The 130,934-nt window shown below is 32.8% G+C and overlaps 4 protein-coding genes and 1 long non-coding RNA gene across 10 annotated transcripts; 3 read left to right on the top strand and 2 right to left on the bottom strand.

Moving 5' to 3' along the window:
* The first annotated feature begins 3,655 nt into the window (after nt 1-3,655).
* LOC132718307 (uncharacterized) lies at nt 3,656-9,681 on the top strand. Of its 3 annotated transcripts, XR_009624070.1 has the most exons (5): nt 3,656-3,804; nt 4,814-5,606; nt 5,981-6,917; nt 7,289-7,571; nt 7,945-9,681. It is a non-coding gene; the product is annotated as an uncharacterized LOC132718307 (long non-coding RNA). The 3 variants fall into 3 exon arrangements; XR_009624068.1 differs by having other exon boundaries at nt 7,289-9,681; XR_009624069.1 differs by lacking the exons at nt 7,289-7,571; nt 7,945-9,681 and having other exon boundaries at nt 4,814-4,944; nt 5,324-5,606.
* A 10,618-nt stretch (nt 9,682-20,299) lies between these two features.
* On the bottom strand, nt 20,300-55,491 carry LOC132718305 (D-serine dehydratase-like). 4 transcript variants are annotated; one of them, XM_060701999.1, is made up of 9 exons: nt 55,417-55,491; nt 48,224-48,391; nt 46,658-46,795; nt 44,221-44,366; nt 27,422-27,599; nt 26,367-26,488; nt 24,912-25,113; nt 23,472-23,577; nt 20,300-20,519 (listed from the first exon to the last, which is right to left on the bottom strand). In XM_060701999.1, the coding sequence occupies exons 2-9, from the start codon at nt 48,376-48,378 to the stop codon at nt 20,430-20,432; spliced, it is 1,137 nt and encodes a 378-aa protein (XP_060557982.1). In that variant the 5' UTR covers nt 48,379-48,391; nt 55,417-55,491; the 3' UTR covers nt 20,300-20,429. The 4 variants fall into 4 exon arrangements, with proteins under 4 accessions (XP_060557982.1, XP_060557983.1, XP_060557981.1 ...); XM_060702000.1 differs by having other exon boundaries at nt 55,382-55,460; XM_060701998.1 differs by lacking the exon at nt 55,417-55,491 and adding an exon at nt 54,977-55,075.
* On the top strand, nt 28,997-42,001 carry LOC132718306 (E3 ubiquitin-protein ligase TRIM33-like). The gene is made up of 3 exons (XM_060702002.1): nt 28,997-29,464; nt 39,677-40,069; nt 40,466-42,001. Exons 2-3 carry the CDS (start codon nt 39,678-39,680, stop codon nt 41,004-41,006), a joined length of 933 nt encoding a protein of 310 aa, XP_060557985.1. The 5' UTR covers nt 28,997-29,464; nt 39,677; the 3' UTR covers nt 41,007-42,001.
* A 27-nt stretch (nt 55,492-55,518) lies between the features above and the next one.
* On the top strand, nt 55,519-66,340 carry LOC132718304 (tubulin delta chain-like). The gene is made up of 11 exons (XM_060701995.1): nt 55,519-55,656; nt 56,275-56,370; nt 56,894-56,946; nt 57,495-57,573; nt 59,178-59,378; nt 60,058-60,216; nt 61,063-61,158; nt 61,782-61,854; nt 64,527-64,668; nt 65,244-65,404; nt 65,975-66,340. Exons 1-11 carry the CDS (start codon nt 55,562-55,564, stop codon nt 66,041-66,043), a joined length of 1,224 nt encoding a protein of 407 aa, XP_060557978.1. The 5' UTR covers nt 55,519-55,561; the 3' UTR covers nt 66,044-66,340.
* An 8,518-nt stretch (nt 66,341-74,858) lies between these two features.
* On the bottom strand, nt 74,859-128,108 carry LOC132718303 (electrogenic sodium bicarbonate cotransporter 1-like). Its single transcript, XM_060701994.1, is given in 24 exon segments — nt 74,859-75,761; nt 78,112-78,153; nt 79,854-80,092; nt 84,155-84,295; nt 84,634-84,702; nt 85,239-85,416; nt 87,252-87,347; nt 88,102-88,280; nt 88,758-88,925; nt 89,385-89,498; nt 91,331-91,877; nt 92,262-92,395; nt 93,390-93,564; nt 94,190-94,449; nt 94,975-95,220; nt 96,117-96,280; nt 102,378-102,449; nt 104,703-104,768; nt 109,275-109,307; nt 112,377-112,592; nt 114,107-114,267; nt 115,390-115,528; nt 125,908-125,961; nt 128,012-128,108. Coding segments are annotated over 24 exon segments (3,795 nt in total). The 5' UTR covers nt 128,094-128,108; the 3' UTR covers nt 74,859-75,541.
* Nucleotides 128,109-130,934: the final 2,826 nt, after the last annotated feature.

The following is a 130,934-nucleotide window of genomic DNA, read 5'->3' as shown; positions in this document are numbered from 1 at the left end:
TATGGAATAGCTTTAAGTACATCTATGTGCTGGCAGATTTGTACAACAAGAAGTTGTTCCAGTGTGAGGAGAGATGCTTGTCATAAGGTAAACCTTGCAGTTTGATGCTGTAGTAAATCATAATGAGGATAATGAATCATAATAAAAGCAAAATACAAGTTTGGTTGAAATCCTGTGCAATTTGAGCCAAATGAATACAGAGGTGAGTATCCTGTCGGACATTTTGGAGACTTGGGTTCCATTCCTTGTCTATGTTTACTTACAAAATACAATTTTGTTATATTACTTATGAATAAAGTATACATTTGATAGGCATTGTCAGTTGTAGTTGTCTAACAGGCTTACATTTGGTATGTAGGTGGTTCTGTAACTTTTTGTGTTGCCTCTACAGAGTAGTGGTGACATATAGGGATCACTTCTCGGTCGTTTGTCTGTCCGTGCAAAACACATGGGTGACTAGGAAAATAATAGGTATTGGTACATTTTCTTTGATTCTTTTTATTCTGTTTTACTTGTGTGTCTTCTTTTAAGCCTTGTGAATTAGAATGTTATTTTGTTAACCCTGGTGATTTTTCAGACCATGGAGGAGTGATGAAGTGGAAGCGGACAAGACTATCAGTTCTTCGAGAGTTCCAGTGCCTATATACTCGCAAGAAGGATATGGTATGGAATAGCTTAAAGTACATCTATGTGCTGGCAGATTTGTACAACAAGAAGTTGTTCCAGTGTGAGGAGAGATGCTTGTCATAAGGTAAACCTTGCAGTTTGATGCTATAGTAAATCATAATAAAGATAATGAATCATAATAAAATCAAAATACAAGTTTGGTTGAAATCCTGTGCAATTTGAGCCAAATGAATACAGAGGTGAGTATCCTGCCGGACATTTGGAGACTATTCCATTCCATATACTATTTTCAATTGGGAATATGACCCAATGACGGCTGTAAAAGCAACACAAATCCCTGTAAATCATTACTATAGCATCCTTATTTCAAGAGTAATAAACAAAATAATCGGTAAAAAACATTAACCATCTTAAAATAATGCTGACGATCATCCTTGATCAATGCTATGTTTTGACAGCTGTGCAATACCGGATAAACAATGTACCACCAAGTCTACTAATAATCAAATGGCCCCTCGCTAATTTGAATAAATTCCATTGCACAGCATGATATACCGTTCTCCTAGATTTTATTGGTTAATTTACATTTACACAAAAATAATAACAATAATCCATCCAAAAACTTTCTTTAACCCATTCAGTTTCACACTGTATATATAGGCGATCAATATAAACACCTTTTCTGACCGTTGTAGGTAGCTTCATAAAAATTGTTTCAAGTCTTACATGATTTCCCTGAACATGCCTTTCAACGCCGTCAAATTAAAACACAAATTTCCATTTAATTATTCATATAAATGACACAGGAAGACTGATATTGTAAAAATAAAATATTGGCCAGGTATTTTTCGTTTTCATAAAATGGGGTTTCTATAAAAAGATTTTTGGAAAAAACTGTATAGTACGCCGCCGACCTCTAAAACTAACTTTCACATGGAATTCAATATGTTTTCAGAATATGGATGGTTGTGTTACAGTGGTGAAGTGTTTGTTGATCGAGACTATCAATTATTCATCTGTGCTGGTAGATTTGTACATTCAGTGTGGAGAGAGATGGACACGGTATATTGTACGGTAAACCTTGCTCTTTGATTTCATTGGTAAATCTATTTTAGCTAGTCTACAACTAGGTAAAGCTAGTCTATAACTAGGTAAAGCTGGAACGTCGCCATATGACCTATACTGTGTCGGATTCTGGCCAGACTACGTGATGCGCCCGCAGTTTTTTGATATACTCGCGATTTATAAAAAAAATATGTAAGTTATCCCTGTACCCCCTGTAGTTAGTAATGTGTTGAGTTGAAGTGATTGTTGATGGTTGTTGTTATAAAATGTGATTCTGGGCAGACTACGTGATGTGCCCACGGTTTTTTGATATACTCGCGATTTATAAAAAATCTTTATATAAGTTATCCCTGTACCCCCTGTAGTTAGTTATGTGTTGAGTTGAAGTTATTGTTGATGGTTGTTATAAAATGTGATTTTGGCCAGATTACGTGATGCGCCCGCGTTTTTTTGATATACTTACGATTTATAAAAAATCTTTTTATACGTTATCCCTGAACCCCTGTAGTTATGTGTTGAGTTTAAGTGATTGTTGATGGTTGTTGTTATAAAATGTGATTCTGGCCAGACTACGTGATGCGCCCGCGATTTTTTTTATATACTCGCGTTTATTTAAAAAAATATGTAAGTTATCCCTGTACCCCCTGTAGTTAGTAATGTTTTGAGTTGAAGTGATTGTTGATGGTTGTTGTTATAAAATGTGATTTTGGCCAGACTACGTGATGCGCGCGCGTTTTTTTGATATACTTACGATTTACAAAAAATTTTTTAATATACGTTATCCCTGAACCCCTGTAGAGTTATGTTTTGAGTTGAAGTTATTGTTGATGGTTGTTGTAATAAAATGTGATTCTGGCCAGGCTACGTGATCCGCCCGCGGTTTTTTGATATATACTCGCGATTTATAAAAAATCTTTATGTAAGTTATCCCTGTATTTAGTAATGTGTTGAGTTGAAGTTATTGTTGAACTTCATATGGATTACGGTCAGATAAGAATTGCGGTCAGTATGCCTTACACTTGAACCAGAGTTTAATTGACAATTGTCATAGTCTTCGTGTTTGGTTTATAAACTTCAGCTGAATGGTCCCATCTTCTTTAAATATGTATAAAAAGGTTACGTGATGCGCCCGCAGTTTTTTATATACTTTTACTCGCGTATTAAATTGTAACTGACTTGTGTTTTTAGAATTTGTGTACTATGATTATGTTTGATATGTTTAATTATGTATTTGTTTGCTCTAATACCTATATTTTTGTATTGCAGATCTATTTGCCAGGTTCTTTAAATGTTTTTTTTTGCCTATATTTTAATGTTTTGTGTTTTTTGTCTTTTTGAAAACCACCTGGAAAGAAGATGTTGGTGTTCTAGTTCTACATTGTGGCGAAGACGTGAGGATGTGGATGGATGTGTATCATTGGTTGGAAACTGGCATGATGGAGAAATTATATAGGTATTTTCAAAATTATACTTTAAGGATTTTTTGTAACCGTTTATTTGTGCCTGCAAAGTATCAATTATTTACAAGATAAAAAAAGTTCAGCTAGTTCAACAAACAGTTGATAGGAATTGTCTATTGGAGATAGTCTTTTAGCTAGCTAGACTGGAAGGTAAGTGGTTCTACTAGGCATGAACTTGCCCCACCCTGAAACTCTTTTGACGGCCTTTATCTGCCATATAATAAAGTATGGGTCATCATATTATATAAAACCAATGAAATATTGATAATTACCTGCTTATTTGAAACGTAATTTGTAAAGACATGATAAATATTAACATTATAAGATTAGAATGTTATTTTGTAAACACATGGGTGACTAGGAAAATAATAGGTATTGGTACATTTTCTTTGATTCTTTTTATTCTGTTTGACTTGTGTGTCTTCTTTTAAGCCTTGTGAATTAGAATGTTATTTTGTAAACCCTGGTGATTTTTCAGACCATGGAGGAGTGAAGTAGTGGAAGTGGACAAGACTATCAGTTCTTCGAGAGTTCCAGTGCCTATATACTCGCAAGAAGGATATGGTATGGAATAGCTTAAAGTACATCTATGTGCTGGCAGATTTGTACAACAAGAAGTTGTTCCAGTGTGAGGAGAGATGCTTGTCATAAGGTAAACCTTGCAGTTTGATGCTGTAGTAAATCATAATGAGGATAATGAATCATAATAAAAGCAAAATACAAGTTTGGTTGAAATCCTGTGCAATTTGAGCCAAATGAATACAGAGGTGAGTATCCTGTCGGACATTTTGGAGACTTGGGTTCCATTCCTTGTCTATGTTTACTTACAAAATACAATTTTGTTATATTACTTATGAATAAAGTATACATTTGATAGGCATTGTCAGTTGTAGTTGTCTAACAGGCTAACTTTTGGTATGTTGGTGGTTCTGTAACTTTTTGTGTTGCCTCTACAGAGTAGTGGTGACATATAGGGATCACTTCTCCGTCGTCTGTCTGTCCGTGACCCAATAACGGCTGTAAAATAAGCAAAACAAATCCCTGTAAATCATTACTATAGCATCCTTAATTTCAAGAGTAATAAACAAAATAATCGGTAAAAAACATTAACCATCTTAAAATAATGCTGACGATCATCCTTGATCAATGCTATGTTTTGACAGCTGTGCAATACCGGATAAACAATGTACCACCAAGTCTACTAATAATCAAATGGCCCCTCGCTAATTTGAATAAATTCCATTGCACAGCGTGATATACCGTTCTCCTAGATTTTATTGGTTAATTTACATTTACACAAAAATAATGACAATAATCCATCCAAAAACTTTCTTTAACCCATTCAGTTTCACACTGTATATATAGGCGATCAATATAAACACCTTTTCTGACCGTTGTAGGTAGCTTCATAAAAATTGTTTCAAGCCTTACATGATTTCCCTGAACATGCCTTTCAACGCCGTCAAATTAAAACACAAATTTCCATTTAATTATTCATATAAATGACACAGGAAGACTGATATTGTAAAAATAAAATATTGGCGAGGTATTTTCCATTTTCAGAAAATGGGGTTACTATAAAAAGATTTTTGGAAAAAAACTGTATAGTACGCCGCCGACCTCTAAAACTAACTTTCACATGGAATTAAATATGTTTTCAGAATATGGATGGTTGTGTAACAGTGGTGAAGTGTTTGTTGATCGAGACTATCAATTATTCATCTGTGCTGGTAGATTTGTACATTTGGAAGTTGTTTCAGTGTGGAGAGAGATGGACACGGTGTATTGTACGGTAAACCTTGCTCTTTGATTTCATTGGTAAATCTATTTTAGCTAGTCTACAACTAGGTAAAGCTAGTCTATAACTAGGTAAAGCTGGAACGTCGCCATATGACCTATACTGTGTCGGAACGTCGTCATATGACCTATACTGTGTTACAACGTCGCCATATGACCTATACTGTGTCGGTGTGACGTAAAGCCCATTCAAACAAACAAACAAAACCTGCCCTTGTCTGTCCGTTTTGGGAAATATTTTTTCTGCCAATAAAGGTGGGGAGATGCCATATGACTTAAGAACCAACAAAACAAATGTGATTTGTTTAGTTAAAAAGACTTTGTTCAACAAATATGATTGGAATGTTGTTTTGTTAACCCCAGTGAAATTTCAGTTAATCTTAAGACCAAGGAGGCAGATTTGCAAGAATGGCATGAAACATGGTGATGATGGATGGACGTGTGGATCGTTAAAGCCCAACAGTGACAGAGTATTGGAGTACTTGACGTGCATTGTGAAAGTTGATCGATACTATCAATTCTTCGAGAGTCCCAGTGCCTATATACTCGCAAGAAGGATATGGTATGAAATACAGCTTGGTACACATCTGTGCTGGTAGATTTGTACATTTGGAAGTTGTTTCAGTGTGGAGAGAGATGGACACGGTGTATTGTACGGTAAACCTTGCTCTTTGATTTCATTGGTAAATCTATTTTAGCTAGTCTACAAATAGGTAAAGCTAGTCTATAATTAGGTAAAGCTGGAACGTCGCCATATGACCTATACTGTGTCGGAACGTCGCCATATGACCTATACTGTGTATATGACCTATACTGTGTCGATGTGACGTAAAGTCCATTCAAACAAACAAACAAACAAACAAACCCTTGTCTGTCCGTTTAGGGAAATATTTTTTCTGCCAATAAAGGTGGGGAGATGTCATATGACTTAAGAACCAACAAAACAAATGTGATTTGTTTAGTTAAAAAGACTTTGTTCAACATATAATATATGATTTGAATGTTTTTTGTTAACCCCAGTGAAATTTCAGTTAATCTTAAGACCAAGGAGGCAGATTTGCAAGAATGGCATGAAACATGGTGATGATGGATGGACGTGTGGATCGTTAAAGCCCAACAGTGACAGAGTATTGGAGTACTTGACGTGCATTGTGAAAGTTGATCGATACTATCAATTCTTCGAGAGTCCCAGTGCCTATATACTCGCAAGAAGGATATGGTATGAAATACAGCTTGGTACACATCTGTGCTGGTAGATTTGTACATTTGGAAGTTGTTTCAGTGTGGAGAGAGATGGACACGGTGTATTGTACGGTAAACCTTGCTCTTTGATTTCATTGGTAAATCTATTTTAGCTAGTCTACAACTAGGTAAAGCTAGTCTATAACTAGGTAAAGCTGGAACGTCGCCATATGACCTATACTGTGTCGGAACGTCGCCATATGACCTATACTGTGTATATGACCTATACTGTGTCGGTGTGACGTAAAGTCCATTCAAACAAACAAACAAAACCTGCCCTTGTCTGTCCGTTTTGGGAAATATTTTTTCTGCCAATAAAGGTGGGGAGATGTCATATGACTTAAGAACCAACAAAACAAATGTGATTTGTTTAGTTAAAAAGACTTTGTTCAACATATAATATATGATTTGAATGTTTTTTGTTAACCCCAGTGAAATTTCAGTTAATCTTAAGACCAAGGAGGCAGATTTGCAAGAATGGCATGAAACATGGTGATGATGGATGGACGTGTGGATCGTTAAAGCCCAACAGTGACAGAGTATTGGAGTACTTGACGTGCATTGTGAAAGTTGATCGATACTATCAATTCTTCGAGAGTCCCAGTGCCTATATACTCGCAAGAAGGATATGGTATGAAATACAGCTTGGTACACATCTGTGCTGGTAGATTTGTACATTTGGAAGTTGTTTCAGTGTGGAGAGAGATGGACACGGTGTATTGTACGGTAAACCTTGCTCTTTGATTTCATTGGTAAATCTATTTTAGCTAGTCTACAACTAGGTAAAGCTAGTCTATAACTAGGTAAAGCTGGAACGTCGCCATATGACCTATACTGTGTCGGAACGTCGCCATATGACCTATACTGTGTATATGACCTATACTGTGTCGGTGTGACGTAAAGTCCATTCAAACAAACAAACAAAACCTGCCCTTGTCTGTCCGTTTTGGGAAATATTTTTTCTGCCAATAAAGGTGGGGAGATGTCATATGACTTAAGAACCAACAAAACAAATGTGATTTGTTAAGATAAAAAGACTTTGTTCAACATATAATATATGATTTGAATGTTTTTTGTTAACCCCAGTGAAATTTCAGTTAATCTTAAGACCAAGGAGGCAGATTTGCAAGAATGGCATGAAACATGGTGATGATGGATGGACGTGTGGATCGTTAAAGCCCAACAGTGACAGAGTATTGGAGTACTTGACGTGCATTGTGAAAGTTGATCGATACTATCAATTCTTCGAGAGTCCCAGTGCCTATATACTTGCAAGAAGGATATGGTATGAAATACAGCTTGGTACACATCTGTGCTGGTAGATTTGTACATTTGGAAGTTGTTTCAGTGTGGAGAGAGATGGACACGGTGTATTGTACGGTAAACCTTGCTCTTTGATTTCATTGGTAAATCTATTTTAGCTAGTCTACAACTAGGTAAAGCTAGTCTATAACTAGGTAAAGCTGGAACGTCGCCATATGACCTATACTGTGTCGGAACGTCGCCATATGACCTATACTGTGTATATGACCTATACTGTGTCGGTGTGACGTAAAGTCCATTCAAACAAACAAACAAAACCTGCCCTTGTCTGTCCGTTTTGGGAAATATTTTTTCTGCCAATAAAGGTGGGGGAGATGTCATATGACTTAAGAACCAACAAAACAAATGTGATTTGTTTAGTTAAAAAGACTTTGTTCAACATATAATATATGATTGGAATGTTGTTTTGTTAACCCCAGTGAACTTTCAGTTAATCTTAAGACCAAGGAGGCAGATTTGCAAGAATGGCATGAAACATGGTGATGATGGATGGACGTGTGGATCGTTAAAGCCCAACAGTGACAGAGTATTGGAGTACTTGACGTGCATTGTGAAAGTTGATCGAGACTATCAATTCTTCGAGAGTCCCAGTGCCTATATACTCGCAAGAAGGATATGGTATGGAATACAGCTTGGTACACATCTGTGCTGGTAGATTTGTACATTTGGAAGTTGTTTCAGTGTGGAGAGAGATGGACACGGTGTATTGTACGGTAAACCTTGCTCTTTGATTTCATTGGTAAATCTATAAATATCTATTTTAGCTAGTCTACAACTAGGTAAAGCTAGTCTATAACTAGGTAAAGCTGGAACGTCGCCATATGACCTATACTGTGTCGGAACGTCGCCATATGACCTATACTGTGTCGGTGTGACGTAAAGCCCAATCAAACAAACAAACAATACCTGCCCTTGTCTGTCCATTTTGGGGAATATTTTTTCTGCCAATAAAGGTGGAGAGATGTCATATGACTTAAGAAGCACTTTAACAAATGTGATTTGTTGACAAATGAGATTGGAATGTTGTTTTGTTAACCCCAGTGATCTTTCAGTTAATCTTAAGACCAATGAATGGCATGAAACATGGTGTTGATGGATGGATGTGTGATGAGATTGGAATGTTGTTTCGTTAAGGCAAGGCAAGTACAGAACAGAAAGGTAAAATTATTAAAAAGATGTTATATTGTATTTATAATAGGGGAATGATATTATGAACAACATAATATGTTAGATGAAATTGAAATTGTGTATATGAAAGTTGAGAGTAAACATTATTGAAAGTAACATTGTAAATTGTGAAATGATCCCTGGTGGATGACATGAAGTCATTAATGAAAACTGGACATGGAAGTTTACTGCAGTGAAAATTAGTGAAAAATGAAATGGAAAGTATCTGTTGAAATATGAAAGAAATGAATTGAATCAGCAATGGGAAAATACGAAAAGTGAAAGTGAAAATGAATGAAAATAAATTGAAAAAGGAAGGAATGCATGAAAATTTGAATTTTAAAAAAAATTGAGAACAATAATGTAAATAATATAGATATTATGAAGAGTTGAATGAAGAAATTTGAAAGTGAAAATATAAAGATAGTGAAAAATGGAAAGTATCTGTTGAAATATGAATGAAATATAAATGAAGAGCACTAACAAAAGGAAATGTGAAAGTGAAAAATGAATGAAAATAAATTGAAAAAGGAGGAATGCATGGAAATTTGAATTTTCAAAATATTGAATCGGCTTCAAAGAAATGAAAAAGGAGAACAATAATATAGGAATTTATGAATGAAATTTGAAAGTGAAATGAGTTCATAACGAAATAAAAAATGAATGAATAATGTAATGGAAGATAATTTGGTGGTGCAAAGATCAGACATGTGAAAATATAAATGAAATAGATTTGAAACAATTGGCTTTTCTTGACTGTAGAAAGTCAATGATTGTTGATTGTCTGCTCCTCCCATTCATAGTTCTACCATGATGTGGAAGTGCAGACAATGCAGTTATTCTAATTGATTTTTTTTCTATTTCAGCTCAATTTTATATTGACCTTTGACTTGACCTTAATCAATCTGCAAGTCCTTACCAACCTGACCACCTCATTTGATGATCATAAGCCATGGCTTTTCCTAGTTGACCAATCAACTTTTTTAACTACTTGGCATAATTAACGTAAAGGCCCAATCTTTGACCAAAACTTTCTCTGGTTATTGGTCAGACATGGATATTGGATATTGAAGCTCTGATTATGGAATGGTGGGGGATGTGTAGCAAAACCAAAACGCGTGACTATCTAAACCATATCCTGTACAGTGACAGACTAACCATTCTTCAGAGCTTCAATCAAAGGTTAATAATTTGAAAAACTAACTAAACGCTATTTTCCGGTACTTTCTGTACATAGCTCTCGGGAATTCAATGAAATGTTGTATAATAATGTAACGATCTGTATGTTTTTTGCCTTTTCAGGATTATTTCATTCTTAGATCTTTTTATTACATGCTTTTCGGTGGTTTATAGAAATATATCAGTGATATAAAAACTGGTAATTTCACTGTTTGAAACAGTGAAATTACCACTTTGATAATTTCACCGTTTTGAATTTAAGCCCCTTATGTTGTTTCAGTGAAATACCAGCGTGCACAGTACTGGGTACCAACTTAAATGACGTAAATGACGTCACGTTGTATTATTATTTGGCGCGCTTTTCATTCAGTATTAGGTTTTATGTCTTTTTAAAACGTTTCTTTGCATGTAATAAAAAGAAAATTTGTTTATTTTAGTGTAAGATCGAAATATATTTCACCTCCGTGGTCGAGGGGTTAGAGTCGATGACTTCTAATCCAGTTACCTCTCTGGCGTGGGTTCGATCCCCGGGAGATGCTTTGGTAGTTTAGCGCGGAGGAAGGTAGTCTAGTACTGGTGTAACTCTCCAGGAACGATGGTTAGGAAACTACCCGCCTATATGACTGAAATACTGTTGGGAAAAGGCGTATAATGAAACAAACAAACAAACCTTGTGAACACCAAAAATTCATATTTCACTCGTGGCTGCGCCACTCGTGAAATATACCTTTTGGTGCTCACTCGGTGAAATATATTCCGATCTTACACCGAACTAAACATATATCCTCTATTTATTAATAATTCCATGAAAGAAAATGTGATTTTCTCAAATAGTGATTTTATAGCTAAACAAAATCACTGTTTGGAGTTCGGATGTGATGAATTATGTCACAAGGTCATAGCCCGAGTGACATAATGATGCACATCTTAATCAAGTGATAAAATCACTGATTTGGATAATTATTTTATCAAGCGATAAAATCACTGATTTGGATATCTGATTTCCATTTTAACACATCAACAAATAAATGTGTAAAATTTGCGATAGATAAACGGTGAAATCTTTTGGTATGAAAACTATCATATTTCACTCGTAGCTACCACCACTCGTGAAATTTTTCATTTTCATACCACTCCATGAAAATAAATCATGTATTTATAGAAAAAAACTTGAATATCGTCTATATACTTCATTAGGTGTAATTCCCAAGATCTTCATATGTAAAGTACTGGAAAATGATGTGCAGCTAGGTTTTCGAAAAGGTCAATCGCTACACTTCTCCCAATGCTGCCTAGTTGTAAAACAGCACACTTCCAGATTCATATTTAAATAAAATTAATTATATGTTGCATAATTAAGTTAAATATTCAGATTTGAAGTTCAGAAAACTTTTTAAAATTTACAAAGCCATAAGTAAGACTTTTATTTATTTCCTATTATGTGTACCTGCGTAATATAACAATATTTTTTAAATATTTGTTATAAGTTAATTTGAATTGAATGGAAGAAGTATGCATATCTTTTTTTTTACTTTTCCTAAATTTGGATTGATTTTTGAAGAAATTTAAATATCTGGATGTGTGCAGTTTTAACTTCTAGCATGTCCCAAGCCATGGTAAAAGCAGAGGGGGAGAAATGAATCTTTATTTGTATTATCAATGTTATTTTACATATCACTAAAAAATTTTACATTTTTGATTGCATTGTTCGCCATTTTCTTGATGTCTGAAGTGATAGAGAATAATTAATAGGTTGGTGCCTTGGATCTAGCGAGGCAAAGGAATTTTTTTGGTGAGCCTTTGGCCAGATAGTTTAAGTTCTCCATCCATAGCACCAATCATTCTATTTATCCTGTTATCGATTTTTTTATAAAAGAGTTAAATTGTAATATGTTTTTGAAAGTTTTGGCCTGTGCGCAGTAAAAAAGTAGTTCTTATTATTCTGAAATATTTAACAAGCAAAAATGTCAAACCAGTCTTTTTTAGTGATTTTTATAGTACACGAATGTGCAGTGCACGTAGATACTGGATATTTAAACTGTGGAGCATTTCTATTGATTTATCTTGAATGTTCAAACGAAGATATACTCTACTGAATACCTGTAATTACGCACAAAGGTTTTTACATGTATTGTCACGATATATATATTTTTCTAACTGTTCAAGTCATTTTTACTTGTTTTGCCGCGTAACGTCATGCGTTCTTTTTCATGACGTCATCATATGATGTCACAGTACCAATGTTGAAATTTAGTTCCGTAAAATTTCTCGAATTTGTTACATTTTAACACAATGTATGCAGTTATTTACTTGCTTCTCCTATAGAAGCAAAATTTACGTACATGACATAATTCCTATTATTCCTGTTGGTAATTCAATTTAGTGTTGTTTTTTTTTTCATTCATCATAACAGCACATGCCTTAGATTGCTAAAATAAGAACCATAAGGAATAGAAAATTGTCAATATTTTACAAAATCTTTCAGAAATATGTAATCCGGATGATAAAAAAAACATTTTAAGTGTGCTTTTTAAAAAAATTCTTATGTGCTAAATAGTTGAAATGATTCTGAGAAATCCTTTATAAAAGTAAAGAATTTTTAGGATAAATTGTGAATTTTTGCCTTTTTTTTTTAAATAGACCTATATTTGACCCTTACCTATATTTGGCTATTTAAAAACTATATATAGATGCAAAAAAAAGTAGGAAGAATGTTAATCTTTTAAATAACAAGCCATGGTTAGTAAGTTTTAAGCTCTTGTAGTTTAATTTTAAAAATGCCTCTTTTATTGTATCACATACATAAGAGGAGTTCTGAGTTCAAATCTCAGTGGGAGCACTTATTTGCTGATTCATGGTTTGTAAAATTAAAACAGGGCTGTGAATTTTATGTCTATATTAAAGTTATTGTTTTTATAAGTCATTGTTTTTATAAATCATTGTTTTTATTTGACATTTATTAAATCAAGGTTTTTGAAACTTGATAAGAAATTTGACAGTATGATTTTAAAAACTATATAATTTTAAAATTGTGCAACTATATTTTTAGCTGTACCTCAAATCATAATTCTCTGACCAAAGAGTATACAGTTGTTGATCCAGATGGTGTTCAATAGTGCCTTAGCATTACCGGCACCCAGAATGCCCTTTTCATAGAGAATGTTAATTTCCAGGTCAAGATATTGGGCAGTAGACTTCATTGGCTTATCTCCTTTTCCTAGCCTTTTAAGTGATTTTTGTTGCAACTCAGCTTATAAATGATTATTCTAGAAAATGTTTAGTGAAAACATGGTCTGTGATGTTGCACATAACTTATTGGTTCTGAATCTGAACAACATCAAATGGTTCTAATTCAAAAATTAGTACCAGTCTTGATATGTCAATCTTCAGCACAGTGTTTGTTTCAATGACGTCAACCCACCGACCCTTTGAAAAAGAATTTTAAATGCTCTTAAATAGATTTTACACTTGATTTATGTTTTAAATACTGTCATATATAATTGCATAAAAAACTGCACATGCAGCTATACTTAAACGGAAGATCTTATAAAACCATGCTATTGTAATATGTATTTATATGTGGGTGACTTAAAAGTAAAAATAGCTGACTGTAATGATGGCTCAAGAACTTTCATTATCTCATAACTGTTAAATGACATCTCTTTTACACTTTGTTCTCAACAACAACTAATTCATTTCTGCAAAGAGCTTACTGGCCGTATTTCATTCTATATATAACAATGTTAACATAGTATCCAAAAATATAAATTATTTTACAAAAATAAAATTGTTTTCTTAACCTTTAATTGTATTTGAATAAAATGAAACATACGTGACATGGTATAAGGGGATAAATATAGAACTGCTTAGCAATAAATTTTCTATTTATATGCAGCCAATATGTTACATTAATAGATCTGAAATCTACGTTACCGAAGAAATACAGTGTCATTACTAAAATAAATGCCATCCTGTTATAATATAGTTTCTTGTTGAAAATATTTCTGGCAAACTTGCATATGGAACAGAATTAATGCATTTATGCTATCTTGCTTGATGACATTGGAACTTGCATTATGCTTGATTCCATCTTGCCTGATGACATTGGAACTTGCATTATACTTGATTTCATATTTGAACTTTGCATTAGGCTGCATTCTTTTTTTTCATTATTTCATTCAAACTTTCGTAGTGACTTATTCTGTCATTGAGTGATAACAATTAAACTTGCACAAGCCATTTATCGTACTGTTTTGGAACATTAAAATGTTAACGTCATATTCCTTTATGTATACGCTACATTTCTTCATGCTCTATACAAACTAGTTACGGTTTAGTTCTTTTTTGTATTACTTTTATGTAGAAGTCATTTAAAATCGACTATTTTTATTCCTAACTTCCTTTTGTACATGTGTGACTTATATGATTTATCTCTCACATGGCGTGATTACTATTAGCTTTCGCTTATAATATCCATTATTCAGTGTTTATGCTGTCTGATGCTTTGTGGATTATGTTTGATCATCTTACAATATATATAAACAATTTATACAATGTCTAGCGACTGTGAACTGTTAAGGGGCGAGAACTCTCTTATCAAGATCAAAGGAATTTTTCCACATTTCGCCTATCATCGGAATTTTTCGTTCATAACCTCCGGTGACCATAGAACGGTATTCTTTTGCATATATACATGTACATGTATAAATATGTACCAAGCACTAAATATATAAATTGGCCAGGAAAGAATATAAATATAAGTAAAAAAAGGTTATGCAATATAATTTTATATAATGTAAACAGTCAAATAGAAAAAAATATATTCGTAATCAGTTATTTTATAGGGCAGTTATACAGTGGCGCTGGCTTGAGGGCTGCAAACCCGCAGCTCAGCCCAAAGATAAGTTCATAAGCTGGGATGGAATATTTCCGTGTCAGTTTTATGCAATAGTGGTGTATTCCCTTATCAAAACATATAATGCTGCCATCCGGTTGTTAAGCACCTGCATTGGTGCTGTAAAGATGTTTATTTAATGACTTGAACATTAACAAGAGCTGTCGGTAGGACAGCATGCTCGACTATTCTTAGTGCTTGATAGTAAAAAAAATGCCTGATACAGTTACCTCCTCCTGTTTACAGGTTGGGGTCATGATGGTGAACAAGTGTGCAAAGTTTCAAAGCCATATGTCAATGGACTTTGAAAATATTTGAACTATTACAAAAACTTTAACGTAAATTCTAAGTCGAAAAAGGGGCATAATTCTGTCAAAATGCTTGATAGAGTTACCTCCTCCTGTTTACAGGTTGGGGTCATGATGTTGAACAAGTGTGCAAAGTTTCAAAGCCATATGTCAATGGACTTTGAAAATATTTGAACTATTTACAAAAACTTTAACGTAAATTCTAAGTCGAAAAAGGGGCATAATTCTGTCAAAATGCCTTAATAGAGTTACCTCCTGCTGTCTACAGGTTGGGGTCATGATGTTGAACAAGTGTGCAAAGTTTCAAAGCCATATGTCTATGGACTTTGAAAATATTTGAACTATTACAAAAACTTTAACGGAAATTCTAAGTCGAAAAAGGGGCATAATTCTGTCAAAATGCTTGATAGAGTTACCTCCTCCTGTCTACCAGGTTGGGGTCATGATGGTGAACAAGTGTGCAAAGTTTCAAAGCCATATGTCAATGGACTTTGAAAATATTTGAACTATTACAAAAACTTTAACATAAGTGGTTACGCCGACGCCGACGCCGACGCTCGGGTGACTGCAATAGCTCTACTTATTCTTATCGAATAGTCGAGCTAAAAAGGGGCAAATTTTATTGGCTATGAACTTTACAAATGTCTCAGGGTCACTAATAGTGGGGAATAGGTGTGTTACGCAGTACAATATATAAAGAAGAAAGAAGTTGTTTATTATTGTGACATGTCCATAGCCAATAACAAATAATGAGCATATGTGTGTATGATTATAATACACGACCCAATAGGCCTATAAGTCACCAATTTACTGTGTCGCAGACACCCATCACACACCACTTCATTCATATACATTTGTGCTTAAAGATATACTATGCGCATCTTTCAGTAATATATTTTTATTACAGAAATTTATTGAAATCTAATTAATTCTTACTGAATATGTCTTATATAAAATAAAACACATGCATGCAATGTATGGGAATCTGCGTTCCTTATTACGGGTCAAGTAAATTTGTGCCTTTCTTAAAAAAAACTGCCATATTCTTTTAATATCACTATATAGTCATAGTGCCAACTTATAGTGTAAAGGATTTAAAGCAAAATATTTGTGTGAAGCCAAATGATAATTATTTTATATTACAAAAAGACTGTGAAGCAAAAATCAATATTTTCAAATATCAAGTTTGAGCATAATATATCTTTAAATTCAATTTCACTATTGCACATACGACTACGGCAAACGCTCAAAAAGTTGTATAAACAATGTATAAGAGGTGTTTTGCCACTTGTAGGATGAGTAATAAGAGACATCTATTACATTTTTGTCACATGTTGGCCGAATCTCCAAAAATATTCTATTGTTTTTCTCAAAATCATCCACATACATGTCAGCCCCAACTAACACTGTTCGGTATACGCCCCTATATAAAGGGGACGTAACTTTGTTTACTCCACGAGCCAAATAGCGGGACCATTCGGAAAATAATGGGATGTACCGAAAAAGCGACACCTGCTGTCATAATATGAAAACAAAATATTGCAACTCGCATTATGCTTACTGCCAACTGCTTAGTGCGTACTGTAACATGCGATTATAATAATGCTAGCGTTGTCATCTTCGTTGTCAATGCGCACTGATCATGTCTTGCATTATATTTGTAATAAGTGAATATATTGCAGCATATGGATGCAAAGACACATCAAATTCGCCCAAGTATTGATCAAAAGCAATTGTTTATTGTGAAATAGTGTCGACAATGTAAGTGGCATATTTATAGCAAATTAAAGGAACATTTGTACTTTCAGGAACTTACCATTTTACATCTAGTTATATCAAGAACAAGCAAAGAATGTTACCTTAAACACCGAACATTATACGGGTGCACCCATTATACGCTGTCCTTAAAAAATATGCAATTAAACATATAGCGTATTAAAATATGTGAGTTTAATGGTTCAGAAAGGAACACATGAAGTTGCGATTACATGAAATTATAATGCATGACTGTATTTAGCAATACGTAGGTTTCCATTGTCATAAAGAAGTATGGAAGCAAGCGTTATGTAAGTCCAAATATCATCAAGCAAGATGGAACAAATGCACTAATTCTGTTCCATATTAGTATAATACATGTAGCTCACCCTAAATATATGCACATGTATATATGTAAGCTTGAATTAAAAACAAGTCAATATTGAATTTTGTTTATTTTCTGAATATTTTTAATGAGACTAGATTATATTTTAATTTGTTCATTAAGTAAATATATCACAGGTTTATTATACATAAAATATATATGAAAGAATATTATTTAATGTACACAGTACATTCATCCTTTCATAAACTTAACGTGAATTGGTCTATAATGAAATGTCTGTAATACAAGAAATAATTAATTACGTTGACAGTTTTTTATATTACACATAAAAACAAACCAGGAAAGAATTATACATGCATGGGTGTTATACATGATCCGATGCTATATGTATGTATGTAGCATATAATAAATTGTTCTATAGAACAAAATATTAATTATTATTCCACATAAAAATGTTCATACTACATCACCTTATTACTGTATCAACATTTTTTCTTCTGAGCAATATTTTATAGCAATATCGAAGTAATACGTTTCTACAGTTTTCATCAATATTTCATCAATATTTGAAATACTTTTGGAAAATGTGCTCAATGTAGACCAATTCACTTTAAAGCTGCTTGCCTCTAGATGAGCCAATAAAAATTCAAGAAAATCAACTTTGTGAAAAAATGTACTAACATTTTAAGAAAAGTAAAAATATTCACAATTCAAGTAATGATTTACATGTTATATGCAATGAATGACTTATTTTGCAGTATTCATTACCATATGATATTTCTGTGTGACTACAGCACAGTAAGGGCTATTTTTGTACATTTTGACCTTTATTTGGTAAATTACTTGGATTAAACATGTCACTTGCAAGGTATAAATTACTTTCTTAGTTCACTTGACAATAGTTTATATTTTGATTAATTTTCAAAAGTTTCATGAAAATGCGAATCTTAAGGCATGCCACTTTAAACAAACATCTATTTAAGTTTAGGCTATTTCTCAATAAAATTAGATTTAATAAATGAGCCGCGTCATAACAAAACCAACATAATGGGTTTGCGACCAGCATGGATCCAGACCAGCCTGCGCATCCGTGCAGTCTGATCAGGATCCATGCTGTTCGCTTACAAACCCTATTACAAGTAGAGAAACTGATAGCGAACAGCATGGATCCTGATCAGACTGCGCGGATGCGCAGGCTGGTCTGGATCCATGCTGGTCGCAAACCCATTATGTTGGTTTTGTCATGGCACGGCTCAAATGATAATATGGTCTAAAATTATTTGTGACATCACAACTCAATAAAGTTTTTAATTCTGTTAGATTTTCTTCAAGCAAAATACATCATATATATACATATGTTATCTGTGGCTGTTAACAACTTTGTATGAATGATTTTCCAAACTGACTCAGTTGATTTATTATAAGTGCAATAAGTTCAAAACATTTCATAAACAGAATCAGTCCTGGAAAAGACTGCAGAAAATGGAAAAGATACACAAAAGGATAGCCAATGAAAGTGCTTCTTATAAAAAGGCTTAATCCTTTAATTTAATGAAAATCAACTCAGCATCATAAAAGATATTCATGAAAAACCAATCTGAATCACAGACTTTTTCCGCCATGAACTTTTTCCCAAAATTAACAATAATAATAAGTTTTTTGACTAGACAATAAATTTATTCTAACTGTAATAAAGTAGCCATAAAGTTATCCTTTAAAACTGACAGTTAACTGTGGACATGCAACAATGCAGTTATAAAGTCAAAACTATTATCCTGACTATGTTATAAAGCAGTTTACCTATAAACTTGTTATTACAATAAAGAGGTAAGCAGAAATAAACTTGAACTATAAACTTGGCAATGTTGTAAAACATTTATGAATTTAACTATTAACTGACAATGTAGAAAAGCAGTTATCCTTTCAAAGCAGTAATGAAGTTATACATGTAGTTATGAAGTTAAACTAAAAACCTAACAATGCTATAAAGTGAAACTATAATCCCAATAATGTAGTAAAGCAGTAATAAAGTTAAACTATAAACATTCCAATATAATACAGCAGTTATAAAGTAAAACTATACACCTGACAATGTTATGAACACGTTATTGAATTAAACTATTAACTGACACTGTAGTAAAGCAGTTATAAGTTTAACTATAAACCTAACAATGTAATACAGCAGTTATAAAGTGAAACTAAAAACCTGACAACATTATAAACAAGTTATTAAATTAAACTATTAACTGGCACTGTAGTTAACAAGTTATAATGTTAAACTATAAACCTGACAATGTTATGAACAAATATTTAAATAAACTATTAACTGGCACTGTAGTTAACAAATTATAATGTTAAACTATAAACCTGACAATGTTATGAACAAATATTTAAATAAACTATTAACTAGCACTGTATTTAACAAATTATAATGTTAAACTATAAACCTGAGAATGTTATGAACAAATATTTAAATAAACTATTAACTAGCACTGTATTTAACAAATTATAATGTTAAACTATAAACCTGAGAATGTTATGAACAAATATTTAAATAAACTATTAACTGGCACTGTAGTTAACAAGTTAAACTATAAACCTGACAATGTTATGAACAAGTATTTAAATAAACTATTAACTTGCACTATAGTTAACAAGTTATAATGTTAAACTATAAACCTGAGAATGTTATGAACACATTATTAAATTAAACTATTAACTGGCACTGTAGTTAACAAGTTATAATGTTTAACTATAAACCTGACAATGTTATGAAAAAGTATTTAAATAAATTATTAACTAATACTGTAGTAAAGCAATTATAAAGTTAAACTATAAACCTGAGAACATAATAAAGCAGTTATGAAATTAAACTTTTGTTCTATAAACCTTTCAACATCACAGAATCAAAAAATAAATCACAAATTAAAATAAAAAAATAAATCACAAATTGGAATAAAAAAAATAATCACATATTTTAAAATAAAATTCAAAAAAGAAAAATATTATATATATATATGCATGGTTTTGTAATACTGTGTTTAGGGAGTCGCACAAAGCGACACAGATATGTGATAAAATTTCTTTTCTATACCACCAGTGTAGGTCTAGGCATTCTGGCTCTATACTGGTGGCTGCTCAAATTTTGAATATATTTATACTGAACTCCCTCAAAAAATACAATGGACAGTTCCGAAATCAAAAAAGGACAAGTCCATTTAACAAATTCAGTGGGGGCAAGAACAAGGATAAACTAGATTATGTGATCACCAGCCGTTTGTTGGTTTCCATGTTCCGACAATTTTGTCACCAGAATGTACGTAATAAACTTTGTGTAGTGAAGCTGTGCAACATGACTGAAATGAAGAAACCACTTTTAAAAGTATATTTAATTTGATTAAAGACAACATTAAAGGGACTCCACTGAGGCTTTTTAAACATGACGGGACTTGAAATAATTTTTCAAGATTAATGCTCCATTTGATTTAGATCCAGACCAATATTACTTGTTTGCAAGATTTCAGATCATTCCCTAACTCCTACTTTCCAAGATTATTATTCTGATTTTTAAAAATGACAAAAAAATTAAAAAGTGTTGCAATGCTTTTCACTCAAATTGCACTGAGAAAAGCACAAAAATGTGATTTTCAAATTATTTCCAAGTAAATTCCTTAATTATCTTTTGCATATCATTTATTCTATGTTTCCCAGTTGTTCTATGTAAAAAAAAATCAAATTTTATGATTTTAGGCTTTCGAACCTCAGTGGTAAAACTAGAAATGTGTCGTCACGCCATAGATGCCCCAGCATGCAGCCAAAATTTCAGATGTTATAATATTTAGTTCCAAATTTGTTTGCACAATTTATTTTTTTCATTTGAAGTTCAAAGCCCTTAAAACTATTCAATGTTAACACAAACCATTTTTAAACAAAGTTCAAGGCACTGAAACTATTCAGTGTTAACCTTTTGTAAATTGCATATTGCATATTTCTAGCCAAATTAATGGCTACATACATTTCCACAAAAGTATCAGTGCTGAAACTGAAAATTCAAAATTTTTCCAACATTCAAGAAAGATAACTTTGTCCAAATCATTGAACCATGACCAAATTCAAACTTGAACTGCTTATTCCTAAGATGTATCTATATGTCAAATTTGAGTTGAATGTGCACAACCATTGGGAAGCTAATGAACTGAGACTTAAAATTTCTGATTTTTTTTCAAAGTTCAAGAGGGATAACTCTGTCAGCTATCATCAAACCATGACCAAATTCGAAATTGACCAATGCATTCTTATGACATATCCATATCTTTAATTTGAGTTGAATATGTACAACTGTGGGGAGATAATGAATGGGAACTGAAAATTTCCTTTTTTTTTCAAAGTTAAAGTGGAATAACTCTGCCAAAAATCATCGACCCAGGACAAAATTTGAAATTGACCTGCGTATTGCTTTGATGTACCCATATGTCAAATCAGAGTTGAATGTGTAATACCCTAGAGGAGATAATGAACAGAAACTGAAAATTTCATATTATTTTCAATGCGAAAGGGACATAACTCTGCCATATATCATAGAACCATGACCAAATTCGAACTTGACCTGCGCATTCCTTTCAGATATCCATATGTCAAATTTGAGTTGAATATGTAACACTGTTGGGGAGATAATGAACAAAAACTGAAAATTTCATATTATTTTCAAAGTGAAAGGGGCATTACTCTGCAAAAAATCATTGAACCATCACCAAATTCGAACTTGGCCTGCGCATTTCTATAACATATCTATATGTCAAATTTGAGTTGAATGTCTTATACTGTTGGGGAGATAATGAACGGAAACTGAAAATTTCATATTATTTTCAAAGTAACAGGGGCATAACTCTGCCAAAAATCATTGAACCATGACCAAATTTGATCTTGACCTGCGCATTCCTTTGAGGTATCTATATGTCAAATTTGAGTTGAAAGTGTAATACCGTTGGGGAGATAATGAACGGAAACTGAAAATTTCATACTATTTTCAAAGTAATAGGGGCATAACTCTGCCAAAAATCATCAAACCATGACCAAATTCAAACTTGACCTGTATTTTCTCATGACATAACCATTTGTCAAGTTTGAATTGAATGTGTAATACTGTTGGAGTGATAATGAATGGAAACTGAAAATTTCATATTATTTTCAAAGTAAAAGGGGCATAACTCTGCCAAAAATCATCAAACCATGACCAAATTCAAATTTGACCTGTATTTTCTCATGATATATCCATATATCAAGTTTGAATTGAATGTTTAATACAATTTGGGATATAATGAACGGAAACTGAAAATTTCATATTATTTTCAAAGTAAAAGGGGCATAACTCTGCCAAAAATCATCGAACCATGACCAAATTTCGAACTTGACCTGTATTTTCTCATGACACATCCATATGCCAAATTTGAGTTGAATGTGTGAAACAGTTACTAAGATAATGAACGGAAACTGATGATGACGGAATGACGGAACAGCCAGGGCATAAAAATGTTCACTGTTACGCCAAGAATACATAAAGAGGGCCATAATAGCTCACCTGAATACCACTAGACCATGTAATAGTTTAAATGATGCAGAAATAAATCACTGGGTTATGTTCAAGGTCACAAAAGGTCATATTTTGATTTCTTGCTGTGGCATTTGAGCAATTTTTATAATGTACCACTTGGACTTGTTTCTGTACAGTTTCATCACTATTGGCCAAGGGGATTTAAGGAGATGTTGCTTAATTAAAAATGTTAACAGTGGACAGACACAGAGGTATCACAATAGCTCACCTTCAGCATTTTGTGCTCTGGTGAGCTAAATATTCAAAAATAGGTCACTAGGTCACTGGGATAATCTTTTTTTATTAGTTCAATACCACAAACAAAACTATACTATGTATGGCCAATTGGAGGGTCCAAGCTAAAAATCTCAAAAGCTGTTCTCTTGATGAAGTTTGAAGCAATATTGTGTGAAAAGTTGCTGCATATACACAACATGTGGCCTAAATCTTAAGGTTAGAGTTTTAACAAGAGCATAAGTACCAATGTACTTACATACAATGGATACAAGAACAACCTTGAACCCAAGTCCGTTTTTAATTTCATTTCTTCAAAATAATTCTTAAATTCCAGGAAAACAAGGACACTTGTGAACATTATGGATATTTGCTACAGCCTGTTTTCTATACATAACTTCATTATGGGATAAATGATCAGCATAGAATTAAATATATATTTCCTTAGATCTTTTAAATACAATTTACTTTTTAAAATACTTACATGCCATGGATAAAAGTACAACCTTGAACCTAATGGATATTGACTACAGTCTATTTTCCCACTTGCAGTTGTTAATTTCCCAAGTTCTTGAGTCATTCTACCCAAACTGAAATTTCAATGTACAGTGATATATATAGCGGATGTTTTTTCCTTTTTATACAGAATTTATTTTCATGGAGCGGTATGAAGCCATTTAAGAAGTAATACAGTAATTCTGTTCTTGCGTGAATTATGTCATTCAACTTCCAACCCACCACCATCCCCAGTGCTATCAGTTAGTAGTGTTGGGTATCGGGCTCAAAAATCACTATCGATAATCAGACCACCTCAATCGATTGTCTGCCAATAGTATAATCGCGTTTTGCATTTTAACGGCCCTTTTTTCTGCTAAGGTACCAATCCTATTATGTATTTTTTATACAGTAGTGACCACATTTTGAGAATAAATAAACTCTTGTCATCAAGATTTAAGTAAGATTTACTCTTTGAATTAAAAACAAACAGCACAAACTTTGTAACAGGCAATTTTTGTATTACACAACTTTATGGCAGTCAATATTATTACAAATGTACTAGTCAACAGGTCAAAATATTGTAGATCACTAATTTAACTACAGTAGATATGTAAGTTTATGATATTATGTTATTACACACTATAATTTTCTAAAGTAGTATTAACAATATAGTATAGGCAATTCAGCATTGGTAGAACATTCAAATAATTGATTTTTAAAAAGGACTATCGATTGTTGCCGATTTTGGGGTGGTCCGATAAGTTATCGATTTTCAGAGACAATCGGGACAACACTATCTGTTAGGGTCAATAATGTTCCTTCATAAACAGTATGTTGAATTAATCAACTCCTATTAACTCAATTAGTACAGCGTTGCAGTGTGAATCTGGAACCCAGATTTGTTCCCTGATTGATCGCATAATCCTTTCTACAGTCATTTGCAATGTAACCTCTGCTCTGGCATGTACCTTGAGAAATAAAGGCAACTAGTACTGGTGAACTGCTTTGCAGCCTACCAAGGAATGAAGTGGCAAAACTGTGATCTTGTGAATTCAAAATGGCTTACTGCCATGTTCCGGAGAATGAACTACCAACACCACCACCACCACCACTCAATATCACTGTTGTATGCTGGCTGATTTACACTATGTCATATTTTCACTTCTTTGTCTCAAAATTTAATGTCCAACTTTGTTTTCCCTTCGTGTTTTTTTTCCGCATTTTCGCACTTTTAGGCAAAGAAGCAAAATACAACATGGCATAATCAGCCACCATACAAAAGTGATATTGAGTTGCATTAATGAGATATAAAACAGAAATTTCTCATCGTTGGTTTATTAACTCACTGCTGAACCATTAACATTTATCATTTATGTTACATGTTAATCAAACCGTCGGTATCCGACGATGAAATTTCTACACTTACATTAATTCTGGATGACCTTCAACCGGAGCTTTACCGAGAACAGCCTGCGGGAATTTTTCATTTGGAGCATCGAGGCCAAAAGCTGTCCATCCACAATCAACAACTATAGTGTTAGTCTCCGGTTTGTGACTCACGACGGTTGTTGCAACTTTGCACGCCACATCATCAAATGTACAAGAATTTAATAGAACTTGCATGTAATCTAAAATAATAGTTTAAGAACAAAAGTAAAGTCAATCTGTTTAAAAGTCTTTAACCCGTAAACCCTAAATTTGTTAAATGGACTTTCTCTGCTTTGAATATTAGGACAGCCCATTTTTATTGTAAGGGTTTGTGATAAAAAGATCCTAATATTTATCAGCAAACAGACTATAAAGTATGGTCAGACTGCAAGAATGTGCAATATTTCCATGACGACTCATAACATTGGCAAGTCTTCATCCACACAAGCAGGGATAAGAGGGCAAATTTCTAACAGGGTTCACATTCTTTCCACAATTCTGGAGTCACATATATACATGTTTGATTATATTATGATTTTCCTGGAAACACTGACCTCAGATGCCGATTCCTGCATTATTTTACGGCACAAGCCCTTACCCTAGTAGAGCCAATGACCTTTTGCAAGCTACCTGTATGGCTTCCTCACATGAAATAATCCAAGTACCTGACAGCTTCAAAGCCAAGATGCAGAAGTGATTTGTAAGTTTACCACTTGGCAACAAAGGCTCCTGCACTATCTTACAAGTAGGAATAACAACATTTAATATAACCAATAAACCAGTTAACATAGCTTGATTACCCCTTAAAAGACTTTGGAATTGAAATGTCATATTATATGCACTGTGTATATTTGAAACTGTACTTTCCTTGTCTCTGAAGGAGTGACCAACATGCCAAAAGGCGTTTAAAATAAAAAAAAAGTATATTTTTATGTGCTGCTTATGTTTGAAAGGTTTCTTTATTGGAAATGGCTGCCATGCCGTAAAGGCCTTTGGAATCAGTAAAAAATCAATTTATATATGCAATGCTTTTGTTTAAAACAATGTAAAATAGATGATTCTAACACAACCTGCATTTTTCCTTATTAAACATAGAAGGACAGAAAGTGTATGTAAATGCAATCAAATCACTGTTGACAATCTATTTTTAGACATGATGAAAACATTAAAAATCTGATGCACTGAAAATAAGCACCTATACAAATCAGTCACGATTTAACTTGATATCAGGTAAAACAGTATTTATTTGCTGATGTTAAGTTAGAATCAAAATAATACATCACAAACAGTGATTTTATCACTGAACTTATATCACTGTTTTGTCTTTCACATGTGCAGCATCATGAAATTACATCTCCCATCCAAACATTACTAACAATGATTTCATTAAGCGATAAAATCCCTGTTTGGGATATATTATTTATTAATTATGCAAGAAGAAAATATTGTTTACCATAAAATATATAGTTGCCAGGATGCATCTCTGTCAGTGTTTTCATGCCTTCGATAGGTTTACTGCTTGATGGTGTAGATCCACAGCCAACTACCCTACACTCCACTCCATTCTCTGCTAATCTGTAAAATAACCATTCAAATCATTTTATTAAAACAAATTGAGCCACGTCACGACAAAACCAACATAATGGGTTTGCGACCAACATGGATCCAGATCAGCCTGCGCCTCCGCGCAGTCTGATCAGAATCCATGCTGTTCGATATCAGTTTTGCTACTTGCTATAGGGTTTGTAAGCGAACAGCATGGATCCTGATCAGACTGCGCGGATGCGCAGGCTGGTCTAGATCCATGCTGGTCGCAAACCCACTATGTTGGTTTTATCGTGACACGGCTCAAATTATCACATACCCATGAGTCTTTTGAGATTCTGTACAAACGATATTGCAAAGCCAGGCATATATTTTGACAAGACAAGACATTATACAAAACATTATACAAACATTGTGTAAATACGTGCTAAATTAAAATACATAAATAAGTTACATTATCTTTAAAAAGTCTTTTCTTCGGGTACATGATAAATAAAATATCATATTTGTGTAGGTTCAATACTCAGGCTCACATAATGATTATATGATTTTATTCAACTCATATTGAACTTACACTCACACAATATCCTCTATGTGTTAGAAAAAGAGGGAATAAAGTAACTACAGAATTGAATATTTTAAAATATTTGCATTCGATTAAACCCTTTACCTGCTGTATTTATGTAACACACTTGCCCAGTTATGAATTTGGAACAGTCCATTTAAAGTTTCAGGGATTTCTACATTAAAATACAAAAACTGAGCTACCAACAGTTTAGAGAGCCTGGTCTGAATTAACACAAATTCAGGCTGACCGGGATTTATAATGGTGGCAAAGTCAAATCTTTTTTTTTGGCTCCAGTAGGGTTTGAGTTAATTATATATATATTCCTCCTTTTGGGGGCAAAGCGGAAACAGCCTTTATTGTATGGTCAATTGCATAAGAAATCATAGTTCAATCACCTCTTTTTCAATGCAACAAGCCTCTCAGTTGTGTCTTGTTGTACTTTCACTTTTGCTTCAGTGTCGGGTGTGTAAGTATTACCACAATGTGTGTAAAGTCCTTGAAACTTCACATTAGGTGCTGCATCTGCAGTCTTCCCTATTTGAATAGCCTCCTCACTGTCCCATAAACACCCAGCTGTAAAAATATAAATCATACAGTTTTTATTATTGTTCCAAAAACATTAAGCTGTAAAATTATAAACTATAGAGTTAAATCACTGTTCCAAAAAATATCAAGTTGTAAAATTATAAGCACTATAATTTTAATTATCACTGTTCCAAAAATATCAAGCTGTAAAAATATAAACCATGAAGTAACATCACAGTTCCAAAAACATTAAGCTGTAAAATTATAAACTATAGAGTTAAATCACTGTTCCAAAAATATCAAGTTGTAAAATTATAAGCACTATAATTTTAATTATCACTGTTCCAAAAATATCAAGCTGTAAAAATATAAACCATGAAGTAATATCACTGTTCCAAAAACATTAAGCTGTAAAATATGAACTATAGAGTTATATCACAGTCCAGGAAACATGAAGCTGTAAAAATATAAACCCTACATTACATTGTAAAAATATCTACACATGTAGCTGTAAAAATATAAACAGTACAGTTAGTTCACTCTTCCAAACATATCCAGCTGTAAAAACATAAACCATGCAGTTATATCATTGTTCCAAAAACATCAAGCTGTAAAAATATAAACTCTACATTTATATCACAGTTCCAAACAAGAGACCTTTGACCTAGATACCTGGCTGACACAGCTTCTCATAGAAGAACATTTCTATTGTTTCATTAAAATTTTTCATGCGTGTAGGAGATATGCTCTGGACAAAATCTCTATTTTTTATCTTTAGTGACCTTGGCAATCATCTTTAGTGACCTTGACAGTGCATATATTAACCTAAATCACATGTTTTACACCAGCAGTCATGATAATGACCATTTGTGTTTCAATCCATCTATAAATGATAAGTAAATGGTCCGAATATGCATTTTCAAATTTTTACCTGAACTTTGACCCCTATGTTTGACTTGACCTTGGCCGTAGGGACCTAAATTTTGCACACTATACTCTGCCTAACAATGGTGAACATTTGTGCCAAGTTATATTGAAATCCCTCTTTGTATGTAGAAGTTTTGCTTTGGACAAGCATCTTTAAATGACCTCTAAGTGTGACCTTGACCTTTGACCCAGAGACCTGGTGCAGTGCACGATACAGCTTCTAATAGTGGTGAACATTTCAATGAAGTTTCATTAAAATTCCTCAATGCCTGTCTGAGATATGCTTCGGACAAAATATTAGACGCTGCCCAACCGCAAATCCGCCAGGGGGGAAACAATAATTATGCCATATAAATCTAAATCCATCACCTATGTGGTATGTGTGATTATATAAAAGAGGGTCTTTCATTAAAAGTTTAAGATAAAACATTCCATATTAAAGAAGAAATTGATTTTATAATAAAAATGTACTGTATGTATTAATATGTAATGGGTGTTTGTCAAACTAAGAAACAGCATGACTCGTTCATAAACAGCAGATAAAAGATCCATCGATAAGACAAATTCCTTAAAAACTAAGTACCACATGAAGATATTTGTTGTAGCAATTTTTCATATTTCCTTTTTATAAATTCTAATTCTATACTCATGTATCAGTTAAGATTATCAAAAGAGCTTTATCTTTTTGATGTGTTTAAACCAAAACTAAACAAAAATTGATGATGTCAACATTTTTTACGTTGTTACACATGTGTACACATAGAACGTTACCATGATAGTATGTTTATTTGCGCTGATGATATAGGATAAGTAAAGCACTGCTGCAGTGTAGACTTACATCTGGTGGCCTTGGATGAATCAAAATAAAATGATTTAATCTAGAACTGATGAATACAGTGAAACTGCATAGAATATATTTTATCTTGATATAGATATATTTTGTGTAGTGTCTTATTCATAAGGATATATGTACAAAGTAGTACAAGGTATGTGCTAAATTTTCCCTATTTTCATAAAAAGAAATTCACTTGTTAAAGCTTAACTTGGGAAGGTTGGAAATTTATTATCCTGTGTCACTTTAAAATTCTAACTGTTGGTCAATCACCATTATCACAGTCAATCTTTTGAAATGTATAGTTAATTCAGCTCAACTCAAAAATGAAAGAGCAATTATGCTGGGCGGGCACTATTTTATTTTTTCTAAAAGTAAACAAATAAAAAATTTAAATAAAGAAAAAAGTAAAAAAGCCAAAGTATGTCACTAGGTCAAAATCTAGATCAGCTGATAACAAAGTTCAATGTTACATAAAAAACTGGGCATGGTCCAAATTTCATGGCTGTACATCTAAGGACAAGAAATTATGTCTATAGGTCAAAATTTAGATCAGCTGATATAAATGTTCAATGTTACATCAAAAACTCTGCAGGTCAAATTTCATAGCTGTACAACTAAGGACAAGAAATCATGTCACTTTATCAAAATCTAGATCAGCTGATATCAAACTAAAACTGTGCATGTGGTCAAATTTTATACCTATACATCAAAGGACAAGAAAAAAGGTCACTATGTCGAAATCTAGGTCAGCTAATATCATGGTTCTATTTTACATTTAAAACTATGCACATGGTCCAAACTTCACAGCTGTAGTCAAAGGTCAAGAAAGTAGGTAACTAGGTCAATTACTTTCTTCAGATCTTTTAAAAACTTAGCAAATTGTATTATTGATGACATCAGTTAAAAACCTAAATTATTTCTTATTTTATCCCAATCTGGCATAGTTAGCACAAGAGCACTGCATAGGTGTGGCAATATACGTCCGAATGCAAATTTGTTTTAAGAAAATAAAATTTAAAGTAATCAAAAACAAGAATTTGTAACAGAGTTACCAACGTCCCCCGCCTCGGGGAAGTTTTATATCAAGCATAAAATTGTGCTATTTCAAAAGATCTCAGTCCAAAACAAGCAAATTCGTTGACTTTATATCCCCCACCGAGTACTGGTTATTACTAACACAACAACTGAAGACACAAGCAATTATCATAGTATTGCAAGCAATCCATAAGTCCCCTACCGGTTAGAACCCCAGCAACATTCTGATGGGCCATTGGCCATTCAATTTTACCAGTGAATGAATGACATGAATGAACTTAAATCTTTTGAGTTCTTAAGGGGGCAGGGGACCTAAAAATGAAAAATTTTGTATTTCAGTGTGACCAGAAACACAATTCCAAATATTTCAAAATATGTTTCACAGGCAGATAACCAGTTGCAGAGCATTATTCAATGATATATGACATATATTGAAAAAAATAATAGTTTGCATGCATTGCTCCTTCAAAAAATGACTGACAGCAATTTATATTTACCCCCACCCAGCCAAAATCACACCTAAAATATACCAATATGGGCAATCTTCATGAAGGTGCAGCATACTCCAGAATCCGCCCGATTCCTTTAAAAATATCAGTAACACGCAGTGCAAGCTATGGCATTTTCAGAAATGACAAATAAAGTGTCTGTCATACGTTTAGATTTTTCACAAAATTTATCTGAAATTTCTTACTTGTTTGGCGCCAACTGTCAAAGCTTGATTTTTAACTTTTTCACCTCTATTCGGAGAGTCACAAATACATACAAAGCTACCAAAATGCTTAGTTTCGGGTAAAAACCCAAAAATATATCTCATTTCCTACACACAAACAAGAAAGAATTACAATGACAGAGAAATATCAGAAGTTATCAGTACCTTCAAAACTCCATGTCTGAGTTATTAAAAAATTTCACCGGGGCCATCATTCGAATATGTCCCCTGCCCCCTAAGTTTGTCTATATTACAGTAATGTGTTAAGTTTCCCTGCCTAGTAAGGAAATTATGTTTATACAACCTTGTCATATTATTACGATGTGGGATTTTAAAGTAAATCCTATAAGGAATGAAGAAGTTGGGGTAAAAAATACCAATTTCTCGAAAAAAATCTAAGTTCAAGGGGGACATAATTCTGGAAATAGTCTTGCTAGAGTATTTAACCTTCTCAAAACCTTCTTAAAAATGATTTGAGTGATAATAAGAAACATATATATGAAGTTTGAAGTAGATAGTTTTTGTGCTAGAGTTGTAAACCTTGTCACATATGATGTGGTTGATGACCAGAAACTTATATTTAAAGTTTGAAGTAAACACCTTAAGAAATAAAGAACTTATACGGCCATGATTCTCAGTTAAAATTTACACCCCTATCAAAATTTGATAAAAAATACAGATTCGAAAAAATGCAAAACTGTTAGTCTTTTTACAAACTTAATCCATCTGTGAAGTTCTACTGAAATTATTTTCAACATCATAAAAATAGTTTTTTTAAATCAGCGGTTTGAAAAGTATATCCATTTTACCTTTTTAAAATTCCAGAAATGTCCGTGACAAAGTACCTTTTGCTTTAAAAAGGGCTGCTTATAATTACATTGATGATATCTTATTGGAATTTACTTTTAAATATCACATGCTACATAGATTTCTAATTGTACAATTGATATCACGAATTACTTGCTTAAATAAGCTTATATACCTTTTTTAAAAACTCATATACAAAAAGTGCAAATCAAGATAAAATTATACTGTTTAACTGTGACTACGATTTGTATCATTATTATAAGAGCTACAACCCAGTGTAATTAATACTAGTTCTTGTCATAAATAAAAACCGTAGTATCACTGCTAGCAATTTTATGCGATGTATATGCTTTATTATTAGGTAAATGATCACCTTGCTAAAATTCAAGTACTATGTAAAAAACTTTCAATCATAAACGCAAACCAAAAAAGAAGCCCACTTAATACCCCAAAAAACATACATATAGACATCCGCCAATGATATTTAATATAAAACCTATATCTTTCTTGACTTTATAGTATACTGTTTCAAACTTTGGAGTAAAATAAAGCATCGAATAGTATTTAATGTTAAATAATGGTAAGTTAAGACATAGCGATACAACATATCAGTCTAAACCAAATGAAACATTAAGACCTGAATTCAAAGGTAAACATGTATCAAGCAGTAGAACAGTTTACCAGATCAAATACATTGCTGGTGCTAAGATTTCAATCATATATTCACTTTCTTTTTCAATTCAGATATGGTATATAAAATAACGAACCTTTCATTGTCAAATCAAAATTTTGATGCTAATATAGATACATTTATATTCAGATATAAAGTTTGGATATAGACATTCGAATACAGTTATATTCATTACCTAATGATAGCTATAGTAATCTTTTCATTTCTCAAAAATGATATTGAAATTGGAATGGCATCTGTAGTAAGACAATTTATAAATGTTTTCTGAACTCTATAACAACTAATTCAATCCAATGAAAACGTACATGTATCAATATGGTAATAATACTAGATTCTACTTTTATAACAAATAAACATAAGCTTTTAACGAAGAGAAACATTCAGCTAGTATATTATATAAGCTATATTACGCAAGCATATCAAGTTATAGGACCGGTGTCAATTTCGCTAATGATACGTTTGTTATTCACTGAAACTGCTTTTTTGTAGCAAACAAAGAAAATCCTTTTCCTTATATGTGTATAACAAAAACTTAAAAAAATAAAAAAATTCAAATTTTTGCTATACACATATAAGGAAAATCAATGACCCCCTGGGGCCAATTTTGACCCCAGGGCTCTTATTTTGTACAAACTTGGTAGACATCCATTAGAACATGTTTCATGCTAAATATCTTAGCTCTAGCCCTTTGGGTTCTTTTAAAAGAAGATTTTTTAAGATTTTACTATATGCATATAAAGAAAATCAATGACCCCCTGGGGCAGGGCCAATTTTGACCCCAGGGCTTTTATTTGAACAAACTTGGTAGATACCCATTAGAAGATGTTTCATGCTAAATATCTTAGCTCTAGCTCTTTGGGTTCTTTAAAAGAAGATTTTTTTTTACTATATGCATATAGGGGAAAATCAATGACCCCCGGGGCGGAGCCCAATTTTGACCCCAGGGCTTTTATTTTGAACATACTTGGTAGAAACTCACTCATGCCAGAATCATTCTAAGCTCTAGCTCTTTGGGTTTTTAGAAGAAGATGTTTAAAGTTTTTCCTATTGGTTGCCATGGCAACCAGAGTTCTGCATGGAATGGAAATTCTTGAACAACTTTGTTAAGGCTTCACACAAGGAACATCCCTGTGAAGTTTCAATTATGATCTGCCTTATGGTTTCAGAGGAGATGTCGTTTTAAAAGTGTGAACGGACAACGGACGATGTACGGATGGACGAACAGATCGACGGGACGAAGAGTGATCCTAATAGACTCACCCTGAGCATATGCTCAGGTGAGCTAAAAATGTGCACACTACGAACATGGTGATAATATGAAAAGTATTATATTGTGATATTAATACGAAAAAAGAACATGTAATGTTTTTCAATGATAAAAACATTTTCACTTTTAGTATATGGTTAAAAATGATAACGAACATTTTTCATACTATCCGGGACAAACCATTTTTTTATGAATTTTATTGTTAAACTTAGAAGATCTAATTTAAAAAAAATACGGCATCAAACAAAATTAAAACAATACAATTAAAGAATCTAAATACACGTTCATTTTTTATAAATTGGACGGCGACAAACACGGACCTGTCATTTTCGTAATTTTAGATATTATTAAACAATTATTCATGATAAAATGACGAATTATTGTGTGCTATTTAAGGTAACATCTATCCTCTTAAATCAGCATTAGACTTATAGGCAAATAAACCTGCAAGAATTGAGGATAGACGGATGGCGACAAGTAAAAAACTAAGCGGTGTAAATTCTATATGAGAACTGCCGTTATAGTGAAAAAGCTGGGAAAAATTTTTAAATCAGGAAATTCTTGAAATTCAGGCTATTTGTTGCCATAGCAACCAGAATTTTCAACATAGTAGGAAGCCCAAAAGAAAAAGATGTGCATAATTCTCCAGACTGCCATCTACCCATATTTCAAGTTTTTAAAAATATTTTCAGTTTACTTTTTTGAAGTCATCACTGGATCCAGTTTATGTGTTAAAATTTGCCATATTTCAAGACTATTTTTGCCCATTAGCAACCAGAATTTTCAACATAGGAAGAAAAGAAAAGATATGCTAATCCTCCAGACTGCCATCTACCCATATTTCAAGTTTCATTAAAAATATTTTCAGTAACTTTTTGAGTCATCATCTGGATCCAGTTTTATGTGTTAAATTTGCCATATTTTCAGACTATTTGTTGCCATAGCAACCAGAATTTTCAACATAGGAACAAAAGAAAAAGATGTGCATAATCTCCATTACAGCCATCTATCCATATATCAAGTTTCATAAAAATATTTTTAGTATTTTTTGCTTTATTGCGGGATCCAGTTTTGTGGACGGACATACCAACTTTTGATGTTTATGAGGCAAATCAGCTCATAAACACCACCTGGACCAACGTCATAAGCAAAATTTTAGCTCATAAAAACAAAAATAGCTCTTAATTTTGAATTTTTAGAGTTTTTGTTCTTTATTTAAACTACGGGGAAAGAAACTCAAATTAAAAAATCAAAAAGTTTTCTCGGAGGGCTGCGGACCCGACAGACAGAAAGAAGGGCAGGACAGGATGGACGTTCTAACAGGGGGGGTAATAAAGTGGCAAACCCATTGTTTCCCCTTCATTGTTCTTTTTTCCAACAAAAGAAAATAGCCCCAAAAATAAAACCTTATTACCCCCCGAAATAAATTGGACCCCCCTCCCCAAAGAAAAAAAAGAACAGGTACCTTTGTTTTCCCTCTACCACATAAAATTTTACTTTCCTGGGGAGTGCGGACAGACGGGGAAAACGGAAAGAGGGTTTAAAACCTAAAGTCCCCTCTGGTTTAAACCCCGGAGGGGGACTAATAAAGGCCCTTTTTATTTTTATATTTTTTAATCATTGGGGGCATAAACACATATTTTTTGAACTTAAATATTCAGGGCAATAAGAGAGCTTTAACTTTGTGTTAAATAGTAATATCTGGAAATGCCAATGAGATGTATGTATACTGCATAACTAATCAAGGGCCATAAATCTGAGTTATAAGTATCTGACAAGAACAAGGCGACTATATGCACTTCTCCTCTTAGTATCCCATAAAGTTTCATTGAATTCCAGCCAGTAGTTACAGAGAAGTAGCACGGAAACGATTATTGCTGTGGTTGTATACTGCATAAGATATCAAGGGCCATAACTCTTAGTTAAACCTTTCTGACCCGAACAATGCGACAATATGCGCTTCTCCTCTTGGTATTGAAGGTTCCAATAAAGTTTCATTGAATTCCAGCCAGTAGTTGCAGAGAAGTAGCGAGAAAACGAAAATTTTTCTATATGCATACTGCATAACTAATCAAGGGCCATAACTCTGAGTTAAAGTGTCTGACCCCAACAAGGCAATGATATGCGCATCTTCTCTTGGTATTGAAGGTTCCCAAAAAGTTTCATTGAATTCCAGCCAGAAGTTGCAGAGAAGTAGCCCGGTAACGATTTTTGCTCTATATGCATACTGCATAACTAATCAAGGGCCATAACTCTGAGTTAAAGTGTCTGACCAGAATAAGGCGACGATATGCGCATCTCCTCTTGGTATTGAAGGTTCCCATAAAGTTTCATTAAATTCCAGCCAGGAGTTGCAGAGAAGTAGCCCGGAAACGATTTTTTCTCTATATGCATACTGCATAACTAACCAAGGGCCATAACTCTGAGTTAAAGTGTCTGACCGGAACAAGGCAACAATATGCACATCTCCTCTTGGTATTGAAGATTCCCATAAAGTTTCATTGAATTTCAGCCAGTAGTTGCAGAGTAGTAGCACGGAAACGATTTTTACTCTATATGCATACTGCATAACTAATCAAGGGCCATAACTCTTGAGTTAAAGTGTCTGACCGGAACAAGGCGACGTTATGCCCATCTCCTCTTGGTATTGAAGGTTCCCATAAAGTTCCTTTGAATTCAAGCCAGTAGTTGCAGAGAAGTAGCGCATAAATGATTTCTACTCTATATGCATACTGCATAACTAATCAAGGGCCATAACTCTGAGTTAAAGTGTCTGACCGGAACAAGCTGACGATATGCCCATCCCCTCTTGATATTGAAGGTTCCCATAAAGTTTCGTTGAATTCCAGCCAGCAGTTGCAGAGAAGTAGTGCGGAAACGATTTTTACTCTATATGCATACTACATAACTAATCAAGGACCATAACACTGAGTTAAAGGGTCCGACCGGAACAAGCCGACAATATGCGCATCTCCTCTTAATATTGATGATTCCCATAAAGTTTCATTGAATTCCAGCCAGGAGTTGCAGAGAACTAGTCCGGAAACGAAATTCGGACGGACGGATGGACGGATTCCATCGGCAGGGGATAATTATGATCAATGCTAGATCTGCAAATGCAACATTAAATTTATTAAAGAAATAAAATGAAACACAGAATTTAAAAATCTATCATGTTAAGATTTGACATCTAAGTGTGACCTTGACCTTGGAGGTAGGTGTGCAGGTGTTGTGCATGACATATTGTCTTATTATTGTAACTATTTGTGCCAAGTATTTTTATAATCCCTTGAACTATGAAGAAGTTATAGATTGGACACAAAATATACCCTAAAACAGACTATGTTAATCTTTGACCTCCAAATATGACCTTGACCTTGGAGGTAGGTGACTGGTTGTTGCGCATGACACATCATCTCATTATTGTGAACAATTGTGGCAAGTATTTACAAAATCCCTTCATAGATAAGAATGTTATGGACCGGACATGACATATACCCTCAAATAGACATTGTGACCTTGAATGAGCAAGTGTGACCTTGACCCTGGAGGTAGGGGTCTGGTTGTTCAATGTTGGGCATGACACATCGTCTTCTTTTAACAAACATTTGTGCCAAGTCATTTCAGATTCCTTTGATAAATGACAAAGTTATGGACCGGACACGAAAGTGTGATGGATGGACGGACGAACTCACAAAATCGTACTAACGTGACTTTTCCTTTGATCTTTTTGGCCATTTTAGTCACACAAGGCTTAAACAATTCATTATTTGTAGAAAACTGATTATTATACTTTTACAAAGTGATGATGTATAATGAGAATCAATGATCTGCTATAGGTTGGAACAAAAGACTTTTAAAACATGTATACTATATAACTCTGTACACATGTAAACTGTACCATCCCCCAGCAGAGCAATTTTTAAATACTTTGTATCAGTAAAATATTTTTTTGGAACAATTGCAGGGTTCTTCTATGAAATGGTATATACCAAATAACTGTGATCTTGGATTTTTAACTTTACAAAAGAATACATACATGAAAATAAGTTTTTTATCTATGTGACCCCTGGGGCAGGGAAAATATTAACCCCTTGAGCAAATCAGAAGTAGCATTGTGAATTAACACTGTCGGTACCGTACTTCAGACATCATTCATGTCCAAAGTTTTGATAAATTGCATGGTGGTGGTGTTGGTAGTTTTCACTCCAGATCACAGCAGTAAGCCACATTGAATTTACCAAAGAGAGTTCAGCCAATGCATCATTCCTGGGCAGGCTGTGAAGCAGTTTACCAGTACTAGTTGCCTTCACTTTCACAAGGAACTGATTTCTCCTGTACATGCAAGTGCAGAGGTACAGTGTGAATGACTGTAAAAAGGATTTCATGATTAATCACAATGAAAGTGACCTACGCCATCCAGAATTGAACCCGGTTGGCCCGATTCACAGTCCAAGCTATACCTATTGAGCTAAATGGACGGCTTTTTTATTGGATAAATTGCCTTAAAAAATTGACATTTTATACGCATCATTTATTATTGTTTCAATTTCCTACCACCTGTTCACACATGACTGTTTTCTGCTTGCTACAGAATGAACTAGAACTGCCACTGTCATGGCGTGAATACCCCCGCATACCAGACAGAATTAACAGTGGCCATTTAGAGCTCAAGGACAAACTTCCTGCCAAATCTGAGGTTACTCTAAAGTCAGTGCATTGCGAAGTTATGTAATCTACATGCTTCAAATGTGAAAATGTCAAAATCAATACACTGCGGACAGGCATTCTTAAGCATTTGAGCAGACAAGCTTATAATAGTAAAATCCCTGTGACCTTGACCTTTGACAGTCACCTAAAAATCAAAAGGGGTCATCTACTAGTCATAAACAACCTCAATACCAAATATGTCTTCAAGACTGTTGACCAAAGCATTCTTAAGCAATTGAGCGGACAAGCATTTTTAGTCAAGGCCCCTGTGACCTTGACCTTTGACCCAGTGACTTCAAAATCAATAGGGGTCACCTAATGGTCATGCTCAACCTCCATGCCAGATATGAAGACTGTGGGTCAAAGGTTTCTTAAATGATTGGGCGGACAAACTTTTTGAAGTCAAAGTCCCTGTGACCTTGACCTTTGACCCAGTGACCTCAAAATCAATAGGGGTCATCTACTCATCATGACTAACCTCCATACCAAATATGAAAACTGTTGGTCAAAGGAATCTTAAGATATTGGGCGGACAAGCTTTTTTCAATCAAGGGCCCTGTGACCTTGACCTTTGACCCAGTGACCTCAAAATCTATAGGGATCATCTACTATTCATGATCAATCTAAATACCAAATATGGAAACTGTGGGTCAAAGGAATCCTAAGTTATTGGGCGGACAAGCTTTTTGAAGTAAAGGCCCCTGTGACCTTGACCTTTGACCTCAAAATCAATTGGGGTCATCTACTTATCATGACTAACCTCCATGCTAAATATGAAGACCGTGGGTCACAGAAATCTTAAGTTATTGGGTGGACAAGCTGTTTGAAGTCAAGGCCCCTGTGACCTTGACCTTTGACCCAGTGACCTCAAAATCAATAGGGGTCATCTACTTTTCATGACCAATCTAACTGCCAAATATGAAGACTGTGGGTCAAAGGAATCTTAAGTTATTGGGTGGACAAGGAAAAACCGACGGAGGGCCGGACGAGGCAACAGCGGGATGGACAAGCTGATTCCAGTATACCCCCCTTACAACTTTGTTGTGCGGGGGTATAATAATCTCTCATTTTTAAGGCTCAATTGCCTTTATCTCTAGAATGCTATGTGAAACTACAACAAACTTTATTTTCTCTTCTTAAGAATGGCTACAGGTGGAAATTTTACGACCAGTTCAACTGATGATGATCAGGAAAACCAATACATTGCCTCAGCAGAGGCCGCAGACATTGTCATCATCAATTATCCATGTAATACTTGTAAGTCTAAAGAGAGCGTAAGTATGACCGAGGCAGAACACTACTGTCCTACTTGTGGAGAATTCTTCTGCGAGGAGTGTGTTACCTTTCACAACAGAATGGCCTTATTAAAAGATCATACTGTGTATGGTAAAACTGACATGGACAAGTGGGGACAAAAGACAACTTCTTCCACACTAAAGGAAAAATGTGCCAAACACCCTACAGAAACAATCACCATGGTGTGTTTAACATGTAATGAACTGTGCTGCCAAGTCTGTATTTCTATAAAACACAGGTATGTATTAACATTATAAATCTACAAGAAATCATGCTTTGTAGCTTCCATATTCATGGTTTTAATTATGAATTCATAGCAACACCTTCATTGTTTTATGGTGACTTTTAAACTATACTGATATAAGAAGAATTCAGGTACACCCCTCACCCCCCCCCCCCTGTACATCCATGACCCTGCAGAAACAATCATATTCTAATAGCGGGTTTAGATAGAAAAATTAGATTAAAATTTTCATTGTTTTGATATCCAATTCAAATTTCATATTTGATTATTATTAGTATACAATTAAATAATTTGTAAACATCTAAAAAGTTTACACAGTTGCAACACTGAATGACCACAAATCCTTGGTAAATTAAATTTTTTTATAAATTCTCCGCATCTATTTTTCAGCAACTGTGATCATAAGAAGTATATTCCAACAGCAGCTAAAAAAATCCTTCAATCCAGCAGAAAACAGAATATTATAAGCAATATACAGAAAAGAAGCAAAGAAGCCTTAGATATCAAAGATAAACTGACTAACTCTTTAGAAGTCCTAAACACAAAGCAGGCCACCTTTCTAAGCCATATAACTGATATGAGAAAAAAAGCAGACGACATTTTTAATGAGATGGAGAGAAGAGTAACCTCCCTTGGAAATACTCTCCGTGGAAACATTAGTGAAAATATTGTGACATGTGATGACCTGATAATTGAAATGTGTTCAATGAAAGAAAAACTTCTTAATACTGACAATAAAGATGAGTGTCATGTGTTTATAGATGTAGTCAAGGCAGAAAATTACGATACTTTTGCCAAAGAAGAGATAGATAAAATATATATAGACAATAGTGAGAGTTTGCCAGCTGTAGAGGAGTTTAATTCAACACCTGACACAGTCTCAGTTAAACCAAATTCTTCAGGACAGAGTACAGGAGTTGGTCAATTTTAAGTAAGCTGCAGACTTCCCTTAAAAAAGAATTGTTCAAAATACTTATGCATACACAAAGGAAGTCATTTAGAAGGCCATGTAGAAAGAATATTTCAAATACGTGATGGTTCATTTATTTTAATTGATTCTGCAAATTTTTACCTGGTATGGCAGTCTAAACTCTTACAAGTTGAAAAAGACCGTAGATTTGCCTGAAGCACCCTCAGCAGTTTGCAATACAGAACCAAATCACACAGGCATCAGTTTGAACAGCAAGTTATGTGTATTCATGGTAGATACAGACATCATGCCCATTCCAACACAAGACTGGACATTCAACCATCGTACTTGTGGACTGGCTTATTATGACAGGAAGTACTATATCTCATACCACGCCTTTACAGTTTATGTGTATGACATTAATGAAATATGCCAGAAAGAAATCAAAACATATGTAAGAGGACCATTGTTTAAATCAGTCAGAAATATCGCCATTGGAAAAGAAACAAAGACAATTTACGTGACTGTTTGTTTGTTTTGGGTTTTACGTCACATCGACACAGTATAGGTCATATCGCGACGTTCCAGCTTTACTGGTGGAGGAACCCCTCAGGTGCCCTTCCGTGCATTATTTCAGGCACGAACGGGCACCTGAGTAGAACCACCGACGTTCCGTAAGCTAGCTGGATAGCTTCCTCACATGAATTTACGTGACTGATATAGACAAAGGGTTCATAACAATGGATCTATAAGGCAATGTCTTGTCAACCCTTGAAACAAATGACTCAATTGGAGATGGTGCATGTGTTACCAGCATTGGCACTGTTTTTGTTAAACTATTTACCCCGACAAAGAGATTTAAATTGAAGAACATGGTACAACTGTTTAAAACACCTTTGTTCACTCTAACAAAGGGTCAGAGTTCATGTGCACTTTGCTTTGACACACAAACCCCTGATGTTCTGGTTTTTGAAATCCTTTCTGCTAGTTCAGGAATAATAACAGTGTTCTGTTAAAAAAAGGCATGCTTCAAATGATAAAAGAGTGTACAATTTATGGTATGCTTAAACCTATTAAAGAGTGTACAGTTTATGGTAAACTTCAAAGTATTAAAGAATGTACAGTCTATGGTATACTTCAAACTATTAAAGAGTGTACAGTTTATGGTATATTTCAAACTATTAAAATTTAATAGTGTACAGTTTATGGTATATTTCAAACTATTAAAGAGTGTACAGTTTATGGTATACTTCAAACTATTAAAGAGTGTACAGTTTATGGTATATTTCAAACTATTAAAGAGTGTACAGTTTATGGTATATTTCAAACTATTAAATAGTGTACAGTTTATGGTATACTTCAAACTATTAAAGAGTGTATAGTTCATGGTATACTTCAAACTATTAAAAATGTACAGTTAATGGTATACTTCAAAATATTAAAGAGTGCACAGTTTATGGTAAACTTCAAAGTATTAAAGAATGTACAGTTTATGGTATACTTCAAACTATTAAAGAGTGTACAGTCAATGGTATGCTTCAAACTATTAAAGAAACAGTTAATGGCATATTCAAACTATTAAATAGTTTACAGTTAATGTTATATTTCAAACTATTAAAGAGTGTACAGTTTATGATATACTTCAAACTATTAAAGAATGTACAGTTTATGGTATGCTTCAAACTATTAAAGTGTGTACAGTTTATGGTATGCTTCAAACTATTAAAAGTATACAGTTAATGGTATATTTCAAACTATTAAAGTGTGTACAGTTTATGGTATGCTTCAAACAAATAAAGAGTGTACAGTTTATGGAATGCTTCAAACTATTAAAGAATGTACAGTTTATGGTATGCTTCAAACTGTTAATGAGTGAAATGTTAATGGTATACTTCATCCTATTTAAAAAATGTGCAGTTTATGGTATGCTTGAACATATTTAAAAAATGGGAGTTTATGATATGCTTCAACCTACTTAAACAGTGTTCAGTTTATGGTATGCTTCAATCGATTATAGTGTACAGTTTTTCTATGGTATGCTTCAAACTACTAAAGAATGTACAGTTTATCTATGGTATGCTTCAAACGTATTAAAGTATGTACATCTTATGGTATGCTTCAAACTATTAACCCTTTACCTCATATATATGCAATTTAACACACTTTCGACTCACCTCATCTAGTGAAAAAATATTTTATTTAGGCTCCTAAACACATGTTTTCGTTTGAGAAATGTTGTTAAATCAAAAGGGCCATGATGGTCCTCAAATCGCTCATCTGAATATAGAAACTCACCATGACAAGGAGCAAGTAATATTTAAACTCTGAACAAAAGCAGATATAGAATTTAATATTACAAAGTTCATGTGTATAAAAACATTACTGGTTGCAATTGCTAAGGGAAAACAACAGTTCCAAAAAATGTGTACATATAAGAAAAATCAATGACCACCTGGGGGGGGGGGGGGGCAATTTTGACCCCAGGTCTTTTATTTGAACAGACTTGGTAGACATTTATAAGAAGATGTTTCATGCTTATATCTCACCAACACAGTATAGGTCATATGGCGACTTTTCAGTTTTACTGGTAGAGGAAGACCTTGGGCGCCCCTCCATGCATAATTTCAGACAAGAACAGGCACCAGAATAGGACCACCGACATTCCATAAGCTAGCTGGAGAGCTTCCTTTCATGAAAAAGTCCTTGTCCAGATTCAAACCCACAGGACCTTGAACACTGGGCCACGAATGCCCCTCTAGCCAGTGTTACTAACTTTAATCAAGCACTGTATTTGTGATGCAATTTGTGTGACAGTACAAGTCGTATGGCACATTATGCCTCAGAAATCCTTATTTTTGTAATTCTTTTCAAATGCCAAACAAGTGTTAATTATGTCTTAAAAACGGATTAATATCATGTGAGCTATTCAATAACTGAATAAACTTGCTGAACATGTAATTATGTGTTATACAGGTAGCAAAATGTAAACAAAGTCCTTATACCCACAAAAATACCCTACGCGGGGATAGTATTTTCACTTCCATACAAAATACTAATTCACTTAAAATACCATTTGCATACAGAGCAATATAAGTAAAAGGTCTATGTACATGTATATGGCAAATGAGTATTTTTTTTAAACTTAGTTTTTGAAAAATAAAAATTGTAAATAAAAATTACAGCATTTCTGAGGCATAATGGGCCTTTGATCGAAAAAAAAAATTCTATAACTTACTTCTTCCATTGCCACAATCTACTTCTAAGAACACAGACCACTGTTTACCCTCATTTAGTGGTGTTGCTAGGAGACCATTGAGTCCTTGTAAAGAATCAACCATCACATGAAACTCTTCCAATTTATTTGCTAGATTTATCAACCTCCTGGAAAAAAACAATTCATTATACTTTAGCGCCGTGCCAGCAACAGAATTTACCCAATGTGACTAGTGCAAAACAAGTTCAGCCTGCACAATAATGCCAGGGTTTTTTCATCAGCACTTTGGGAGCATGACACTATTTGGAATATTTTGTACTGTTTTAGAGAAATTGGGAAAAAACTGACACTATATTGTATACATCAAAGAAGTCCAAAAAGTACAATTTGGAATGCGAGATTACAATTTTCTATGGCGCTGTGCAATTAGATGTGACAAAATCACATCAAGTTTACATATTTCATTTTTTTTATTCCTTAAATTACAAATTTTCTCCTTGAAAATGGGATTTGGATCATGACACTATACGGATCGTCAAAATTGGCCCGAAAAAAACAACCTGACTGCCGTCTGATCATGATCTGTACAGTTCGATATTTAGTCGGACCATATTGTGAAATTATTCTCTTAAAAATGATGAATGGTTTTGTCAAGATTAAAAGATCATGATCAGAAGGCAGATTGAAAGATGGACAAGTCTATTCAAGATAATCAGTGAGGTAAAAGATAATGAAAATACTGATCCAGAATTTTTTTGATGTTGGTTTTCTAAATCTTTTGCTGAGAGTTAATACTTTACAGCTGGTATCTCTAAATTAAAGTCAATTTTAGATTATACTGATTTTGATTTCAGAAAAATTATAGGTTATCATGTATAGTGATAACTTATGGGCTTGTTATCTTTAATGATACATGAAAATGTTATCGTTATCACGGTTAAACTGATACAACTTGCTCACCAATATTAAGATCTCATTACTATTATATCAATAATATTCAATAAATACAATAAATCTCAAATTCAGTAATTCATAACATATTACAATATGCAATAATTACTACCATGTCTCACAATAATTACTATTACATTATACATTCAATAATTACTATTATACATCAAATTAATAATTACTATTAGATTTTTCATTCAATAATTTAATACCTCATATTCAATAATTACTATTACATTATACATTCAATAATTACTATTATACATCAAATTCAATAATTACTATTAGATTTTACATTCAATAATTTAATACCTCAAATTCAATAATTACTATTACATTATACATTCAATAATTACTATTATACCTCAAATTCAATAATTACTATTACATTACACATTCAATAATTACTATCATACGTCAAATTCAATGATTACTATAGCATTATACATTCAATAATAACTATCATACGTCAAATTCAATAATTACTATAGCATTATACATTCAATAATTACTATTATACCTCAAATTCAATAATTACCATTGTATTATACATTCCATAATTACTATTATACCTCAAATTCAATAATTACTATAGCACTATACATTCAATAATTACTATTATACCTCAAATTCAATAATTACTATTGCATTATACATCAAATAATTACTATTATACCTCAAATTCAATAATTACCATTGTATTATACATTCCATAATTACTATTATACCTCAAAATCAATAATTACTATAGCACTATACATTCAATAATTACTATTATACCTCAAATTCAATAATTACTATTGCATTATACATTCAATACTTAAAATTATACCTCAAATTTCAGTAATAACTATTACAGTTTACATTCAATAATTACTATTATACCTCAAATTCAATAACTACTATAGCATTATACATTCAATAAATACTATTATACCTCAAATTCAGTAATAACTATTACAGTATACATTCAATAATTACTATCATACCTCACATTCAATAATTACTATTACATTATATATTCATAATTACTATTATACCTCAAAATCAATAATTACCATTGTATTATACATTCCATAAATACTTTCATACCTCAAATTCAATAATTACCATTGTATTATACATTCCATAATTACTATTATACCTCAAATTCAATAATTATAATTACTATTGCATTATACATTCAATAATTACTATTATACCTCAAATTCAATATTACTATAGCATTATACACTCAATATTATACACTCGATAATTACTATCGTACCTCAAATTTCAATAATAACTATTACATTATACATTCAATATTACTATTATTCCTCAAATTCAATAATTAATAACTATTATATCTAAAATTCAATAATCGTAATTCTATCAAAAATTCATTAATTATGAACATATTTAATTTTAATAATTACTATTACACGATAAATTTACATCTCATAATTGCTATCATTACACAAATTCAATAATTACACAAGCAATTAAATTAAAAAGAATTACAAACCCTGATATTCTCTCTTTCACTATTGGACTTCCCCAGAGAATATCTTCGAAGCCATTATCAGCGTAAAATACAGCCTCATCAATTGTTGACACTACTATTTTCCTTTTTGTTCCATTGGTCATTAATACCCCTCCTTCTCTAATGTGATATTAAATGATAACATATCATAATTAATTATGTAGGTTATATAACAGAAAAAGATGTCCACAAACAAATATCATGGTAAGTATTAAAGGAGCATGCCTTCAGAATCATGCGTATTTTCATGAAAACTTTGAAAATGTATTTAAAAGTAAAATATTGTGAAGGGAACATAGAAAATAATTTTCACATTCCAAACAGCACTTACAGCCCATGTATATTGCCAAAAAGAGGTCAAAATATGCAAAAAATAGCTCTTATAACGCAGTAGAAATGTGGTGAAAAATACTGCAAAATTGATCATGAATTGCACATAACATGGAATTTGGGACTTTAATCTTGAATCATTTTATTTTCTTTTTAAAAATCTTTGTACTTTTTTCTCAAGTTTGATTTTCTTGAAATTTTCTTTTCTCATCTGGAGGCATGCAACTTTAAAAAGTAATTTTTGTGGTTTTCATGGATAGGTCAATCCACAAATTTAAGATCCAACAAAATTTCATTTTATCTGCTGTAAGATTATTTTGCAACACATTTTTTACATTTTACCTTTTGGAAAAAATAAACAGTTCACAAATTCAAGTACCAACCAAAATGTTCTTTGTGACAACTAGAACTGCCACTGTCATGGCGTGAATACCCCCGCATACCACTTTGTCAGAATCAACAGTGGCCATTTAGAGCTCAAGGACAGCCACCCTGTCAAATCTGAGGTTACTAAGCAAGTGCATTGCTAAGATATTTATTCTTCATGCTTCAAATGTGAAAATTTTAGAATCAAGTTTTTTTAGTCAAGGCCCCTGTGACCTTGACCTTTGACCTCAAAATCAATAGGGGTCATTTACTAATCATGACTAACCTCCATGCCAAATATGAAGACTGTGGGTCAAAGGAATCTCAGGTTATTGGGCGGACAAGCATTTTTTTAGTCAAGGCCCCTGTGACCTTGACCTTTGACCCAAAGACCTCAAAATCAAAAGGAGTCATCTACTAATCAGGACTAACCTCCATGCCAAATATGAAGACTGTGGGTCAAACGAATCTCAAGTTATTGGGTGAACAAGCTTTTTAAAGTCAAAGCCCCTGTGACCTTGACCTTTGACCCAATGACCCCAAAATCAAAAAGGGTCATCTACTAATCATGACTAACCTCCATATTAAATATGAAGACTGTGGATTAAAGGAATCTCAAGTTATTGGGCGGACAAGGTTTTCTTTAGTCAAGGCCCCTGTGACCTTGACCCAGTGACAAGAAAAAACCAACAGATGGCCGGAAGGGGAGACGTCCTGACGGACAAGCTGATTCCAGTATACCCCCCCTTACAACTTTGTTGTGCGGGGGTATAAAAACACAAACGTTCATGTCACAAAATATAGACAATTCACAGTTATGTATAATATAAAATCAGTACACTAGATAGTTACATTGTTTTGTGTGTCTTCATATGTGGTCTTAGCTCCATTCCCATCTCCTTACATCTGTCGATCATTTGTTGACAATTTCTTTTAACTCTATCTATATCTACTAACATACATGGTGTCTCCAGTTCTTGAATCGTTTCTGGCAGCTTGTCTGACATTTTTGAACTTTCTCTGAAAAAATAACAAAAAATGAACAGCAATTTTATTGTTGCTGATTCACTAAATCATTTTAGTATGTGCATGTGGTGTTGTTGTGAAAGCCAATATGGCCTGTCACATAGCAACAAAATGCCAAAAGGACAGGCACCACTCAAAATCATACTAAAAATAGCACAAGCAAATAAAAACTGGCACAATTCCAAAATCAATGCTAAAAATACCGTACAGGCACCAAAACTGGCACCAATTTTTGACAGGCACCAAAACTGGCATCATTCCAAAAACAGAACAAATGCATGCTGGCATCATTCCAAAAACAGACCAAATGAATTCTGGCATCATTCAAAAAACAGAACAAATGCATGCTGGCACATGACTGAATGCATGCTGGCATCATTCCAAAAGCAGAAAGAATGCATGCTGGCATCATTCTAAAAGCAGAATGAATGAATGCTGGCATCATCCCAAAAGCAGAATAAATGCATGAGCACCAGCTAGCATAAATAGTTTCCGTATATGTAAAGTCAAACAGGCACAAACTGCTTTTTAAAATGTCCATGAAAAATGTACATGCATAAATCAAAGGTGAAAATACTTTGCAGGCACCAGAGCTGGCATTATTTTAAAACCAAATTAAATGAGCACTGACATAAAGAGTATCCATACATGTACAATACCCGGCATAAATTTGCTTCAATTCCTGTAAATAAAATATACCGCATGATTTATGTAATCATGCACTTGCAAAGCTATAATTCCCTGAAGAATTTTTGACAGATGAAATGGAGTCAAAATTCAATACAAGAAGTCAATGCCATTGTCAAAATCGCCTTATTCTCTACAACTGTGCATTAATTAATTTAAACTATATAGCCAAGTCTGAACTTATGTTGCAGCTCCCTTTTCCATTAGTTTTAATCAATCAATCAATCAATCAATCAATCAATCATAGTTCATGTACAGATTCTTTATCAGTTAGATTCCAAAATCATAACAAATAAGTCATGAAGATTTCTAAAAGGACTCCTTAATGAAATTTCGTAAACACAAGTTTCTTACATCCTATCTCTTTACTTTACTTCATAAAATGAATTCAGTACACATATATCTTAACACTCTGATAAACTTGAGTACTAATCTTTAAAGTTTATCTACTATATCCTACATGCTTATGCATTTATATTAGCTTTTAATCTGTGTTTAAACAATAAGAGATTTCTAGGCCAACTTAAATTAGACTTGTGAAGGTGATATCAAGATAATTTTCAACAAGTACAATCTTTTTTCCAAATGATTTGACAGTGAGGAAAACACTACCTGCAAAATCGGTCTAACCATTCGCACAGAATTAATAAGGCTAGTGTCTATTTTATATAGTTTTTTATCACATACATATGCCGTTTTTGTGACTCAGTAAAATGGTATTGCATATATTTTGATGTGATGTCATTTGTGTTATAAAAACATAACATTAGGATGCGCTAAATATTAGCGTTACAGCATAGACGGGCCAATGAAAAATGGTTCTTATTCACTTCAAATGGTCTATATTTTTGATATGTGATAAGTAGAATATTAAATTCTTTACAGAATTTATTGAACTTGTTTAATAAAATAATATTATGCTCGTAAGAGGCTCGTCTAATATAATTTTTGTTCAACTCGTTAAATTAATTCAGTATTAAACTTACACTCATTCAACATCCTCTATCTATTAGGACCAGAGCTATAAGAGCGCAAAAACACAAAGAAGTTTTACATATAAGAAGAAAAAATACTAGTCTACAAAGATGTAAACTCAAAAGTATAAAGACATAAAACTCAAAAGTATAAAGATGAAAAGTTAAAAGTGCAAAGATAAAAACTTAAAAGTACGAAGATGAAAACACTTAAGTACAAAGATGCAAATGCACAATCATGAGAGTATTTTATTTTATCAACTTGTCATTTGCATACTGCTTATACCATCACTGCACACAATATATTAAATCTTGATAAACATTCCCTCAGGTTTGTAAGATGTATCTAAATTAAATTTTACCTATAACACGAGTCATGCTGAGTCCTATAGCAGCACGTCTCCAGATTCATGTTAATTTTCATGAAAATTTTGGAAATGTTTTTAAAAGTTAAATATTATGAGGTGAACAAATAAAGTAATTTACATATTGCAATCTGCACTTACAATCCAAGAAAATTACCAAAAATTGGTCCATATATGCAAAAACAGCCCTTACTGCTTTAGTAATGCAGTAGAAATAAGGTGATAAAATACTGCAAAATCAGTAAAATCAGTCTAAAACTGCAAATAACATGTAAAATATAACTTGGACCATTCATTATTTTTAGCTTTCTTAAAATTTTAGTAAATTTTTCTCAATATTGATTTTCTTGGCTAATCTGGAGGTGTGCAGCTTTATAGCCCAACAGGGTAATCTAAGGTTGCATAATTTTTACTACAATGTACATGTTGTTAGATTGAAATTGCATAGATCAATGTATTTTTTTCTGATCTATATTTTTAATATCAATCAAGCCATGATTTTTTTATGCTCTTGTTTTGTTTTAAATTTTGCACTTTAATATTTTGGCACAGTTTTTCCTCTTTTTAAATAACATTGACAATGTTTCAGTAATTACACCTGGACACACAATGTCAATTTAATGTCAAGGTCAAATCAGAATATTTCAGTATTCTGGTTTTGTCATGTGTTCTTTTGTTCCAAGTATAAATCAAGTTTGTAAATAAATATCAAAATTATGACAATTTTAGCAAAATTCAATAATTTGACCTTGACCATCAAGGCCAATCAAAGGTCAAGGTCATTTTTGAATTATTCAACATAAAGGTTTTGTCATAAGGTTTTTTTTATCAAAGTATAAATCAATCCGTAAATAAATAACGAAGTTATTACAATCTAAATTCAATATTAGACCTATAGGGTCAAGGTCATATTTGAATCAATAACATGTCAGTTTTGTAATGAGTGAGCTTTTGTCCAATTATAAACCAAATCCAAAAATTAGTAACAAAGTTATGGCCAATTGTATAGAAATTCACTAACTTGACTTTTTGTGTCAAGGTTAAATTAAGGTCAAGTTCCATTTAATCTTCTTTAATGTCTTTCCAGGGATTGATGTGCCAAAGTACACAGACAATCCATTCATTATGTACAAAGTTTAGCCAGTTATAGCAAAAAAGCTGTGAAATTACAATAATTTGACCTTCAAGGTCAAGGTTATTTATGAGTCAAGGTCAAACAAGACTGTTGTGCTCAAGTTTTTTTTAGTTTTTTTCCTTATGGGTTTTAAGTCACACCAACATTTATAGGTCATATGCTGACTTTCCAGTGATACTGGTGGAGGAAGACCCCAGCAGACATTTTCACAAAAAATCTTACGACAATTTTTTGTCGTAAGAGAAATCTTACGATAAATCTCCTTTTCACAAAAAATCTTAAGAAAATCTTAAGTGCAAAATCTGTCGTAACTTTACGATAGGTCTTCCCCGTTCGTAAGTGTAATTTTTTCTCTCTTAAGGGTAAAATATCATGCATCTCTTACCTAAACTGAATAAAAACAAACAAAAAAATGGAGGGCAACTAAATATTAAGCAAACAGTATGCTATAAATAACACAAATTGAGGTATAATTATTTTTCAACATATACATTTGTGACGTCATGACTTGATGACGTCACGATGGAGAGGGTTATGAATAGTTTAAAATAATGTGAACTATACTGTAGACTAGTATTATTAAAAACTTATAATTTGTACAATTGGTGAGTTCGATTTCATTGCCAGCATGTACTAGTGGTACCTTTTTATTTATTAATAACATAGTAGACCTTCTTTCTGAATCTTTTAGATATATACGTATAATTATCTTCAATCAAGATATAAATTATATCAGTTTGAATCATTTTTTTTGTTCTTATTGAAATTTGATTGTGTTCAATAGATATTTCAAGCTCTTGATTACTTGATTTTAAAACCGGAATCAAATATAGAGCATGCACATCACTATCAAATGAACGTTGCTAGGGATGTTTTTGTCGTAAGATTTATCGTAAGTGAATTTTTTATCTTAAGATAAAATTTTAACTTACGAGTGGCTTTGTGAAAATGACTTAAGATTTAACTTACGATTATCGTAAGTGAAAAACTTAAGATAAATCGTAAGATTTTTTGTGAAAATGTCTGCTGGTGTCCCTTTGTGCATTATTGCAGGTATATTGTACAAAAAGGCACAAGAGTGCTCAAATACTAAGATGATCCATTGTATGAAATCAAAAATAATAGCCAATGTTAAAGTTTCTGAACAGCAACTAGAATATGTACGACAACCTGACTGCAAATAGCAATACTCCATAGCAAAAATCAAGCAAAATTCAGATATTTGACCTTCAAGGTCTAGGTCTTTGATGAGTGAAGGCCATAATCAAGTTGGTCTACTTGAATGGCTTGTCCTAAGATTCCTAAGGATTGTTGCATCAAAGAATGAATACAATCTATTTATAAATAACAAAGTAATAGCCAATTATAGCAAAAATCAAGCAAAATTAAACAAGAAACATGGCAATGCCACGAAACCAGGTTTTCAATTATCTCCATTGTAGATAAATATGTTGTATTTGTAATACAAATGCAAGCAATAAACAATGTAACTATGTGCAATGTAAAACATGAATAATGTAGGAGGAATTGCCACAGAAGAAGTGTTCACTGTATATTCAATAATTCTGTATAAGGAAAAAATGTATTCTGTATAAGGAAAAAAAACAAAGGGCCATAATTAGGTCAAAAATTATCCAATCACAAAACCTCTACAATATGCGCCAGGGCACATGATGACAAAGCTTCTGTGAAAGTTTGAACAAAATCTGTTGAGAAATGTAGGACTAGTTCAGCACAGAAGAATTTGTTCACTATATATTGATAATTCTGTACAAGGAAAAAAAAACAAAGGGGCATAATTAGGTCAAATATTATCCAATCACAAAACCCTGACAATATGCGCCAGGGCACTTGATAACAAAGCTTCTGTGAAAGTTTGAACAAAATCTGCTGAGAAATGTAGGACTAGTTCAGCACAGAAGAATTTGTTTACTATATATTCTGTATAAGGAAAAAAAACAAAGGGCCATAATTACATCAAATATTATCCAATCACAAAACCCCGACAATATGTGCCAGGGCACTTGATAAAAAAGCTTCTGTGAAAGTTTGGTCAAAATCCCTTGAGAAATGTAGGAGGAGTTGTGCACAGAAGAATTTGTTCACTATATATTCTATATAAGGAAAAAAAACAAAAGGGCCATAATTAGGTCAAATATTATCCAATGGCAAAACCCGGACAATAAGTGCCATGGCACTTGATGACAAAGCTTCTGTAAAAGTTTGGTCAAAATCCGTTGAGAAATGTAGGAGGAGTTGCGCACAGAAGAAATTGTTCACTATATATTCTATATAAGGAAAAAAAACAAAGGGCCATAATTAGGTCAAATATTATCCAATGGCAAAACCCGGACAATATGTGCCAGGGCACTTGATGACAAAGCTTCTGTAAATGTTTGGTCAAAATCCGTAGAAAAATATAGGAGGAGTTGCGCACAGAAGAAATTGTTCACTATATATTCTATATAAGAAAAAACAACAAAGGGCCATAATTAGGTCAAATATTATCCAATCGCAAAACCCCGACAATATGTGCCAGGGCATTTGATGACAAAGCTTCTGTGAAAGTTTGGTCAAAATCCGTTGAGAAATGTAGGAGGAGTTGCGCACAGAAGAAATTGTTCACTAAATATTCTATATAAGAAAAAACAACAAAGGGCCATAATTAGGTCAAATATTATCCAATGGCAAAACCCCGACAATATGCGCCAGGGCACTTGATGACAAAGCTTCTGTGAAAGTTTGGTCAAAATCCGTTGAGAAATGTAGGAGGAGTTGCGCACAGAAGAAATTGTTAACGCCCGCCCGCCCATCCGCCCGCCGACATACCTCAATCTAATAACCAGTTTTTTCCTTCGGAAAACCTGGTTAAATATTTGACCTTGAAGGTCAAGGTTTTTTATGAGCCAAGGTCAAGTTCAGTCTGGTCAACTTGAAGGGTTGTTGTGCCCAAGATGAAGACAATCCATTGAAAAATTAAAAAAATAATTGCCAAAGTTGAAATTTCTAAATAGCAGCTGGAACAGGAAAGACAATCTAACTAAAGCAATAGTGACAAAACAGTGTTTGTGTTTTTCAAGTTCAACTTAACACCCGTGTGTACATATCTAGAAAATATTGACCTCATTAAATTATATACTGCAAAAAATAAACAAAGTTACAAATAACAGTTAAGGGCTCAAACCACAGATCTCTCTCATTTTAAGCAATAAGTTAATCTAAATGACTGCTTTTATGTATTTTTCATAATTGACAATGTCAATAAAATCAAAAATCAAACCACAGACAATAATAATTATCAAATGTTGAAATATGAGTTATTTTTATAAAACAGCTTTTATCATACAAATGTACATGTATGTGCTGGGATTGGCAAATAGACATTTTATTTAGATTTGATGTGTTTGGAGCTCCATACCCAAAGTGACTGTGAATAAAACCACAGGGGGTTCTGTAAATCAAACCACAGGGGGTTCTGTCATTTCTTTCTTTTCTCGCTAGATTTTAAAAAATAAGGAATCAGATGGATAATCATACATTTTAAATTCACTTGTTTTTCGTTTGCGGTACACCATATAAAATAGGCACACTCTTTGTAAAATCACTAGCTGCATGAATTTTTGAAACCTTATGTTTTTATATACATGATGATCATGAAAACACGTCATTATAATTATGTATACATGTCACCCATGTAGTGAAAATGTCACTCATGTTTCACGTTAGATTTAGCAAAATTTAGAAAATGTCATCAGTTAACGAAAATTCATTTGGAATCACACGTGTTTTCTTTATGTTTCTAACAAAATTAAAAGAAAAGAACATTTTGTTATTAATATCTAATTCGATGTTTTTTACCAAGCTGTTTCCAGCACTTCTTCGAACTCTTCCTCAATGAAGTTTCATTATTATTTCAAAATGGCTGCGCCCATGAAAGAATTTTATTTACTCTATAAACATCTTTGATTTTGAGATAAATGGCCATTGGAAAAAATAATTCATCATGTCAACAGTTTTCGTTCAGATAGGGCAATGTGGAAATCAAGTTGGACACGCTTTTTGGAAGAGGATTATGAAGGATGAGGAGGTCAACAAAAGGTGTGTATTTCGGACAAGCTTAAATTCGGATAAGAATATTATAATCGCCGTTATCCGATATACACATGAGTTATGTATCAATGTTTTTTATTTATTAGAATTAATTTGACTATGATGAATTGTTCTTTTAAGATTTATAAATAATTCTTAATCAATCTATACATTTTTACCCTATACATAAATATTGCCAAAATATACTTAAATATAGCAATATTTATATTTGTTTGTATAAAATGTAGATTATATTGAGGAAATGAATTAATATCTAAAAAATAACATGACTAAGCCTGCTATAACTTTCATTCATTTTGTATAACAGAAAGATATGGTGTCTCGGTCAGAAGTAAGATATTTTGATGTTGTGCGGACAAACAAGTTGTGGTAAATTACTAAATGCCCTTTCACTGTGTACACTGCTAAATTATAATCTACTTATTATTAGACTTATATATTATCAGCACACAATCTTATTAGTTTTAAGCAGTTCCTCCACATTTTGAAAAAAAAATTGCACAACTCTGGGGCATTACTTGGAAACAATATGTAGATTTTGGATGTGATTATTTGTATTTCACTTCATAACCACATCATATTATTTTCTCTTTTTTCTTGTAACAGTTCCAGTTTTATTGCTAAAGATGGTAAATTTAGGGCAGTGGTTGTAGACAGTGAACCTAAAGTCATCAGAAAAATTACAAAAGGCTTGCCATTTAGGTGGGTAATGCATAGTAATTTGTGAAAGTAATTTGAAAACCTTTACATTTTTCAGAAGGTCATTGGTGAAATGATGTTTTATCATAAATGTTAGCAAAAAGATAAAGAAAAATCATAATGGCTATGTAAACGTAAAAAGGTGAGATTATGTTCTGAAAGTCACTAATATCTGTTCTCCGTGAATTTTAGTGGCTTCCATGAATTTAGGCATATATACACAATAGCAAGGCTCTAAAATTCATTGACATTTGTTACTTGTTACTTGTTATGTGTCCTTTATGACTTAAGCTAAACAATGATAAAAAGTCTTTGAAATTTAACTCAGTTAAAAGTGTGACCTATCAAGATTCAAATTATGTGTGTCTAATTACTGAGTCAATCATGATAAAATTAAATATTTGTTTAACAACTATTTTTGCAAAATAAAAAACATTTTAAGAAAATTGTTGCATGTATTTGGCCTGTTGTTTTTTCTTTCTTATAATAAAAGCCAGGACTTGAAAGTGTTGTTCTTGTATTTCAGAGAAGAATCTGTTATTACTGGCAAAAGAGGAAGAGGCACTAATTGGGCTTTAGGTTTGTTTTCTATGGTTGGTCATAATTTTAAAGGAAATTATTATATTTTTTCAAAGATTGTTATCTCAAATGTGTATGAATGTCAAGGAATTTTGTTTTTAAGTAGCATGATGACTCCATATCCATGCTAATTTTCATGAAAATTTTGAAAATGTATTTAATAGTAAAATATAGTAAAGTGAATAATGAAACTAATTTACACATTGCAAATGTCTCTTAAAGACCATGTAAATTACCAAAAATAGGTAAAATTAAAAAAAATATGCAAAAAATAACCATTAGTGCATTGGCCACACAGTAGAAATAAGGTAAGAAATACTGCAAAATCAGTCATTTATCAAACAAAACAGGTTAATTGCTACTTTAATCTTTTTATTTTTCTTAAAATCTCGTTATTCCCTAGTTTGATTTTCGAGAAATAGTTTGGCTCATCTCAATGCATGCAGCTTTAAAGCATTTTACATTTTAATTTTATACTTGTGATTAGAAAATTATCACAAAAATAATGCTATGTGAATAGCATACATGTGTATTTACATCTCTAAAAGGTTACCATGGTTTAAAGAGAACTGGCGATGATCACTTGCTAGAAGACACGCTGGAGGCTATACGCAAAGAAATTGAGAGGTAAAAATAAAATGCTATATTTTTTAGCTCGACTATTCGATAAGAATAAGTAGAGCTATTGCAGTCACCCGAGCGTCGGCGTCGGCGTCGGCGTAACCACTTATGTTAAAGTTTTTGTAATAGTTTAAATATTTTCAAAGTCCATTGACATATGGCTTTGAAACTTTACACACTTGTTCACCATCATGACCCCAATCTGGAAACAGGAGGAGGTAACTCTATCAAGCATTTTGACAGAATTATGCCCCTTTTTCGACTTAGAATTTACGTTAAAGTTTTTGTAATAGTTCAAATATTTTCAAAGTCCATTGACATATGGCTTTGAAACTTTGCACACTTGTTCACCATCATGACCCCAACTTGTAAACAGGAGGAGGTAACTCTATCAAGCATTTTGACAGAATTATGCCCCTTTTTCGACTTAGAATTTACGTTAAAGTTTTTGTAATAGTTCAAATATTTTCAAAGTCCATTGACAATATGGCTTTGAAACTTTGCACACTTGTTCACCATCATGACCCCAACCTGTAAACAGGAGGAGGTAACACTATCAAGCATTTTGACAGAATTATGCCCCTTTTTCGACTTAGAATTTACGTTAAAGTTTTTGTAATAGTTCAAATATTTTCAAAGTCCATTGACATATGGCTTTGAAACTTTGCACACTTGTTCACCATCATGACCCCAACCTGTAAACAGGAGGAGGTAACTCTATCAAGCATTTTCACAGAATTATGCCCCTTTTTCGACTTAGAATTTACGTTAAAGTTTTTGTAATAGTTCAAATATTTTCAAAGTCCATTGACATATGGCTTTGAAACTTTGCACACTTGTTCACCATCATGACCCCAACCTGGAAACAGGAGGAGGTAACACTATCAAGCATTTTGACAGAATTATGCCCCTTTTTTGACTTAGAATTTACGTTAAAGTTTTTGTAATAGTTCAAATATTTTCAAAGTCCATTGACATATGGCTTTGAAACTTTGCACACTTGTTCACCATCATGACCCAAACCTGTAAACAGGAGGAGGTAACTCTATCAAGCATTTTGACAGAATTATGCCCCTTTTTCGACTTAGAATTTACGTTAAAGTTTTTGTAATAGTTCAAATATTTTCAAAGTCCATTGACATATGGCTTTGAAACTTTGCACACTTATTCACCATCATGACCCCAACCTGTAAACAGGAGGAGGTAACTCTATCAAGCATTTTTTTTACTATCAAGCACTAAGAATAGTCGAGCGTTGCTGTCCTACCGACAGCTCTTGTTTGTGTATGTAATTTATGTAAAAATCAACATGTATTGGAATTTTTTAAGTTTTCAAGTAGTAAAAAGTCCTACATAAAGAAATTAGGCCAGAGTTTTAAAAATATCATACATAAAAAAATTGAGAGGTAACTTAAAATATCACACAAGTGGGAGGCAATTAAGATTTTATTTAAAGATCATAAATGAAGGTGTTGCAAGATATATTTATATGTTAAATCTTAATTAGATTTATAAGGGTGCATAATAGTGAAACAGCATAATTAAAAAAAAAGGTTTCATTTTTTGATTAGTTTGTTTTGTATAATATTATCACCATATTATACTTTCAGGTGTGATTGTTTTAGTGGTATTATTATGTTACACAGTCTGAGTGGTGGAACAGGCTCAGGGTTTGGTTCCAGGCTGGCTGAGATCCTAAGGGATCGGTACCCGATGCATCATCTTATGTCGTGTGTGTTTGCCCCCCATGCCAGCGGAGAGAGTCCCCTACAACACTACAATAGTCTGTTAACTCTAGCTACCTTACAAAGGTCTCATTTATATATGTACCTTATCTCTCTAGGTGTCATGCAAAATGCCAAGATGGCGTATTTATTTGAAATCCAAGGTTTGAAACACCTTCAATCAAATACATAGCTAAATTTATATAAGATTTGATAAATGAAAGTCACTAGTTCAAACAAGAATGTTATGTTATTGACATAATTCTTTGAACATATAGATGAAATTCAAACAGTGTTATATGACTTATATCTCACTGAAAACTCTCAAAACTTATTGTACATCGTTAGAGAAAGGTATGTACACTCACAAGTGTAAAATTGATCATATTAGATCTGTAACCTTAAAGAAATCTTGTGTATCTGTAACTTATTTTATCAAATTGGTCTGTTGAACAGACTAGTAATTTAAGGACTGCTGGCTGTATGAGTTCAGACCCCGTCGGAGGCAAACCGTTGTTTCTGTGAGTAAGAAACTTAACACCCATTGCTTAAAACTGGTTGGTTCAGGGAGCGGAGTCAAGATTGTTTCAAATAGTTTATAGGTTCCAACAAAATAGAACTAAAATAAATCAGTATAAACTAAACTAACTAAGCAAAACTAACTAAGCTTAGTACTGGTTGGTTCCAGGATTGGAGTCTATATTGTTTTAATAAGCTTATAGCTACAAACACAAACTTAAATATATTCATTTAAACTAATTAACAGGACAACAGACTGTGTGATACTTACTCATAATGATGATGTTCTACATCGTGTTCAGAAGAAGAAAGGGCAAGAAGCTGTCTCATATTCTCACCTCAATGAAGCTATTGCCAGTCATTTGTCAGGCATCTTCTTACCAACTGAGTCGCTCCGGGCTAAAAGGTAAATTTAAAGGCTCCAACATTTAGCTTCAACCCTCCATCACTATCTGGCCGAACTTACACTTATGTGAGTTATAGACCAATAAGATAAAACTGTTCTGTCTCTCATCTAAATAAAAGATGCTAGTGATAGCCTTTTATTTGCCCATTTTTTTTTAAAGAAAATTGAGCAATTTCATGACCCTCTCATTGGTGTCAGCATTGATTAACCTTTTTGTTAAGGTCTATTTTCTCAGAAACAATAGAAAAAGCTATTCACTTCAAACTTAAAAATGTTAATTGGCAGAAAGGATGCCATTTCTAAAGGGAGGTATAATCCTTATATACTTTTTGCAAAGTTATGCCCCTTTTTTCTATTTCTTTTATTTAACTTCCCAACATTGAGAAAAAAGTGGAGCGGTCTGTCTGTGGACAGGTCTTATTAGGAATTTTCTTGCCAACATAGTCACTCAAGACTTAAGAGTTAAATTTGATTAATATGCCCTTAAGTTACCAACAGCTCTGTCGATAAGCACAAGCACATTAAAAAGTACACAAGGGTTAATGGGTAGTCAGGCTGAAAGAGAGTACGGCATGCTGGCTTCTGATTCGAATCTTTCCTAGGTTCTGTAATGTGAAAGACTAGGTCATTAGGTGATGAGAGATTGTACTGTAAACTTGTAAAAAAACTACTTTAGAAAATCAGAAAATGAAAGACAATGGTACATAATGTATTTATATAGCCCAACAGTGTATGGACTCAAAAAAGCTGTTGTAAGTTTATAATCAATGTTTTGGCATAGAAAGTATTTATGTTTATTTAGGTTTTATCTTTTTGTACATTTTTTGTACATGTGTATCATTACAGTGCATTTAGTTTAGGAATGGAACCATGGGAAATGTTACGATCAATTTGTCCGATGCCGAACCTGAAGTTTGTACAGATAGCACAATACATGAACAGGTAACACTTCTTATCATTAACTTACTTGAACGAAATGGTATCATGTATAGTATGAATCTATCCTTGAATACCGTAATTGAAAAACATTTACCATTTACATATATTTGAGATGCATTTGTTTTATTCCTTTTGTTGTATTTAAAGTGCCACTGATATACTGATATTGTAAAGGTCAGTTGGTGAATTTCCAATTTTATTTGAAGAGATATAGTTCAGCTGCCATGTTTATGCATTATTTCATTATTTAGGGTCATAAGGTCGACGTTTCAATTTTATTGGTATAGGAAGAGCTGTGGTACAACCATTGACTTTGGACAGTAATAGTAGATGCTTCTCTGAAATACAAAAACAACATTTTATACCAAATTGATTCAGCTTGAAGTTTCACAAACAAACAAGGTCTTCCTCAACCAGAAAGGCTGGTAAATCGCTATATAACCTACCAGTATATTGTGTTGGTGTAATGTAAAACACAACCTTAAAAGAAAAATAATCACCTACCTAACAAATATTGTCAGACTTTATCCAGTATTTGCTTTAATTGCCTGGTCCCTAACATGTTATTCTTTTAAGGATTTTTTTTGTATAATATAATTTAATTCACATCTTTATTTTTGTTTCAGTAAAATGTCTTGGTCAGATTTGCTAAGTAAAGTGTCAGCCACAATTAGAAGATATGACAGCTCTGGAAATCCTGTATCCTTATAGGAACAGTTAATTAATGTATACTTCATGAGCACAATTTGATGATCTACATTGGGTTGGTTCCCTGTGTTTCTATTACTTAGTAAAGATTTAGTTCAAACTATAAGGGAATAGGAGAGAGTAAAAATATTTATATAATAGACAAAAATCATCTCTGAAAGATTGTTTTTTTTTATTCATACACTGTTTTTAGCTTGACTATACGAAGTATATGGAGAGCTGTCCTACTCGACCGCGTCCAGATTTCAGATTAAAGTTTTGGTGCAGTAAAATATTTTTCACTATAACTTTGTCATTTCTTAAGGTATCAACTTCAAATATATGTTCCTTATCATCAACCACATCTTATGTGACAAGGTTCATAACTCTAGCACCAATATTTTAAGATTTATCTCCCCTTGAACTTAAAATTTTCCTTAAAAAATACTATTTTTTACTGTTATTTTTTTATTTCTTAAGGGATCAACCTCATACTTCAAATATATGTACCTTATCATCATCCCCATCTTATGTGACAAGGTTCATAACTCTAGCACCAGTATTTTCAGATTTATCTCCCCTTGAACTTAGAATTTTCCTTAAAAAATACTATTTTTTACTGTTACTTCTTTATTTCTTAAGAGATCAACCTCATACTTCAAATATTTGTACCTTATCCAGGCCTCGACACTAACTTTTTTAGCAGGTGGTACGCCGGACCACTAGATTTGAAAGTTAGGTGGTCCTTCCAGAAGTCAGGTGGTCAGTAATCTTTATTATGTCATTTTACTGCAAATGTAGAAAAAAATGTTTAAACTTTATGACAAAGATGTATTATTAACCTTTAAAGAAAACAGATATTTTTAGATATAAATTTTTCATCTAATCAGAAAAGGGAAAGCAAGTCAGTATGCATTTTATCGTAGAGTTATTTGTTCCAGTCAAAAATACACAACAGAGTAAAAAAAAAAAATTATTATTTTTTACTGTAACTTATTTATTTCTAAAGGGATCAACTTCATACTTCAAATATATGTACCTTATCCTCATCCACATCTTATGTGACAAGGTTCATACCTCTAGCACCAATATTGCAAGAATTATCTCCCCATAAACTTAGATTTTTTTACTTGAAAAATGTTATTTTTTACTATAACTTTTTTAGTTTTAAAGGTATCTACCTCAAACTTCAAATACTTATTCCTTATCATCAATTACATTTTATGTGACAATGTTAATAACTCTTGAAGCAATTTTTACAGATTTATCTCTCTTTGAACTTAGGATTTTCTTTAAGAAATATTATAACTTCTTTACTTTTTAAGGTATCTACTTCAAACTTCAAAAATATATTTCTTATCATTACACACATGTTGTTTGACAAGGTTCATAACTCTAGCGTGACTATTTCTAGAATTATTTCCCTTGATCTTGGAATTTATGTTAACAAATGTTATTTTTTTACTATAACTTAATACATAATTATACATAATTGATTTTTCTTTCATAGCTTTGTCCTCCTTACTGCGTCCAGTATTTAATTAGTCGAGCTTGGCTGTCTCCTGTGACAGCTCTTGTTCTTTAATGTGTTTTTCTTCTCTGTATGTTGATATTAAGGCTCCCACGTTTACAATTTTTTGTAAACGTTTACACAATTGCTAAGAACCGAAACGATACCTTTTAAACGGTGGTACTTCTTTGTACTATACTACACCATGTATTCAAGTCTCCAAATGATGACTTACTTTTTATTTACAAATAATTCAATGTTCAGGGCTCATTACGATTGAGTCCACATTGTATCCTCATTTCGATCTTTTGAAAGATCAAAGGATAATCAACTTTACCAATGTATTATGTCACAATTAGTGCACAGCAATGCTGTGGAGGGTTGTTTATACCTATTTTACTTTGGAATATACGAATTACAATTGATAGAATTCATGATTACAGGCAATGATTAAGATATTTTGTAAGACAATAGGGTCATTTCGATTAAACGGTAAAAATTATCGTAAACGTTTTCTATTGAAAATCGAAACAAATCCGTTTAAACGCGTAACCGTGGGGGCCTTAGTTGATATTGATATTAAATTGACAGTATTTAAAAATTTTGCATTTTTGCGCTTAAAAAATGTGTTGTTAACTTTTTATGTCTTAACCTGCTGAATTTGTGTACTGGACTTTCAAATTTTGAAATAGATCAGATTGAAAAATAGGGGCTTACGTGGCTGAGTGGTTTAGGTTGTTCAATTCAAACCACTTTCCTCTCAACACTGTAGGTTCAAACTACACAAGTATCATCAGTTTCTTTCATATGGGAAAGCTATCCAGTTAGCTTACGGAATGTTGGTGGTTCTACTCGGGTGCTTGTTTGTGCCTGAAATAATGCAAAGAGGAGTACTTGAGGTCTTCCTCTACCAGTAAAGCTGGAAAGTCGCCATATTACTTATACATTGTACTGTGTTGGTGCAACGTAATACCCAACCGAAAAAAAAAAAAATTGAAAACGTAGGGTTTTTAATATCAAAATAAAGAAAAGAGCTATATAGCCTGGTCAGACTACCTACATGTGTAGGCCTGGGTCTATACTGGTGGGAAAGACTTGGAAAAAACTTTGGGTTCCACCAGGTTAAAGAATCTTCTTGGCATATCCACATTTATCCTTAATATAATAACAATAGTACAGCAGTTTAGGCAATATTTGTGTGGCCAGAGGTGATACAACCGGAGGGTTCCAATTACATATGGGAGCGCTTGAACCGAAACTGAAACGTGCATATAATTGTGTGGACTGGAATCCATTTCCTGTCGACTTCTGGACAGGTATAGTGTTTATTTGAAAAGAGAAGGGTTTAGTGATTTCTTTTTATTTTGTTATTCATATTTATTAATATAAATGTATGTAAGGGGCCCCCCTGAGTGGTTAAAGTGGCCGACTTCAAATCCCTTGCCTCTCACTTCTGTGGGTTTGAATCTCATCAGGGACTATGGATTCTTTCTATCAACTATCAAGCTAGCTTACAGAACATTGTGGGTATACTTACACTGGTGGTTCTACTAACATTGGTGGTTCCACTCAGGAGCCCGCTTGTGACTCAAATAAGTAACTGAAATAATGCATGATGGGATATCCGAGGTCTTTTCTTCCACAAGTAAAGCTAGAAAATTGCCATAAGACCATTACAGTGTTGTTTTGACATAAAACCAAACAAACATTCATATGACTTAAGAAGTGCACTTACCATCTCACATTTGACTAAAATTAACCACTTCGCTGCCTATAAATGTTGTTAAACTGGCTAGAGGCTCACATTATAATACTTTTCTTAACTCATTTCCTAGATGTTTGTATAAAATTTACCATAAATACCTAACTCCTGGCATTTTTTTTTCTTCAGCTAAACCAAACAATTGTGGATCTAAGAATTCAGCTAGTCTGACAGTGGCATCAAACAGTTCATCTATCAATGAGTATTTAGAGAATGTCCTTGAAAGGTCAAAGGTCATGTTTGAGGCTGGAGCATATCTACACTGGTATTGGAGACATGGTGCTGATAAGGTACATTTAGCCCTTTTTTTGGACCTTGTATGTTCTTTAAAGTTTAATTCAAGGTCTGTCTCAATCAATTCAGCTCAAAATCTTCCAGTAGCAAAAACACACAAAAAAACACCGAGGTTGTTTGTCATGATGGGAGTAGAAATATTTTTTGAAGAATCGTTTGATGTAGTCTGGGCAAGATTTCAGATTATTCACTCACTCTTTTTTCCAAGAATAATTTTATAAATAGTGGAAATTGACCCAAAAAAGAAGTGTTTATGAATGCTTTTATTTTCTTTTGCAAATCTTTTTAAATGTCGGTGTTGATTTATGTAAGAAATTCAAATTTGATGTTCTTAAGAATTTTGAATCTTTGTGGAGTTCTTTTAAAAGTTATTAAATTTAAAGGTAAACAATGAATAAGAGACTTGTTTAAAACTGTTATTTAAAAGGTTCTTTAAATAAGAAGCTGGTTTAAAATGAAATTCAAAGTGACATGTAATTGTCGGTACACAACTAGTTGTTTAACATGAAATACATGTATGTACCTGAATTACATTTCTTGTACAATCTTTTTTGTTAAATTTGCAGGAAACATTTGAAGATGCTTTTGAGACAATACAGTTAGTTGTTGACGATTACAAAACTGCTGTTAAATGACCTACTGCATGTGCACAGATGTTATATCATATTTATCTAACTTATGATACTTATCCAAGTACAACAGCTCAGTGCTGTTTGTCATGCAACTGTTACTGGTTGTTACGTTAGGTCATAATGCGATATGACCAGCAATGTGTCAATATGCCGTTAAACCTAAATGTTAGGGCATTACTGTGATATTCAGGGTCAAGAGGTCATACAACGAAACCCAACAAACAGGTCCCAAATTAATATTTTTATGAAAGATTGTTCCATTTATTTGTTATTGTTTTACTTTTTCATTTATTTTGTTATAACCAAGTTTTAAATAAACAATTTTTAAAATTTGAACTAATTTATAATGCAATTGCCCTTCTTTTTTTTTTTAATCCATCACAAGTTTGTTTTTCCTGCTTTATTGGTAGAGAAAACCTTAGTTGCCCTTCCTGTGCCTTATTTCAGGCATGAACAGAGGCCTTAGTAGAACCACTGACATTCCATACACTACCTGGATAGCTTCCTCACATGAAAGGATCTAAAGTCTCTGTCTGGATTTGAACCCACAGCATTGAGGGGAATTTCTTTATGTAGTAGCATATACTTATCTGCTTTTAATATAATACCTACAATTGAGGAATACAAGTGTACCAGGGATGGCAACAGACAATTTTGAAAAAAGAGGAAAATTAAACCCGAGGGGTCATGCAGGTCCAGGGCAGAGCCCTAGTTGGGGATCAGGGGGCGAAGCCCCTGGGTTTTCATCCTTTTCAGATGGTCTAAAATGCATTTCCTTTTAGTGCTTTATCAAATCTTTTCATTTACTGATATTGTATTACCAAATCAAAATCGTCACCAATGTGGACGGTTGTCTCGGTTGATCCGATATTCACATTTACTGTGTTCTCTAACCATTTCAAATTAAACTTATTTTTAACATTTTTGTCACAGTCTTTGATCTTCGAAGCGTTGTTGGAGTTAATTGCTGCCATTATTTATGTAAAAAATATCTTTCATGCTAATCGGCCGACATTTTGTTTTGCTTTCTTCAACTACAGAAAGACGCTATGATTGGTCGGTATATTTAACACTATCGTTCATTGGCTTACTATAATAGCGACAATCACTGAACATACCCGAAAAGCGGTACAGTCTAAATATTTACGGTACGGTGTAAACATTTACAATCGGCAGACAATAGACGGTAGCAAACTCGGCTAAAGAGACCCCCACCCCCCAAATTTTCTCCTCGAATTTACATCGTTCTCAAAAGTGGTTCGAGGAACTCGAAATCCAAGGATTTCCGCAGATCTGCGGAAAATTGGCATCCCTGGTGTACTTATATTTTCTCCAATCCAATTATAAATTTTGGAGTGCTGCCAGCAATCATGACTCGCACTTTGCTAATACTCAATCTCAATGATGGAGTGACCATCCTTTATATGGTTTTTCCTTGTGTATTTTCTTTTCATTTATGAACCCACTCATTACATACAGTACTGGTTAAAGGGACTCAACATTAATTTTTTCACATGAAGGGAATGGAAATAATTTTTGGGGATTTATGTTCTATTTGATCTTGACCAATAACTTTAAAATTGCTTAATTTTTACAGCATAATCATTCTTATCAAGAATCAACGACACAAAATTGTTAATCGTTGCAACGCTAGGAATGGCACAAAAATAGAATTTTAAATCTATTTCCAACAATATTTCTAATCCTCCTCATATAATTCTATTTTAAGTGCCACATTTGACCTATGTGAAAAATGTAATGTTTCTATGCTTCAGTCATGTTCCTTTAAAATACACACAAACAAGATATGTTTGTAAAACATGTATGCCCCCTATCAGCAGCCAATTAGTCATGTGAAAAGGTTATTAAGCATGACTTCTGACCCAGTGATCAAACAATTAATAAGGGTTATCAAGTATCTACTGGTCATGACCTTAACCTTTGACCCCTTGACCCAAAACTCAATAGGGGTCATCTGCTGGTCACGACCAATCATCATACAAAGTTTGAAGTTCCTAGGCCTAAGCGTTTTTAGTTAATTGATCGGAAACCGTTTTAACATACAAGGTCAATGTGACCTTGACCTTTGACCCCTTGACCCCAAAATCAATAGGTCATCCGCTGGTCATGACCAATCACCATACCATGTTTGAAGTTCCTAGGCCAAAGGGTTCTTAAGTTATTGATTTGAAAGCATTTTTACCTACAAGGTCAATGTGACCTTGCCCTTTGACCCCTTAACCCTTATATCAATAGGGGTCATCTACTGGTCATGACCAATCACCATACCAAGTTTGAAGTTCCTAGGCTTAAGGGTTCTTTAGTTATTGATCGGAAACCGTTTTTACCTAAGAGGTAAATGTGACCTTGACCTTTGACCCCTTGACCCCAAAATCAATAGGGGTCATCTACTGATCATGACCAATCACCATATCAAGTTTGAAGTCCCTAGGCCTAAGGGTTCTTTCGTTATTGATCGGAAACCGTTTTTACCTACAAAGTCAATGTGACCTTGACCTTTGACCCCTTAACCCCAAAATCAATAGGGGTCATCTGCTGGTCATGACCAATCACCATACCAAGTTTGAAGTTCCTAGGCCTAAGGGTTCTTTCGTTATTGATCGGAAATCGTTTTTACCTACAAGATCAATGTGACCTTGACCTTTGACCCCTTAACCCCAAAATCAATAGGGGTCATCTGCTGGTCATGACCAATCACCATACCAAGTTTAAAGTTCCTAGGCCTAAGGGTTCTTTTGTTAATGATCAGAAACCGTTTTTACCCAAGAGGTCAATGTGACCTTGACCTTTGACCCCTTGACCCAAAAATCAATAGGGGTCATCTACTGATCATGACCAATCACCATACCAAGTTTGAAGTTCCTAGGCCTTAATGTTCTTAAGTTATTGATCAGAAACTGTTATTGCTTACAAGGTAAATGTGACCTTGACCTTTGACCCCTTGACCCCAAAATCAATAGGGGTCATCTACTGATCATGACCAATCACCATACCAAGTTTGAAGTTCCTAGGCCTTAAAGTTCTTTAGTTATTGATTGGAAACCGTTTTTGCTTACAAGGTCAATGTGACCTTGACCTTTGACCTCTTGACCCCAATATCAATAGGGATCATCTACTGATCATGACCAATCACCATACCAAGTTTGAAGTTCCTAGGCCTTAAGGTTCTTTAGTTATTGATTGGAAACCGTTATTGCTTACAAGGTCAATGTGACCTTGACCTTTGACCCTTTGATCCCAAAATCAATAGGGGTCATCTACTGGTCATGACCAATCACCATACCAAGTTTGAAGTTCCTAGGCCTTAAGGTTCTTTAGTTATTGATCGGAAACCGTTTTTGCTTACAAGGTAAATGTGACCTTGACCTTTGACCCCTTGACCCCAAAATCAATAGGGGTCATCTACTGGTCATGACCAATCACCATACCAAGTTTGAAGTTCCTAGGCCTAAGGGTTCTTTAGTTATCACTCGGAAACCATTTGGTCTACGGACCGACGGACCGACTGACCAACGGACCGACAAGTGCAAAGCAATATACCCCCTTTTCTTCGAAATGGGGGCATAATAATCATCCAAAATGACAAACAATTGTCGGGTGTGTTTAAAATTTATTCAACAAAACACATTGTTTTAATATACTATATTATTTCTTAATAATCTACCGTACCTCTCGCAGTAAGTTTTTATACAAGTATACAATAAATTACACAATAATATTTATATCATTAACATATCTCAAACATACTACCCCTTCGTATGTAACAAACAAAAACAAATCAACAGCTTCTGGGGGGAGTAAAAAAGCACAGCTTCTCTAAAAGATCAGAACTAATGACAACCAGAGTATTTTATACTTTTAAGAAAAAATTCTGGTCATTTATTTAAAGTCTCAAACACGGCAGTAATATTCCTGGAGTGTATACCCGTACTGGTTTATTCTACAAGTACTGAAAAATTCTCTGAAAGTACTGACTTAAACTTACAAGAACTGACTCATTATCTGTACTGACTTGACTACACCAGTACTGACTCTTTACCTGTACTGACTACTAGTGCTGGATTTACCAGTACCGAACAATTTCCAGTACTGACTTTACTTTATCAATACTTACTTTCAATACCAGTACTGACTTTACTTACTAGTACTGACTTTATTAACCAGTACTAACTTTACATGCCAGTACTTTTTTATCAGTACTGACTTTTTACCAGTACTAGCTTTACATGCCAGTACTAACTGTTTTCTACCTGTAGAGTCATATTTGAACAAGCATTGACCTGTTTTTGAATAATAAAGTAGCTGCCAAGTTCCTACCTGCAGGATTGTAGTGAAATGGCAAAAAAATTGAGGTTTAAAAGTACTTTATTAAAGTATAAAATAAACCTAGTGACTGTGTTGTGAGGGAACAATAAATATTCAAACAAATGAATTAGACAATTATTATCTTTGACAAATTTTCAAAATCACATATAACTGAAACACTGTCTCAAGAAAGAAAGAAAGCAAAAAAAAAAAAAAAAAAAAAAAAAATAAAAAAAAAAAAAAAAAAAAAAATATTTTTATTAATTATAAATGAGGTAAGCAGTTACAACCTCTAAGAACCTGTGTGGAGAAAACATCTGTATCTATTGCAAAAATTTCTAAACTAACAGGAAAAATACATACAACAGTCTCGGCAGAAAAAAAATATTTGACATACACACACAAATAAACAAAACAAAAAAATCATGTTTGTTTTTTTTATATTTTTTTCTATAATACCTTGAGTATATTACAAATGAGATTTCAATATGATGTTTGCGGTACACACCTTCTGTATAAATAACATCTTAATAAACATTAGTTTAGTTTGACAAATATTTATCATTTATGTTTCATTAAAGCTTTACTGTGATAAAGGGCTTGAAACACTCTCCCGCCCCCAATTCCTGGGACTTAACCAGTACTTATAAGGAAACAAGGTCATGACCTTGGCAAGGCTCGAACCCATGCTACCTGGGTTGAGAGGCAGACACCTTAACCACTAAGCCACTGATACCCTTTGATGTTATTAAATGACATGAACACTTCACTATTTAATACTTTTTTTGGTACACTTGTACATTAGTACCAACTCAATCTGCATTATCAAAACATTTTTTTTATATATAAAATTAACATAAAAATGGAGACTCAAATTCTTAGTAGTCAATTTAAAGTCAATTCTCTAAAATCAATTGTTTATATATACCGTTACCTAAGTAAAGAAGATAAAGATTAAAGGATTTCTGAATCCTCAGTACATGAAGTGATTTAAAATAGTTTACAAATAAAATATAACACAAAAAATCAATAAAAATATCAATAAAAATAAACGAAAAAGAACTCATTTGGTTGTCTGTTTTAAAGCTACAGAAAATCTTGTGATGTTTGAGCATATTTTTTCATAAATAAAGAATGGATTTCTTAAATCTGAGTAATACAATCTTTTTTGTTCTTTAATTACAAAATTTTTTTTTTAACATCATATACATGCTGTCAATATTATGCTTATGTGTAAAACAATATTCTTGGATTTTTTTTTGGGGATAATTACCTATTTCATTATACATCAAAAATGATAATTGAACAATTGAAATATGTGCATGTAACTGTGAAGGAACACATTTCAATTTTTCGATGAAAATCAAATAATTCAGATGATACAATTTCTATTATGATTGGGAAATATTATGTCTACATAGTAAACAAACTCAACTAAATTTATTTTATAAATAAATAAATTGAACTAAATAAACACTTGTTTTAGTAAATAAATCAGTTAAAAGAAACATTAATACATGTATTGGTATAAGACTTTATGATTGTTAAATGAATGAAAGAAACGAACACATTTACCCTATTAGTAGATTTTGTTGACAGATATTAGACAACTGCCTTATATTCATCAATAGTGGAACTTCTTAAATGCCAAATTATCATCTTGGAACTATGTCTAAAAAAAGTAACAGTCCATGTAAAATGTACATGTAAAGCAGAACAGATGAAACGTGTATCAATACGTGTATCAATACATTATTCCTAACAACACTATATTTCTTAAATGGACTTGTCCATCTTTCAATCTGGACACAACCATTTATCATTTTTTAGGGAAAATTTCAAAACAATTTCAAACATTTAAAACATACTGACTGAAGAAAGAACAACAGTGCAGACAGCATTGAATGTGCAGATCTAAGTCTGCGCACTGGTCACATGGTTAGAATTTTCTGCCGTCAGCAGGTTGCGGGATATGATAAACTAAAGATTATGAAGAAATGAAAAATAATACAATGCAAAGCCTATCAAAATCATTTTGAACTTTTCAGTCACTAATTGTAATATCCCATACTATGGAAAAATTGGTAAAAGCAGGTACTAATATTTCAACATTTTCCTCAAAAATTATAACTAACATTTCAAAAAAATTTGCAAATTCTTAAAAAATGAACAAAGACCTACATGTATGTAGAAAAGGTTTAATTTTTTTTAAATTGTGTATTTTGTCCTATGACAGAAAGTTATATAAAAAATCTTAACTTGGAAACCATAATGGACACCACATCACCATAATAATTTTAGAAGGCATTATGAACAAACAAAATTTAAAAAGAAGAAAAATAATGTCAACACATAAACTAAAACCTAGAACTCATCATGAATATAAAATATATGATAAAACACAAGGCTATTTATAAACTTAAAATCTATTTATAGATTCTGAAGTCTATTTATAGATTCTGAAGTCTATTTATAGATTCTTAAGTCTATTTATAGAATTGATATTCTATTTATAGACCAAATGTGAACCCGCACATGTAAACTTATTCTTTTGGTATTAAAACTCATCTTGAATGACTTTTAAATCAAAATTTTACAAATGAAGCTTCGAAACAATAGAAATGTGTCTAAAATAAGTGTTGTAAAAATAAAATTTCATGTAAAACTGACACTGATTATTACATAAAAATGTGATAATGAATCGTACATAAGAATGATAACAATATCTAAGAGACAAAGTAAAAACCTGTCTTGTCTTGTTTATAGAAAATTCTTACATAGTCAAAAGATGAAAAATACTTGAAATATTATTACTTAAAATCTTGATATGTATAATCTAAAAGAACAATTATCGACATACAAAACGTCCATCTTTACTGTCGGCATCGGCTAATAACTTGAATGGTTTAGATGAAATATAAACATATCACCAATGTTATAATTATTTTCTTAATATCTTTATCCCTTACTCAGTATGATTTTCTGTTTTTCACAAACCCTGTTGTTACAGATAAAGATATATATAAATAAAATACTAGTAAATGATGGTATTTACAAATGTTAAATGGTGTCACTTCTCAAACATATTTCAATAGTCTGATAGTTTGGTAAAAGAACAAATTTTTGACTGCTTTAAAATTGATAAATAAATGCAAAGGAACAATAGTTTAACGATATACATTATTTACAAGAACAGCAATTTTACATCATAAAAGTTTAACCAATGTAAGTTGAAATTACTCAAAACAAATTTTATCACAGAATTATGTAGATAGCTTCAACACTAGCATAAACTCAGGTATTAGATAAATGTTGTAAACTTTGTTTACAACACATTTAACTTACCTACTGTGTCTACACTTTTTTTTTCTTTAATTAAAACATACTTTCTGGATTTATACATGTGTAAATATGTGCACTACCAACTTAGGCAGTTTCACAGTGGAACATAAACATGTATAAGCTACAGTCTGTGATAATACTAACCCATTATAATTCTGTTCTTCAGCCGGCTTAAATAACAAGTTGTCAACTACTCGTATAACATTAAAATACTTAACAATTCAATCATAATAACTCTTACAAAAAGATCAAACTTATTCACAAAAGGAACTTTCCTATTGATCAACATTATCAACATTACATTTTTCATACAGAAAACGTTTTTTATCCACAAATATACCCAGATATTTTTTAACATATAAACAAACGTATTTTGCCAACACCACTATAAATAAGAACCATTTTTGCAAGGATATTCCAACAATTTAACTGTCATTTACCACTTAAATTTGATTATTCCAGCCAATTAAACTATTCACATACTAATAACCTCTTTAAATTTGATATTCTAAACCAATTAAACTATTAACATGTCACTTAAATTTGAATATTCCAACCAATTAAACTATTCACATACCACTTTAATATGAATATTCCAGCCAATTTAACTATTCACATACCATTGATTTGAATATTCCAGCCAATTAAACTATTCACATACCATTAATTTGAATATTCCAGCCAATTAAACTACATGCATAATGTTTTAATCTTAAAACAGGAGGTCAGCTATCACTACAATTTACATGAATAATATTCAATAAAAGGTCTGGCTATCACATTCTTTTACATGAATCATATTCAAGTAATACTCTGATTATCACATTCCTTTACATGAATAATTATGGTGTAAGGAAGTCCAGTTAACAAATTCCTTCATATTAAAATTATTCATGTTAGTCTAGAAATCACATTCTTCTATATGCATTATATTCATATAACAGTCCTGATATCACATTGCCTTACATGGGTAATATTCATGTAAAAGTCCAGCTACCACACTTATTCACTAAAAAATGATATTTTTAATAACTCATCAAATGAGAATAATATTTATGTCTGGATATTACATACTTTTACATAAATAATATTCCAAGTACAATAGTTTTTTTACATAGGTATTAATAAAGTAGAAAATCTGTCTTTTACCACCATGTTTACCTACAAAATGATGATATTTATTTAAAAGGCCCTACATTATTCATGTAAAGGTCCTATTCCCACACTCTTGTAACATGCATAATAGGTTCAGTTATCAGGTTCATTTACATGAATAATGTTCATTCATGTAATTGTTGCTATCATTTTAATTTACATTGACAAAATTCATAAAAAAAATCCTATTTTCACTTTCATTTACATGAATATTAGTATACAGATGAAACACATATTATTCATGTAAAAGGCTGACTGTACTTGTACAAAATTCAAGTAAAGCTCTTGTTATCATCTTGAGATAATTAACAACTTCTTTTCCTGACTAACTACAGATGAACATGTCAAAAAAGTGACTCCTAAACTTTACGTTGAAAAGATCATGTCAAGATTGTTTACATAGAAATTTGACATCGTCAAGGTTAAACCAAGTCCAGATTGTTTACACAGAAACATATGACATCAAGTTACACTATGTCAATATTGTTTATGCAGTAACTTTACGTCGTCAAGCTACACAAAGTCCAGAATGTTTACATAGAAACTTTACATCGTCAAGTTTCACAAAGTCCAAAATGTTTACACAGAAAAAATTTATGTCGTCAAGTTTAAACATGTCCGTACTGTTTTTTTTACACAGAAACTTTACGTTGTCGAGTTTCATTAAATCCAGATTGTTTACACTGAAACTTTACGTCGTCGAGTTTCACTATCACTAGGAGGGTCAACAAAGATGGCGGGGGCCTTGATGAGTTCATGGGTATCTTCTTTATCACTATCTTCTTCATCAATATAAAATGCCACGCCCTTCTTCGCTTTATGAGGATCCTTTTCTGTCGGGGAATGAGGAATTGTGGGTAATCCGTGAGAGTCTTTCTTATGACGTTTCTTATGTTTTCTGAAAAAAATGAGATGTGTAACATATTTAACAACATAATTCACTACACATTAATATAATTACATATACTTTATTACACACAAAATTAATACACTTCACATAATATTTTTACCCGTTTTTAATCTATTTTGTATTCAAAAAGGATAAGTAATCACTTTCATTAGACATGTATTTACTTTAACATAGATTTACTTAATAATTTCATTTTTGTGGTACATGATAAGTTTTCAAATTTCAAAAAGAAAAAGTGGCATATAGTGCACATAAATATTGTGAAGAAATAAAATAACCAAATATGGTAAATTTTGTAAATAGACACCATTATGTTCTTAAATGATGAAACGTGAAAAATAGACTTTTCTAAATTATCCTTTATAACTTTTTAATTTATGAACAGCTTCTACAAAAACTAAATGAATAGCTAACAAAACGAGTAAGTTTACCTTTAAACATTTATAAACATTTATTAAGGAGCCATAACTCTTACCAAAAAAAAAAAGAATATAAACGGAAAGCTATGCTGATGGGAAAAAGAAAAAAATCTATGAAAGTCTATACTCCTTTTTTATTAACTTATTTTTCAAAAACTTTTCCAGCTTAACTGGTAGAGGAAGACTTAACTGGTGCTCGTTTGTACATTATTATTTCAGACAAGAATGTGCACCTAAGTAGAACCATGGAAGTTCTGTGAGCTAGCTAGATAGCTTCCTCGCATGACAGAATCCAAAGTTCCTGGGCAAGATTTGCACCCACAGAGGTGTTGGGTGAGTGGTCTATAGTCTAGTGTTTCCGATGCAAGCCTACAACTTTTACTCATAACACATTAACTTCAACAGAAATGTGACATTGCTAAAACTGAATGGTAATGTAATACAATAACAAGGTGTCATTACTCTTAAAAAGAAAAAAATCTAACTAAAATTTAACATCAAGACATTTAAACTTGTAAAACTTAACATCTGTGCACCATTTAAAACTGAAAGACACAAAATTATTCCTACATCTAGAATTTGTGCTGTCCTCACCAATTTCTTGTTTAAGTATTATTAGGATAATGGCAGGGGCAATAACTTTTATTAAGCGCAATTACTTTCATGAAGCGCAATAACTTTTATGAATTTCCCTTCACTCTTTGGTTATATTTGGTTATACCAAATATAAAGTGGGATGGACGATAACTTTTATGAATTTCCCTATATTCTTTGTTAATTCTGAGAATATAATATCAGGGCAATAACTTTGAGGAATTTCCCTATATTTTTGTTTATTCCAAATACATAATGAAAGGGACAATAACTTTTATGAATTTCCCTATTCAAAACATATAATGGCAGGAGCAATAACATTTGTGAATTTTCCTATATTCTTTATTTATTCCAAATATATAATGGCAGGGGCAATAACTTTTATGAATTTCCCTATATTCTTTGTTTATTCAAAATACATAATGGCAGGGGCAATAACTTTAATGAATATCCCTATATTCTTTGTTTATTCCAAATATATAATGGTAGGGGCAATAACTTTAATGAATATCCCTATATTCTTTGTTTATACCAAATATAAAATGGCAGGAGCAATAACTTTTATGAATTTCCCTATATTCTTTGTTTATTCTGAGAATATAATATCAGGGCAATAACTTCCCTATATTTTTGTTTATTTCAAATACATAATGAAAGGGACAATAACTTTTATGAATTTCTCTATATTCTTTGTTATTCTTTGTTTATTCAAAACATATAATGGCAGGAGCAATAACATTTGTGAATTTTCCTATATTCTTTGTTTATTCCAAATATATAATGGCAGGGGCAATAACTTTTATGAATTTCCCTATATTCTTTGTTTATTCAAAATATATAATAGCAGGGGCAATAACTTTCATGAATTTCCACATATCCTTTGTATATACCAAATATATAATGGCAGGGGCAATAACTTCTATGAATTTCACTATATTCTTTGTTTATACCAAATATAAAATCAAACCTATTTGCAAGAGCTATGAAGAGGACACATGCAATACAACCTAAATAGAGCAAGACCCAAAGGGAGATAAAGGTTCTTGTTGCTTCTGAGAGGTGTTGCCTTAGACAGGTTAAATTTATTGAGAATGTTTACTTAGGAAAGAAATAGCACTATTGTTATAAAGAGGTGATTGCTCAACAGAGGGCCCACTATGCAGGGGTGTACACTGTATTTTGTATCTTTCAACCTTAAATCGGCCCTGAAACTTTTACATTAATAAATGAATGTGCTAAAATCATATGAATCTAACAAAATAGTCATCCTTGTCTGACATCATTAAACATGCAACATTCTTTTTTGTTTTTGTTTTTGCGATTACCTTTTAACCTTTAAAACAACAGGAAGTCCATGTGGTAGATCTCTACAAAAATGTTCATAAAGATATAATACTGAATTAATGATTTTTCTTTGAATTCTATGACACTTATTTTCAGTGAAGTGAAAATATATGTTCATAAATAAATATTAGATTATAATTGCATTTCTTTTAATTCTATGGCATATTTTTGTCAATTAAGTGGGTGAATATTAAGGCAAACACAATTAAACAAAGTTTCCACTATAAATTAAGCGTTATTCATTTATTGAAATCCAAACAAACCAGAGTGAATGAATAATGTACCAGATATTTGTTACACTAGCTATCCTTATGAGCAAGTGTCAGCATGACCTTTTATAACAAGGCATGAACTTGACCTTTAAAACAAGGCATGAACTTGACCTTTAAAACAAGGCATGAACTTGACCTTTAAAACAAGGTGTCAACATAATCTTTTTTAAGTAAGTGTCAGCATGACCTATTAAACTTAGATATCAATATGACCTCTAGCAGTAACAATATATGCTAGGGTAAATGCCTATAAAAACCACTAAAGCATACTGTTATCTTATGGTATACATTAATAAAGGGCTTTCTGTGTGTATGTATAATAAAATTCTAGCAGCTAGGGGTTTGCCAAATAATCCATTCACTATAGAAAAAAAGTCAAAGAATCAAACTATCTATGAAATAATTCAGCAATATTCATAGAACAATTTAGTACCAAAATAAAAATTCAAATACAGAAATGCTTTGGGAATTATGATCAAATTTTGTTTATTATAGGTTAAAATCTTTTTGCAGTAAAAATCTATTTATAGCACATGACATGAATCAGTTATACAATAGGTTCCCTATGGTTATGTTTTGCAGCTTGATATTTTCATAACTTCAGTTATATCCATATTACTCACTTAATACATATAATTTATGTCATCAAGTTGTTTTATTCATATTGGCACAAAATTTAAAATGATCTTTTTTGGTTTGCATGTATAACAATAATAATACATTATTATCTGGCAGGGGAGGGAAATACATGTAAACTAAGCAAACTTGTGCAGTGGTTACTTCCCTTGATCAGTACAAGAACAAAGTATTAAGAAACCATTGCTAGGAGTTTGGTGACTAGGTAGCTAAGATTTACAGCATTTCGTTTTATAATCTAGAACAGGTGGGGCATAAAAATCATCATTTATAGTATTTAGCCTACTTTCCTGTGTTACATATATTTCCTTACCTTTTTATTTACAATTTATTCATCCTAAAACATCTTTAAAACATTATAAAAATTTAGTATCTTATTCAGCAGAAAACCTACATGTATAACTATATATTACTGGTTGATAATGACCATGTTTACGTTAACTTTCTACCTGTTAAATCAAGCTTTCTGAAAAAGCAGTGACATCATTGTTTTCTGAAAAGCAAAGCTGGGGTTGCCTTCATAACAATAAATTCAATTTATAAGCATGAATTTCATTATTATTATTATACAGCCCAAATTTACTTGGGAATAGCTTGAGTTTAATATAAAGAATTGAGATTGAAAACTCATTTTGGACACCACTTACCAAAATGTTTCAATTAAACAGAACAATATCAAGTCCAGTTTTCATTTTTCCATTTCTCGTCTGTGACCTTATACAAAGTCCATAAAATTTAATACAATAAAACGCATTATCATAGATCTATTATCAACATCCATAAGCATACAGAATTCTCCTACAAGAGTTACATACCTTTTACTGCTGCCACTACCGTTGCTATGACTACTAGGCGTCTCGCCCACACCCTGATGTTCGTTAGATTGAAGGTTTTTCCATATTTGGCATTTTGCCACCTCCTCTGTAATATTAACCTGATTAACGAAGCTGTCGTTTCCGCCGTTAATAGCAATGTTAATGATAGACGCTTGTGGTTTAAAATTGACCATCTCGTTACCACTCGCATTTTTAGGATCCAACAACGTTTCACACTCCTACAGAAATAATTTTATCTTATTTAAACAATATTTTATAATGATTGTGATGCAAGCTTGTAAGCTTTTTAAAACAGCTTTCAAGTCAGTAAACTTTAAATTGAGAAAAGTTAAAGAAGTTACAGTTGACTCTCAATAAGTCAAAATCGCTTTACTCAAAATTCCGCCTAAGTCGAATAATTTCTAAAGTCCCGTCAAATTTCCTTCTTTATCTTTGTATTTTAACTCCGCTTAGGTCAAATTTTGACTAACCGAGACTCCTGTTTAGTCGAAAAGAAAATTTTGTCCCGTCAATTAAAGTCCACATATTTTCATCTCAATAAGTCGAAGTGTGAAAACAGCCGACTGATCAAAGGTCGGCGACAACAAGGTGAGATGTTGTCACTCGTGATTTACACGTTTCATAGTAATTTTTAATTGCCGGTCATCATGTATTATCAACACGTCGTAAAAGTGTCTTTAATCCGTTTCACGACTTAATTGGTTTTAACAGTTAGATAACTAAATTAAATTTAATTACATTTCTTTAAAAAAGTTGACTCGTGCAAGTCTGACGGGTGTTAGTCAAATAACAGCCTAGTCAAATAACAGCCTAGGTATTGATGTGTATTATCAACGTAAATGATATTTGTATAATTAATGTTCCGTCAAATTGCATACATTAATTTGTACTTCCGGTTCACGATAGTTGCTAATTTCGTTTTCGTCCGATGATCAATTAAATCAATAATAATTGTGTGTTTATGTTTCACTATTAATATACATGTATTAAATTTTGAATGATATATTTTTGTTCATTTATAATTTGTAGTTGAAAGTGATTTACCGTCATTTCAATGGTTAAATATTGCAGCATTGCCGCTAACAACAATAAGAAACCTACTTTTTTGCACATTCAATCAGGTACATGTATATACATGTACGAAGTCAACGTAATGGCGGTAGTTCAACGTTACTCGAATTCCGTTTCTCTCGAAGTAAAATACCTAGTCCCTTGGATTTCGAGTTACCGAGAGTCAACTGTATTATGTTAACAAGAGGGCCATGATGGCCCTGAGGTTGCTCACCTGTATAATGGCCCCTGGAGCGGGGCCAGTTTAAACCCCAGGGCTTTTATTTGAACAAACTTGAAAGACACTCATTAGAAGATGTTTCACAATGTTAAGTTTGTTAAGTTTTTACTACACACATATAATGAAAAACAATGACCTGCCCCCCCCCCCCTCCGGCAGGGCCAATTTTCACCCGAGGGCTTTTATTTGAACAAACTTGGTAGACACCCATAAGAAGATGTTTCATGCTAAACATCTAAGCTCTAGCTCATTGGGTTTTTTAAAAGAAGTTATTTTAAGTTTTTACTATACACATATAGTTAAAAACAATGACACCCCTGGGGCGGGGCCAGTTTTGACCCCAGGGCTTTTATTTGAACAAACTTTGTAGACACTTACTAGAAGATGTTTCATGCTGAATATCTAAACTCTAGCTATTTGGGTTTTTTCAAAGAAGATTTTTAAGTTTTTGCTATACACATATAAGGAAAATCAATGACCCCCAGGTGTGGGGCCAATTTTGACCCCAGGGCTTTTATTTGAACAAACTTTGTAGACACTCACTAGAACATGTTTCATGCTTAATATCTCAACTCTAGCTATTTGGGTTTTTTCAAAGAAGATTTTTTAAGTTTTTGCTATACACATATAATGAAAATCAATGACCCCTGGGGCAGGGCCAATTTTGACCCCAGGGCTTTTATTTGAACAAACTTGGTAGACACCCATTAGAACATGTTTCATGCTAAATATCTTAGCTCTAGCTCTTTGAGTTCTTTAAGAGAAGATTTTTTAAGTTTTTACTATATGCATATAGGGAAAATCAATGACCCCCTCGGGCAGGGCCAATTTTGACCCCCAGGGCTTTTATTTGAACAAACTTGGTAGACACTCATTAGAAGATGTTTCATGCAAAATATCTTAGCTCTAGCTCTTTGGGTTCTTTAAAAGAAGATTTTTTAAGTTTTTACTATATGCATATAGGGAAAATCAATGACCCCCTAGGGCGGGGCCAATTTTGACCCTAGGGCTTTTATTTGAACAAACTTGGTAGACACTCACTAGAAGATGTTTCATGCCAAATATCTAAGCTCTAGCTCTTAGGGTTTTTTAAAAGAAGATATTTAAAGTTTTTTCTTTCGGTTGCCATGGCAACCAGAGTTCTGCATGGAATTAAATTCTTTGAACAATTTTTAAAGGTGACCACCAAAGGAACATTCCTGTGAAGTTTGGATGAAATTGGCTTAGTGGTTTATGAGGAGATGTCATTTAAAGTAAAAGTTTACGGATGGACGACGGCCGGACGACGGACAGACGCCGGCCGGACGCCGGATGAAAAGCGATCACAAAAGCTCACCCTGTCACTTTGTGACAGGTGAGCTAAAAATTAAATAAATAAAAGTGGAGTTGTATCAATTCCAGTGCAGTTAAGATTGCTACACTAACAGGGCGGACAAAATGGCAACCATAAGCATCCCCATTGAGGAGCTTAAAAAAAATCAGATGTACAGAGAAAAAATGTCAGATGTACAGAGGAAAAATGTCAGATATACGGAGGAAATTTTTTAGATGTACAGAGAAAAAATGTCAGATGTACAGAGGAAAAATGTCAGATGTACAGAAGGAAAAATGTCAGATATACGGAGGAAAAATGTCAGAAGTACGGAAAAATGTCAGATGTACAGAGGAAAAATGTCAGATGTACAAACGGAAAATGTCAAGATGTACGGAGGAAAATGTCAGATGTATGGAGGAAAAATGTCAGATGTATGGAGGAACAAGAGGGCCATGATGGCCCTGAGGTCGCCCACCTGTATAGAGGCCTCTGGAGCGGGGCCAGTTTAAACCCAAGGGCTTTTATTTGAACAGACTTGGAAGACACCCATTAGAAGATGTTTCATGATGTTTAGTTTTTACTACACACATATAATGAAAAACAATGACCTGCCCCCCCCCCCCCCTCTGGCAGGGCCAATTTTAACCTAAGGGCTTTTATTTGAACAAACTTGGTAGACACCCATAAGAAGATGTTTCATGCTAAATATCTAAGCTCTAGCTCATTGGGTTTTTTTAAAAGAAATTTTTTTATGTTCTTACTATACACATATAAGGAAAATCAATGACCCCCGGGGCGGGCCAGATTTTGACCCCAGGGCTTTTATTTGAACAAACTTTGTAGACACTCACTAGAAGATGTTTCATGCTTTATATCTAAACTCTAGCTATTTGGGTTTTTTCATAGAAGATTTTTGAAGTTTTTGCTATACACATATAAGGAAAATCAATGACCCCCGGGCGGGGCCAATTTTGACCCCAAGGCATTTATTTGAACAAACTTGGTAGACACACATTAGGACATGTTTCATGCTAAATATCTTAGCTCTAGCTCTTTGAGTTCTTTCAAAGAAGATTTTTTAAGTTTTTACTATATGCATATAGGGAAAATCAATGACCCCCTGGGGCGGGGCAAATTTTGACCCCAGGGCTTTTATTTGAACAAACTTGGTAGACACTCATTAGAAGATGTTTCATGCTAAATATCTTAGCTCTAGCTCTTTGGGTTCTTTAAAAGAAGATTTTTTAAGTTTTTACTATATGCATATAGGGAAAATCAATGACCCCCTGGGGCAGGGCCAATTTTGACCCCAGGGCTTTTATTTGAACAAACTTGGTAGACACTCACTAGAAGATGCTTCATGCCAAATATCTAAGCTCTAGCTCTTTGGGTTTTTTAAAAGAAGATATTTTAAGTTTTTTCTTTTGGTTGCCATGGCAACCAGAGTTCTGCATGGAATTAAATTCTTTGAACAATTTTTAAAGGTGACCACCAAAGGAACATTCCTGTGAAGTTTGGATGAAATTGGCTTAGTGGTTTATGAGGAGATGTCATTTAAAGTAAAAGTTTACGGACGGACGCCGGATGAAAAGCGATCACAAAAGCTCACCCTGTCACATTGTGACAGGTGAGCTAAAAATGTCAGATCTACGGAGGAAGAAGATGAACACTTACATCGTGATGCTCCTGAATCTCTATTTCTTTGTCGTCTTTTTCTCGTTTACTTATTTCCGGCATGATGTCATCCAGCCATTTAAGTTCGTACTGGGTAAACACGTAATCAAGTGCCTTACGAATAAAACACATTGCCAGCACCTGGAATATGAAAATATTATAACCTTGTATATATTTTTTCCACATAAATCAAAATAAACAATTGTGCTATAGATGTTTTTCACATTGCAATAATTACCTCCCCTGGCCGCCATTTTGGGGGTCATTCCCAATATATATTATATGCCTAAGATAAGATAATATATCTCATAATTCTATCTTTTTCATGAAAACTGAATGAAAATCTATTACATACTGGTCCAAAAAAATAAGACAAAACCATTATTTAAGACCCAATGAAAATGTCCTTCTTAACAATACCACAAAATTTCATGCCCACAAAATAAAATGACTTCACAGTAATAACAGAATATACATACCATAATAGGGAAAGCAATGGAGATTTCCTTGATTGTTTTTATCACCCATAACATCACCAAACAAAGTGCCTGAAATCAAATCAAGTTGTTTCATAATTTTCGCAAGCAAAAGTTTTGTAAGTTCTTATATTGCATGAAAATAAAATGTTGAATTGGTGCAGTGGATTTGCCCAGCTTAGAATTTGGAACAGTCCATTTGAATTTTAAGGGTACATGTAATACTCATTAGCAAAATGCAAAAATTTTGGCTACCAACACAATAGAGCCTGGTCAAACTGCATGGATGTGCAGGATGGCCTGGCTCTATACTAGTGACAAATGCTGTTCACTTTTGATTCCAGCTAGGTAAGGGTTTGGCAATGTAGATTAAATAAATAACTAAGAATCTGTTGAAATATCAAATAGAGAAAATAAGAATCCTTAAAGAACGTTTAAAATGGCAAAGTTGAAAATGTTGCAGGTTGGTTTTCATTAATCCTGTTCATGAACGGTACTGGTAAATGCAAGCTATCGTCAAAGCCCCCTAGCACCAGCTTAATACATATTAATTCACCAATTTACAAAATGCTATTACAATGTAAAGAAATGTTGTAAAAATCAAGCACCTGAATGAATGTGAAGAAATGAACTCTTCGTGTTCTGACATGACGAAGGTACGTATAGTCAGGTTGATATTTCATCGGCATGAAGAGTATCATGATACGATTCATAAGCTGCATGCCCTTCAACGACGATATACCCATATACAAGAATACCCCGTACAACACGGCCATTGGAATTGAACTGAAAGATAATCAAAATATGATGATCATGATAAGCTTCCGTAAAGTGTATAAACAAAAGAGCACCAACAAGAGGGCCATGATGGCCCTGGGGTCGCTCACCTGTATATAGGCCCCCGGAGCAAGGCTAGTTTAAACCCCAGGGCTTTTATTTGAACAAACCTGGAAGACACCCATTAGAAGATGTTTCATGATGTTAAGTTTTTACTACACACATTTAATAAAAAAAACAATGACCTCCCTTCCCTCCCCCCCCCCCGGGCAGGGCCAATTTTAACCCCAGGGCTTTTATTTGAACAAACTTGGTAGACACCTATTAGAAGATGTTTCATGCTTTAAATCTAAGTTCTACCTCATTCGGTTTTTTAAAAGAAGATTTTTTAAGTTTTTACTATACACATATAGTTAAAAACAATGACACCCCTGGGGTGGGGCCAGTTTTGACCCCAGGGCTTTTATTTGAACAAACTTTGTAGACACTTACTAGAAGATGTTTCATGCTTAATATCAAAACTGTAGCTATTTGGGTTTTTTCAAAGAAGATTTTTTAAGTTTTTACTATACACATATAGTTAAAAACAATGACACCCCTGGGGCGGGGCCAGTTTTGACCCCAGGGCTTTTATTTGAACAAACTTTGTAGACACTTACTAGAAGATGTTTCATGCTTAATATCTAAACTCTAGCTATTTGGGTTTTTTCAAAGAAGATTTTTTAAGTTTGTACTATACACATATAGTTAAAAACAATGACACCCCTGGGGCGGGGCCAGTTTTGACCCCAGGGCTTTTATTTGAACAAACTTTGTAGACACTTACTAGAAGATGTTTCATGCTTAATATCTAAACTGTAGCTATTTGGGTTTTTTCAAAGAAGATTTTTAAATTTTTGCTATACACATAGAAGGAAAATCAATGACCCCGGGGCGGGGCCAATTTTGACCCCAGGGCTTTTATTTGAACTAACTTTGTAGACACTCACTAGAAGATGTTTCATGCTAAATATCTAAACTCTAGCTATTTGGGTTTTTTAAAAGAAGATTTTTTCAGTCTCTGCTATACACATATTAGAAAAATCAATGACCCCCGGGGCGGGGCCAATATTGACCCCAGGGCTTTTATTTGAACAAACTTGGTAGACACCCATTAGAACATGTTTCATGCTAAATATCTTAGCTCTAGCTCTTTGAGTTCTTTGAAAGAAGATTTTTATGTTTTTACTATATGCATAAAGGGAATATCAATGACTCCCTGGGGCCCCAGGGCTTTTATTTGAACAAACTTGGTAGACACTCATGAGAAGATGTTTCATGCTAAATATCTTAGCTCTAGCTCTTTGGGTTCTTTTAAAGAAGGTTTTTTAAGTTTTTACTATATGCATATAGGGAAAATCAATGACCCCCTGGGGTGGGGCCAATTTTGACCCCAGGGCTTTTATTTGAACAAACTTGGCAGACACTCACTAGAAGATGTTTCATGCCAAATATCTAAGCTCTAGCTCTTTGGGTTTTTTAAAAGAAGATATTTTAAGTTTTTTCTTTCGGTTGCCATGGCAACCAGAGTTCTGCATGGAATTAAATTCTTTGAACAATTTTTAAAGGTGACCACCAAAGGAACATTCCTGTGAAGTTTGGATGAAATTGGCTTAGTGGTTGTTGAGGAGATGTCATTTAAAGAAAAAAGTTTACGGACGAAAAGCGATCACAAAAGCTCACTCTGTCATGATTTATGATAATTTTAAAGATATGTCACCTTAGTGAAATAAGTGATTAACATCTACTAAATTTAGAAGGACTTAACCTGTTACTGCACTTAGGTGATGATATACTACATGTACAAATATAGTGGTGTTTAACCTACCTTCAAGATAGATGTCAGAAGTACTGACAGACCTATCATCAAAAAAATGGCAACCCCTGTCACACGCTGCTCCCTGAAAAATGTGTAACATATTTACCAACTGAAATAGTTCCTTTTTCTCAATATCTACTATGAAATAGTATCTTTTTCTCTCAATATTTCTTATGAAATAATGGGGGGCGGGGGTTAATGTTTAGTTTTCTTTGTGAAGAAATTATTATGATAATATAATTAGAATATAATCGAAAAGCTAGCCTCTATAGCCAAGATGTTTAAGTGTCTGACTAAATCATCAATAATGTACAATCGAATCCCCTTAGGGACCCTCACTTTTTGATAAGAAAACAATTCAAGCAGTCTTTAATTTACTCTGACATTACTTAGATAATGGCTTCTATAAGCTTTTGCTTTCCGCCAAAATCTATAATTATTGTTATGTTGTTACTAACATATGTACAAATATTCTTAATAAAAAATGTTTAAACCCATTTACTCTGATGTCAGACTTTAGTCTGAATTTATGAGAGAACAGGTGCTAGAAGAAGCTAGAAAGTACAGAGTAACCTCTACAGAGGTAACACCATTTAAGACATTGTTGCTGTGAGGTAACAGGTATTGTATGAAATAAATTAAATCCATTTTTAAAATTTTTAATGTTCACATAGAGAATTGTTTCTGTTGTTTTTAAGGAGGTTGTTCATGTACAGAGGGCCATTCAGATGACGTTGCACTGTATCTCATATTATAATGATAGCACTGTCTGTAAGGATTTTATATTCAAAATCATTAAAAATGAAGCAAACAACGTTTTCTTAACGTTTTCTTACCGAACGCCCAGGAATTTCGGCCTTTCTCCCGGAGCCGTGCACTCAGATTCTTTCTTTAATGACATCACATGATTTATTGAAAGGACGGTTGCGGCAACAAAGTACGGCAAACCCAAGAATGAATTAACTATGATTAATACAGCCACTATCAGCAAGTCCAGGTGATAACCGCAACCTTTCTAAAAATAGAACATACAGCTAAATATTAATAGAAATAGTAATGTAACATACTAAACAAGAGCATAGCATACAGTGTTCACAGTCATGTGTAAAAATATTTACCACTTTTGAAAAAAAAAAAAATCTAAGTAAAAAGGGGGGATAACTGTAAGAATATAGCTTTAAGAATAATGCCCTTTGTCTAACAACTGCACCTTGTCGTGATAACCAAGTACATATATTCCAATTTTTACGTAGTCAATAACTTTCATAATATATATGAATAATGGGCTACATGAAAACAGCAAATTTAAATGCAAATTGCAGGTGCCCTTTGAATGAGTCTGTATGAAGAGTGCAACATGCCTAACATCCCTAGCACTGGCTTAATCAGTGTTCAATCTTAATCCATTTAAGATAGTTCCAGTCACAGATATAGGTTCTCTAATAATAACCTTATTCTATTTGTTAAATCATGAAACATCTTCACAACTTACTTTAAGTTTGTTTTCTTTCCTGTTAACAATTACCGCAGTAATTTGTTGATCCATAAATAGGAGAATGGTTGCCAGTAATGCTGGGACAATCGCTGCAACACTCACATACGTGGGATTCTTCTCGTGGAATGGCGGTATTATCCATCCACGAGTCTCGTGATTCGTGGGCTAAAAATAAATAATCATATCATATATCAACATACATATAATGTCTCGAAAACAGCTTGGTTAATATACTGTCTGCATATGCAGGCAAGTTTATACGAACGATTTTGTTAGATGAAGGTTTTTATACACATACACTAGAGATCTGTGAGCAAGTTCATCATTATTGAGTGGCAGTGTGGCTGAGTGGTTAACAAGACAGACCAGTTATCTCAGAATTGCTTTTGCGTGGGTTCAATCCCCATCAGGGGCAAGCTGTTGTTTCCATGAGCAAGAAACTTTACACTCATTGCTTATTACTGGTTGGTTCCAGAAACAGATTTGAGAGTGTTTCAATACGCTTATAGCTTCCAACACAATCAAACTAGTAGTACTTCATTTATGATAAGGGATCTCAATTCAAAGACAAGTCAAAAAGTATATTTAATGATTTAGAATATTAGCTAAGGAAATATCATTTACCTGAAACTTAATGGGAACTTCAAGTTTTGGTGTGTCCAATCCAATAATAGCGTCAGTGACGACCATAGCTGCTATAGCCAGGATGACGGCGAAATCGGATATTATAGTACGTACCTGAAATAAAAGAAACATTTAGATTTGAGGACAAGCCAAAAAACGTTCAGCAAAATACGTACATGGTTTACCTTTTTTACTCATCTCAACTCAAAGGTGACTCAAACAAATTTAATATAATCAATCGAGCTTAAATATGTTTATGTTTTAACAAATTGTAACATTGCCAGCTTTTTGAATGTAGAAATGACTTATTCATTAAATCTATTTTCAAGTTATATAATGGTTGAAACCCCCCCCCCCCCCCCCTGCCCAAACAAGCCTTTTCTCATACTGATTTTGTCATCATTACAGGAAATAGCAAAAATTATAAAAACTAGAAATGTGTCCATAGGAAACGGATGCCCCCACACGCCACTGTTCTGTCAATCTCATGACTCTAGGTCAAATATTTTTTGGACTACATGTGCCACAAGTTGAAAACTAAAAATCAACAAAGGGCCATAATTCTGTTAAATTTGGTCGCAGAAAAAAATCCTTCCTTTACTACCATCTACACATTAACGTTGTTAATCCCTGGAAGTTTAAGCAAAATCTGTCATCCGGTTTAAGAGGAGTTGCGTTCACAAAATTTCTACACAGTATATAATGAAAAAATCAACAAAGGGCCATAATTCTGTTAAATTTGGTTGCAGCAAAAATTCCTTCCTTTACTGCCATCTACACATTAAGGTTGTTCATCCCTGGAAGTTTAGTTTAAGCAAAATCTGCCATCCGGTTTAAGAGGAGTTGCATTCACAAAATTTCTACATAGTATATAGTGAAAAAATCAACAAAGGGCCATAATTCTGTAAAATTTGGTCGCAGCGAAAATTCCTTCCTTTACTACCATCTACACCTTAACGTTGTTCATCCCTGTAAGTTTAAGCAAAATCTGCCATCCGGTTTAAGAGGAGTTGCGTCCACAAAATTTCTACATAGTATATAGTGAAAAAATCAACAAAGGGCCATAATTCTGTTAAATTTGGTCACAGCAAAAATTCCTTACTTTACTACCATCTACACATTAAGGTTGTTCATCCCTGTAAGTTTAAACAAAATCTGCCATCAGGTTTAAGAGGAGTTGCGTTCACAAAATTTCTACATAGTATCTAGTGAAAAAATCAACAAAGGGCCATAATTCTGTTAAATTTTGTCGCAGCGAAAATTCCTTCCTATACTACCATCTACACATTAAGGTTGATCATCCATGTAAGTTTAAGCAAAATCTGCCATCCGGTTTAAGAGGAGTTGCGTTCACAAGATTTCGGGACGTACGGACGGACTGAAGGACGGACGGACAAGTGCAACGCTATATGCTCACACATTGTGGGGGCATAAAAATTCTTTTACACATGTAGCATCCTTGTTTTTCTACATTTTGTGAGAAAAATAAACAAATTGCTTGATTACAAATGTCTGCATTGATCATTGCAGTAGTATAAATATATAGTATGCACATGGGTTTAGTAGTTAAAAGTTTTACAATCAATATAGGAAAGGATTTAATGCCAAAAGAAACACAAGAAGGTGTATGAGGGTTAATTAATTATTGTATAAGTGGTTAAGTTAGCGACACAAAAATATTGGTAAATTTTGCGAATTTCCGAAGATATTTGCTAAAATTTCCTCTAGCTTAAATATCAACCAACCTCATTAAATTCCATTCTTCCATGATTTGCTAATATTTCCCAACGCAAAATGTCTGGAATTTTAATATCGCTAACTTTTCGACATGCAGAAATATCCTCTTATACGGTACATATATAATCTAATTTCTGATACTTTGTTTCTATTAGTTTTTATTATTTTTGTAAAATTGTACAAAACAAAAATGACTATGATTTACTCACCCATGTAGGAAACCATCGACTATTCCTTGACAATTTTAATCCATAAGCTAATGTGAACGTTCCTATAAACAGTAGACACGACAAGAAAAACACGTCTGCTACGTGGTTACATCCATCGCCCACCAGACTTCCTCCATGTTCTATACAGTGATCACGTGGCAGCTTATGCCATTCTATATTCTTGTACAATGTAGACACGTCCGGTAGCAAAGTCGTCACATTTGTTACCGTATATGGCACAGCCGTCGAATTAGCAAGAGTAGCGTTTGTTGTATTGACCGGTGCATTTGGTGCAATGCAAATACAGTCGTGAAACGGCGACACGCCAGGGTCCATATTTACCGGCACTTTTTCGTTTATGTCTATCAATTTACCAACGGCTTCCTTGATAAAAATAAGTGATATCAGGGCCGCAAAGCTTTCTTCTGTAAATCTGGTAATGTATCGCACAAGTGCTGACAAGTCAAAGGCCACCATTAATATCAGGATTAAACCTGTCCACAGGCCAACCCACCATCGGAATGAAAGATAGTACCAGCCCATGTCCCTGACAAAATAAACAACATGACATCAAAAATAATCAGTACAAATAAATTTTCAAAGGAGATATCCCTCAAGAGTGAATAGAGCAAAATTACCGACATTTCTATTCACAAAAGTACTAACAAAGAGAAATATAAAAGTCCAAGTCTGACACAGAAAACCTGTAGCAACAGTATAAATTTTTGTCTATAAACCACAAAATAATCATAAAAGGTTAGACTTTTACTAGTGAGGGTTCTAAACTGAGTCTGTTTTATAGGGACTGAGGGTTCTTTAGGCACTCTGTTTTTCTATTGCTGCATGCATCCTATGTAAAAACTATCAAAACACTTGATGTTTGGTTGTTAACAATTTAGGATATTTGGTTTCTAACAAACGATTAACTTACTTGCTAAAATTATACAGGATTGTTTCAAACACCAGTACTGGGCCTGTAGAGCCGAGGATTGTTAGCGGCTGCCCGGAACATAGAGCATACGTTATACCAACAATGGCACCAGCCAGTAAACTCTCTAGAGCTCCCTGTAAATATAGTGAAAATATATCACATACAGTGAAAATATATCAGATACAGTGAAAATATATCAAATACAGTGAAAGTATATCAAATACAGTGAAAATATATCAAATACTGTGAAAATATACCAAATACAGTGAAAATATATCAAATACTGTGAAAAAATATCAAATACAGTAAAACTATATCATATACAGTGAAAATATATCAATTACTATAAAAATATATCAAATACAGTGAAAATATATCAAATACAGTGAAAATATATCAAATACTGTGAAAATATATCAAATGTAATGAAAATATATCAAATACAGTGAAAATATATCAAATGTAATGAAAATATATCAAATACAGTGAAAATATATCAAAAACGGTGAAAATGTATCTAATACAGTGAAAATATATCAGATACAGTGAAAATATATCAAATACAGTGAAAATTTATAAAATACAGTGAAAATATATAAAATACAGTGAAAATATATTAAATATAGTAAAAATATATCAAACACAGTGAAAATATATCAAATATCATATACACACGAAAATATATAAAATACAATGAAAATATATCAAATACAGTGGAAATATATCAAATACAGAGAAAACATATCAAATACAGTGAAAATATATCAAATACAGTAAAACCATATCAAATACAGTGAAAATATATCAAATACAGTGAAAATACAATATCAAATACAGTGAAAATATATCAAATACTGTGAAAATATATCAAATACTGTGAAAATATATCAAATACAGTGAAAATATATAAAATACAGTAAAACCATATCAAACACAGTGAAAATATATCAAATAAAGTGATAATATATCAAATACAGTAAAACCATATCAAATACACAGTGAAAATATATCAAATATAGTGAAAATATCTCAAATACAGTGAAAATATATCAAAATTAAGGAACATCATACAAATTAAAATAACCATGTTGTTCATAAACCTGACAAAAATAACAAAAGTAATCTTACCAGATCATTATTGGTGGCATCTGCCAGCAACCCACCAAACGTGATAATTGGTGTCAGACAAGCAAAATACAAGAACATAAATGAGGCAAGAGTCTGTACATGTAGAGCATCTTTAAAATCACTAACATAAAATGGTTTCTTTCTCTTAATGTCTTGAATCAAACCCCCAAACAAACTGAAATATATAACATGCAGAGACAATCAGTTTTTTTGATACACAAAATATACATTTACATGGCTTAAATCTTAAAAGGAAATGCTCATTTGTATCATATTTATGTTTTAATATGCACTCAGCCACATATCCTCCCACCCCTGGCTTTCTTAGTTCAAAACAGGTCATAATTCTGTCAAAATCCATGTTAGAGTTATGGGGCTTTGAACTGACTTCCTATTAAGCTCTCAATGAAGTGTGTTAAGTTTCAACCCATTCCCTTCAGTAGTTATGGAGATATCAGCTTCCAGGCAAAAACTTAACTAAGAATTTCTAAGTCAGAAGAGGACCATATTAAATATGCAAAATAGCACTTTTTCATAAAGAACAAGTTAGTAAAGTTTCAATCGTTTCCCTTCAGGAGTTCTGGAAATACCACAAAAACGTAACAAAAAGCATGATGCCGACACCCTGGATGAGTATAACAGCTCTCCTTATTCTTGAAATAGTCAAGCTTATAAACTACAAATTTGTCCATAGTACACAGATGCCCCCACATTCCCCTGTTTTCTCAGATCTACTGTTTAAGCAGGACAATGGGACATACTGACAGGGGCATGTCTATATATCAAATGTATTGTCTTACTGGCCAGTTCTCTGGAGGGCGGGGTCATCACCATGTGACTCCTCCACTTCTTCCACAGCTACCTTCCCATTGGGCAACACTTTTGGAGGTTCTGCAATCTTTTTCCTGCCCTCTTGAGAAGGAACACTCTTAGGCGGTTCAATACGTATCGAGGGATCCCACTCGCCAGGGGGGAGAACTGTCACCTGATCTAGAAATTCATCTATTCCGGCCAACAGATCATCTCGGTTGTGGGCGTGATATGCAACATCATGAAACACCTATAAAAAGTGAAATTTATTTAAAGTTTCAATACAAAATGAGAAAGCAGTTGTTTTTTCTCAATCTTACATTATAAGGGGAGCGGTGGCCTAATGGTTTCCAAGGCACGACCATGTTTCCACATGACACTGGTATGGGTTAGTTGTTGCCAACGAAGCAAAAGTGATAAATGTAAAATAGTTAGTCTTTGCCCCAGGGTTTAGTTTTCTTTTCCATACGACATTCGTGACTTATAGTTCAAAAGAAATAATAAAATGTAATTTTTTTAGCACTTTTCTTGTAGCGACTTACAATATAAATGTGATATTCAAAATTATAATCCAGATTTATGACTCATCTTACACAATACAGGGTGGTAAGATGACAAATTTCCAGCATTGGTGCAATCACTAGAAATTCTAGCCCAATATACAAGATATGAAAAGATAAACAGATCTACGACAGGGGATCTAGTGCAAACACTAGAAAATCTAGCCCAATATGCAAGATATTAAAAGATAAACAGAGTAAAGACAGGCGCATACCTCATCTGTCATCAACGTAGCTATTGATCGTCCAATTTCGTGGTATCTGCTCTGGTTCCCAGTTGGGCCGAGTAACAGAAACAAGAATTTTGTAGGCACTGGTACTTCTGTGAGATCACCCATCACCGACGATGTTTTCAGACGTATAAATGCAGTCACCATGTGATTGAGAAAATCAACTTCCCCACAAAGCACATTTGCAGCCTCCGAACCTGGGGGAATCTTTTTCATGAAGTGTGTATTTAACTGAAATTACATGAACAGGACAAACTTTTACACTCCAGAAAAATACAAAACAAATGTTTTGTATTGACATGCTGTTATTTCATTACAAAAAGAATTTGATGTAAGACTTTAAGATTAATTTATGTCTAATGTGTTAAGTTGTTTTGTTTTTTTCATTTAACAGAAACATTTGAAACATCTATGCTGGGAACAACTGATTGAACATAAGATAGCTCCTTTATCAATGCATGTACAACCTCCAACTTTCATCATATATATATAAATCGGAGTAGGTCACGTCCATTATAAAATGTTTAACTATCTGAAGATATGTGAAAATATGTGAAAACATTTGAAAGCGCTAACAGAAATAAACATATAAAAAATTAACCAACTTTGTACTCTGCATTTCCCAAAACATACTTTTTTTATATATATTTATATAACCTTTAAGATTATAGACTCGCCATACTGTTATCGTTTAAAATATTGATGTTTCATTTGGAAAACACCTTATGAGACATAAAATGAAGTAAAGTAGGTAGTAGGCGACAGCAACATTGGATTAATTATGATATTTACCCGTCGTTATTCAACATTTACCAATTCATTACCGATCATTATCCTTAAAGCATATTGTAGAGATTTAAACCTATACACATGTAAAGAGCGGAACAGGCTATCATTTTAATATCTCTACAATTTCAATATTTTGATGCTGAATAAAAGTTTATTTTCTCTGTTTGACACAGTAAGATTATTCCATATTTTAAAGAATTTGAAAAGCACTGACTGTTCTGATTTACAAAAAAAAAAAAATGAAATAAATCGGAGTAGGTCACGTCCATTATAAAATGTTTAACTATCCATAATTAACTGTTTCAACTGTCCATTATTATCAATCTAACAATAATTACCTTAGCAGACGACGCATTTTCATGCAAGTCTGTACCGGAGGACTGGTTCCTCTTTAGGTTTGCGCCCAGGCTGGTGTCCATCTTCGGGTTACTGTCATTATGACTCATCTGATTAAAGTTGGGTAACGTCTTTACGCCTTTTAACTTAGTCTTTGCATCATCACCTTTATACACATATAAAATAATCATACAATTTAATTTTTGAAATTTTTATACATGTACGTTCAGTCTGATTTCCTTTTTTCAAAATAAATCAAAAATAAAAGATTTGATTTTCAGGAAATTGATAACAAAAATCATATCGAAAACAGAACAGAAATAAATAACAGGTAGACATTAAGGAGCTGCATAATGAGAACAATAAGCAAATAAAATTTTTAATAAATAAATCAAGTAATATATAAGGCCAAAATAAAAGAATTTTTGTTTCAAGTCTCCCTAGCAATCCACTTTTTTACATGCTTACTCTTGACTTTTTATTTGCTTTGCCATCTTGTCAAATTCAAAATAGATATATAATTCTTACTACACACCCACTATTCTTGGGGTTAAGAAACCGGAAACAGGTCTACATGTATCTTTTTTTTTGGCCTTATAGAAAATAAATCAACAAATATGTGACCACAAAATTGATTTTAAAGTGATGTAATTGAATTAATAATACAAGTATTTAAAATCAATTCAATAGAAAATTCTATCAGACTTTTAACAGATTGTCATTCTAACAAACTGCTGAATAAAAAGTTTAGTGTTACAGTGCCTAATTAATAAATAAATGAATAAATAAATACATTGTCAGCTACCATATAAAGTATATATTCCTGTAATACAAACATTTTAAAAAACTCTGAAAAGGTCAATAGCTGAACAGAACAAATAAAATATCCTTATATTAGAACAAAAAAAAAAAAAAAAAAAAAAAATTTTTTTTTAATTATTACAAATTCAGTTAACAGTTATATTTAAAAGATGCTATAAGGATTTTGGAAAAGAATATCAGCTGTCCTTCCATATATTATTTCCAGCATCAGCAACACCTTCCTGGAAGCATCTATCTCCAATAAGCTTGTTCACAGCCCCAAACTTCACAACCACTACACCCCTTTATGTACATTAAAATTTTCCGATCTAAATTTATTATAAAAACCTTAACAACCTTCAACATGTAATAACTAATTTAACATAAATATTTTATCATCAAGTAAGATTAATTCTCTCCTCTGTATACCAAATTGTTTAAGAAAAAAAATGTTAAAGTACAAGATATTTTTTAGTTCCGTATATAGTACAATAATAGAAGTTTCTGAAGACATATAAATAATGAACTCTATTTTACTGGAAGCAACTATCTATTCTATATTTCATTAAAGTCTAAGAATGGTGTGTATTAAAGTGTGGTCCTCTATGCAGTAAGTGATTTATAAAAAACTGGCCAAACACCTAAGGGTCTATATTGTATGTCTTATTCTCTATAACCTGAATTTTGAGAAAACTATTTTCAGTATTTATCAATTTTCTTTCCCAATATAGTGTAGGCAATACCAAAATCCGTAAAAATTGTTATTATTTATTACAAAAAAAAGTGCAGGAAATATCAATTTACAATTAAAACCCAAAAGCTAAATTATAGTGTGCCAATAAGTGCTGTGAAATATAAACTAATGTATCATTACAGTTAACCCTTCTCCTGTTGGGACAGTGATTTTTCTTTGCCACCAGACGGCAGAATAGTGTCCAGCCAACCTGAACTTCCATTTTTTTTACAATTGCGGTATCATATTAAAGAACAAGTTGTTCCTGTTAGAATAGAAAACGTCTCTTCTTGTCAAATCCTCTCATATCATAAAAACAACTGCAGGTGTTGCCCATATTGGACAAAAAGATATGTAATTAATTTGCAGTCTAGACACAGAAAAAAATATCGCAATTCATTAAATAACTACACCAATTAAGGGATTGGTTCTTTCCATGATACATTGTCATATATCATCTTACAGTAAATTAGAATGCTAATATATATGAATGTACAAATTACCTTGCACTTTTAGGTGTGTAATACCATATTCCTTAATTAACCTTACTCTTTTAGGCGTGTTATACCTTACCATGCTTAATTAACCTTACTCTTTTACAAGTGTTATACCTTACCCTGCTTAATTAATTTAACTCTTTTAGGAGTGTAATACCTTACCTTGCTCAATTAACCTTACTCTTTAAGGAGTGTTATACCTTACACTGCTTGAATGAAAAGTGATTAGCCTTTTCCACCAGCATAGAGCCAGGCTAGCCTGAACATATGTACATGCAGTTTGAATGGGCCTTATGCTGTAGGTAGTTTTTTTGTTTGTTTTTTAATTTTGATTATGAAATTTCTTGAACTTTAAATAAACTGTTCCAAGATTCAAAGAAGGGCATATCCATTACACAAATTCAGTAGATTAAGGAATAAGAAGATTTTTATTCCATTTATAGTTATTTTTGTTTGTTTGGGTTTAACGGTAGAACTAGTCATATCTAAATCAGTTCAGACTTTCCGGTACCATCTCAACTTCAGTTTAGCACCTCATATTCAGTGCTACCCTACCCTACCAGCTTTTTCATTAAAATAATGGCCTTAAAACATACACCTGTACTGACCAAACCAAATCCATACAAGTATAGAATATAAGTCAAACATAAATTAAATAAGTTCCAATAACTTTCACCCAAGATTCACCGGGCATAATGACAGTAAGACCCAACTTAGCTTCTTGAAAATCTAGCGTAAATAGCAAAAGAGGGTTATTGAAAAATATGAAATACAACAGAACTGCAGAGGCGGGCAATATATGCCCAAATAGAGAAGAAAACTGATATCTTTTGGTTATAGAATTATGGCTAAAGAGGAAATCAAAATATCGCTTCAAAATTATGAAACTTTTCTAATTCAAGGAACAAAGCTTCAATGCAAATTGCCATTTAAGGGCAATATATTCGTAAACCAAAATCAAAATGACCAGTATTTTTTATTCACAAATGATCCAAGTATCATGAATTTCCCTAATTTGTTTAATAGATGAAGCACAGACACAAAACTTGTTTTTCTTTGGTTTAAACCTTTGACCTTGATCTAGCTATTCTGTGACCTTGACCTGGATGTGATGTCTCTGAAATGTGTGTTCAGACCTTGACCCGAGACTTTAACCTAAATGTGGTACCTCCCAAATGTGTGTTTTAACATTGACCTAAATGTGTTGCCACTGCATGTCTTACCAAAGAGATAAACATCTTTGGCTATTTAGATACAAAAGGCAGACATGAAATTTGTCTGAATTTTATATGTTCTACATAGAGAGTTTTTTTTTACTACGAAAAATTATAACATCTTCGTGCCAGAAATATCTTGTCTCAAAGGCAAGCCTTAGTCTCAGAAATATCCTTCATTAGGTCTGTTATTGATATAGAGGTGTCAGAGACTTTTTGTAACCCTTATTCATAATATGAACTGAAAATGTAACATTGTCATAATTATTTTCATTTTCCTTTTGAAATGCAAAAAAAAATAAAATTGTAAAATATATAGAGGTGGTCAAAATGGCTAATTGGGTTGATTACAACATTTGGTATAGAGACTATGCAATAACTGACCACTAGATACAATGAGGTCTGGGAAATTTTGGACAACAAGGTAAGTTTACTTGGCAACATACAAAATAAATAGCAATTAAAAAATCCTTAAAAGAAAACAAATTATAACGTAAAAAAAATATGTAAAACTGTTAAGACATAATTATTAGAGCAAAGGGTTTTTAATAATCATCAAATAATCCCTTGTTCGTAAATTACCTGAATCATTTTTTTACACCAATCAATGCTAGTTTGAATTATTTGCCCCTGACACCACATGCTATTTTATATCACATTATATTAAGCAGACTACAGTAAACTCCACTTATAAGGTCATTCAGGCCACCACAAATATATGGTTATATCCAGTATATCCTGAATGATATCTTTATATCCAAGAGGCAACCAATTTGAAAACAAGAGTCGAGCCCCCCAGAGCCCCCCAGCAACAGCATCGTTATCGGCAGTAGATTGTTATAATTGGTATATTGTTACAAGCGATATCATTATAAATATAAGTTGGAGTATACTGATCCTTTGCCTTAGCAGATCCTTGCCAAACTTTTTTCTCTCAAATATAAATCTCTAAACTTTCAAGTCCTTACAAGTTTTGTTAAGAAAGTTAATAAAATCTTATTAATGCAAATATTACAGAAAATATTAATAAACCTACTCCGGATAAGCGAGGGCTTATCAGTAAAATAAGTACTTGTATATAGTTAAACCTAAAGATTTTATTTTAATTTCATTTTAGAATTTTAAACATGTAAGACTGAGTGAGATTGGTTTAGAAAGCAACACACAATACAAAGCACACTGAAGTATACTGGAAAAGTTTTTAGAGTGAAACAAGATTGCATTTGAGAAAAATGCTATGCCACCGCATGGTTCAAATTTCATAGCTGTACACCAAAGGACAAGAAAGTAGGTCACATCATCAAAATCTAGGTCACCTGATATCAAAGTTCAATTTTACAACTAAAACTGTGCACATGGTCAAAATGTCATTGCTGTACATTAAAGGACAAGAAAGTAGGTCACTGTCCCCTTGGGCAAGGCATAATTTTGACCCAAGGGTTTAATTTAAAACAATTTTGATACAGGTCCACCAAACAACATTTCAAGTCAAATATCTAAGCTATAGCTTTCTCCCATTCAGAAAACATTTGTTTTATTTTCTGTTTTTACTATGTGTACATAATGAGAATCACTGCCCCCAGACAGGGCCAATTTTGACACCAGGGGAAAATTTTGAACAACTTTGTAGAGGACCTATAAATAATATTATATATCATACATCAAAGCTCTATGCCTTGTACCTTCAGACAAAAATATTTTTTATTTTTTCACTATTATGTACATAATGAAAATCAATGACCCCGGGCGGAACAATATTGACCCCAGGGCTATAATTGGAACAATCTTGCCAGAGGTTCACTACACAATGTTCATGCAAAATATCTTAACTCTAGCCTTTGTAAATTTAGAGAAGATGATTTTTTAAGTTTGTACTATATACATATACGGAAAACCTATGGCCACCAGGGGGCGGGGCTAATTTTGACACAAGAGGCAAACTTTAATAACTTTTGTAGAGTACCTTCAGATGATATAATTTAACAAATATTAAAGCTCTTAGCCTTGTACCTTAAGACAATAAGATTTATTTATTTTTTTACTATAATGTATATATTGAAATCAAATGACCCTCGGGCGGGGCCAATTTTGACCCCAGGGCTATAATTTGAACAATCTTGCTAGAGTTTACTACACAATGTTCATGCAAAATATCTAACCTCTAGCATTTGTCAATTGCTAGAAGAATTGTTTTTGAAGTTTTTACTAAAGTTTTTACTATATACATAAAAGGAAAACCAATGACCCCCGGGGCGGGCTGATTTTGACCCCAGGCTATAATTTGAACAATCTGGGTAGAGGTATACCAGGCAATGCCTTACGCAAAATATATAAGCTCTAGGCCTTTTGGGTCTTTACAAGGTGTTTTAAGTTTAATATGTACATATAGTGAAAAATCAATGACCCCGGGGCGGGGCCGATTTTGACCCAAGGCTATAATTTGAACAATCTTGGTAAGGGTCTACCAGAAGATGCCTTATGCAAAATATCTAAGCTCTAGGCCTTTTGGTTTTTACAAGAAGGTATTTTAAGTTTTTACTATATGTACATATAGCGAAAATCAATGACCCCCGGGGCGGGGCCAATTTTGACCCAAGGGCTATAATTTGAACAATCTTGTTAGAGGTCTACCAGACAAAGCCTTATGCAAAATATCTAAGCTCTAGGCCTTTTGGGTCTTTACAAGAAGATTTTTTTAATTTATTCTTATAATTCCTTTTGGTTGCCATGGCAACCAGATTTCTGCATGGAATGAAATTCTTTAAACAACTTTGGAAGCCCTTCACCAAAGGAACAATCCTGCCAAGTTTGGTTGAAATTGGGCTAGTGGTTTTTCAAAAGAAGATTTTTTAAGTTCACTATATATAATCTATATAACACACACACAAACACACACACACACACACACACACAGGTGAATCGCAATATGCCACCGCATCGCAGATGCTGCAGAGGCATAAAGCAGATGCTGCGGTGGCATAAAAAAAAAAGTCACATCAATTTCACATTAAATTGTACCATTTTCGTTGATTACTGACAAACGACGTAGCGTTCCTGGGCTATGTGGAAACTGCCTATCCATTCCAAATGCTGAAATCCAAACAAGTCCTTAAAATACTAACCATTGTATTATTCTTTGCAATAAACCTAATTAGAAAATATATCTAATATTTTTCTTTGGCTGAAAAAATATTTATGGTATTATAATTTTGCACACAGAACGTAATTTGATAATCGTTAATAAATTGTGATGTAACAGACCCTCCTTTAAACAAAACATAACACCTTCAACGGCATTAACTCTTCTGTTACTACTATAAATAGTAATTAGGAAAAGCCCAGTGTACAAGGGCAGTAACTCTTCAGTTACTACTCAAAAATAGTAAAGAGCAAAATACAAGGGCACTAACTCTCTTGTTACTACTCAAAAATAGTAAAATGCAATAAACAAGGGCAATAACTTCTCAGCTACAACCTGAAATAGCAAGTTTGCTAATCAATACCAGTCAAATGTTCTATTTATAGAATTATCAAACCTATTTTTAGAATTATAAATCAAACTAATCAGAGAATGAAGTTTGATCTGCAAAAATGTTCTATTTTTAGAATTATTAAACCTATTTTTAGAATTATAAATCAAACTAATCAGACAATGAAGTTTGATCTGCAAAAATGTTCTATTTTTAGAATTATTAAACCTATTTTTAGAATCATTAAACAAACTAATCAGAGATCTGCAAAAAAAAGATCTGTATGTTTGCTCAGCTACCTGTTTAAATATTAATTTTAAAACATACTTGAGTATATAATAATCTATAATATTTCATAATATAATAAACATCATCATAATACTTTAAATACAGCGACATACATGTACATTTCAAACTTCTGGATTATAATTCAATAATAAATATAATCAATGCATGCAAAAAAAGACTATTCAATAATAATTTGATTATAATTCTTTCTCCCAAAATGTAAATATGACAACACAGACAAACATAAATCATAAAACATCATCAAAAGACTGCCCAATCATGAATATTGAATACAGCACATAACAACACATCTCAACTCTGCAATTCTATTGGTTAGTGCTTTTTTTCCAAGCCACACCCATTTCTTTTCTTGGTTAAAAATAGTAACACACCATTTTCTTTTTCTTGATTAAAAATAGTAACCTATCACTTGATTAATATATCTAGCTTGACAGAATCTAGCATACATTTCTTTAATTCATTCATTTCAAAGATTTGTTTTGTTTCTTAATCAAATAAAGCTGGAACTGCCTGCTCTTTTCAATTTAAATGATGCACCAGGAAATTGCTACATTAATCCTCCTGCAGAAACAGTCAAAAGATAAAATCGCCCAATTGAATGCACCCAAATAAAACCCAAGCATTGACCTGCCAGTGCAGAAACGGATCTTTCCCTTGCAATCACTCAATAGATCGGAATAGTTACAATTTATCTGGTGCATAATTAAAATAAATTTCTGGTCCAATTTTCTAAACAAAAAATAAATTTACACACTATATATTGCATAATTATGATATTTTTAGTTTTAAAATACTGCTCTTGTTAATATTGTACAATGAAAAGTGTATACCAATAAATTCAAAAAGGTATCTTACAATTGGACATACATGTATAATTTTTCTTAGTAACTTTTGTTAATTTATATCCTAATATTTGTAAATATGTAAGTATACCTTAGAGCTGAAAAAGACAAAAGGTAAATAATAAATTTAAATAAATTCTAAATTGTATCATAAGACTGTGTATAAAGTATTTTAAGGTGTTCAATCCATTATTTAGGTACATTCAGAATTTACATCAGAAAACACTAACTAAAATAAAGGTCCAACTTCTATTGACATGGGCCCCACCTATTGTTTTTTGACCAAATAGGCTATAGGGTAGAACTTTGCCTCCCTGATGACACAAATATAGTTTTTAGTTTTAGGTCCACATATAATTTGTTAAATGTGTCGAGGTGGCAGGAAATAATTATATGGCCATGGTAATCCTGTAAGTACTAGCTAACTATCTATATATAATATTGTATCATTTGAAATATATTTTGGTGAATTTAATTCTATTTTTGATACAAAAATGAAATTAGTCAAAAATTAGGTGTTGATTACAATTAATATCAACTGACTGAACCATTCAAACTATTATAATTATATAATTGTTCTAGTAATATTATAGTAATATTATAGCAAAAATACGCAAAAACTCAGCTGAGCCAGTTCAAACCAGTTTTAAATGCTAGTTTAAACCAATTCAAACCAGTTTATGTGCCAGTTTAAACCAGTTTTAAGCAGAATAGCATGTTACCATGGTGAGCATGGTGTGTGCGACGTCCAAGAGTGTGTACATGCCCAGCAAACGAAACACGCAGCCCTGTTAAAAGGGGTTAAGTAAAAAATAGTTATAAAGTATTGCACCATCAAAGCACAATGCACAGAAATGATTCCAAAAATAGAAATTTTCAACAATATGTCTAGCTAATGCTTTTGATATATAATATAATAATAAGATAAATATTTGTACTTTGAAAGATAAATATTTGTACTTTGAAATAAAAAAAGTTTTAATCTTTAAAAAAAAAAAAATTTTTTTATTGAAGTGACCGTTTAAAAGTCCTGAAATTTCAAAGTGGCTTTATTCTATTCTAAGCATAAAAGTGCTAGTCTAAAATAGACACTAAAATTTTTTATATCAAGCAAAAATGATCTAAAAAAACAACATTTTTTTTCTACATAATCAATTCATGCTTCAAACAAAACTTTCCAAAATTTAATGTCAAAAAGCAACAAGGGGATTGCCAAAAAACCAAAACAAATCCCCGCAGATCTTTAAAACCTTATCAATTATAATAATCATGTCAAAAAAACACACACAAAATCAATTTGTAGCTACTGAATGAACAATAAAAATTAACTACAGTGTAACAAGCATAGCACAAAATATGCAAATTGAACAATGCCAACAATTGCTGTCTATAAATGGGGCATCTGTACAACATAGCTTCAATAAAAACAAACAATTTAAACTATAGGAAACCATTGCTTCTCGTCTTAACAGACCTTTCACATTTTCTTTAACAAGCATATTTATATTACATGTATAAAAACAATAATATGACCCGTTTTTTTTTTCTAACGGGCGTATAAAAAGGCTGGCTGGATAGCTTCCTCACATGATGGAATTCAAAGTCCCTAAAGACCTCTCGAACCTGCAGCAGCAATTCTTAGTTATATGATTGTAGCATGATTCTGGGAAACACTGGGAAACATGATATATTAAATATATGAGTTAAATGTTTTGTTTTGTTTGTTTGGTTTTATTTTACGCCTTTTCCCAACAGTATTTCAGTCATATAGGTGGGTAGTTTCCTAACCATCGTTCCTGGAGAGTTACACCAGTACTAGACTACCTTCCTCCGTGCTAAACTACCAAAGCATCTCCCTGGGATCAAACCCACGCCAGAGTGTAGTTTAATGTATTATTGCATCTTTTTTATTTTGTGAAACATTATTATAACAATATGCTCATTTTGTGTGGAACATGATTGTTACTTGTACACCCATGTATCATTACACTTGTGTACTTTACGTAGTTCTGTGTGGCATGATATCATTTAACATAACATTTTGTAGTTCTGTGTTGCATGATATCATTCAATATTAATATATTGTGTAGTTCTGTGTGGCATAATATATCATTTTAACATGATATTGTGTATTTCTGTGTGGCATAATATATCATTCAATATTAATATATTGTGATGTTCTGTGTGGTATGACATCATTTAACATGATATTGTGTAGTTCTGTGTAACATGATATCATGTAACATAATATTGTATAGGTCTTTACAGTTTGGTATCATTTCACATAAAATAGCATAGTTCTGTGTAACATGATATCATGTAACATGATATTGTGTAATTCTGTGTGGCATGATATCATTTAATGTGATATCATGATATAATGATATCATTTAACATAAAATTGTATGTATTCTGAGATTCATGATATCATTTATCATAATGTAACATGACTGTTATTATAAATTTAGATATAACAACACATATGCACTGTAAAATAGTAGGAACATTTTTCTGGATAAATTTAAATGTATAATTTTCTATATACAAAGATAACATATAGGATATCTAAAATTAGCAACTAGCAATATCTGATATATGTGATATAATATATGACTGAAATCTGAATGTATGTGATATGAAATAAATTATACAGTGATTTTCCTTTTCTTTTCTCTTTTTTTTTTTTTTTTTTACTTAAGCAACATCACTGCCTTTAGAGCCAAGATTTTTTTTGTGTGTAATAACCATACGAAACTTGTGAATTTAATGAAAATATTACAATTTTTTATTCTTTTTTTTCCATACAATAATATCAAATGATATTTTTCATTAAAAGTAATTATTGAAGCTGGTTGTGGAAAATTTTCATAATTTGGGAGGATTTTGAAATATCAAATTCAAATTGGAATTTCCAATAATCTTTTGAAAAAAAAAAAATTTCTTTATTTTTTGAGAAAACAAAAATCACCGAGTATGAATGAAGTCTGATTTTAACCAATTCTGAAATATTACTAGAAATGTGTCATCATGCCACGGATGCCCCCACATGCAGCCAAAATTTCAGATGTTATAATATTTAGTTCCAAATTTGTTTGCACAAATTATTTTTTTCATTTTAAGTTCAAAGCCCTTAAAACTTTTCAATGTTAACACAAACCATTTTCATACAATGTTCAAGGCACTGAAATTATTCAGTCTAAACCTTTTGAAAATAGCATATTTCATATTTGTAGCCAAAATAATGGCTACATTCATTTCAGTGCTGAAACTGAAAGTTCAAAATTTTTCCAACATTCAAGAAAGATAAGTTTGTCCAAAATCATTGAACCAAATTCAAACTTGACCTGCCCATTCCTTTGACATATCCATATGTCAAATTTGAGTAGTTGGGTAGATAATGAACAGAAACTGTAAATTTCATATTATTTTCAAAGTAAAAGGGGCATTACTCTGCCAAAAATCATTGAACCATGACCAAATTCAAACTTGGCCTGGGCATTTCAAAAATATATCCATATGTCAAATTTGAGTTGAATGTGTTGTACCGTTGGGGAGATAATAAACAGAAACTGAAAATTTCATATTATTTTCAAAGTGAAAGGGGCATAACTCTGCCAAAAATCATTGAACCATGACCAACTTTGAACTTGACCTGCGCATTCCTGTGACGTATCCATATGTCAAGTTTGAGTTAAAAGTGTTGTACCATTGGGGAGATAATGACCGGAAACTGAAATTTCATATTATTTTCAAAGTGAAAGGGGCATAACTCTGACAAAAATCATTGAACCATGACCAAATTCGAACTTGACCTGTATTTTCTCACGATATATCCATATGTCAAATTTGAGTTGCATGTGTTGTACTGTTGGGGAGATAATGAACGGAAACTGAAAATTTCATATTATTTTCAAAGTAAAAGGGGCATAACTCTGCCAAAAATCATCGAACCATGACCAAATTCGAACTTGACCTGTATTTTCTCATGACATATCCATATGTCAAGTTTGAGTTGAATGTGTTGTACCATTGGCGAGATAATGAACGGAAACTGAAAATTTCATATTATTTTAAAGTAAAAGGGGCATAACTCTGCCAAAAATCATCGAACCATGACCAAATTCGAACTTGACCTGTATTTTCTCACGACATATCCATATGTCAAATTTGAGTTGAATGTGTGCAACCGTTACTAAGATAATGAACGGAAACTGATGATGACGGAATGACAGAATGACGGAATGACGGAAGGACGGAACAGGGTAACACTATATGCCCCGGCCATTACATGGCGGGGGCATAATAAAATGAAATGTTTACCACAAAGCAATGGCACACTTAGAGAATCTTTAACTGATACTGTAAACCAATGGTACAAGTTAAACAATCAGTGAATGTAATAATGGTTCACAATGAGCAGGGCATAACTTCACATCTTAAGTTTCAACTTTCTATACTATTGAACGCTTATTCTCATTATTTTGATATTGAAATATCCCATAATTTATCGAGAAATCCAAAGTACAAGTACAACAAGTCATTTTTTTAAAAAAATTTCAGCAAGTTTTAAATTGTTTGTTTGTTTCTGGTTTTACGATGATCCGAACACATTAATTTTTTAGTCATATCTTGGCAGTGGATCGCTAAAACTTGCTTTTCTGGGTAACTAACCAGTAAATACCAATTTCTCTGTAAGTGACTGAATACTAATCCCACATTATTTCTGAATCTGTAGTGAATGACAAATCACTATTAGACTCAATGTCCAAAAAATTTTTTACAAGATATTTTTCGCTACGCCCATGGATCCAACCAGCTACCCTGGATTACTAACCAAATGCTGTCCCTATTGAGCTAAGCAGGTGCACTTTTTATAATGATGAATTGACTTGGTATATTCATCTATGTAATGATTTATGGAAAAGAAAATATAATATAATTATACTTCAATGAAAATATAAAATATATTTCACTGTTAAAATATCATGCAATTTCTTTTAAAATGATCATAGTATACATTTGGGGGGTGTGGAAAATATTAAGCAATATTTTTATGGAATTTTATTGTAATGTTGTGTAATAAATTCATTTTTCATATAGCGTACAACAGATATATTTTGGGAGGTGAACTATAATTAAGCAATAAGTTTATTGGCATTTGATCACTGAAAATAACTTTTATTTTCTGAAACTTGTATTTTAAGGGGAGGTAATAAGCAATGGTCTCTCGTCAAAAAAAAGTAACAATCTAAACTATGAAGGTTATGCATGAATGAAAATACACAATAGTGTACCTGTTCCGAGTGTGTTGCCAACCTCCTCATGCTCTGTAACAGTTACACAACAGTGACAGATTTAAAACAGTGAACAGTGACAGATTCAAAACAGTGACATATAGTTCTACAGTGACATTTTTATACAGTCACATCTTATATTCTATACATGTTATTGAACCGTGACATATTGAAAAACAGTGACAAGACTGGAAACAGTGACATTTTCATAGACTTAAAACAGTGACATTTTCATAGACTTGAAACAGTGACATTTTCATGGACTTGAAACAGTGACATTTTCATACAGTCACATTTACTACACATTTTTAGACAGTAACTTACTAAAAAACAGTGACAATTTTTTTTTTTGGTAACAGTGACATATTTTAAAATTTAAATACATTATTAAACAGTGTCATATTTAAAACAGTGACATTTCATATAGAACAGTGACATGTCTGTTTATTATAGACTGTAAAAAATTATAAGAAAAGGTTAAACAAAAACTTTTTGTTTTTAAATTTCACTTACATCCTCTTTTTTTTATCAATGCTTAAGATACTGAAGCTACAATAATCTGGCAAATGAAGCTCTTATGTACCACGTCCTATGTTTAACAACCAATACGGCCATCATTTTGGACATTTTTTAATCTTAAGTGTCATAAAAGAAAACAGTTACAAACAAGAAAAAAAACTAAAAACATCACATTTGAATTGAACATAAAAGATAGAACTGAAATAAAAAACGAAGAAACAAAAATATACCATAAAATAGAAGCATGAAATAAAGAAGCTGCTGAAAACAATATCTTATTAAAATAAAGCATTTATTTACAGTATTTCTCCTAATTAAAGCCCCAGGGGTGGGAGGAGGGGGCCGGGCATGTGATTTCATCAACAGGGTGCTATTAATTAACACCCAATTTTCTTAATATACAACTATTACGGTAATGCCTAGGTTGTCAAGTGCAAAATAAAAGCCATCTTGTTTGATAAATAAAATGATGTTGTTGCAATGAGGAATGTGTTACACCATCCAATTATTTTTTTATGTTTACTACACTAAATATCTTATATGTACACGTATTTGTCCACCTTCCACATCTTTCAATCTGGACAAAACAATAATTTCTAGGAAAAAAAATTTATATACTGACTTAATAGAGAACAGTGCAGACAATGATTAGACGGCAAAGACGTGGTCTGTACTGGTTGTATGAATAAAATCAGTTGCCCACAAATAATTGAAATATTAAGGCATATTGGAATTATCATCATACCTTACCAAATGAAATGTGGGAAAGGTGGCACTTATATTATATGAGGGGGGCTTACATGTATATTAGGAGATATACTGTAAAAAAAAGTATTGAAGCATATAAAATGACTGATAATTTACGAGAGTGTCAAACATTTTTAATTCACATCACTACCCCATTGATACATTTGACATCTTTGTTGATAACAATTTCATGGATTTTTTTTTCTGATAATGTTTTCATCAAGAAATAACTAAAGTTAAGGCATTTCATTTATCTTTCTTTTTGGTTAAGATTTTGATTTACTGCTACTTGTCTAAAATCCTTGTCACCCGCTGAATTTCTTAAAAAAACTTGTTCAGCTTCCATTTTTCATTTTTGAAACTGTTCCATTATAAATTTGGGGATATCAAGATCCATGTTAGAGTTATGGGCCTTAGAAAGTGACCTCTTACTATGCCCTCAAATAAGTGTGTGAACTTTTGACCCATTCCCTTCAGTAGTTATGGTGATACCAGCTCACATGCAAAAAAGTTGAAAAAGGTCATAGAAACGCAAAAAGGCAAATCAGAGTTACGGGACTTTTGCCAATCATTTCAGATAATCACAAAGAACAAGCATGTGAAGTTTCAACCCATTCCCTTCAGTAATTTTGGAGATACCAACCTGACACCAACACCTAGGTGAGTACAAAAGCTCTCCTTATTTTTCAAATAGTCAAGCTAAAAATAGAAAAGCTCAGCTACAGGGAATCTTGAGCTAAATTTTAAAATTGCTGCCAAAGACTTAAGCAGAATATCTCAAAATAAAGTAAAGCAACAATAAAAAAAATTAAAATAAAAAATGCCAAAGTTTGGAAAAAACAACCACAAAAATAGCTTCAATTTCATGGAAAAAATTAATTATGTGTCAAAGTTAATGAGGCCTTATCATTGAGATTTTATGGCACATATGAAAAAAATGAGGAGAAAGTTTAAAGGAAGAATTTCAATATTGTTCTTTTAATCAATAATGTAAGCTTAATGCTGGCTTAACAGATGATTTAATATTTCTGCAACTAACTAAATGAGAATATCTGCAATTTTCACCTTTTAGTTTTTTGTTCAATTGCTCTTAGGGGAATTTCCACTCCCTGGAATTTCTACTTTAAACCATTAAAGGAACTCCACAGAGGTCAAAAAGCTAAAATTTAGAACTTGACTTTCTAATATAGATCGCCAGGGCACTTATAACAAAACGATATCCAGAGATGATTTAAGAAATACACTAAGAAATAAATCGAAAATCTTTTTTTTTTGGTGCTATTCTTAGCAGGATTTGAGTAAAAAGCGTTGCAATGCTTTTAAATTTTGGGTCATTTTTCACAATTATAATTATTGTCTTAGAAAAACGGAGTGATCCAATAATAGAATGATATGAAATTTTGCGCACGAGCTATTGGTCTAACCCAACATCAAATGGAACATTTATCTCAAAATCCTCTCATGTCAAAGAACTTCAGTGGAGTCCCTTTAAGTAAAATAATATGATTTTATTCTGTGTAAAAAGCATTCCTTTGTTTTGAATATCATTCACTACTTGTTGAACTTTTTTTTTGCTCTTGTATTGTGTACTTAGACTTAATGGCCTTAAAAAAGTTGTCATAAACTTGAAACTTGCATTTGCCTACATTTGTTAGATAGATTACACTTTTATTTCCCACACAAATTAGAAGTAGAAAAATATATGAGCATAAACACATCTAAAAATAAAAGCTGCTAAAGCTTCAAAACAAAAATCCATGAAATTCTAATCAAACAAATGGTCAAAGATGGAACGGCATTTGTGATCGGACAATAATTATATACAGGACAACCTACCGTGATTATGCATTTCCTTCGGCAGTGAATATTTTCGTCCTATATCTGCCAGCGATCGTATAAGGGGTAGATGTATTTTACTTGACCCGTTATCGTGGTGCCGCTTCTCGTGTTTTTCGTTTAGATGGCGATGTCGCTGAAGCAGAACGTCTCGTACTTGATCCTTTAACGTTTCCTCCAACTGATTAGAGGCACACATGTTGTCTAATAACACGTCTGTTCAATAAAAACATCGGTTAAACCATCAATAAAAATACTGTCTAAACATTACTTGCTTGTTTGTTTGATTGGGATTTACGTCACACAGACACAGTATAGGTCATCTGGCGCATTCCAGCTTTACTGGTGGAGGAAGACCTCAGGTGCCTTTCTGTGCAGTATTACAGGCATGAACAGGCATCTGAGTAGAACCACAGACGTTCTGTAAGCTAGCTGGATAGCTACCTCACATGAAAGAATTCAAAGTCCCTGTCTGGATTCGAACCCACAGTGGGTCTAAACATTACCTACATGTTTTTCAATAGTGAAGAAATAGAGGATATTGAATGAGTGTAGATTTAATACTAAATTTATTGAATGATAATCATAATATTGGTTTTTTTCCCCAACGAGTTCAATAAATTTAGTATTGAATCAACATGAATATAAGATATATTCTATTTATCACATATCTATAATAACATTTTTTACAGCTAAAACATTTTTCATTGACGCCCATATAGTGTAACGCTAACATCAGCGTTACAAACACTATGTTTGTATATAACACAACTGATGTCATGTCAAAGTGTTATTTCACTAGTGTAGTATCAGTTTTATCAAATGAGTATATTACACTCCTGAGCCGTGACTTTTGTTTATGTGAAGAAAGTTTGTAGCTTATCTGAATCAATCACTTCCTGGAACTAACCAGTAGTGGTGTCATATGAAGAAGCATGGTTGTAATCCATGATCCCTGGGTTTGTAGGCAAACACCTGAACCAATAAACACCTTTACCCTTTTATCCATCTGTAGTATGATGTTAATCAAAAGTCTTTTGACAAATTTAGTTTAGCTTTTCTTTTGACATTTCTCTTTATGTGTGACCAGGACCCATAGTTATCAAAGTAATGAATCTTAAATTTTAACAGTGATTTTAAAATGACATTTATTCTGTAAGTTGTATATTGTTACATTATAATGTTGATTAAACTTTGCTACAAATACTTCAACAAGTTTGTCAATATCTTTGTAGCCTAATTATAGGCAAGTTCACATTTCATTAAAAGCCAAAAATTGAGCCTAAATCAAAATACTGATCAATAACATTCTTAGACCTTAATTTTAATACTATAGCACATGCGTGCTGAAAAATGTGTAATAGTAAATTATTTATCCGTAATTTTACGTCACACCAACACTTTAAAGGTCATACGGCAACTTTCCAGCTTAAGTGGTGAAGAAAGACCTGGGGTCACCATCCTTCCATAATTTCAGGAATAACCAGGCACCAAGAAGAACCACCGAAATTCTGTAAACTAGCTGGATAGCTTCCTCACATGAAAGGTCTCTGACAGGATTCAAACTTTCTGTGGTGAGGGGCAAGTGACTTGAATATGTGAAAAGTTACTAAAGGAGTCCTTGGTGTATGACAGGAACATCATGTTTTGTCAGCCCTAAGCCTGTAAGCTGCTATTATTTAACTCTTTAAGAACTATCAGAGACTTATTACTACTGTTTGACCACTTACCGATGATCTGATAAAAGAATTGAACGTCCATATCCAGTATTACTGTGCCGTTATGTATACATGATCGTAGTTCAAACAGGGAATGTAACGATAATGTAGCAACATGAGGCTTCGACCATCTCTCTCCACCCTCCTCCACGTCCTCCTCAAACTTTATCCATCTGTAAACAAAATTGATTGATTTAATTTATTCATTTATTTGTCTTATTTTTTTATTCATTTTATTTATTTATTTACTTGTTTGTTTGTTTGCTTGCTTGCTCGCTCCTTCATTTGTTCATTCATTCATTCATTCATTCATTCATTCATTATTTATTTATTTATTTATTTATTTATTTATTTATTTATTTATTCATTTATTTATTTATTTATTTATTTATTTTTATATAAAGGGTCAATATCTCTTACTGAGTCAAGGGCAAAAACTCTACAAATACCGAATTAATCCACACGCCCAGGTGCACAACTACACATGCTGACCAATATTCCTATAAAGTTTTGTGACTCTGTAGGACAATTACTTTTGAGCTATGTGCGACACAACATGAGAACGGAAGGACGAGAGTAAAGCTAAATGCCCCCCCCCCACCCCTGAACTACAGTGGGGCCACAAAAATAAATAAATTTCTGGGGCAAAATGAACCTTTAATATTATAGAATTAATCTATATGTCAAAAACATCTAGCAAATGACATATATATATATATATAATTATTGATCTGGTGAGACATTAGCTAAGTCATCTATCACTAGGGCAGGCAGATCTACCATATTGATTTCTGTCTGTAACAGGACGTCTTCCCAATAAGGTCAGATTCCACCAATTAATTTCAACAGCTGGTCATTTACAGATACACATAATTTAATCCTTACATCCTTAGACAATCTGTCTTATTTAAGCAAAATCTGTTATAAAAAAATCCGAATATGTCTGCAAATATGGGCTCTGGACTTGGTGAAGTTCAGAAGAATGGTGTGAAATATTCCTATTAATTCATAAATTATAATCATTATTTTTTTTCATTTTCTGCTGAGGTCATCAAATTTTAAGGGGTCACACTTTGGACACATGTTGCTTAAGCCCAAGATTATTAACCTTTTTAAAAAGTTCAAAAAGGGGCAATAATTCTGCCAAAATCTATGTTAGAGTAATGAGCCTTGTACAGAGTGACGCTGATGCTGACAACTGAGTGAGTACAATAGCTTTCCCTACTCTTCGAATGCTTCCTATTCTTTGAATAGTCGGGCTTAAAATTACGCAGATAAAGGGTTTTAATCTTTACCTGGCAGTTTCCTTCCATTCCATTTCTCCGTCATGGGCAAACAATTCTCCCAACTCACAAAACAGGTCATGTGTCCTGTGTTCTTCATCATCTTCCTCTTCACCCAATAGAAACTGCACATGCTGAGATGGGGGTGTGGCTACAAAAAAGTAAACCAACCAATCAAATTTAGTTTTAGAAAAAACTGTTTAACAAAGATATCCCTGAACCTGTCATATAGGTTTTACCTGAAAGATAATCTCCAAAGATAAAATTATGCTGAAACTAAATTTATGAACCACATAAGCAATGGCATGAATGAAGTTAACATATAGTTAAAACAAAATTACATCAATGCTTATACTGCAATCTCTAATCACTAAAGTTCCCATAGGCGGGAAAATGGAATTGTCTTTTGGCAGAGTGCCAAACTTGCTTTCTATTTTAAAGTGTCAATAACTATAATTGGATTGTTCCACTAACATTTAGGAAAGTGTCGTAAGTCGTTAAAATTGCCAGCTATAAACATCCAGCAGACGTTATCTTCCAGGGCCGTTAATTAGTCGCCGATTTTCTTGCTCATTCGGAAATTGATGTCTAAGAAATATTTTTTCGAAACTCTTTAACAATAACAACAATTTACAACAATATACATTAATACATTAAATGATACTTGACAAGTTCATGGTCCTCAAATTTAGTAATGCTTTTCCTTATAAAAAATTTAAAATAATTACAAACATTTGTTGGTAGCTCATTTTTTGGGGGATTTTTTTATATTGAAATCCCTCAAACTTTGAATGGACTGTTCCACATTCAAAACTAGGCAATTCCATTTATACAAATTCAGCGAGTTCAGGGTGAAATAAGCTCATCCTGCACGTCCATGTAGCCTGACGCGATTTTTTTAGTAATGTCTCAGAAATTTCAGAATTTTCGTAATAAAACGATCACACTCAATAGGCAATTTCAAAGCTAGACATACGTCGTTTCTACAAATAATTTAGTAACCTTAAGACAAAATGTCTAACAAGAGTCCTTTTTTGCTATCAATTTCCTGTAATCTTTTAAATGTATCTTTCGAATCCATTTACACATTCACTGCAGTAACCGTCATGTTCCTTTTACCTAAAATAGTCCATAATCACTTATTATTTTACGCAGAGGTAACCAAAAGTCGTGCGACATTTACAACAAATTTCCCAAATATAGACCACAAGATCTTGTCATCTATAAGAAGTGTGATAACTTTCCATTTCATATTCCTTAAAATATATGCATTATTAAAGTAGGAGAAAAGAAAATTACCTTTCTATAGCTTATACATTTATATTTCACCAAAGTTTAGGCTCTCTATCTTTTAAGGTTATTCTAGTACATTGATTGTTTTGCTTTTGTTATTTTTGCAAAAAGCTGATAATTGGTAACCTAGGCGCAGTAATGTATAAACTCCTTATATAATCAAATAGGATTTAATCTGTTATTGCACTGAGGTGACAATATTTGCCTTTCAATTTGGGGATTTTTAGTGGGACAACTGTATGAAAATAGGGAAAATTTAATGAATCTATTATTCCCCTTTTTTCTTTTTTCAAATGACAATGAACATTTATATTATTAAAGTAATATGAGCGGCGCCATGACAAAACCAACATAATGGGTTTGCCACCAGCATGGATCCAGACCAGCCTGCGCACCCGCGCAGTCTGATCAGGATCCATGCTTTTCGCTATCAGTTTCTCTACTTGTTATAGGGTTTGTAAGCGAACAGCATAGATCCTGATCAGACTGCGCGGATGCGCAGGCTGGTCTGGATCCATGCTGGTCGCAAACGCATTATGTTGGTTTTGTCATGGCGCGGCTCATATTATGTCTTATTATAAATTATAATTGAGCTAGTCTGAGGAAGTCACCTCACTCGAGATATTTTCAAAATTAAATTAGGAATTTTCAAAAAAAATGTTGATAGTTAAAAGGCCTATTTTTTTACCTTTATTTTATGCAAAAATAATTTTACTGTCTGATGAATTTTTTGTATAAATGCACAACATTTTTGTCACCTTCCAATCAAAAGCACCATTTCAACATGACTTTATTATGTGACCTTCAAGCTAACTGTCAATCCTAGGAAAAATATTTAAATTCAATACCTTGCCATGGAATGAATTTTGCCATTCCTTGGGTTACTAGAATAAATGGATGGTGCACCTTAGAAAAATCAAAACAACAAAAAAACTACCACCAAAGATCTAACCTTTATGTTGTCTAGACAAATTACTCAAAAAAGTTGGGCAGTAATTTTCTCCAGAAACCTTAGCAAAGTAGATACACAATATGACAAGAAACCTTTCAATATTGTCAAGATGTATCGACATTTCCTTGTTTGTCCGTCGTGCGTCATGATACAAAACAAGAAAAAAAATTGGGCGAAAACGCAATTTCGACTTTTGAAAATGTAATTCCAAACTACTACGGCAAGTCAACAGACCTGTTTTCCTATGACAAGATACAAGACTTTCCTTGTTGCTATTGGTAACTTGATACAAGATAACCAAATAGTTACAGTAATTTGGGGAGTTCAATAACTGAATTAATTTGGTTTTCTGTTGAAATGAAAGCTATTAGGCCTTGGCTATTAGTATATTATGAGAGAGATGGTGAAGAAATATGATCAGAAGTATGATTTGAATTTATTTCTAATCCCTAATGGTACTAGATGCACTGACTTGCTGTAAGACTAGTCCATACAACCCTCTGTGGAATCATTTCTTTACAATTATAGTATCTTTCTTTTTTTTTTTTAAAGTAAGATTTCACAATAAATTCAATGCTTGTAGAGCAATACCTCTCATCAGCAAACAAAATCTTCATCTCCCTGAACAGTGATGCTTAACATTAAACAAAGGTTGTACTTTTTTATTTCATTATATTATTCTCTACACCCCTACAAGGCCTGGGAAGTGGCTGTGTAGGCTAAGTGGTTTAAGCATCAAGACTAATTATCCAAAGATTGTTGGCCATGTGGCAGCGGCAAGCCATTGTTTCTTTAAACAAGAAACTTTACACTCATTGCTTTGTACAGTTGGTTCCAGGAACAGATTCAAGCCATTGTTTCCTTGAGCAAAACAAGATTGCATTTGAGAAAAATGCTATGCCACCGCATTAATACAACACTAAATTGTAATGTTGGAACAGATTTTTTTTTGTTTCTATACAATTTTGAAGATTGTCATAATGCATAGATCCCTGACCTATCTTATTCTTATTATCAGATTAGTGGTTAAATCTGTTGTTAACTCAATAAAAGATCAGAGTAGGAATATATCAATGCACTCGAGTCTGGTGAATTTGGTGGTGAAGGTCATATTTCACACAGCCTAAATTTCATGACTACATCAAAGAACAGTAAGACACTTTGTCAAAATCTAGGTCAGCTGAAATCAAAGTTCACTTTACGTCTTAATCTGTGCACATGGTTCAAATTTCATAGCTGTACATCAAAGGACAAGAAAGTAGGTCACATCATCAAAATCTAGGTCACCTGATATCAAAATTCAATTTTTCAACTAAAACTGTGCACATGGTCAAAATTTCATTGCTGTACATCAAAGGACAAGAAAGTAGGTCACTGTCCCCTTGGGCAAGGCAAAATTTTGGACCCAAGGGTTTCATTCAAAACAATCTTGATACAGGTCCACCGAACAACATTTCAAGTCAAATATCTAAGCTGTAGCTTTCTCCCATTCAGAAAACATTTGTTTTATTTTCTGTTTTTACTATGTGTACATAATGAGAATCACTGCCCCCGGGCAGGGCCAATTTTGACACCAGGGGAATAATTTGAACAACTTTGGAAGAGGACCTATAGATGATATTATATAGCAAACATCGAAGCTCTATGCCTTGTACCTTCAGATAAAAATATATTTTTTTATTTTTTTACTATATATATATATGTATATATATATACATATAAGGAAAGCCTATGGCCCCCTGGGCGGGGCTAATTTTGACACTAGAGGCAAAATTTGAACAACTTTGGTAGAGTTCCTATAGATGATATCATTTAAAATATTTAAGCTCTAATAAAGACAATAAGATTTTTTACTATAAGTATATATTGAAGATACATATAAGGAAAACTAATGACCCCCCGGCGGGCCGATTTTGACCCCAGGGCTATAATTTGAATAGTCTGTGTAGAGGTCTACCAGACAATGCCTTCTGCAAAATACCTAAGCTCTAGGCCTTTTGGGTCTTTGGAAGAAGGTATTTTAAGTTTTTACTATATGTACATATAGTGAAAAGCAATGACCCCAGGGCGGGGCCGATTTTGACCCCAGGGCTATAATTTGAACAATCTTGGTAGAGGTCTACCAGACAATGCTTTATGCAAAAAATCTAAGCTCTAGGCCTTTTCGGTCTTTACAAGAAGGTATTTTAAGTTTTTACTATATGTACATATAGTGAAAATCAATGACCCCCGGGGGGGGCCGATTTTTGACCCCAGGGCTATAATTTAAACAATCTTGGTAGAGGTCTACCAGACAATGCCTTATGCAAAATATCTAAGCTCTAGGCCTTTTGGGTCTTTACAAGAAGATTTTTTAAATTTATTCTTATAATTCCTTTTGGTTGCCACGGGGCGGGGCTGATTTTGACCTTAGGGCTATAATATGAACAATCTTGGTAGAGGTCTACCAGACAATGCCTTATGCAAAAAATCTAAGCTCTAGGCCTTTTCGGTCTTTACAAGAAGGTTTTTTAAGTTTTTACTATATGTACATATAGTGAAAATCAATGACCCCCGGGGCGGGGCCGATTTTGACCCAAGGGCTTTAATTTGAACAATCTTGGTAGAGGTCTACCAGACAATGCCTTATGCAAAATATCTAAGCTCTAGGCCTTTTGGGTCTTTACAAGAAGATTTTTTTAAATTTATTTCTTATAATTCCTTTTGGTTGCCATGGCAACCAGATTTCTGCATGGAATGAAATTCTTTGAACAACTTTGGAACCCCTTCACCCAAGTATCAACCCTGCCAAGTTTGGTTGAAATTGGACTAGTGGTTTTTCACAAGAAGATTTTTTAAGTTCACTATATAATCTATATAACACACACACACACAAACAAACACACACACAGGTGAATCGCTATATGCCACCGCATCGCAGATGCTGCGGTGGCATAAAAACTTTACCCTCATTGCTTCATACAGTTGGTTCCAAGAGTGTTTCAAAAAGCTTATATATAGCGTTTGTTTTCATTGAACTGATTATATATCATATAGACAAGCAATCTTATGACTTCAATAAGAATTTTTTCTTTCTTATTTAATGACAAATAAATTTTTTTTGTAATAAACTTGAAAACCATTATCAAAATTATTTTCAACATGCAATAAATACTGAAAAAAAATCTTACAATACTATCCTAAACATGAATACATTACTCAGAGCCCCACATTTCAGCTCCATAAATGTAAGAAACTAAAATTTGTCTTGGAATTAAAGAAACATGCTTAGATAAAACAAAATCATAATATAATAATAAACACAACATATTAAAACTTAATAAAATAGGTTAATTTACTGCAGAGAAGTTAGGGAAAATAAAGGTAAACTAAAGAGGGGGTAAAAAGGTTAAAAAGAACCAATGCAAACATCGAGAAAAAAAGTAAAATTTCTAACAAAATCAGAATCAAACTGAAAATGGATCTAGCTAAAAAGGATAGTGAATTGAAACAAAACAGGGGTGTCCAAAACTAAACAAGGTAGCCAAACATAATATTGTAAAATAAATGAAAATGATGTGTAAAACAGGAAGAAGGGGGAAATAAAATCAAAATTAAATCATAAAATAAACTGTCCTTTCATTTGTTTTTCAAATAAATATTTTTTTTAAACTTTTAACACTCTACATCATGGTTACTGTAATAACCTGGTTCAAACAAGAATATAATGCCCAACAGCCTATTTCCATGGAAACAGAAAAACTGCTAGAAAATGAAGGAAAAAGAAAAAGAATTTGGATAAACAATAATAAACAAAGCATATATAAAGGCAATATAATAATCTTTAACTACCAAATAAACCTGTGGAGAAAATAAAAAGCAAATTCATTAAAAAAAATAAAAAAAAAATTCTAAAAATAGAAATAAAATCTAAAAATAGAAATTTATAAAAATCTAAATATAGAAATAAATTTAACTGGGTCATCACTATAGCAATAGATGCGGCATCATTATCAATACAGTGGTACATCTAGGTTATTGCCATGGTAATAAGCATTGAAAGAGAGATCAAATGGGTCATTCAGAGTACAAAACTCAACATGGCAACACAGTCTTGAAGTTCTTTCATCTGATTGGCTGTATTACATGCCATTACTGAAATCAGCCAATAGCAAGACTCAAAATTCAGACTGATTCCCCACATTCAAGTTTTATAAACTTTACCCAGAGCATACTTTTTACTACAATATTCATAAGCATATTCATATGAGATTGTTGCTATAGAAACACCAAATCAGGTCATCACTATGGAAACATAGAACACTGGATAATACCTTGAATACCCTGGATACCTTTACTACACTCGGCCTGTTCATGGTGGGCTTTTCATATATAAAAATATTCAATATTTTAGCCCTACCTTATACTTTCAAACAATAAATCTATAACAATGATTAAATAAAGTCGCTTGTTAACTCTTCAGTAACAAAATAATGGCCTATTTCAAAGTTAGATTATTATACAAGTAAAAGTAATTTGACACAAAAACCTGAGATGGCCAGTGTGACTTTCATTTACAAAATGGTTATGAAATGATTTTTTTTAGTAATGTGGCACAGATATATTCTAACATTATCACTTAACCCTTAAAGGGAATTGGTCTAAAATGGAATGTATGTAATACAATAAATAATTACGTTGATAGTATTTATTCTCATACATAATGACAAACCATGAAAGAATTATATCAACACATTAGTGCAGTAAAGGGTTAACTCCTATTTAATTATATAAGGCATTAACCAATTACTGCACTAAGGTGTTGACAAATATAGATATAGTTGGCAAAACTTTGAAAAGCTGATATTCGTGATCCGAAATTACGATATATTTACATAGCAGATAATAAAATATTCTAAAATATTAATAATCATCATATAATTATTAAACTAAATCAATTAGAACATAATCAATTTTTTATTTTCAAAAAGTATCATAATATGTAAATGGAACATTTCTATTGTTTTCATCAAAATTTGAAACATCTATGAAAAACATGTGCCCATTGTAGACCAATCCACTTTGACTTGCTGACTTGACCAGCGTCCATCTTTGAAACTTGTCATATATATATTTTTTTTTGAATTTTGGCAGTAAACAAGTATAGAGATATGCAAGACTGCCAGATGGACAAGCAAGCTGGCCTGGCAGTGGATTGTTGTGTACAGATGGCAAAAACAGCAGTTTCTGTTATCAGCAGTCTATGGGTTAATATTCTAACAATACCTAAATCTAAAAGTTATAAAAGATCATCTTTTAGTTATCTGAAATGTTTGAATATCAGAAACTATACAATATTATAATGTATACATATTATATATTAATGCATATAAAATATGTTTGCAACAAAAAATACATATAGAAGCATAATATGATCTAACCTTTACAACAGCTGATTTGTGTCAAAGTTTGACATTGGTTTTAACAAATTAACCATTACATTTACTAAAATATCTAAATATTTGGCACCAGTGTATGTTAACATGGTTCCCCTGGGAATCTTCAATCAGGAGCACGGCATGTGGTGTTAATGCTTGTCTGTATGGCAACCACTATCAATAACCAATATTTTATAACATATTGTAACTTTAAAAGGGGGCATGACATCTAAAAGTATTGCTTTCAGGATAATGTTTCTTGCCTTACAATAGTGCCATTTCATGATAATCAAGTATTTACAATCTGGAAAAAGGGTGATTCCTTGGAAGTTGATAGATTTGATAGTTTTGAAATCATCCATCTATAATAATAAGCAATTTGGACAAACATTCTATTTTAAAAAGGGTCATAACTCCAAAAATATAGCTTTTAGAATAATGCCCCTTGTCAAACAGCTGCCACTGGTCATGATAAGCAAGCGTTCCAAGTTTCATATGGGTACCTTCAAAATTGTTTGAGGGTTTGGCTACATTTTAAAGTTTTTGTATGACAACAACAAGCCGCAATTTAATTTAAGGGACAAGTTGTTACCTTTGTTCTGCAAAGCACTGCAGTGCTTTGGCTTTGACATGAAAATAAGTTGGCGCAATTTCTAACTTGTAGAGCAAGTGCAATAAGAAGGTATTTTACAATCACATTATGACCGGAAGACTAAGTCCCAAACTAGAAATGTGTCCATAGGACACGGATGCCCCCACATGCCACTGTTCTGTCAATCTTATGATCCTAGGTCAAATATTTTTTGGACTACATTTGCCACAAGTTGAAAACTAAAAATCAAGAAAGGGCCATAATTCTGTTAAATTTGGTCCGGCAAAAATTCCTTCCTTTACTACCATCTACACATTAAGGTTGTTAATCCCTGGAAGTTAAAGCAAAATCTGCCATCCCGTTTAAGAGGAGTCGCGTTCACAAAATTTCTATAGTATGGGATATAATGAAAAAATCAACAAAGGGCCATAATTCTGTAAAATTTGGTTGCAGCAAAAATTTCTTCCTTTACTACCATCTACACATCAAGGTTGTTCATCTCTGGAAGTTTAAGCAAAATCTGCCATCCGGTTTAAGAGGAGTTGCATTCAGAAAATTTCTACATAGTATATAGTGACAAAAAAAACAAAGGGCCATAATTCTGTAAAATTTGGTCGCAGCTAAAGTTCCTTCCTTTACTACCATCTACACATTAAGGTTGTTCATCCCTGGAAGTTTAAGCAAAATCTGCCATCCGGTTTAAGAGGAGTTGCGTTCACAAAATTTCTACATAGTATATAGTGAAAAAATCAACAAAGGGCCATAATTCTCTTAAATTTGGTCGCAGCAAAAATTCCTTCCTTTACTACCATCTACACATTAAGGTTGTTCATCCCTGTAAGTTTAAGCATAATCTGCCATCCGATCTAAGAGGAGTTGCGTTCACAAAATTTCTACATAGTATCTAGTGAAAAAATCAACAAAGGGCCATAATTCTATTAAATATGGTCGCAGCGAAAATTCCTTCCTTTACTACCATCTACACATTAAGGTTGTTCATCTCTGTAAGTTTCAGCAAAATCTGCCATCCGGTTTAAGAGGAGTTGCGTTCACAAGATTTCGGGACGTACGGACGGACGGACTGACGGACAAGTGCAACGCTATATGCTCCCACATTGTGGGGGCATAAAAAGGCAGGGTTTACAAACAACTTGGTGGTAATAAGACGTATTTTACCATCTGATTATGGCCGAAAGTCTAAGTGCCCGCTAGGCCGCCGGCGTTACAAACAACTGGCCAATGTCTTGAAAATTGACATTATGATAAAATTTAATTGAAAGATTTTACCATGATTCATTGCTTAATAATAGAGCTACACAAATCAGCTTGCATAAGTGGTAACAAAAGTAGAACCTAAATAAATCTGCCCGGCTGATAAATAAACATCTTTAGCATTATCTACAAAAACAAATATAAATATATTTTCTACCTAAGTTTCTTATATCTCCATAAAGCCAGTCACATTACAAAAGAAACAATAATTTTGTACATTATTACCATACCTTATAATGAATATGACATTGAAAAAAACGACAATAATTTGTCATGTGACCATATTGAAGCAATTGAAATAATATAGACAAAATTATTGTTTCGTTTGTAGAGAGTTTTCTACTTTGAAATAAATTAATTTTGAAATCAGGACTTGTTCAGACAAATATTATCAACTCCTGGTAGATGTCGAAATTTTACATTTTTTTCACTGCAATTTCACGAACTAAAGGAAAGATTTGTATTTGTCCAAGCAAGTCCTGTTTCTTCATGATAACAAATTATGATAACATTTATGATACATGTATTACATAACGGGCTCCTTGTGATTTTTTCTCTCATTCCACAGCATGCTGCAATCCACATGGAACATGTGACATACAGACGGACGGACACACGCTGTACATAAATACGTAGACAAAGCCTTCTTATAAAGGCATTATATTAGTGACAAGAGCAAAATGTTATTAACAAATGTTCGATAGTTTAATTATCATCGTTAACCCATAACCAGCTGAACTTAGAGTAATTAGCATTCGGCACCAGTATGAAGCCCGGGCCCGTTTGACCAGGCTGGATACTGTTGGTAGCTAAGTATTTGCATTTTGATATTGAAATCCCTTAAAACTTTGAATGAACTGTTCCAAATTCAAAACTGGTTGAATCTGTTTCGTACAAAAAAGTTCAGCCGGTTAAGAGTTAAAGGGAAATTATCCATCCGAGGGTAATTTTCGTTCACATCGTTATCACTCCATGCTTATAAGAAAAATATAAGATCGTGTTACCATAGAGACTACGGCTGCGATTTAGGGGGCTTTCCTCGTGTTTATGTTTGGGACCTAGAATTGAAACAAGGCTGAAAAATGAAAAACCCATATAATAAATATGAGTAAAAAAAAAAAAAAAAGCAACGTATAAAAGCTGTGTATGTAAATTATCAAATAAAGAACTTGGTATATTAAAATCTAAGGAAAGACACTTCAAAATTAAATGTGATACTACATAGAGAAATTCTACATTATTTTTCCGGGTTGTGTTCCAGCTACAGAATTACTAAGTGTCAATAGTATGTACTTATTTGATAGTCTTGGGACTACTTTTCAATAGAATATTTAAATTACATTGGGGTTTGCAAGTCACCATTTGTGTTTTTCCAGTCTTTTTCAAATCATCTTATGATATTAAGTTCACAGGCAATAACAATTTCTGAAAACATACTTTCGAAACAAATACACATTTAGATTGAAATGTAGCACAGACACTAAGTGGTTAGACCCTGACTTAGGGGTTGGACCCTGACTTGGTGGTTGGACCTTACTTAGTCGTTGGACCCTGACTTGGATGTTAGACCCTGACTTGAGGGTTTGACCATGTCTTGGGGGTAAGAACCTGACTTTGGGGTTTGACCATGTCTTGGGGTTTAGAACCATGACTTTGGGGTTCGTTCCTAACTTAGAGGCTAGACCTTTGACATTAGGCCAAACTTTGCTCCACAATTGACATCTCTCAAGTAATGTTTTTAACATTCTAAATATGTGGGAGCATCTCTCTCATTTATAAACTTGTTTTAAAATGATTTCCAAATGAATTACAAAAATCCCATTTATAATCAAGGCTCATTTAAGATTACATTTCCCCGCTTTTATTTTTTTTTTAATTCATGTGGAAATTGAAATAAAACATGTTGTTTTTTTAATTGACACAGATGCTACAATGTGTTATAGTGTTAAAAGTTCCTGAAAGATGCCAAGGGCAGTCTTTGCAAGGTCGTGAGATGGCTGAGGCCCTAATCCTTCAGCAATTCAATAATACAATTGGTTTAATTTGTGAAATTCTGTTCAAGTGATAGAAAAAAACGAACAAGTTGCAAATCAGAGAGGGAGAGTTTTTTGTTGAAAATAACCAAAGAATTAATGCATCCCCACAAATTTCACTTTAATCTAAAATAAATTAAACAACTGAATTCAATCACTTAAATCTGATATGCAAATGCAATTTTACAGATTTTTGTTAACCAAAGCATCCTGATCAAGAAAGATCTGGATCAACTGAAAGGTTGAATAATTTACAAAGCATTTTTTCTAATCATTATTCCAATATACCAGTAAAAGGAAATTGGAAGTTTCTATTCCTAGATATAAAGAAGTCTAATTTCCAACCTCAGTTTTTTACCTTTGACCCCAAGTCTAAGTTAGTAGCAAAGTGGCATTAAATAAATATGATTCAAATTTCCTTCCTTTTTTGTTAACCATCTTCTTTTAACAATTGTGAATACATCTTTTTTTAACAGTTGTGAAGTTATCTTAAGTAAAGTCGCACCTAGTGACTACACACTGGTAATTAAGAGACGGAAAGAATGGAAACTCGCTAAAAATCTATTTTTACACTCTAATCCACCAGAAGAAATATGGCAGAACATGGCAGTTATTATTCCAGTCTGAAAGGGATTTTGTACATTTTATAATTCAGAGAGACTTCTCGACGATGGTTCGCCAATGGAAAAAGATACCATAATACACTAAACAGTATTAAAGAAAAATGAGCCGCGTCACGACAAAACCAACATAATGTGTTTGCGACCAGCATGGATCCAGAACAGCCTGCGCTTCTGCGCAGTCTGATCAGGATCCATGCTGTTCGCTATCAGTTTCTTTACTTGTTATAGGGTTTGTAAGCGAACAGCATGGATCCTGATCAGACTGCGCGGATGCGCAGGCTGGTCTGGATCCATGCTGGTCGCAAACACATTATGTTGGTTTTGTCGTGACGCGGCTCAAATGAGAATTGATTATTTTCGTGACAATGTTACAGAAGTGATAATTAATTTTACAGTTGATGTTTTATAAGAATTTGAGGATCTGGGAATTATATACTTCACACTAGCCCTACCATGATATGTCTCGCGTCTGCTAATGCCGCCAAATCTCGGACTGTTTCTACCACCTGACGAGAAATAGAAGTTTTGTAGCATGATTAGAGGTATATACAATAACTTAATAATATATGCTATATAATATTGTGTATGTACTATATTAAATATATTTGTACTATATTAAATATATCATTAATTATAGACTTTTGACAGGTTTATATGGCATTGTATAAATGGTTGTAAATTATATAACCGAAACCATTTGTAACCAAATCCCCATGATAATTTAAAACACCATTTGTTTAGATGGCTTAGTAAAAATGGTTGTATGCTGATAATACTACAGCAAACATGGTAATGCACTACCATTACCTGTTAAAAGTCAATATAACAAACTTATATGCATAGTCATATAACCTGTTAAAAGTCTGTATTACAGACTTATATGAGCCAGTCATATAAATGAGCCAGCCATATAACCTGTTAAGTCTTAACAACAAATTTATGAGCCATATAACCTGCTAAAAGTTAACAACAATCATCATTACATATATATGTGTATAGATTATATAAACCTCTTGACAGTCCAGTGGAAATCAACTTTATAAATGTGCAGTATAAGTATATAATTATATGGATAAATCAACACAACCATGAACACACAACGCATCTGATATATTCCTTTGATAAAAAATAGCATTTAATGTACATAAATATGATTACAGTTTTCTTTATGTCAGCATCAATAATATTTAGAAATATTCATATTTCTGGATAAATCACAAAATTACCTCTTGCAAGTCATATTATATAATGAAATTCATTCAAGTCAACATCAATTAATTAATACCAATCATCAAAACTTAAACTTTGTATTACTCAATCCCACCATCTCTAAACGAATGATAACTCTTTCAGAGACAAAGCCTGGTGAACATTTCTTATAGCGATACAGCCTTTAATTAACCAGTTGAGGCTCTCGTTGGCGTAAATCTCAAGTCTTGTCGAAGCAAAGGTAAAATCGTGAATAATGCATCACTATTACACCAGACATTAATGACATCATCAAGTGATACATCAACCTCCGCCACTGATTAACTGTTTACTCTTGTTTCTCCACTTCCTTACAGTTTTTTTTTTTGTTTCTTTATAATAATTTTTGTTGAAAATACAGTTTGAAATAAAATCATACACACAGTAAAGATATCTTTTCTTATCGACACCTGCTCGTTTTGTTCATAAATATACTTCAGAAATAACAGTGCGATCTCTCTATAAAAAAAGATATGTGAATTTTTCATATACAATACAACTTATGCATCACATTAATGTTTTGTTCTACAAAACTAACACTTATAAAAAAAATTCTAAGAAATAAATCTCTCTTTTAGGAAGCACAATTTTTCAACGACCTTAACAGAAGACCTTCACCTTACAATGTCTCTGATCTATTATTAAAGCGTAGAGAAAAGAATCATGTGACATTTATTCCAGGAAATTGTCTAAAAATAGCAGAAAATCATATAGACAATTAAGTATAATTATAATCGTTGCCTCCCACATACTACAGCTTTTCCCTGACATTATCAATTTTTTTTCATTCCAACCTTTCCTTATAATGAATTATTTCAGCTATAAATACATTAATAACCATAATCTTAATCATAAAAGTCATACAGGGATTTATATGAAATTTGTATATTAAAGATTAGCTAGTGGTATATGGCCAACTAGAAATTTAAAGACTGCTGACTGCGTGGGTGCAATCCCCATCAAGGGCGAGCTGTTGCTTCCTTGAGCAAGAAACACTCATTGCTTACAACTGGTTGGTTTATAAATATTCATCCATAATTACTTCCCCCTAATAAATATTCATCCATAATTACTTCCCCCTAATATCCATCATATTAAACTTCCTCCAAATAAATATGCATCAATCATTATTTCCCTCTGACACATATTCATCCATCATTGCTTCCCCCTAATAAATATTCATCCATCATTACTTCCCCTAATAAATATTCATTATTTTTTTAATAAATACCAACAATTAATATAAAAGCCTAGTTAAACTACATGAAAAGTGCAGGCTGGCCTGGCTCTTTACTGTACATAAAACCTAATCTCTTTTGGTTCCAGAAGGGTAAGAAATTACCCACATAAACCTGTTACCAAAAATAGTTTTCATCTCTCCTTTCATAACAGCTTCAAAAGATTTCTTAAGTCTTAAAATGAACTTATAAACATATTAAACCAGCTATGTGGGAGAGTTATTAAATTTACTGGAGACTTTAAACTAAAAGCAGATCTTTTATGTAAACCATTAAATGGTATTATAACATCAAACATTCAACACTCTTCCTCCTATGAACAGACATTTAAAGGATTGTTTTAAAGACAAATCAATCTTTATTAGATCATTTCACTACCAGGAACACTGAAAACTATAGCAGACGTACATAGCAGACGTTCATAGCAGACGTCTTTTAAAATCTGCTGAGACTGGTAATGATTTAGCCTTTGCCACAAGTGGAGAGCCAGGCTAGCCTGCACAGTGTTCCTGCTCAGTCTGACCAGGTTCTATTGTTGATTCATTTACTTCATATTTTCACCCTTATTTCCCAAAATTGATTATGGACTCTTCAAAAACTGGAAGCAGGATTTTCCATTTTAAGAATTTAGGTTTTAGCTTTTAAACAATATTATGAAAATGGTCGACCAGACCATACTAACTGCATCTAGCATATTACAAAAGTATTTTTACCATTTAAATCTAAAATAAGAACATGCTCTGTAGAAATGGGAAGACAATTCTGTATTTTGTACACCTTGAGTTATAATATAGTTACTATAAAAAGGTTCTTGACTTGTTCTTTAAAAAGCATGTTTATTCTTGAAAAAAAAAAACTAATCAGTCTAATAAAGCTGCTGACTGGTCAA

This window comes from Ruditapes philippinarum, unplaced genomic scaffold (genome assembly GCF_026571515.1).
Source record: "Ruditapes philippinarum isolate M1 unplaced genomic scaffold, ASM2657151v2 ctg1573_1_1_1_1, whole genome shotgun sequence".
NCBI lineage: Eukaryota > Metazoa > Mollusca > Bivalvia > Venerida > Veneridae > Ruditapes > Ruditapes philippinarum.
Note: the sequence above shows the minus strand (reverse complement) of the source record. Positions and strands in the feature narration are given on the sequence as shown.

Bases quoted from the DNA above. Each gene is read 5' to 3' on its own strand.
- LOC132718306 (XM_060702002.1), top strand. From the start codon at position 39,678: ATGGCTACAGGTGGAAATTTTACGACCAGTTCAACTGATGATGATCAG. The intron at 40,070-40,465 runs GTATGTATTAAC...TCTATTTTTCAG, and splicing joins TGTATTTCTATAAAACACAG to CAACTGTGATCATAAGAAGT.
- LOC132718305 (XM_060701999.1), bottom strand. From the start codon at position 48,378: ATGTCAGACAAGCTGCCAGAAACGATTCAAGAACTGGAGACACCATGT. The intron at 46,796-48,223 runs GTAACTATCTAG...ATATCACATTAG, and splicing joins ATGAAGACACACAAAACAAT to AGAAGGAGGGGTATTAATGA. The intron at 23,578-24,911 runs GTAAGTGTAGAA...TTGAAATTTCAG, and splicing joins GAAGGTCATCCAGAATTAAT to TTTGGGTAGAATGACTCAAG.
- LOC132718304 (XM_060701995.1), top strand. From the start codon at position 55,562: ATGTCAACAGTTTTCGTTCAGATAGGGCAATGTGGAAATCAAGTTGGA. The intron at 57,574-59,177 runs GTAAAAATAAAA...TTATACTTTCAG, and splicing joins ATACGCAAAGAAATTGAGAG to GTGTGATTGTTTTAGTGGTA. The intron at 60,217-61,062 runs GTAAATTTAAAG...GTATCATTACAG, and splicing joins GAGTCGCTCCGGGCTAAAAG to TGCATTTAGTTTAGGAATGG.